We start from the raw sequence: 144,179 nt of genomic DNA on the forward strand, positions 1-144,179 counted from the left end.
GGTGCTCTTGCAGAGAGCCGGCACGGGCTCGATGGGCCGAATGGCCTCCTACTGTGCTACAACCATTCTATGATTCTATGAATCCATGGTAAATGATGACTTACTGACACAGGGCATTGTATTGGGACTTCCCCATGGATGTTATAAAATGCTCCAACTATTATTCATTTTATGTCAAACAATTGGCAACAAACGCCAACCTTGTTGGCGATGCCCGTATCCCGAGAATAAATTAAAAATAAAATGGAGAATTTGCAAGACTTTGGTAAACATCGCTGGCATACTGATAATAGAAATCTGTGTGGATAGTACTGTGATGCTTTTTATTCATGAGTAAGATAGAAAACGTAAATATCACTTGTCAGAATTAATGGCAGACAGCCCACAAGATCTGTTTGTTCGTCCTGAATAACAACCAGTTGTGCAAATATTTCTACAAGTGCTGTCAGGATTTTTGGGTTGCCCGGGGCAATAATTGTGACTCATTCCTTACCATTGATCTCTGTTTCCTGCTACAGTTCTGTGCTCTTTCTTCACGTCGTTGGCCCTTTTTTATTTGCTCCTGGGTTGTGGGCAATGTTGGCAAGGCCGCATTTATTGCCCATCTCCTAGTCACGTTGTTGAGGGCAGGGGCTCTCTCTTCTCTTCTGGCCTTTGGCTAATGTGAGCATGTCTGAAACAAGGCTGAGATAAAGTCCGCAACTAAGGTTTTGGGTGGAACACAAACTGTGGCACCGAGTGATTTATCATTGATTAGTTGCTGCTCATACCAGTGTTGAAGACTCTTACTATCACGTTATTTGTGATTGGTGTCAGTCGTGCCTCAGTGGGTAACACTCTCTCACCTCTGAGTCAGAAGGTTATGAGTCCACAGGAACTTGAGCACAAAAACCAAGTGCAGTACTGAGGGAGTGTTGCACTGTCGGAGGTGCCGTCATTCAGATGAGACATTAGACCGATGCCCCGTGTGCTCTCTCAAGTGAATGCTAAAGGTCCCATGGCATTATTTCAATGAAGAGCAGGGGAGTTTGCCCCAGGGCCCTCACCAATATTTATCCCTCAAATTTGTTCTTACTGGGAGGAGGCTGATACGGCAGTAATGAGCCAGGTTAGATTGATGCTGTTTCTTGTGGATAAGACATGCCTGGGTAACCTTCCATATTGTCAGGTCAATGCCATTTTGTAGCTGTATTAGTACAGCTTGACTAGAGGAGCGACTGACAATGGTACAAAGGTCTAGAGCTCCATCTTTCAAAATCCTTTATTCGTAAAAGTTTTAGGGGGGGAAATTGGCCTGCTTTGTGTCTCCTGTTAGCGGCTGCGCATGGGAGGGGGAAGTAACAGGGCGCTAAAGGGTTACCAACTGGGTGCAGCAAAATCTTCAATGCCCAGGAACTTCCCTGGCGGTTTTGCGCTAGCGCTAACACTTACTGCCTTGTTAACATAGAACATAAGAACATAAGATCATTAGAACTAGGAGCAGGAGTAGGCCATTTGACCCCTCGAGCCTGCACCACCATTCAATAAGTTCGTGGCTGATCTGATCTTGTCCTCAACTCCACTTCCCTGTCCACTCCCCATAGCCCTTGACTCTCTTATCTTTCAAAACTCTGTCCATCTCTACCTTAAATGTAGTCAATGACCCAGCCTCCACAGCTCTCTGGGGTAGAGAATGCCAAAGATTTACGACCCTCTCAGAGAAGAAATTCCTCCTCATCTCCATCTTAAATGGGTGACCACTTATTCTGAAACCATGCCCCCCTAGTTCTAGATTCCTCCCTGAAGGGAAACATCCTCTCTACATCTACCCTGTCCAAACCCCTCAGAATCTTATATATTTGAATAACATCACCTCTCATTCTTCTAAACTTCAATAAGTATAGGCCCAATCTGCTCAACCTTTCTTCATAAGACAACCCCTTGGAATGGAAGATAAATCTTCCAGGGACTGCTGTTAGCAACCCAGGAGTAAAGTGGAGCTTTACACATATAGTTGGAGCCTGCGTACCTCCCTTGCTTGCTCACGAACGGCCTCCTGATTCTTGGTAATTCGCACATGACCTTTGTCATCAGTGGCTCATTGGGTAGTCCCCTCGCTTCTGAGTCAGAAGGTAGTGGGTTCAAGTCCCACTCCAGAGACTTGTGCAAGAAAATCTTTCGGATTAGACATTAAACTGAGACCACGTTTGCTCTCTCTCAGGTCATAAAAGGTCCCGTAGCACTATTTTGAAGAAGAGCAGGAGAGTTATCCTCAGTGTCTGGGCCAATATTTATCCCTCAATCAACATCACTAAAACAGATTATCTGGTCGTTGTCACATTGTTGTTTGCTGTGCGTATGTTGGCCGCCGCATGTCCTACATTACAACAGTGACTACACTTCAAAAGTTACTTCATTGACTGTAATTGCCTTTGTTACTTCTAGACTAGACTACTCCAACGCACTCCCGGCTGGCCTCCCACATTCTACCCTAAGTAAACTTGAGGTAATCCAAAACTCGGCAGCCTGTGGTCCTAACTTGCATCAAGTCCCAATCACCCATTACCCCTGTGCAACATTGGCTCTCGGTTAAGCAATGCCTCGATTTCAAAATTCTCATCCTTGTTTTCAAAATCCCACCATGGCCTCGCCCCTCCCTATCTCTGTAATCTCCTTCAACCCCACAACCCCCCGAGATGTCTGCACTCCTCTAATTCTTCCCTCTTGAGATTCCCTGATTATAATCGCTCAACCGTCAGTGATCGTGCCTTCAGCTGGCTCGGCCAAAACTCTGGAATTCCCTCCCTAAACCTCTCCGCCTCTCTACCTCTCTTTCATCATTTAAGACGCTCCTTAAAACCTACCTCTTTGGGCAAGCTTTTGGTCACCTGCCCTAATTTCTTCTTATGTGATTCGGTGCCTATTTTTTGTCTTACAATAGTCCTGTGAAATACCTTGGGACATTTTATTACATTAAAAGCGCTCTATATAGATAAAAATTGTTTTTGTTGTAAAGCGCTTTGAGACGTCCGATGATCATGAAAGGCGCTATATAAATGCAAGTCTTTCTTTCCCTGCTGGCCACACCCACAAGCAAAAACGCTCAATTAAAAGCAACCCAACCACTATAAGCTAAAGGCAGTAACATTTGCAAACTGCTGGAAAGTGATACACGATCAGATATCACATGATCAGGTGTCATGTGATTAAACCTCCTGGAATATGCCCTACCAGAGGTGGCAACCCTATCCAGGCAACTGGGCTCTCTTGCCTATTTTGAATGACGAGTAGTTACATGAAATGTCGGAGCTGCAGCATTAGGTCATTTGTGGAGGTAGTTTATCAGCAGTGCAAGCAAGATGCTGCAGCAGAAAAGGAGTTATCGGTAGCCAAGATGGGGCTGCAGTATTAGATGACATTACAGAAATAATCTGGCTATTTTGTGGCAGGACACGTGATGGCTTTTCAATCTTTCCGTCCTCGGCCTTTTACACTGTTCCAACGAAAAATTCACAATGTGGTCTCCTCTACATTGGGGAGACCAAACTCAGATTGGGTGACCATTTAGCAGAACACCTCCGTTCAGTCCGTCAGTGTGACCTCAAGCTTCCAGTCGCCTATCACTTTAATTCTTCGCGCCTTTCCCACTCTGACCTCTCTGTCCTCGGCCTCCTACAATGTTCCAATGAAGCTCAACGTAAGCTCAAGGAGCAGGACGTCATCTTTCGAATAGGCACTTTATAGCATTCTGGACTCAACATCGAGTTCAACAATTGCATACCATAACCTCTGCCCGTATTTGTTTTCTCACACGACAGCTGTTGATAATTCTGCCATTCCCATTTACACCCTCTTCTTTTGTTTCTTAACTTGTCCCATTACCATCTCCTTTTGCCTTGCATCATCATCCCTTTTGTCTTTTAATCTCTCCTGCCGTCGACCCTGTCACAGACCTCCCCTTTTATTCTTTCCTCCCCTAGACCCTTTCCCAGCAGCTATTACATCTCCAACTTTTTCCAGTTCTGGCAAAAGGTTGTCGACACTAAACGTCAACGTTATTTCTCTCTCCAGAGATGCTGCCTGACTGTTGAGTGTTTGCAACATTTTCTGTTTTTAGATCAAATTTCCAGCATCTGCAGGATTTTGCTTTTACATAAGAAATAGGAGCAGGTGTAGGCCATAGGGCTCCTCGAGCCTGCTCCGCCATTTAATATGAGCATTCTTATCCTTAGACTGTGATCCCTGGTTCTGGACTTCCCCAACATCGGGAACATTCTCTGAGCATTTAACCTGTCCAATCCTGTCAGGATTTTATATGTTTCTATGAGATCCTCTCTTATTCTTCTAAATTCCATTGAATATAAGCCAAGTCGATCCAGTCTTTCTTCATATGTCAAATCTGTCATCCCGGGAATCAGTCTGGTGAACCTTCGCTGCACTCCCTCAATAGCAAAAATGTCATTCCTCAGATTAGGAGACCAAAACTGAACACAATATTCAAGGTGTGCCCTCACCAAGGCCCTGTACAACTGTAGTAAGACCTTCCTGCTCCTATAGTCAAATCCTCTCGCTATGAAGGCCAACATGCCATTTGCCTTCTTCACTGCCTGCTTTCAATGATTGATGCACTATGACACCCAGGTCTCGTTGCATCTCCCCTTTTCCTAATTTGTCACCATTCAGATAATATTCTGCCTTTGAGTCTGCCAAAGTGGATAACCTCACATTTATCTACATTATGCTGCATCTGCCATGTATTTGCCCACTCACCTAACCTGTCCAAGTCACTCTGTAGCCTCTTAGCATCCTCCTCACAGTTCACACTGCCACCCAGCTTAGTGTCATCTGCAAACTTGGAGATATTACATTTGAAGGTAAAATAAGCGCACGACAACGGAATGGAAATTCAAAAATCGCAACTTAAGGACACCCACCTGCTCAGCCGTCTCCTTATCACCCCGGGAGGTTGAGGAATGCATGCTTTCCCTGCTGGGATTAGCTGCAGGCGCTAAGGCAGGCGATCCCAATGAAGTCTGTGACCACATCGCTAACGGGGCGTTGCGTCCCTATCTATGTTGCCAAGTGGGTGGCGCTAGAGTGCAAGGCGCTAATGGTTAGCACCACCGGTGAACTTCCACTTCAGGTCCCGATAGGCTCTGCCAGCACAGTGCTCGGTCAGTACAAGCTTAGTCGCCTGTTAGCGCTCCTCTCGGGTGCTAACGGGTGGCACTGAGCAACCAAATTTCGGCTCTTAAAAACATAATGAAAAATTCTGCTGACAGGAAATATATGCGCTTACATGATTTTCAACATAATGCAGATTTTCATCCTCAGCCCCCGCTCTGATTCCTTTTATCTCTCCTGAAAACATATTGAGGGTTAGAAATTTATTTTTTAGCAAAATCGGTATTTATTCGTCAAAATTATCATTTTCACTTCGCTATCGTTTTCAGGGCCGATATTTGGCCTTCAATTTGCGCAGCGGTAAAAATCGGCATTGCGCGAGGATTTGCGGTGCAAACCACAAACTTCGGCGACTTTAGCGGGGAGGGAAACCACTAACAAAAAAATTGGAAAAAACAATAAAACAAAATTCACAAAACATTCACAAAACCCTTACCTATTAAATTGCTGAAAAGGAATTAAAATATAAAAACTTTAGCTTACGTATTTTGCACATCTTCATACTTACCGCTGCTGGCAGGGCTGCAACGACAGGTTTGACCCTGTCTTTATTCTGGGCACAGAATACAGGCGTGCACAGAGCCAAATTTCGGGCGAAAACACGATTTCAGGTCTTGCACGGCGGCGCTCCTCTCCCCAGCGGTACTTGAAAACCACTACCGCAAATCATCACCGAATTTCCCGCCAACTGGTTTTTCACCAAATATGGTGAAATATCACCAAAAATCCGGTCGCAAAATCGACAAATTTCAAGCCCTTGACTCTCTTCTGGGCTGCCACTCGACGGATGTCTTGCCCTATTTGCCATTATTCATTAGAGAGAAACTATCTCCACTGGTTTGGGTTTGGGACTCGGTGTCATAGTCTAAAAATTATAGCCAGGCCTTTCAGGAGTGAAATTAGGAAACACTCCTACACATAAAGGATGGTAGAAGTTTGGAACTCTCTTCCTCAAACGGCAATTGATGTTCGATCAATTGTTAATTTTAAATTGGAGAAGGATAGCTTACTGTTAACCAAAGGCATTCAGGGATATGGGCCAAAGTGGGGTATATGGAGTTAGGTCACAGATCAGCCATGATCTCATTGAATGGTGGAGCAGGCTCGAGGGGTTGACTGGCCTCCTCCTGTTCCTTTGTTCCTTTGTTCATACATGACTCTTTAAGGTGAAAATCAGGAGGCTATATGACTGAGGAGAGGCTTCACACAGTTGACCTCGATCCGGTCTTCATCCGCTGTCCACACCACACTCGATGGTCGCAATCCTGGGTAGTCTTCCTCTGCCGTTGAACACAAGGACTCCTGAGGCTAATTGTATCAGTCTCTAGGATCACTCATTGCAGACTGTGATTGGACCGACATCTTTGTGGTCTCTATGGCTCAGCTACTCTTCGGATGAAGATCCACTGTGTTTAATTAGAAGTTGTCACCATCTTCATTGAGTACTCACCTATGTAATCTGCTCGTTGCAACAAATCATTCATAAATGATATCTCATTTGTTATTAAACTAATTTTATCTGATTGGTTGGTGATCGGGGATGTTCTTGATCCCCAACAGAATCCTGTATTCAAAATGCTTAATTTAAACTTCAGACGTGCCATGTGCTTTTAATGGTTTGTGCATTGAGCAAGCAACTGATGGTTTTTAATATAGGAATAAGAGACTTCAGTTTAATTGAGTTGCTCAACTATCGCGGTGTGCTTGAAGTCACAGATGCAGGAACATTTCACCTTTCGGATGAAACGTTATACCGAGGCGCCATCTACCCTCTCAGTTGGACGTAGAAGGCTCCGCAGCACTATTTTGAAGAAGGGTTGGGGAGTTCTCCACGGTGCCCTGGGTCAATAATTACCCCTTGTTTAGCGCGAATGTTTTCCTGGAAGAATCACTCGACACTCGGGGTCGGTTCCAACGCCAAAACGGCCTTTATTACGCCGGCGGGGAGAGAGCCTCTGGTCCAACTCCAGGCACTCCACTCCACCGAACAAAAAAATTCATTGATAGTTATATGTTTTACAATAGTTCATTACAATTACTCAGCCCATGTTGGCTGGACACAATCCAATCATAACGACTATAAATTACAAATCGATTCCACTGGGCCAATGGAATTGGTCCCCAGGCACCAGGGGAATGCGTGATCATCTCATGTTTTAGCTGGGGCTTATTCATGGCCTCGTGATATTCTCCAGACCCCCTTATCTCTACTGTCCTTGGGTTCTGCTTGCGCCTAACCTCCTTATCCTTACACAGTCACAGGAATTTCTTTGTTCAGTATTGTGCTAGGACATCTTGTCTGTGGTTTGTTGATTAAGGACATTCTGCTGAGCTCGCCCGTTCCAGTGTTCCTGCACACGGAACTGCAGTGTCATCAGCTATGTAGTAAAGCTAACTGTTAGCTGAATTCCCCTAGTGCTTTGCGGAATCTCCGGCAGCCATTTTATATCTGGCTACCATTTTACACATACATACTTGCATACATATATTCAGCAGGTGCCTTTGCCTTTGAAATTGCCCTACAACACCCCTCAATCAACATCACAAAAAAAAAACTGACGATCTGGTCATTGTCACATAGCTGTTTGTGGGAGCTTGCTCTTTGCAAATTGGCTGCTGCATTTCCCACATTGCAACAGTGACTATACTTCAAAAGTCCTTCATTGGCTGTAAAGTGTAAAGTGCTTTGGGAGGTCCTGAGGTTTTCCATAGGGTTACATAGAATGTACAGCAGGGAAACAGGCCATTCGGCTCAAAAGGTCCATCCCGGTGTTTATGCTATAAACGAGCCTCCTCTCACCTACTTCGATCTAATCAACATACCCTTCTATTCCTTTCTGCCTCATATGTTTTCTCCACTGCTTCCGCTGCTCTCTCACCAATCTTGCCGCCCAGCATGCCCGCGGGGAACTAACCGTGCCAATGTCCTCCTCGTCCAGCTCATCTCTCCAAGTGTTGACTCTGTGTGCGCTGGCAGTGAATCAGCCATCACCGATCCTCTCTGCATCTCCTTGCAGAATGTCCTTTCAGTTGCATCCAAGGCCCTTTCTGCTAATTCTAGCCTCTTGCACGTCCCCAATTTTAATCGCTCCACCATTGGCGTCCATGCCTTCAGCTGCTATGGTTCTATCCTCTGGAAGTCCCTCACTAAACCTCCCCGCTTCTCTAACTCTCTTTCCTCTTCTAAGATGCTCCTTAAAACCTACCTCTTTGATCAAGTTTTTGGGGACCTGTCCTGATATCTCCTTATGTGGCTCAGTGTCACGTTTTCTTTGATAATCATTCCTGAGAAGCGTCTTGGGACGGTGTATTACGTTGCAGGCGCTGTAGAAAAATGCAAGTTGTTGTTGTTGCAAATTAATTAATTATCAATAGCGTGCACTGGTTCATGAAAGTCGGGACTGCAGTCTGGAAGAAGAAATTAAACCCAATCTACAATGTCCCGAAGACATCAACACTGACCTTCAGAATGGTCTGAATTAGTAGTACACTTGGAGCTTTCAAGGCTGACCCACTGCTGCCAATTCACCGATGGCTCCTGGATTGAAGTCCTGCCCAATCTGATAAAAAGCAGTCAGCTTTCAATTATGTGAAATGAGTTTGTACAGTCCTCACTCAATTCCTAATAGTTGGATTTGCAGCCCAAAAACCCATCCTCAATTCAACTCCAATTGACACTGAATTTGCAATCTCACCAGAGTAACTGCAAAGTGTCGGGTGTGAGAAATATATTTTTAAAAACTACACACATCAGAAGTGTAGTAGGGGGTGAAGCAACATTGATGGAGTGAAGCAGAGAGCTTTCATTTGTTCACATGGCCTTTTCAATGCTGACAATGGATGCCAGAATTGGAAAACATCCCATTCCCTATCTCTGACATCCCTCAGCCCCAAACACATGTTATCAAACTCTCATGTATTTATAACAATCAAAATTAGAAAGGCAGTACTGATAAGATTAACAATGAACACAATTTGCATTTATAGAGCATCTTTAACATAGTAAAACGTTCCACGGCATTTCACAGGAGCGTCATCAGACAAAGTTGACAACATCGAGCAACATAAAGAGATATTACGACAGAAAGAGGTAGGTTTAAGGAGCCTCTTAAAGGAAGGGAGAGGGGTAGAGAGGCGGAGAGGTTTGGAAAGGGAATTCCAGAGCTTAGGGTCTTGGCAGCTGGAGGCACGGCCCCCAATGGCAGGGAGCTTAAAGTCGGAGTTGTGCAAGAGGCCAGAATTGGAGGAACGCAGAGATCTCAGAGGGTTTTAGGGCTGTATGAAAGAAAGACTGACATTTGTATAGCACCTTTCATGACCACCAGATGTCTCAAAGAGCTTTACAACCAATGAAGTACTTTTGAAGTGTCGTCATTGTTGTAATGTAGGAAACGCGGCAGCCAATTTGCACACAGCAAGATCCCACAAACAGCAATATGATAACGACCAGATAATCTGTTTTTTTTAGTGATTCAATTGAGGGATAAACATTGGCCAGGACACCAGGGATAACTCCCCTGCTCTTCTTCGAAATAGTGCCCTGGGATCTTTGATATCCACCTGAGAGAGCAGACGGGGCCTCGGCTTAACGTCTCACCCGAAAGACGGCATCTCCGACAGTGCAGCACTCCCTCAACACTGTACTGGACTGTCAGCCTAGATTTTATGTGCTCAATTCTCTGGAGAGGAACTTGAAACCACAACCTTCTGATTCAGATGCTAATGTGCTACCCGCTGAGCCGCAGCTGACGCACGTTACAGAGATAAGGAGAGGCAAGGTTTTGGAGGGATTTGAAAACAAGGATGAGAATTTTAAAACTAAGGCGTTGCCGGACCGGGAGCCAATGTAGTTCAGCAAGCACAGGAGTTGATGGACTAACGGGACTTAGTGCGAGTTAGGACACGGGCAGCCGAGTTTTGGATGATCTCAAGTGTATGGAGGGTGGAAGATGGGAGGCCAACCAGGAGACATGGGGACTGGCATTATGGGTTTCAGGGAGCTGTGGGCAAACTACACTCAATGGCAGGCAGTTGCTGGATTTCTGCTTTCAAGGGCATGATGCCAACAGAGATGCACCTGCAGTGGCATTTAAGGAGAAGCTAGATAAACACATGAGGGAGAAAGGAATGGTAAGATATGTTGATCAGATCTGATGAAGGAAGACGGGAGGAGGCTTGTGTGGAGCATAAACACCGGCACGGACCAGTTGGGCCAAATGGTCCGTTTCTATGTTATACGTTCAATGTAATCTGGCATCTGTTCACTATCGAATAACCTTCCTGAAAAGTTCATGTGTGAGGTGTCAGGTGAAAGCAAGGCCCTGGTTGTTCAACAACAACAACAGCAACAACAACTTGTATTTATATAGCACCTTTAACATAGTGAACCATCCCAGGGCGCTTCACAGGAGTATTATGAAATGTTAAAATTTTGACACCAAGCCGCATAAGTAGAAATTAGCACAGGTGACCAAAAGCTTGTTCAAAGAAGTAGGTTTTAAGGAGCGTCTTGAAGCAGGAAAGATAGGTAGAGAGGATAAGAGGGTTAGGCAGGGAGTTCCAGAGCTTGGGGCTCAGGCAAGAGAAGGCATGGCCACTGTTGTGTTAATACTCTTTTTGTTTGTTACAGGACTTTAGACAGTCATTAGGACCCTACGGGAGCTATTCACAGTTAGAAACATAGAAACATAGAAAATAGGTGCAGGAGTAGGCCATTCGGCCCTTTTAGCCTGCACCACCATTCGATAAGATCATGGCTGATCATTCCCTCAGTACCCCTTTCCTGCTTTCTCTCCATACCCCTTGATCCCTTTAGACATAAGGGCCATATCTAACTCCCTCTTGCATATATGCAATGAACTGGCATCAACAACTCTCTGTGGCAGAGAACTCCACAGGTTAACAACTCTCTGAGTGAAGAAGTTTCTCCTCATCTCAGTCCTAAATGGCCTACCCCTTATCCTAAGACTGTGTCCCCTGGTTCTGGACTTCCCCAACATCGGGAACAATCTACCCACATCTAACCTGTCCAGTCCTGTCAGAATCCTGTATGTTTCTATGAGATCCCCTCTCATCCTTCTAAACTCCGATGTATATAGCCCAGTTGATCCAGTCTCTCCTCATATGTCAGTCCTGCCATCCCGGGAATCAGTCTGGTGAACCTTCACTGCACTCCCTCAACAGCAAGAATGTCCTTCCTCAGATTAGGAGACCAAAACTGAACACAATATTCCAGGTGAGGCCTCACCAAGGCCCTGTACACCTGCAGTAAGACCTCCCTGCTCCTATAATCAAATCCCCTAGCTATACCATTTGCCTTCTTTACCGCCTGCTGTACCTGCATGCCAACTTTCAATGACTGATGAACCATGACACCCAGGTCTCGTTGCACCTCCCCTTTTCCTAATCTGCCGCTATTCAGATAAACATTCTGGTTCAAGCTGGTTTTGGGACACCATTTTGGGGAGTTGCTATAAAGGACACAGTTATGTTACCTTAATCCTGTTTCAGTTAGACTGTTATTTATGTACACAACATAATTTGGCGACGAGGATGGCTCAAATTAACCTTCTTACATCCCTGCCTTTTCTCACCACATCGGGGACCCTCCAATCCTGTGGCCGAGATAGATATGTATATCACTGTGAGTGGGTTAGACGATGACAACGTAACACCAGCTCACCGCCTGCAATACTTATCCACTGCCTCGGCACCAAAGGCCAATGCATCGTTGGCCAAATCGAAGACACGGAGTCCTATGACAAAGCGGTATGGTCCCTAGAGAAATATTTTGGGCCAAAGAAAAGTATCATGATGGAGAGATACAAATTTCGTCAAAGGGGGTCAAGGGAACGGTGAACCAATCAAACGGTATATCATTTCATTAACTGAACTGGCTGCTACGTGTAACTTTGGAACACTCACAGAGGAAATGATCAGGGATCAAATTATTGACGAAACAACAATCCCCCGCATTCGGGAACGCTTGCTAATGGATGATGACAAATTGACTTTGGACAAAGCAAATAACTTGGCCATCCAAATTGAATCAGCGCTTTCTGATTCAAAAGCGATCAGATCCCCTGCTCTTCCTGTGCAGCAGACTTCAGCTACAGCCCATGTGCCAGGCATTGATCCAAAGTGCAAATCACAGCAGAGTCCCAGGGCTAGTAATAAGCCACCCACTATGGATCGTGGGCCGAACTTTCACTGCTTTAACGATAGCTACAAATCACATTCAGCAAAGAGTCCTGACTGCCCTGCACGTGGGAAGAAATGCTCTGCATGTGGTAAAATGAAACATTTTGCCAGTGTCTGTCGCTCATCGCAGCATATTCGACATGTGGAGTACTCCGATACTGATGAACCCAGTATGGTTTACATCGTTAGTGACATTTCGCACATCGGTTCGGGTAAATTCAAGGACTGTGATGTAAACATTGATGGCACGCCCATCTGCCTCCTCATTGACCTTGGAGCCAAAGTCTCCATATTGAGCGAGGCTGTGTACAAAACCCATTTCTCGCACTGTCAACTGCAGCCCGCAACTTCCACTCTACCTATGTACTCCGAACTCCAAAATTGAGGTACTTGGGGTCATATCTGTCCCGATACACTACAAGGACATAACATTGGAAAACTTTTCCTTTCATGTCAGAAGGGATGAAGCCTCATGGGTGTTGACCTTTTTGGCAAGTTTGGGTTCAAAATTTACAACCCAAATGGCACACCTGTGTACCCGGTGGACTTTGACAAGCAGTATCCCTCAATCTTCACAGGGTTTCGAATGACAACAAAATTCTGCCACCGTCCCCACGTTGACCCTTCCGTCAAACCAGTTACGCAGCGTCTTCAGCAGTTCGCTGAATTAACGCGACTCGAATCTCAGGGAATTATCGAGAGCAACGACTCCTCAACCTGGATCTCGAACTTAGTCATTGCTTGGCGTAAAAATGGGGAGATCCGCCTCTGCATCGACCTGAAAGAGGTCAATAAGGCCACCATCCCCGACAAATACCTTCGTCCTACCATCGACGAACTTTCTTCAGAATTCCACGGCTCAATAGTTTTTACGAAACTCGACATGCGCTGCAGTTACCTGCAAATACCCCTAGCGGAGGACAGCAAACTGCTCTCGGCATTCACAACGCATGATGGTCTGTATCAGTTTCAACGCATGCCCTATGGACTATCTTCTGCACCGTGCATTTCAGAAGAATGTCACTACCAAGCTAACAGACACAGAGGGAGCCCTCAATCTGCTTGAAGATATTGTTGCCCATGGAAAGACAAATGAAGAACATGACTAGTGACTTCACGCAGTTATGGGCTAGACTTGCTACACATAACATTACACTTAATGCCGATAAGTGTACATTCGCTGCTGGAGAAATAAACTTTCTGGTCTACAGAGTCGCAGCACAAGGTCACGATCCAGCGAGTGTAGGAGGCTACCAATATCAAAGAACTTTCATCATTCCTCAGCACTTGCAACTTCTATCTGAAGTTCGTCCCACATGACACGCTCATTCCCGAACCATTTCGCAAGTTGATACCCAAGGACTAGAGGCTAGATGGCCTATTCCTGTTCCTAATTCTTATGTTCTTATGACATCCCTTGGGAATGGACAGATTCTCAGGCTCAGGCATTCACCACATTTAAGGAGAAAATCACATCCTCTCCTATCCTCGCGCACTTTGATCCGAATGCCACTATGTACGTCACCATGGATGCATCAGGCACTGCCATGGGTGCTGTGCTCTTGCAATGGATTGATGGCCTGGAACGCCCAGTCGCCTTCGCTTCTCGCACGCTCTCATCTGCAGAATGTAATTATTCTACAGGGGAACGCGAAGCATCTATGCATGTGAACATTGGCACATCTACCTCTATAGCAGGAAATTTACCCTCCGTACGGATCATCAAGCATTAACTAGGCTACTCGCTACAACTGGATCTGGACACAGAACATTACGAATCAGCCGATGGTCAGATCACCTTCATCAGTATAACTTTGATGTACACTACATCGCTAGCAGTCACAACCATGTAGCTGACATGCTCAGCTGCTCGACACCTCCTTCGGACTCCGGTGCTGACTTGTTCACAGATGACGAGACGTATGTCACTTCGATCATCACTCAGTCCATCAGAAACCTTGTTTCCTGCTACGCTCCTGCATATATGCCACTTCCTCCAGACTGAGTGACCGAAGAAATTCCGGAAGAGCCAAAAACCTTCCACAGACTTCGCGATGAATTTTCCATTTGGAACGATGGTTGCCTAGCTTGTGATGATAGAGCAATAATTCCCAAGTTGCTTCAACAGCGCGTTCTCTCATTGGCACACGATGGACACCCTGGCATTATCCGCATGAAGCAGAGATGTCACGATTCAGTATGGCGGCCTCAGATTTACACTCGCATTGAGGAGTTTGTCTCACACTACGAAGCATGCAGTTTGAGCGAAAAGGCCACAAACATCTGACCAGCGCCAATGAAGCCCATTCCATGGCCACAAAGGCCATGGCAACAACTTCAGTTGGATATCTTCGGTCCAGTTGAAGCAGCTCCACAGCACCAGCGTTTCCTTGTTGTATTATATGACCTGCATTCCAAATGGCCAGAAATCGCTACAACAATTTCAGCGACCTCATCAACGATCATCAGCGATGTTCACGAAGTGGGCCTCTCAGAGGTCATAATAACTGACAGTGGACCACAGTTTGTGTCTGACCATTTCACAGATTTCCTCACTCATGATGTTATTGAGCATCGCCTTACTGCTCGGTACAATCCTCAAAGCAATGGAGGTGTTGAGCAATTTAACCATGTTATCAAAGAGGGTTTGAAACTCAACCTCGCAGCAGGACAAACATTTGACAAAGCAGTTCAGACCATTCTCCGCACATACCGTTCGACAAAGCACTTGCTAATGGGGAAGACACTCACTGAGCTTATGATTGGATGGAATCTTTGCTGGCGACTGGACATTCTCAAACCCCCAGCCAGACCGAGCATGAAGATAACCACACTCGCATCCTAGAATACGGAATGCCAACGAAAAGTGAAGTCGTACACTGACACAAAACGATGCGCTCAAAAGCCCCAAACTGAAGAACGGAGATTGGATCAGAGTTAAGCGCCCAAACCGGAGTCATACCCTCGCATCTTCACTTTCACCTCCAAAACAGACCGGGTGAAAGTTCAGCCCTCACACCTACGAGCTCAATGATGAAACTCGATGGAACGCTCATAGACTGATCCCAACTCACAGGCCAACAGACCTGCAGGATGGAACAAAGGCATCGTTCTGTTTCTCAACCAAAAACCTCGCTCAAACACCGCAAGCTCCACACCGGTCTCAGCGTATCAGAACACGGCCTGGCTATCTCAAAGACTTTGTCTGTTCATATACTGTGATTTCAGATGGGGGGAAATATATTGTGTTCATACTCTATTTGTTTGTGACAGGACACTAGACAGGTATTAGGACCCTGTGGGAGCTATTCACACACTGCTGAAAACATGCTGGTTCATACTGGTTTTGGACACCATTTTGGGGAGTTGCTATAAAGGACACACTTAGTTACATTACTCCTGTTTCAGTTAGTCTGGTTATTTACGTACACAACAGCCACCAATGGTTGAGCGATTATACGATTATAATCAGGATACTCAAGAGGGCAGAATTAGTGGAACGCAGACATCTTGGGGTGTTGTGGGGCTGGAGGATATTATAGAGATTGTGAGGGGCGAGGCCATAGAGGGATTTAAAAATAAGGATGAGACTTTTGAAATCGAAGTGCTGCTTAACTGGGAGCCAATGTAGTTCAGCGAGCACAGGGGTGATGGGTGTGTGGGATTTGTGAGTTAGGACGCGGGCTGCCGAGTTTTGAGTCACCTCCAGTTTACATAGGATAGAATGTGGGAGGCCAGCCTGGAGTGCGTTGGAATAGTCAAGTCTAAAGTTACCAAAGGCATGGATAAGGCCTTCAGCAGCGGATGAGCTGAGACAGGGGTGGAGACGGACGATGATACGATGTTCGATTGAGATGCTTGCCACAGTGGACTAGCCTCATTGTCTGCACTTATGAGAAATAATGACGAGGGTAAGATGGCTGATGCCCATGGAACTATATCCCTTCCAGATCAGTGCCTTCAGGAGAGTGAAATGATTAACACGGCAGTATGTAATTGCAGAAGAATCCAGCAGAGGGAGCTAATCTCCGAAACAATGGCCCCGATATTTACAGGGAGACAGGAGAAGGAGCAGGATAGGCCGAAAGGGACTGAAGAACACAAAAAGGCCGGAATCGGAGAGCAGTCTGGCCAGAGCCGGAACAGAGAATCAACGTCAGGAGGCAACAGGCGGGGACCCTCGGGAACGGTGACCAGCAATCAGGAGGGTGGGGAAAGAAAGGGCGCAATCATGAAGGGGGGGGAGAGAGGGTGCGATCGGGAGGATGGGGAAGGAAGGGGCGCGATCATGAGGGGGGAAGAGAGGGCGTGATCGGAAGGGGGGGAGAGTGTGCAGTCAGGAGGCGTTGGTGAGACCACACCTGGAGTACTGCGTACAGTTTTGGTCTCCTTATATAAGGAAGGATATACTTGCATTGGAGGAAGTTCAGAGCAGGTTCACGAGGTTGATTCCTGAGGGTTGTCTAATGAAGAAAGGTTGAGCATGTTGGGCCTATACTAAATTGGAGTTTAGAAGAATGAGAGGTGATCTTATTGAAATGTATAAGATTCTGAGGGGGTTTGACAGGGTAGATGCAGAGAGGATGATTCCTCTCATGGAGGAATCTAGAACTAGGGGGCATAGTTTCAGAATATGAGCTCGCCCATTAAAAACTGAAATGAGGAGGAATTTCTTCTCTCAGAGGGGTCTGTGGATGCTCAGTATTTGAATATACTCTAGACAGAGGTCAAGAGATATTTGAACTCTATGGAAATGAAGAGATATGGGGATAATGCGGGAAGGTGGAGTTGAGGTAGAAGATCAGCCATGATCAGATTTAACAATAGCAAGAGCTTATATTTATATAACACCTTTAACATAGTCAAATGTCCCGAGGCACTTCACAAAAGTGTTATTAGACAAAAATTTGACACCGAGCCACATAAGTAGAAATTAGGGCAGCTGACCAATAGCTTTGTCAAAGAGGTAGGTTTTAAGGAGTGTCTTGAAGGAGGAAAGAGAGGCGGAGAGTTTCAGGCAGGGAATTCCAGAGCTTTGGGCCGAGGCAGTAGAAGGCACGGCCACCAATGGTTGAGCGATTATAATCAGGGATGCTCAGGAGGGCAGAATTAGAGGAGCGCCGACATCTCAGTGGATTATGGGCTGGAAGAGATTACAGAGATAGGGAGGGGCGAGGCCATGGAGGGATTTGAAAACAAGGATGAGAATTTTGAAATCAAGGCATTGCTTAACCGGGAGCCAAGGTAGGTCAGGAAGCACAGCGCGATGGGTGAGCGTGACTTAATATGAGTTAGGACACGGGCAGCCGGGTTTTAGATGACCTCTAGTTTAGGTAGGGTGGCCAAGAGTGTGTTGGAATAGTCAAGTCTAGAGGTAACAAAGGCATGGATCAGCGTTTCAGCAGAAGATGAGCTGAGGCAGGGGTGGAGACGGACGATGATCCTGAGGTGGAAATAGGCGGTCTTAGTTATGACACGGATATGTGGTCGGAAGCTCATTTCAATGTCAAATATGACACCAAGTTTGTGAATAGCCTGGTTCAGCCACTGAGTGATGCTCGGGAGAGGGAGTCGGTGGCTAGGAAATGGAGTTTTTGTGGGGCCCGAAGACAATGGCTTCGGTCTTCCCATTATTTAATTGGACAAAATTTATGCTCATCCAGTACTGGATGTCGGACAAGCAGTGTGTCAATTTAGAGTCCATTGAGGCGTAGAGAGAAGTGGTAGTGAGATAGAGCTGGGTGTCGTTAGCGTGCATGTAGAAGCTGACACTGTGTTTTCGGATAATGTCGCCAATGGGCAACATGTAGATGAGAAATAGAAATGGTGGAGCAGTGCCGAATGGCCTATTCCTGCTCCTATTTCTTATGTTCTTATGAGAGAGAGGATTCGGTCGGGAGGGTTGAAGAGAGGGCAGGGTCGAGATGGGAATTATGGAGGGGCATGATCGGGAGAGTGTAGTCAAATCTGTCGCTGGCAAATTAGAGCTATACAAAGTCTGGGGCACATCTTTTCGCAACCTCCAAGTGCTCCATCTGCTTCCACGTCGCTATGCCAGGCCCGGTTTGTGTGTCTCTCGCATGGAGTAGGCCTCGGACCTGGGCACCCGAAGATCTGCAGCATTTTGGTGCATCCCATTGCATTGTCTGCCCCGACAAATCTCAAAGGAAGCCAAATGAATTGCATCAGGAAATTGTAGCGAGGGATTACAAGGTAATAGCGGAATGGAGAGCAAGCTGGCTATATAACAGAAAGCAGGGAGTAGTGGTTAAGGATGGCAACTCTAACTAGCACAATGTGGGAAATGACTGGGCCTGTAGTCACTAGAGTTTAGAAGAATGAGAGGGGATCTCATTGAAACGTATAAAATTCTGACTGGGTTGGATAGATTGGATGCGGAGAGGATGTTTCCCCTGGCTGGGAAGTCTAGAGCAAGTCTCAGGATACAGGGTAGGAAATTTAGGACCGAGATGAGGAGAAGTCTTTTCACTCAGAAGGTGGTGAACCTGTGGAATTCTCTACTACAGAAGGTTGTGGAGGCCAAGTCACTGAATATATTTAGAGGGAGATAGATAGATTTCGAGACACAAAAGACATCAAGGGGTATGCGGAAAAAGCGGGAATATGGTGTTGAGATCGAGGTTCAGCCATGATCATATTGAATGGCGGTGCAGACTCGAGGGGCCGAATGGCCTACTACTGCTCCTATTTTCTATGTTTCCATGTTTCTATGTTTCCCAGGGATTGGTGCTGGGACCACTGTTGTTCGCAATTTACGTGAAAGATTTGGACTCGGGAATCGGAAGTACAATTTCAAAATTTGCGGAAGGCACCCAATAGTTAACACAAAGGAAGATAGCGACCGAATAAAAGAATGTATTGTTATGCTGACAGGGTTAGATGAGGAAAGACGGGAGGAGGCTCAAGTGTAGCTGTAAGCACCGGCATGGACTGATTGGGCCGAATGGCCTGTTTCTGTGCCGTATATCCTTAGTAATCCTGTGTAAAAAGACATTAATAAACTTGCAGAATGGGTGCGTAATTGGCTCATGAACTTCAATATAGATAAGTGTGAAGTGGTAGATTCGTGGAGGCCACGACCTGCGTGAGAACAACAACGGCAGGTCGGGGCCATAAAAGGAGTGGAGGAGCGGCGGCCCGGGAGCAGCTTGGCGGCGTACCACGGCAAGGTACGGCGCGAGCTGGTGCAGGAGGGCAACGGCAGCGAAGAGTGGCGTCATCAAGGTCCAGGTCGGTGATTGGAGTGTGGGCAGGTACAGCGAGAGGCTGTGGAGGGATGTGATAAGGACCCAGGAGAGGCGTGAGATCGGGGCCAGGGGCCCAGGGGCAGCACGGGCCAGCCCACACTGCGATATGTGCGCGCACTAGGTCTGTGCAGCAGAGCTGGTCTCCAGTCGTCTTGGTTAATCCTTGCCCTGGACTAAGACTAGCTGTATCAAGCCCATGTGGTGGCTGGTGTGCAACGGTCACCCCACGTTAAAAACATCCATGCACAGGCAGCTTCCACCCTTCAACATGTAGTTCGGGACCTGAAATATTAGGCCCTTCATTGAGACACCTGTGAACTCATCCATTTTTGCATGGAAGCAAGTCATCCTCGCTTCGAGGGACTGCCTATGACGATGATGTAGATCTTGGTAGGAAGATTAAGGCCACATATTCCTTGGAAAACAAGTGACTAAAATGATTGGAGGAACAGAGGGATCTGGAGCTATAGATACACAAATCACTAAAAATAACAATGCAGGTCAATAAGGGCATAAAAAAGCAAACAAACCTTCTCTCAGAGCGTCGAGAATCTGTGGAAATCTCCGCCCCAGAGTGATGTGGAGGCTGGGTCATTGAATATCATCATCATCATAGGCAGTCCCTCGTAATCGAGGAAGACTTGCTTCCACTCCTAAAGTGAGTTCTTTGGTGGCTGAACAGTCCAATACGAGAGCCACAGACCCTGCCACAGGTGGGACAGTCATTCGTCGGGGGAAGGAGGGGTGAGTAGGACTTATTTGCTGCAAGCTCCTTCCGTTCCTGCGCCTGACCTCTTCACACTCACGGCGTTGAGATTCGAAGAGCTCAACGCCATCCTGGTCTTCGGCCAGGGACTCCCAGGTGTCAGTAGTGCTATCGCACTTCATCAGGGAGGCTTTGAGGGTGTCCTTGTAACGTTTACGCTGCCCACCTTTGGCTCATTTGCCATGAAGGAGCTCCGCATGGAGCAATTGCTTAGGGAGTCTCGTGTCTGGCATGCAAACTATGTGGCCTGCCCTTGAATATATTTACGGCGGAGACAGGCAGATTTTTGAGTGATAAGGGAGTGAAGGGTTATGGGGAGCGAGCAGGGAAATGGAGCTGAGGCCAAGATCAGATCAGCCATGATCTTATTGAATGGCGGAGCAGGCTCCAGGAGCCAGGTGGCCTACTCCTGCTCGTATTTCTTATGTTCTTATGATCTTCTTATGAGGTTAATTTCTAAAGGGATAGAAATGAAAAGCAGAGAAGTTATGTTAAAATTGCACAGAACATTGATTAGACCACATTTGGAGTACTGTCAACAGTTCTGGTCTCCATATTATTAATAGGATATAGAGTTTCTGAAGGTGCAAAATTGATTTACCAGGATGATAGCAGAACTGAGAGGGGATATGTTATATATGCAAACTATAGATATACGCTCTGTGTTGCATAAGATGGAGACTTGTTAACTGATGTACTCTCAATAAGGTTTACACTGTGTATATACTATGCTGGCACCACTAGAGGGTGCAACTGGTGGAGACCGGGGTTTCTTGCCCCTGTGGCAGAGGCTGTCCACCAGAGGGCACTGTGGTGGGAGACCTGAGGGTCACCTGCATAAGTGTGCAGGGCCCAGTATAAAAGGTTGCCCACCACGTTTGTGCCTCACTCTGGAGTTACGAATAAAGGACCAAGGTCACTACAGTTTGAGTACAACACATTGCCTCGTGGAGCCATTCGTAGGTACATTATAGACATAAAAGTATGCCCCACAGGAAATTTTGAACAGGCTGTGGCTCTTTGCTCCAGAAAAGAGAAGACCGAAGGATGACCTGATCGAGGTCTTTAAGATAGTGAAAATGTTTGATAGGGTTTGAAGTGGGGAAAGTGTTCCCACATTTGGGGAGATCACAACTCGTGATCAGAAATGTAAGATAGTTACAAATAAATTCAATGGGGAATCCTGGAGAACTAGCTGTCACAAGACGTGGTTGAGGTGAATAGCATTGATGCATTTAAGGGGAAAGCTAGATAAGGGAGTCAAGGGTTATGGAAATCGGGCAGAGAAATGGAGTTGAGGCCAAGATCAGATCAGCCATGATCGTATTAAATGGCGGAGCAGGCTCGAGGGGCCAAATGGCCTACTCCTGCTCCTATTTCTTATGTTCTTACGTATAATCACATGAAGCAGAAAGGAATGGAAGATTATGCTGATGGGGTGAGGTGAGTAAGGGTGGATGGAGGCTGGTGAGGAGCATAAACACCGGCATAGGCCAGTTGGGCCGAATAACCTGTCTCTGTGGTGCAAAATCGACACAAATCAATGGAAACTATGAATTCAGTGTACGGGAATCCATTGTGTTACCACACTTATGAATTGTAATATTTTGCAGGATTTTACTGGGAGTCTACTGTGAGCTTTCATATCCCTGATGCTAACTCTAGAGAAATAGCAGGAGACTGATATTTTATTAAAAATGAATCTAGTGAGCCTTATGGAAATGTAGGATTCAATGGCATTTGCTATGATTCAATCAAGCCAGAATTTTAGAATTTGAAAGCCATCTATCATATTTTAAATGATGTACATTGGATTATATTATGCTATAGAAATGTTTTAAAATGACAGTAATAAATACAGAATTATATAAAACTTACAGCACAGAAACAGGCCATTCATCCCAACTGGCCCGTGCCGGTGTTTATGCTCCACACGAGCCTCCTTCCACCCCACTTCATCTCACCCCATCAGCATGTCCTTCTATTCCTTTCTCCCTTATCCATGCCTTTGTTACCTCAGGACTTGACTATTCCAATGCACTCCTGGGCATAAACTTGATTTCATCCAAACCTCGGCAGCCAGTGTCCTAACACACACCAAGTCCCGCTCACCCATCATCCCTGTACTCGCTGACCTACATTAGCTCACGGTTAAGCAACGCCTCGATTTTAAAATCCTCATCCTTGTTTTCAAATCCCTCCATGGCCTTGCGCCTCCCTATCTCTGTCCTCGAGCTTCGCAACCCTTCTAGATATTTGTGCTCCTCCAATTCTGGCCTCTTGAGCATCCGCAATTTTAATCGCTCCACCATTGTTGGCCGTGCCTTCAGCTGTTAAGGCCCTAAATTCTGGAATTCCCTCCCTAAACCTCTCCTCCTTTGAGACGCTCCTTAAAACCTACCTCTTTGACCAAGCTTTTGGCCATCTGCCCGAATATCTCCTTATGTGGCTCGATGTCAAATTTTGTTCTATAATGTTCCTGTGTTGTGCCATGGGATGTTTTATTACGTAAAAGGTGATATATAAATATGAGTTGCTGCTGTAGTGTATCAGCCAATGGCTCAGTTGGTATCGCCCTTGTCTCTGAGTCAGAAGGTTTGAGGTTCAAGTCACACTCAAGAAACTTGAGAACAAAAATCCAGGCTGACACTCCAGTGCAGTGTTGAGGGAGTGCTGCACTGTCAGAGGTGGCCTCTTCCGGATGAGATGTTAAATCGAGGCCCCGCCTGCACACTCTCACTTGGACGTAAAAGATCCCATGGCGCTAGAGCAGGGGAGTTATCCCCGATGTTTTGGCCATTATTTATCCCTCAATCAACTTAACAAAAATAGATTATCTGGTCATTATCACATTGCTGATTGTGGGAGCTTGCTGTGCGCAATTTGGCTGCAGTATTTTCCACATTTCAAAAATGACTGCACTTCAAAGAAAAGTACTTCTTTGGCAGTAAAGCGCTTTGAGACGTCCAGTGGTTGTGAAAGGCGCTATATAAATGCAAGATCTTCTATCTTTCTTTCTTTCTGTGAAATTGTGCCGTGGGATCTTTTACGTCCGCGTGAAAGGGCAGACGGGGCCTTGGTTTAACGTCTCATCCAAAAGACGGCAGCTCCGACAGTGTAGCACTCCCTCAGCACCGCACTGGAGTGTCAGCCTAGATTTTGTGCGGTGTAGAACTTTGAACTCACAACTTTCTAAGTTAGAGGTGTGACTACCCACTGAGCCACAACTGACACTGCAGGAATTGTTTTTTGGTCTCTAGAACCCTCGCTGTCAAATTATTTCCAAACATTTATCTCTCTTCGAGTAAAGAAGTTCTTCTTAATACCTCTTTTAATTAAGTTTAATTTAAATTTATATCCCCTGGTCCTTTTTTCCTGGGTTAATTATATAGTAATACACTGGGCTTACCTTATCTATACCTTTAAATATTTAATGGATCTCGATGAGGACCTCATGTAACTACCTTTTTGCTACTCTGTCGGGTTAAAGGTTATTCAAAGCAGTGAAGAGTCAACCTGTTTGACTTGCTTGCATTTTTCTGTGCTACAGCACGGTTTATTCCTCTCTTTATTTATATAAAATTACACAGGCGTTCAGTCGAACTGGTTTATGCCAGTTTTTATTGTTTCTGTAGGACTTTTCCGATGGGTTTCAAGACTTTTAAGAACACTGAGGCGCAACAAAGATTTGAATTTTTCCAATACAATTGACTTTATTAAAAAGATTTAGAAGACTTAAAGGGCCCGAGTTCGCTTGACTTACCACCGGCTGCCGCCGAGTTTTCTCGGAGGCCTCCATGTTTTCTGGGCGCTCTCACCTCTGAGCGAGTTTGGTCAGGCCCTCACGCCGGCGGGGAGAGAAGGCCGCTGGGGAGTATCCGCTGGCGTGCAACACCGACAGAAGTCCTCCTGCCCGCCGCGTCCCCAGTTTGGTCTGGACGGCCCCTCGCTCCAGCAGCCGCAGAGACTACCGCATGGAGGCAGGTCTTACCTGAACGGTAAGTATGAAGACCTGCAAGAAAAGGTTAGTACACATGTTTTCTTCATTTCTTTTGCAGCGATTTTGGTGGAAGGGTTCCTCTGAAGGATTTGTAGTAGTTTTTTTTCATGTGTTGAAAATGTTTTATTTTTTCCGTTCACCCATCCCTGGGCCCGACGTTACTTTGCTGACAATCGCATTTGCCGCCCAGAATGCGACCTACCACCCAGAATCAGCGTGCAAGGCCCATTTTTTCCGCTGGGCGCTTTTTTCCACATTATTCCACCAAACTTCCGCCCAAAGTACCGTCAGGATCATAGTGGTTCTTTCGACGGTACATGGGCAGAACTTAGGTTTGACCAAACTCGGGCCCTAAGTTCCTAATTCTACACTACTGAGTACAGGTTCAAAAGTATGGAAAGAAACTACAAACTCCCTAGCTTAACACTGTTGAATACATGGTTAAAAGCATCAAAAGAAACTACAAATTCTCTAGCTTACAGATTTTAAATTCATTCCTCACAATATCTATGCACTTGAGTTAATCGGTTACGTATAATCCCTCTCGCAATTTCTATGTGCTTGCGTTAACTGTCTTATGTATAATCCCTTGAGTGATCATTCCGACTGGATAATAGCTTCCAGACTGCTTACAACACCTCCCTTTGGTTTCCGTCTTCAGCTCCACCGATCTCCACCTTGCAGAGGCTGATCGGCAACTCTTTGACACCTCCTCCTACCTCCCTCTGGACCATGACCTCACGACTGAACATCAAGCCATAATTTCCCAAACCATCACTGACCTCATCTCCTCTGGAGATCCTCCCTCCACAGCCACCAACCTCATAGTTTCCCAACCCCGCACAGCTCGTTTCTACCTCCTTCCCAAGATCCACAAACAGGACTGCCCCGGTAGACCCATGCTTTCAGCCTGTTCTTGTCCCACAGAACTTATTTCTTCCTATCTCGACTCTATTTTTTCTCCTGTTGTCCACTCTCTTCCCACCTACATCCGCAACTCCTCCGATGCCCTCCGTCACTTTAACAATTTCCAGTTTCCCGGCCCCAACCGTCTCCTTTTCACCATGGACATCCAATCTCTCTACACTTCCATCCCCCACCAGGATGGCCTGAGGGCGCTCCACTTCTTCTTCCTCGAGCAGAGGCCCAACCAGTCCCCATCCATCACCACTCTCCTCCGCCTGGCCTGAACTTGTTCTCACATTGAGTAACTTCTCCTTTAACACCACTCACTTCCTCCAAATTAAAGATGTTGCTCTGGGAACCTGCATGGGTCCTAACTACACCTGCCTTTTTGTGGGATATGTGGAACATTCTTTGTTCCAGTCCTACTCGGGGCCCCCTCCCTCACCTCTTTTTCTGTTACATTGATGACTGTATCGGTGCCGTTTCCTTCTCTCACCCTGAACTTGAAAATTTCATTAACTTTGCATCCAATTTCCACCCTTCCCTCACCTTCACATGGTTCATCTCTGACTCTTCCCTTCCCTTCCTCGACTTCTCTGTCTACATCTCTACGGATAGGCTATCGACCAGTATCCACTATAAGCCCACTGACTCCCACAGCTACCTGGACTACACTTCCTCACACCCCACATCATATAAGGACTCCATTCCATTTTCTCAGTTTCTCCATCTCCGTCGCATCTGCTCTGATGATGCTACCTTTCACACTCGTGCATCTGACATGTCTTCCTTTTTCCTCAATAGAGGATTCCCCTCCACCGTGGTTAACATGGCCCTCGACTGTGTCCATTCTATTTCCTGCACCTCTGCTCTCACCCCTTTCCCTCCCTCTCAGAACCATGACAGGTTCCCCTTTCACCCTACCAGCCTCCACGTTCAACGGATCATTCCGCCATTTCCGCCACCTCCAGCGTGATCCCACCACCAATCACATCTTCGCCTCCCCTCCCCTCTCAGTATTCCGAAGGGACCACTCCCTCCACGACACCTTGGTCCATTCCGCAGTCACCCCCAGCACCCAGTCCCCTTCCCATGGCACCTTTCCGTGCAAGTGCAGGAGATGCAACACCTGCCCTTTTACCTCCTCTCTTCCCACTATCCAGAGCACCTAATACTCCTTCCAGGTAAAATAGCGATTTACTTGTACTTCTTTCAATTTAGTATACTGTATTCGCTGCTCACGATGTGGTCTCCTCTACATTGGGGAGACCAAGCGTAGATTGGGTGACCGCTTTGCGGAGCAGCTCTGTTCAGTCCGCAAGTCTGACCCTGAGCTTCCGGTCGCCTGTCACTTTAATTCCCCACTCCACTCCCACTCTGACCTCTCCGTCCTCGGTCTCCTACACTCTTCCAACGAAGCTCAACGCAAGCTCAATTTTCGTTTAGACACTTTATAAGTGGAAACATTTTCTCTATATCAACCCTATCAAACACTTTCATTATTTTAAAGACATCTATTAGGCCACCCATCAGCCTTTGCTTTTCTCAGAAAAAGAGGCCCAGCCTGTTCATCCTTTCCTGAAAGATTTAACATCTCAGTTCTGGAATCATCCTATTTGATAAGGTGGATAAAAATAAACTATTTCCTCTAGTGGGGGAGTCGAGAACAAACTTTAAATTAGAGCTAGGCTTTCAGGGCTGATGTCAGGAAGGAATTCTTCACACAAAGGGCAGAAGAAATCTGGAACTCTCTCCCCCGAAAAGGTGCACAGGCTGGAGGGATCAATTGAAAATTTCAAAATTGAGATTGATGGGTTTTTGTTAGGCAAGGGGATTAAGAGTTACAGGACCAAGGCGGGTAGATATAGCCAAGGTATAGATCAGCAATGATCTGATTGAATGGTGGAAAAGGCTTGAGCGGCTAAATTGCCTCCTCCTGTTCCTTTATAATGGCTCATGCTCTCCTTTTAAGATCACTGAGGTTTCTATCCTCCTCAGCATAATTTGAGTAATGTGGATGATGATCTTCCATGGGCGCCCCATGGGATGGCCAGAATCTCGGGCAGGACTCAGATATGTCAGGTCCCAGCCTTACAGCAATGACAACAACAGCTTGCATTTAGCATCGTGCTTTCAAGGATGGCTTTCTGGTGGAGGTGAGAGAAAGAAAGAAAGAAATTCAATTAATATAGCACCTTCCATGACCTCAGGACACCTCAAAGTGCTTTACAGCCAATGGAGTGTTTTTTGACGTGTAGTCACTGTAAGAAACGCGGCAGCCAATAAGCCCACAGCAAGCTCCCACAGACATGTGGTGAAGGACCAGAGCATCCAGGTTTTTTTTTAGCTGTTGATTGAGGGATAAACATTGGCCAGGGCACCAAGGAAAATGCCCTTGCTCTTTTTCGAAATAGTGCCATGGGATCTTTTACGTCCACCTGAGGGCGCAGGCATGGGCTTCAGTTTAATGTCCCATCCGAAAAAAAACACGTTGGGTAGTGCACCGCTCACTGCACAACAGCCAGGATCATGTGCTCGAGTCTCTGGAGTGAGGCTTGAACCCTCAATCATCTGACTCAGAGGCGAGCATGCTACCAACTGAGCTATTGGCTGGCGCACCATTTGTACAGGACAATGGGCTCAATGACGCTTAGTACCAGCTTCTACAAAGCCAGAAACATTAGAGAGCAATGGGAATAGGAGTGAGGACTTCTGCAGTCAGGAGTTCCCATGCTCCAGCATCGCATTGTTGCTCTCACCAGGCATGCCTGCCTGACACCCAGCAGAAGGGAGACCCGCCTGAGTAACTAGGCCGGAATTGGAGCCTGAATCCCCTGGAAATCTGAGATTTGTTTCCAATTTATAAAGCCACCATCTGCCACAGAGCAATTTATTTGCCTTTCTGTGGGGTGGAGTGGGGGGGTGGGAGTTGGGGTGGGGAGCAATTCAAGTTCTTCTCCCCCTACCTAGCTGTCACCTCTGGCTCAGTGGGTAGCACTCTCACGCCTGAGTCAGAAGGTTGTTGGTTCAAATCCCACTCCAGGGACTTGAGCACAAAAATCTCAGCTGACACTCCCAGTGCAACACCGAGGGAGTGCTGCACTGTCGGTGGTGCTGTCTTTCAGATGAGATGTTAAACCGAGGCCCCGTCTGCTCTCTCAAGTGGATACAAAAGATCTCGTGGCACGATATCGAAGAAGAGCAAGGGAGTTATCCCTGGTTTCCTTGCCAATATTTATCCTTCAATCAACATAACAAAATACAGATTATCTGGTCGTTATCACATTGTTGTTTGTGGGAGTTTGCTGTGCGCAAATTGGCTGCTGCGTTTCCCACATTACAACAGTGACTACACTCCAAAAGTACTTCATTGGCTGTAAGGCTCGTTGAGATGTCTGGTGGTCATGAAAGGCGCTATATAAATGCAATTCTTTCGTTTCCCTCGATCTGGCGATCTTCAGCTGACACTTCCAGCTCTTCAGCAATGGGGGGCTGCTGTAGACGCAATCTGCCAAAGGCCTGCCCCTCCTGGCCCCTCCCTCTGACCACACAAACTTCCTTGGGGTCAATGACCTATGCTAGGATGCAAACACCTCTACTTCCCTTTCCCACCTCTCCATGGATTTTCGTAGATGTAGAATTCACCTTGTGGTGGGGACGGTGCAGGGGATACATTTCAGTCCAGACATTTTATTGGCTGGTGGGGGTCTCTAAGTTAAGAACATAAGAAATAGGAGCAGGTGTACGCCATTTGGCCCCTCGAGCCTGCTCCGACATTCAATAAGATCATGGTTGATCTTTACCTCAACTCCACTTTCCTGCACTATCCACATATCCCTTCATTCCTTTAATATCCAAAAATCTATCGATCTCTCTCTTGAATATACTCAAAGATTGAGCATTCACAGCCCTCTGGGGTAGAGAATTCCATTGATTCACCACCCTCTGAGTGAAGAAATGTCTCCCTAAATGGCCGACCCCTTATTCTGAGACTGTGACCGCTGGTTCTAGACTCCCCAGCCAGAGGAAACATCCTCCTTGCATCTACCCTGTCAAGCCCTGTAAGCATGCGATATGTTTCAATGAGATCACCTCTCATTCTCTTCAAAACTCGAGAGAATATAGGCCTAGTCTACACAATCTCTCCTCATAGGACAATCCCCCTATCCCAGGAATCAGTCCGGTGAACCTCTAGAGTTGCACTCCTCTATGGCAAGTATATCACTTCCTCAGGTAAGTAGACCAAAACTGTACACAATACTCCAGGTGCGGTCTCACCAGGGCCCTATGTAATTGCAGGAAGATACCTTTACTCTTATATTCAAATCATCTTGTAATAAAGGCCCTGCTTTCTCTGAAAAAAAATTGAGTAAGTAAGTCACAAGTGGGCAGAAATCGCATTTGTGAGGAATTATTTTGACTGTAATCTGTGAACAAAAATATAATGGGTTAACGAATTCAGGTCTTTGTTAATATAGTAGACACAGGTGTTTTGGGTAAATGAACTATAATTACGCAGTGTGATTCCATTCAATAGTGCCTGCTGTCTCAGCCTTTGTTTCCTTATTAGACACCAGTTTTATTACCAGCTATATTACCCTTAGAGCAGAGAAGGTCAACATGGAGATTTAATAGAGGTGTTCAAAATTATGAAGTGTTTTTTCAGAGTAAATAAGGAGAAACTGTTCCCACTGACACGAGTGTCGGGTACCAGAGGACACAGAAAGCAGAGGACGCACATTGAAGGTAATTGGCTCTCGTAGGATTGCTCCTGGGCCTGGCCAAGGTGGCCATTAACCAGTCCAGGCAGCGGGCTGTCGTTCAGCCCGACTGCCTGCCTCTCTTCCGCGGTTACGTTCGCACCAGGGTGTCCCTGGAGATGGAAGAGGAGGTGTCCATCGGTACGCTCACGGCCTTCCGCGAGAGGTGGGCACTGGAGTGCACCATCACCCCCGGCAACCAAATTTTAATTTGATCGAAGTTTCCGTTAAAATCTTGTTTGGAAATTTGTGGGCTCTAGTGCCAAAAGGGGGCACTTGATTCAAAGTTTCTACTTAAAATAGTTGATGGTTATTTGCAAAAGAAGCAGGGGTGGAGAAGACAACATTGTTTTTTTTTACACAGCCAATTGTTATCATCTGGGATGTACTGCCTGAAAAGGTGCAGAGACAACAACATCAACAACATTTATTTATATAGCGCCTTTACTGTAGTAAATCGTCCCAAGGCACTTCACAGCAGTGCAACAAGATAAAACAGATACATTTGACATTGAGCCACATAAGAAGAAATTACGGCATATGGCCAAAAGCTTGGTCAAAGAGGTAAACATAGATATAGAAGACATGGAAAATAGGTGCAGGAGTAGGCCATTCGGCCCTTCAATCCTGCACCTCCATTCAATGAGTTCATGGCTGAACATGCAACTTCAGTACCCGCTTCCTGCTTTCTCGCCATAACCCTTGATCCCCCTTGTAGTAAGGACGACATCTAACTCCTTTTTGAATATATTTTGTGAATTGGCATCAACAACTTTCTGTGGTAGAGAATTTCATAGGCTCACCACTCTCTGGGTGAAGACGTTTCTCCTCATCTCGGTCCTAAATGGTTTACCCCTTATCCTTAGACAGTGACCCCTGGTTCTGGACTTCTCCAACATTGGGAACATTCTTCCTGCATCTAACCTGTCCAAACCCATCAGAATTTTAAACGTTTCTATGAGGTCCCCTATCATTCTTCTGAACTCCAGTGAATACAAGCCCAGTTGATCCAATCTTTCTTGATATGTCAGTCCCGCCATCCCGGGAATCAGTCTGGTGAACCTTTGCTGCACTCCATCAATAGCAAGAATGTCCTGCCGCAAGTTAGGAGACCAAAACTGTAAACAATACTCCAGGTGTGGCCTCACCAAGGCCCTGTACAACTGCAGTAACACCTCCCTGCCCCTGTACTCAAATCCCCTCGCTATGAAGGCCAACATTCCATTTGCTTTCTTAACCGCCTGCTGTACCTGCATGCCAACCTTCAATGACTAATGTACCATGACACCCAGGTCTCGTTGCACCTCCCTTTTTCCTAATCTGTCACCATTCAGATAATAGTCTGTCTCTCTGTTTTTACAACCAAAGTGGATAACCTCACATTTATCCACATTATACTTCATCTGCCATGCATTTGCCCACTCACCTAACCTATCCAAGTCACTCTGCAGCCTCATAGCATCCTCCTTGCAGCTCACACTGCCACCCAACTTAGTGTCATCCGCAAATTTGGAGATACTACATTTAATCCCCTCGTCTAAATCATTAATGAACAACGTAAACAGCTGGGGCCCTAGCACAGAACCTTGCGGTACCCCACTAGTCACTGCCTGCCATTCTGAAAAGTACCCATTTACTCCTACTCTTTGCTTCCTGTCTGTCAACCAGTTCTCAATCCATGTCAGCACACTACCCCCAATCCCATGTGTTTTAACTTTGCACATTAATCTCTTGTGTGGGACCTTGTCGAAAGCCTTCTGAAAGTACAAATACACCCCATCAACTGGTTCTCCTTTATCCACTCTACTGGAAACATCCTCAAAAAATTCCAGAAGATTTGTCAAGCATGATTTCCCTTTCACAAATCCATGCTGACTTGGACCTATCATGTCACCATTTTCCAAATGCACTGCTATGACATCCTTAATAATTAATTCCATCATTTTACCCACTACCGATGTCAGGCTGACCAGTCTATAATTCGCTGTTTTCTCTCTCCCTTCTTTTTTAAAAAGTGGGGTTACATTGGCTATCCTCCACTCCATAGGAACTGATCCAGAGTCTATGGAATGTTGGAAAATGACTGTCAATGCATCCGCTATTTCCAAGGCCACCTCCTTAAGTACTCTGGGATGCAGTCCATCAGGCCCTGGGGGTTTAAAGGCCTTCAATCCCATCAATTTCCCCAACACAATTTCCTGACTAACAAAGGATTTCCCTCAGTTCCTCCTCCTTACTAGACCCTCTGACCCCTTTTATATCCGGAAGGTTGTTTGTGTCCTCCTTAGTGAATACCGAACCAAAGTACTTGTTCAATTGGTCTGCCATTTCTTTGTTCCCCGTTATGACTTCCCCTGATTCTGACTGCAGGGGACCAACATTTGTCTTTCCAACCTTTTGCTCTTTACATATCTATAGAAGCTTTTGCAGTCCGTCTTAATGTTCCCTGCAAGCTTCCTCTCATATTCTATTTTCCCTGCCCTAATCAAACCCTTTGTCCTCCTCTGCTGAGTTCTAAATTTCTCCCAGTCCCCGGGTTCACCGCTATTTCTGGCCAATTTATATGCCACTTCCTTGGCTTTAATACTATCCCTGATTTCCCTAGCCACGGTTGAGCCACCTTCCCTTTGTTGTTTTTACGCCAGACAGGAATGTACAATTGTTGTAGTTTATCCATGCAGTCTCTAAATGTCTGCCATTGCCCATCCACTGTCAACCCCTTAAGTATCATTCGCCAATCTATCCTAGACAATTCATGCCTCATACCTTCAAAGTTACCCTTCTTTAAGTTCTGGACCATGGTCTCTGAATTAACTGTTTCATTCTCCATCCTAATGCAGAATTCCACCATATTATGGTCACTCTTCCCCAACGGGCCTCGTGCAATGAGATTGCTAATTAATCCTCTCTCATTACACAACACCCAGTCTAATATGGCCTCCCCCTTAGTTGGTCTAGAAAACAATCCCTTATGCACTCCAGGAAATCCTCCTCCACCGTATTGCTTTCAGTTTGGTTTGCCCAATCTATATGCATATTAAATTCTCCCATGATAACTGCTGCACCTTTATTGCATGCACCCCTAATTTCCTGTTTGATGCCCTCCCCAACATCACGACTACTGTTTGGAGGTCTGTACACAATTCCCACTAACGTTTTTTGCCCTTTGGTGTTCTGCAGCTCTACCCATATAGATTCCACATCATCTAAACTAATGTCCTTCCTAACTATTGCATTAATCTCCTCTTTAACCAGCAATGATACCCCACATCCTTTTCCTTTTATTCTATCCTTCCTGAATGTTCGTAGATGTAGAATGTTGAGTTCCCAGCCCTGATCATCCTGGAGCCACATTTCTGTAATTCCAATCACATCATATCTGTTAACATCTATTTGCACAGTTAATTCATCCACTTTATTACGGATACTCCTTGCATTCAGACACAAAGCCCTTTATAATTATAATGTAGTGTGGCCCTTTTTGTTTCTTGCCTTTGTTTACTCGGCCTTCCATTATTGCTTTTTACCTTTCTACCATCTGTTTCTGACTCCATATTACTTCGCCCTGTCTCACTGCATAGGTCCCCATCCCTCTGCCATATTAGTTTCAACACTCCCGAACTGCATTAGCAAATGTTACCCCCAGGACATCAGTTCCAGTCCTGCCCAAGTGCAGACCGTCCCTTTTGTACAGGTCCCAGTTCCCCCAGAACTGGTTCCAATAGCCCAGGAATTTGAATCCCTCCCTGCTGCACCACTGCTCAAGCCACGTATTTTATTCTAACTATCCTGCTCCCTCTACTCTGATTAGCACGTGGCACTGTTAGCAATCCAGAGATTACTACCTTTGAGGTCCTACTTTTTAATTTTACTCTTCGCTCCCTAAATTCAGCTTGTAGGACCTCTTCCCATGGCAGAGAGTCAAGAGGCCTATAAAGGCAAGTGAGACCGGGGAGTCGGCGAGGTGGGAGTTTCAGCAGCAGAGAGTCGAGAGGCATATAAAGGCATGCTTGAGCAGCAGCAGCAGGGACAGAAGGCAAAAAAGAAGTAGAAAGAAATCGAAAGGTGCCGTCACAGCCAACGGGGTAAGTGATTGGCTGGTGATTGGTAAGTAGCTTTTCTCTTTCCTTTCTATTTCAGTCAGTAACCTTTAGCATTGTGGTTGCCAAATTAAGTTAATCTAGGGGATAAGTCATGGCAGGAGAGCTCGGACACATGTTATGCTACTCCTGTACCATTTGGGAAAACAGGGACGCCTCCGGTGTCCCTGACGACTACGTGTGCGGGAAGTGTATCCACCTCCGGCTCTTGTCGAACCGCGTTGCGTAATTGGAGCTAAAGGTGGGTTCACTCTGGAGCATCCACGATGCTGAGAATGACATGAATAGCACGTTTAGCGAGTTGGTCTTACCGCAGGTAAAGGGTACACAGCCAGATAGGGAATGGAAGACCAACAGGAAGAGCAGTGCAAGGAAGGTAGTGCAGGGGTCATCCCCCTGCAAAACAGACACACCGCTTTGGGTACTGTTGAGGGGGATGACTCATCAGGGGCGAGCAGCAGCAGCCAGGTTCATGGCACCGTGGCGGGCTCTGCTGCACAGGATGGCAGGAAAAAGAGTGGGAGAGCAATAGTGATAGGGGATTCGATTGTAAGGGGAATAGATAGGCGTTTCTGCAGCCGCAACCGAGACTCCAGGATGGTATGTTCCCTCCCTGGTGCAAGGGTCAAGGATGTCTCGGAGCAGGTGCAGGACATTCTGAAAATCGAGGGTGAACAGCCAGTTGTCGTGGTACATATAGGTACCAACGACATAGGTAAAAAACGGGATGAGGTCCGACGAGATGAATTTAGGGAGCTAGGAGTTAAATTAAAAAGTAGGACCTCAAAAGTAGTAATCTCAGGATTGCTATCAGTGCCACGTGCTAGTCAGAGTAGGAATCGCAGGATAGCTCAGATGAATACGTGGCTTGAGCAGTGGTGCAGCAGGGAGGGATTAAAATTCCTGGGACATTGGAACCAGTTCTGGGGGAGGTGGAACCAGTACAAACCGGACGGTCTGCACCTGGGCAGGACCGGAACCAATGCCCTGGGGGGAGTGTTTGCTTGTGCTGTTGAGGAGGAGTTAAACTAATATGGCAGGGGGATGGGAACCAATGCAGGGAGACAGAGGGAAACAAAATGGAGACAGAAGCAAAAGACAGAAAGAAAAGAGTAAAAGTGGAGGGCAGAGAAAACCAAGGCAAAAACCAAAAAGGACCATTTTACAGCAAAATTCTAAAGGGTCAAAGTGTGTTAAAAAGGCAAGCCTGGAGGCTCTGTGCCTCAATGCGAGGAGTATTCAGAATAAGGTGGACGAATTAACTGTGCAAATAGCAGTTAACAGATACGTTGTGGTTGGCATCACGGAGACATGGCTCCAGGGTGACCAAGGCTGGGAACTCAATATCCAAGGGTACTCAACATTTAGGAAGGAGAGACAGAAAAGAAAAGGAGGTGGGGTGGCATTGCTGATTAAAGATGAAATTAATGCAATTGTAAGGAAAGACATTAGCTTGGATGATGTGGAATTGGTATTGGTGGAGCTACGGAATACCAAAGGGCAGAAAACGCTAGTGGGAGTTGTGTACAGACCTCCAAACAGTGGTAGTGATGTTGGGGAGGGCATCAAACAGGAAATTAGGGTTGCATGCAATAAAGGTGCAGCAGTTATCATGGGTGACTTTAATATGCATATAGATTGGGCTAACCAAACTGGAAACAATACGGTGAAGGAGGATTTCCTGGAGTGCATAAGGGATGGTTTCGAGACCAATATGTCGAGGAACCAACTAGGGGGGAGGCCATCTTAGACTGGGTGTTGTGTAATGAGAGAGGATTAATGAGCAATTTTGTTGTGCGAGGCCCCTTGGGGAAAAGTGACCATAATATGGTGGAATTCTACATTAGGATGGAGAATGAAACAAGTTAATTCAGAGACCATGGTCCAGAACTTAAAGAAGAGTAACTTTGAAGGTATGAGGCGTGAATTGGCTAAGATAGATTGGCGAATAAAACTTAAAGGGTTGACAGTGGATGAGCAATGGCAGACATTTAGAGACCGCATGGATGAACGACAACAATTGTATATCCCTGTCTGGCGTAAAAATAACAAAGGGAATGTGGCTCAACCGTGGCTTTCAAGGGAAATCAGGGATAGTATTAAAGCCAAGGAAGTGGCATACAAATTGGCCAGAAATAGCAGCGAACCCGGGGACTGGGAGAAATTTAGAACTCAGCAGAGGAGGACAAAGAATTTGATTAGAGCAGGGAAAATAGAGTCTACGAGGAAGCTTGCAGGGAACATTAAGACGGACTGCAAAAGCGTCTATAGATATGTAAAGAGCAAAAGGTTAGTGAAGACAGACGTAGGTCCCCTACAGTCAGAATCAGAGGAAGTCATAATGGGGAACAAAGAAATGGCAGACCAATTGAAGAAGTACTTTGGTTCGGTATTCACTAAAGAGGACACAAACAACCTTCCGGATATAAAAGGGAACAGAGGGTCTAATAAAAAGGAGGAACTGAGGGAAATCCTTATTAGTCGGGAAATTGTGTTGGGGAAATTGATGGGATTGAAGGCCGATAAATCCCCAGGGCCTGATGATCTGCATCCCAGAGTACTTAAGGAGGTGGCCTTGGAAATAGTGGATGCATTGACAGTCATTTTCCAACATTCCATAGACTCTGGATCACTTCCTATGGAGAGGAGGGTAGCCAATGTAACCCCACTTTTTAAAAAAGGAGGGAGAGAGAAAACAGGGAATTATAGACCGGTCAGCCTGACATCGGTGATGGGTAAAATGCTGGAATCAATGATTAAGAATGTCATAGAAGTGCATTTGGAAAGAGGTGACATGATAGGTGCAAGTCAGCATGGATTTGTGAAAGGGAAATCATGCTTGACAAATCTTCTGGAATTTTTTGAGGATGTTTCCAGTAGAGTGGACAAGGGAGAACCAGTTGATGTGGTGTATTTGGACTTTCAGAAGGCTTTCGACAAGGTCGACAATGTGCAATGTTAAAGCACATGGGATTGAGGGTAGTGTGCTGACATGGATTGAGAACTGGTTGTCAGACAGGAAGCAAAGAGTAGGAGAAAATGGGTACTTTTTAGAATGGCAGGCAGTGACTAGTGGAGTACTACAAGCTTCTGTGCTGGGACCCTAGCTATTTACATTGTACATTAATGATTTAGATGAGGGGATTAAATGTAGTATCTCCAAATTTGCGGATGACACTAAGTTGGGTGGCAGTGTGAGCTGCGAGGAGGATGCTATGAGGCTGCAGAGTGACTTGGATAGGTTAGGTGAGTGGGCAAATGCATGGCAGATGAAGTATAATGTGGACAAATGTGAGGTTATCCACTTTGGTGGTAAAAACAGAGAGACAGACTATTATCTGAATGGTGACAGATTAGGAAAAATGGAGGTGCAATGAGACCTGGGTGCCATGGTACATCAGTCATTGAAGGTTGGCATGCAGGTACAGCAGGCGGTTAAGAAAGCAAATGGCATGTTGGCCTTCATAGCGAGGGGATTTGAGTACAGGGGCAGGGATGTGTTACTACAGTTGCACAGGGCCTTGCTGAGGCCACACCTGGAGTATTGTGTACAGTTTTGGTCTCCTAACCTGAGGAAGGACATTCTTGCTATTGAGGGAGTGCAGCGAAGATTCACCAGACTGATTCCCGGGATGGCGGGACTGACATATCAAGAAAGACTGGATCAACTGGGCTTGTATTCACTGGAGTTCAGATGAATGAAAGGGATTCTCGTAGAAACGTTTAAAATTCTGATGGGTTTAGACAGGTTAGATGCAGGAAGAATATTCCCAATGTTGGGGAAGTCCAGAACCAGGGGTCACAGTCTAAGGATAAGGGTTAAGCCTTTTAGGACTGAGATGAGGAGAAACTTCTTCACCCAGAGAGTGGTGAACCTGTGGAATTCTCTACCACAGAAAGTTGTTGGGGCCAATTCACCAAATATATTCAAAAAGGAGTTAGATGTCGTCCTTACTACTAGGGGGATCAAGGGGTATGGCGAGAAAGCAGGAATGGGGTACTGAAGTTGCATGTTCAGCCATGAACTCATTGAATGGCGGTGCAGGCTTGAAGGACCGAATGGCCTACTCCGGCACCTATTTTCTATGTTTCTATGTTACCTATATCATTAGTATCTACATGTACCATGACAACTGGCTGTTCACCTTCCCTCTCCAGAATGCTCTGCAGCCGCTCCGAGACATCCTTGACCCTTGCACCTGGGAGGCAACATACCATCCTGGAATTTCGGTTGCGGCTGCAGAAACTCCTATCTATTCCCCTTACAATAGAGTCCCCTATCACTATAGCTCTCCCACACTTTTTCCAGCCCTTCTGTGCAGCAGAGCCACCCATGGTGCCATGAACCTGGCTGCTGGTGCCTTCCCCTGGTAAGTCATCTCCCTCAACAGTATCCAAAACGGTATATCTGTTTTGGAGGGAGATGTCCGCAGGGAACTCCTGCACTACCTTCCTGCTCTTGGTCACCCATTCACTATCTGTCCTAACCCTTGCCTGTGGTGTGACCAACTCACTAAATGTGCTATCCACAACATTCTCAGCACCGCGCATGCTCCAGAGTGATTCCATCCACAGCTCCAGTGTCGTCGTGCGGTCTGTCAGGAGCTGCAGCTGGACACAATTCCCGCACTCAGAGTAGTCAAGGACACTGGAAGTGTCCCTGATTTCCCACATAGCACAGGAGGAGCATGACATGGGTCCGAGCTCTCCTGCCATGACTTAACCCTTAAATTAATTTACTTACTAAAATTTACTTAAACACCAAACAGCTACTTAGTAGTTCGCTACCAATTCAATCAATCTAAAAGTCAGTCTAAAAACAGTTATACTTACCAGTCGAACAGCCAACCACTTACCAGCTTGGCTGTGACATCACCTCTCGATTTCACACCCCTCTATCTTTGTTTGCAGCTGGTTGGGCTGGTCTCTGGGCCTCCGTCTCCAACTCTCGCACTCCTTATCAGCTGCTCTAGTGTCAGCACCTGTAGGAAAAACAAGACAAAACAGCACCTGCCACCCCCACTTGCCCGAATTCACCCATTTACCAAACTCACAAATGCCACTCTATGCTGCTGCACTCCGTGCTCTGCATGAGCTGCCTCTTCTTAAACTGTATCTAGGTCAGATGACTTACTACTGGTCAGTCGTTTACTGAAGTGGTTTTAACTAGCTGCTAATTGCCTCCTACTGGAGAGTTACCTTGTTTTTCTCTGCCTAAACCTGAAAGATCCCCAACTATTTAACTTTTCCCCTTTAAATTAAACTGCTACTTACTTAAAAACTACTGGCAATTGCCACTAACAATTTACTCCAGCCTCCAAATGGTTTAAAGAGAATAACCATCAAAACTCACCCACTTACCAAACTCACGAATGCCACTCTATGCTGCTGCTTTTAAGGAGCATTTAAGGAGTTTCTTAAAGGAGGAAAGAGATGCAGAGAGGTTTAGGGATGGAGTTCTAGAGCTTGCGGCCGAGGCAGCTGAAATGTAAACCCAGGCAGATTATTTGCAAATTTCAAAAGGAACTTGGACATTGAGTATTGTGTGCAGTTTTGGTCTCCTAATCTGAGGAAGGACATTCTTGCTATTGAGTGAGTGCAGCGAAGGTTCACCAGACTGATTCCCGGGATGGCAGGACTGACATATGAAGAAAGACTGGATCGACTAGCCTTATATTCACTGGAATTTAGAAGAATGAGAGGGGATCTCATAGAAAAATATAAAATTCTGACGGGACTGGACAGGTTAGATGCAGGAAGAATGTTCCCGATGTTGGGGAAGTCCAGAACCAGGGGTCACAATCTAAGGATAAAGGGTAACCCATCTAGGATGAGATGAGGAGAAACATTTTCATCCAGAGAATTGTGAACCTATGGAATTCTCTACCGCAGGAAGTTGTTGAGGTCAGTTTGTTGGATATATTCAAAAGGGAATTAGATGTGGTCCTTATGGCTAAAGGGATCAGGGGTATGGAAAGAAGGCCAGGAATGGGTACTGAAGTTCCATGATCAGCCATGATCATATTGAATGTAGGTGCAGGCTCGAAGGGCCGAATGGCCTGCTCCTGCACCTATTTTCTATGTTTTGATGTTTCTATAAAGGGAAAAGATTGTAGGGCTAGGGGAAAAGAGCAGGGTACTAGCACTAATTGGACAGCTCTCTCAAAGAGCAGAAGAACGATTGTTGGAATAGCCTTCCTTCTGTGTTGTATGACTCTATGACACGAAGGCCTAGAAATTCGGGAGCATCCATTTATGTGGTGGGGTGGAGTAGTTCATGTACCCTGCGCCAGCATGGTGAGGTCCGAGACTCTCCAGATATGCTTTAGACATGGGTAAAGGATGCCTCTTGTCTGTTCTGACGCAATATGGTGGCTGCCGCACTTCCAGTTGGGAGTGTGTGTGGGCTTCCTGCCGGGAGCGTATCCGTGTTACCTGCTTCTATTTTGGCAACTTAGTAGGTCGCATAAGAACAAACGAACATATGAAATAAGAGCAGGAGTTGGTCATTTGGCCCCTTGAGCCTGCTCCGCCATTCAATAAGATCATGGCTGATCTGATCCTGGACTCAACTCCACTTTCCTGCCCGTTCCCAATAAACCTCGACTCCCCTGTAGTTCAAAAATGTGTCTATTTCCGCCTTAAATATATTCAATGACCCTGTCTCCACTGCTCTCTATGGGAGAGAATTCCAAAGATTCAGATTCAGGGCCCTCTGAGAGAAGAAATTCCTCCTCATCTTCATTTTAAATGGGCGACCGCTTATTCTGAAACTATGCCCCCTCGTTCCAGATTCCCTCACGAGGGGAAACATCCTCTCAGCGTCTATCCTGTCAAGCCCCCTCATTATCTTTCACATTTCAATAAGATCACCTCTCATTCTTCTAAACTCCATTGAGTACAGGGCCGACCTGCTCAACCTTTCTTCATAAGACAATCCTTTCATCTCAGGAATCAACCTAGTGCTGCCAGGAAAAAAATGTGCTCTAGGCCAAATGCTTAAATTTTTACCCTCCCTATCACTGTAACCTCTTCCAGCCTTACAATCCTCTCAGATATCTGCGCTGGTCTAATTCTGGTCTCTTGTTCATCCCCGATTTTAATTGCTCCACCATTGGTGGCCCTGCCTTCAGCTGCCCAGGCCCGAAGCTCTGAAATTCCTTCCCACGTCCTCTCTGCCTCTCTACCTCTCTCTCCTTCTCTAAGACACTCCTTAAAACCTACCTCTTTGACCAAGCTTTTGGTCATCTGCCCCAATATCTTCTTACGTGGGCCAGTGTCAAATTTTGTTTGATAATGTTCATGTGAAGCATCTTGGACATTTTATAACATTAAATTTATCTGGCCCCTCACATTCTACTCGACACATATCAGAGATGATCCAAAGCTGCCCATGTCCTAACCCATCAGCCCTGTGCTCGCTGACCTATATTGGCTCCTGGTTAAGCAACGTGCCAATGTCAAACTTTTCACCCTTATTTTCAAATCCTTCCATGGCCTCACACCTCCATATCTCTGTAATCTCCTCCAGCCCCACAACTCCCGGAGATGTCTGCGCTCCTCTAATTCTGCCCTCTTGAGCATCGCTGATTATAATCGATCAGCCATCGGTGGCCGTGCCTTTACTGCCCAGGCCCCAAGCTCTGGAACTCCCTGCCTAAACCTCTCTGCCTCTCCACCTCTCTTTCCATTTCAAGCTGTTTCTTAAAACCTACCTCTTTGACCAAGCTTTTGATCACCTGCCCTAATATCTCCTTTATGGCTCGGTGTCAAATGTTTTGTCTCATAATACTCCTGGAAATGGTCTTGAGATAAGATCATAAGAAATAGGAGCAGGAGTAGGCCATTTAGCCCCTCCAGCCTGCTCCACCATTTAATAAGGTCGTGGCTGATGTTCGGTCTTGGGCTCAGCTCCCATTTCCCTGCCAGTTCCCCATAACCCCCTCACCAGCTCCCCATAAACCTTCACTCCCTTATCGCTCAAAAACCTGTCTATATCTGCCTTAAAAATATTCAATGAACCAACCTCCACAACTGTCTGGTGTAAAGAATGCCACAGATTTACGACCCTCTGAGAGAAGAAATTCCTCCTCATCTGAGTTCTGAATAGGCGACCCCTTATTCTGAAACTATGCTCCCCAGTTCTAGATTCGCCACAAGTAGAAACATCTACCTTGTCGAGCCCCCTCAGTATCTTTTATGTTTCAATAAGATCACTTCTCATTCTTCTAAACTCCAATGACAATAGGCCCAACCCCTGCTCAACCTTTCTTCATACGTCAGTCCCTTCATCTCAGGAATCAACTGAGTGAACCTTCGTTGAACAGCCTCCAATGCAAGTTTTTCACTCCTTAAATAAGCAAACCACACCAGTGTGCAGTACTCTAGGTTTGGCCTCACCAATACCCTGTATAGTTGTAGCAGGACTTCTCTGCTTTTATACTCAATCCCCCTTGCAATAAAGGCCAACATTCCATTTGCCTTCCTGATTATTTGCTGTGCTTGCATACTAACTGTAGAGTTCTCAACTCTAGAACATATTCACACGAGGCATATACTGCAGACAAGGTCACTCATGACCTGCACTTTTATTTCCCGGACCAAGGAGTGCTGAGCCTCCGTGGAACTTCCCTTTAAGTACCTGGCTGACCAGGTAAGGAGTGTCTCCCACAAGTTCACCCCCAATTGGTCAAGGTGTGTATTTCACAGTTGTATACAGTGTACAGTGTTGTTACATACTGGTTACAGTTATGTGAAGGTTACAAACATGACATCACCTCCCCCCTCATGTCTTTGGGTCAAAGATTGAGTCTTTCAGGTGGTCGACGCTCTCTCGTGGAGCGCCGCAGTTGTGGCTGTGGTAGTTGAGCCGTGACATGCGTCTCTGTTGCCTGAGTTGGTTCCGGCCTGTCCGGGCTGGCCGCAGGGACTGTGCATGCTGTTGACTGTCCTTGTTGCTCGTTCACTGGCAGTGGTGTGGTTGACATCCCATGGTCTATTTCAGGTTCCTCAGTGTCTATGCTGAACCTTTTCTTTATCTGGTCCAGATGTTCGCGGCATATCTGCCCATTGTTTAGTCTGACCACTATGGCCCTGTTCCCCTCTTGACCAATTACGGTGCCCCAAGCCACTTGGGTCCTCGTGCATGGTTAAGCAAAATACCGGGTCATCCATTTCTATACACCTCCCCCTTGAGTTTCGATCATGGCACTCTGTTTGGGACTGCTGCTTGCCCTCAACAATGTCTGCCAGGCTTGGGTGAATGAGGGACAGCCACGTTTTGAGCGTGCGTTTCTCGTGAGCAAGTGCAGGCGGGTCCTATAGGCCAGCAGGAGGCGCGATAGGCGGTAATGAAGAGAGGGTCCCTGGATACGGAGCATATATTGTTTTATGACTTGGACCGCACGTTCTGCCTTGCCATTGGAATCCGACTTGAACGGCGCCGTCCGGATGTGTTTAATGCCATTACCCGACATAAACTCCTGGAATTAATGGCTGGTGAAACACAGGCCATTGTCGCTGACCAGAATGTCCGGCAAGCCGTGGATCGCGAAAATCGTGCGCAGACTCTCCACGGCGACGAATGTATTTCGAGTATGCATCGACTAGAATCAAGAACATTTTTCTCATGAACGGCCCCGCATAGTCCATGTGAATGCATGACCATGGCCTGATGGGCCAGGGCCACGAGCTGAGCGGGGCCTCCCTGGGGGCATTGCCCAGCTGGGCACACGTCTTGCAACTGCAAACCCAGAGTTCTAGGTCTGAGTCAATCCCCGGCCACCATACACCTGACCGGGCAATGGCCTTCATTAGCTGTGGAGTTCCCTGATGAATGCTTCCCTTCCTTTCTGGGGCATGACTACCCGGCTGCCCCATAGTAGGCAGTCGGCTTGGATGGAGAGCTCATCCATCCATCTCTAAAACGGTCTGACCTCCTCGGGGCACGCCCCGTGTGCGGGCGCCCAATCCCCAGTCAGGACACATTTTTTTTATTATGGATAGGAGGGGGTCCCTGTTGGTCCAGAGTTTGATCTGGCGGGCTGTGATGGGGGAGCCTGCGGTGTCAAAAGCCTCAACAGCCATGACCATCTCAGTGCTTTGCTCCGCTGCCCCCTCGGTGGTGGCCAGTGGAAGCCTGCTGAGCACGTCAGCGCAATTTTCAGTGCCTCGCCGGTGCGGTATGGTGTAGTCATACGCAGCCAGCATGAGAGCCCATCGCTGTATGTGAGCTGACGCATTGGCATTGACAGGCTTGCTGTCAGACAACAGGGATGTTAACGGCTTTTGGTCCGTTTCTAACTTGAACGGTCTGCCGAAAAGTTACCAGTGCATCTTTTTCACACCATAAACGCAAGCGAGTGCTTCCTTTTCAACAATGCCGTACCCACGCTCTGCCTGGGAGAGTGACCTGGAGGCATAAGCCACAGGTTGTAGTTGGCCGACGTCATTTCCCTGCTGCAACACACACCCAACCCCGTATGATGATGCATCGCATTTTAAAACTAGTTTTTTACAGGGGTCATACAAAGTCAACAGTTTGTTAGAACAAAGCAGGTTCCGCGCATTCCTGACAGTCCCCCCAGAACAATTCACAACCCTTATGCAGGAGCACATGTAATGGCTCCAACAATGTGCTTAAGTTAGGCAGGAAGTTCCCGAAATAGTTCAAAAGTCCCAGGAACAATCGCAACTCCGATGTGTTGCCAGGCCGGGGCGCACAGCGGATCGCCTCTGTTTTGGATTCGGTAGGCCGGATCCTGTCTGCGGCAACCCTCCTGCCCAAAAACTCGACCTCTGGGGCCAAAAACACACACTTTGCCTTTTGCAGCCGTAGGCCTACCCAGTCCAGTTGGCGTAACACCTCCTCCAGGTTGTGGAGGTGTTCCTCAGTGTCTCGACCCGTTATTAGGATGTCGTCTTGGAATACGATTGTGCCGGAAATGGATTTGAGCAAGCTTTCCATGTTCCTCTGGAAGATCATGGCCACTGAACGAATGCCAAATGGTTACCTGTTGTAGATGAGTAATCTCTCGTGCGTCGTGATGGTGGTCAGAAACTTGGATTCTTCAGCCAGTTCCTGAGTGATGTAGGCCGAGGTGAGATCCAACTTAGTGATCAGCTTGCCACCTGCCATCGTGGCAAAAAGGTCCTCCGCACTCGGGAGCGGATATTGGTCCTGCAGCGACACTCGGTTGATGGTGGCTTTGTAGTCGCCGCAGATCCTGACCGAGCCATCTGCTTTAAGGACAGGAACGATGGGACTTGCCCAGTCACTGAATTCAACGGACAAAATTATGCCCTCTCTGAGCAACCTGTATAATTCACTCTCAATTGTCTCACGCATCACATATGGCACTGCTCTGGCTTTGTGGTGCACTGGTCTGGCGTCCGGGGTGATGTGTATCACTACTTTGGTGCCCTTGAACTTTCCGACACCGGGTTGAAACAGTGACCCGAATTTTTGTAGGACCTGCGAGCATGAACTTCGCTCCACAGACGAAATGGCGTGCACACGTCCCCATTTCCAGTTCATCTCGGCTAACCAGCTCCTTCCCAAAAGCACGGGACCATTTCCCGGAACAATCCAGAGTGGCAGGCACTTCTGTGATCCATTGTGTGTTACCACCAGGTTTGCACTGCCCAGCACTGGGATGATTTCTTTGGTGTACGTGCGTAGCTGCGTGTCAATGCGTTCCAGTTTGGGCCTGCTACTCTGTGTGGCCATAGTATCTCAAATTGTTGGACGCGCATGAGGGACTGGCTGGCTCCCGTATCCAGCTCCATGTGCACCGGGATGCCATTCAATAAAACTTTCATCATCATGGGTGGCGTTTTAGTGTATGAGCTGTGGACGTCAGCCACATGAACCCTCTGAACCTCAGCATCCATGGCTTGGCCCCAGGCGTCATCCTGCATTGCAGACCCCTCATCTGAGTCCTCTCTTTCATAGATTAGCCTCGCTGCAGTCTTTTGGCACATTCTAGCCAAATGTCCTCTGGCATTACAATTCCTGCAGGTGAACTGCTGGAACTTGCAGCTTTTAGCAGTATGTCTACCCCCGCACCTCCAGCATTGGTTGAGATTGTTGTTCACAAAGGGGTTGTTACGAGGCATTCCTCTCTGATTGTCCCCTTGGTTATTTCTAAGCACTTTGTTGCTGAGTGTCAGTGGTCCCTTTCACGGGACGCATTGTTCCTCTTGATGGCGTGAACTGCCGATCCTCTTTCCATTGTCTCTGTTGCTGTCCCACCCGAGAGCCTGTTGCTACCTGGGCGGTGACGAATTGCACTTGCCTGCCTGGGCGGTGTCGAATTGCCCTTGCCTGCCTGCGGGGTTCTGCATCACTTTTACAACATTAACTCCCTGGTTCATCGCAGCGTTAAAACCAGGGCTGCTTGCGTAAATTATCTTGGTCTCCTCTTCCCCCGCCAAGAAGGTCTGAGCTATCAAAGCTGCCCTTTCAAAGTCACGTCCTTGTCCTCAATAAGCTTCCTGAAAATACCGGCATGACTAATGTCCTCAATGAAAAAATCCCTCAACATCTCCCCACTGCAGGCGTCTGTGAACTTACAGAAGCTGGCCAACCACCTCAGGTCTGCAAAGAAGTCCGAGATGTTTGCCCTTCCCGATGCCGGTGTGTAGAACCGGTGCCGGGCCATGTGTACGCTGCTCGCTGGTTTCAGATGTTCACTGATCAGCTGGCTGAGGTCTTCGAAGGACTTGTCAGCCGGCTTGAGAGGTGCAAGCAGGTCTTTCATCAGCGCGTACGTTTTTGACCCGCAGCTTGTCAGTAGATGCGCCCTCCGCTTGTCAGCCGCTTCCACTCCCAGCCAGTCCTTTGTGACAAAGGTCTGCTGGAGTCGCTCCACAAAATCATCCCAGTCCTCACCCACACAGTAACGTTCCTCTGTGCTACCACTGGCCATCCTTGTGGTTCAGTGATTCCCGTTTCTCGTCGGCAAATGTAGAGTTCTCAACTCTAGAACATATTTACACGAGGCATATACTGCAGACAAGGTCACTCATGACCTGCACCTTTATTCACCGGACCAAGGAGTGCTGAGCCTGCATGGATCCTCCCTTTAACTACTTGGCTGACCAGTAAGGAGTGTCTCCCACAAGTTCACCCCCTGTGGTCAAGGTGTGTATTTCACAGTTGTATACAGTGTAGTGTTGTTACATATTGGTTACAGTTATGTGAAGGTTACAAACATGACACTAACATTTTGTGTTTCATGCACAAGGACCCTCTGTACTGCAGCATTTTTTAATCTCTCTCCATTTAAATAATAATTAGCTTTTTTATTTTTCCTGCCAAAGTGGATAACCTCGCACTTTCCCACATTATACTTCATCAGCCAAATGTTTGCCCACTCACTTAGCCTGACTATATCCCTTTGCAGATTCTTTGTGTCCTCCTAACAACTTGATTTCCCACCCATCTTTGTATCATCAGCAAACTTGGCTACATTACACTTGGTCCCTTCATCCAAGTAATTAATATAGATTGTTAATAGTTGGGGTCCCAGCACCGATCCCTGCGGCACCCCATTAGTTACTGATAACCAGAAAATGACCCATTTATCCCGACTCTCTGTTTTCTGTTAGTGAGCCAATCCTCTATGCATGCTAATATATTACCCCCAACCCTGTGAGCTCTTATCTTAGAAACATAGAAAAACACAGAAAATAGGTGCAGGAGTAGGCCATTCGGCCCTTCGAGCCTGCACCACACCTTGTGCAGTGACCTTTTATCTTGTGCAGTAACCTTTTATGTGGCACCTTATCGATTGCCTTGTGGAAATTTAAATACACCACATCCACTGGTTCCCCCTTGTCCACCCTGCTCGTTACATCCTCAAAGAACTCCAGCACTATGTTAAAGGCGCTATATAAATATAAATTGTTGTTGTTATTGTTGTTGTTCAAACGCTTGGGCTGTGATCTGGTGGAGCAGATCACCCGGCCATTGCAGGTCCCTTCGAAATCAATGGTGAAGTCAAAAACTTTCGGCCAGTTAGTGATAACATGAAGTAGTTTCTCCTTCATCAAAACAAGTGTGTTGTGCAATTGAGGCATGTGTCCACCCAAATCACATGTAAACAAGTGACGTGACGCTTCTCCCGAAAGGGAGGCTCGAACCATTTTGAACTTTTATGCTCCGCATCATAACTGAGGCCGTGTGAAACGAAGTATAAAATAAATCCTTGCTTAACCGTGAGTTTATTCGAAACCTTTTAAAGCTAAATTTAAAAAAAAATCTTTTTAATATTAACAAAGTGCTCACGTTGCAGGCAGCTGTCTGACGACGCTGAATCTCACTGGTAGTCACAGAATAATGCATGCACTCTGAGCGGGCACAACCTTTCATTTACACTGGCTAGAAAGCAACGTGGGAGCTGGTAGTAAAAGAAAAGACTTGGATTTATATAGCGCCTTTCACAACCATCAGACGTCCCAAAGCGTTTACAGCCACTGAAGTACTTTTGGAGTGTCGTCACTGTTGTAATGTAGGAAACGCGGCAGCCAATTTGCGCACAGAAACAGTAATGAGATAATGACCAGATAATCAGTTTTTGTGATGTTGATTGAGGGATAAATATTGGCCAGGACACCGGGGATAACTCTCCTGCTCTTCTTCAAAATAGTGCCCTAGGATTGTTTACATCCACCTGAGAGAGCAAACGGAGCCCTTGGTTTTAATGTCTCATCCTAAAGACAGCACCTCCGACAGTGCAGCTCAGAAAGATTGAGCAGGTTGGGCTTATACTCATTGGAGTTTAGAAATATGAAAGGTGATCTTATTGAAATGTAGCAGCTTCTGAGGGGACTTGACAGGATAGAGGCAGAAAGGATATTTCCCCTCGTGAGGGAATCTAGAACTAGGGGGTATAGTTTCAGAATAAGGGGTCGCCCATTTAAAATGGAAATGAGGAGGTATTTGTTCTCTCAGAGGGTCGTGAATCTTTGGAATTCTCTACCCCAGAGAGCTGTGGAGGCTGGGTTATTGAATATATTTAAGGTAGAAATAGACAGATTTTTGAGTGATAAGGGGGTGAAGGGTTATGGGGAGAGGGCAGGGAAGGAGAGCTGAGCCCAATATCAGACATGATCTTATTGAATGGTGGAGCAGGCCCGAAGGGCCAAATGGCCGACTCCTGCTCCTATTTCATATGTTCACTGGAGTGTCAGCCTAGATTTCTGTGCTCAAGTCCCTGGAGTGGGACTGCAACCACAAGCTGATACTCTAAACCAGATACTGATCCCCAACAGGTACTTCTAATCTAACTCCTCCCTTAGTGTGTGCCTGGCTTGTCATTTACCTACTTTTACCACATATTAACAAAGGTCATTTTATTGTCTGTTTAGCTTTTGAATTTGCTTTTTTGGACGAGATTTTTTCGCTTAATGCCAGCTGTCAATTGCCATGTGAAGATGGGGCAAACATTGCATTTTTATTGCATGTTAGATGCATAACGAGCATGATAAATGCCTTCACCCAAACAAAGAGCACAATTCAGCCCGATATATGAGCCACTCTGTAAAACCTATTGCACCTTCCAACCTTTGACATTTGACCTATTTAACTGATAACAGATGGCTTCGAGGGACTTGCAAGGAATCACCAATTGCGTAAAAAAAGGCTTGCATTATCATTTTTTATTCATTCACAGGATGTGGGCATCGCCAGCAAAGACAGGATTTATTGCCCATCCCAAATTGCCCTCAAGCAGGTGGTGATGAGCCGCCATCTTGAATACAACAGAGTGGCTTGCTAGACTATTTCAGAGGACAGTTAAGAAAATCACATTGCTGTGGGTCTGGAGTCACATATAGGCCAGACCATGTAAGAACAGCAGATTTCCTTCCATAAAGGACGTTAATGAACCAGATGGGTTTTTACTACAATCTAGGAATTTCATGGTCACCGTTTCTGACACTAGCTTTGTATTTCAGATTTATTAGTTAACTGACTTTAAATTCCCCAGCTGCCATGGATATTTCATCCCACGGGGAAGAAATTGGTCTCCTTTGCATCTCCCGTTAGTGCCTGTGGGGGGGGCGATAACAGGGCGCTCAAGGCTTTCCAACCAGACGCGGCAAAATCACCGAGGCCCACGAACTTCCATGGCGGGTTAGCACTGGCGCTAAAACTTACTGCCTTGATCTCTTGTGCCTTGGAGATCATGACGTCATCCGGTGCGCAGTGCCGCGTTACTGCCCCGGATGTAAAATTCGCTTCTGCCCCCTACAGCGTAACCGGGGGGGGGGGGTCAACAACGGCAGACGCAGGAGGCGTTGTCACCTCGGCTGGCCGCTTGGGGACTGCTAATTAAAGGCAGTGCTGGTCAGGTAGAGCAACATTTAATTCTGCCCCCAGTGTGCTGTATTTTCATTTATTTTCCAGGCCGCGATTGCTCAGCCCTGCAATCTCTTCAAGTGAGTCCCAGGAGGGCGGAGAAAACACTTCAAGGACACCCTCAAAGCCTCCTTGAAAAAATGTAACATCCCCATCGACTCTTGGGAATCCCTGGCCCAAGACTGGTCAAAGTGGAGGAGAAGCATCCGAGAAGGCACCGGGAACTTCGAGTTCTCTTCGTCGGGAGCAGGCGGAAGCCAATTACAAACAGCGGAAAGAGTGTATGATAAAGCAAGCACGCCACCCAACCATCCCTCCATCCACCATCTGCCCCACCCATGACAGAGACTGGAGATCCCGGATTGGATTCATCAGTCAGATTAGAACGCATTTTAGTCTGGAAACAGGTCATCCTCGATTCCAAGGGACTGCCTAAGAAGGGGACTCTCTTCGCGTGCCTGGGGCTGCTGTGCATGTATCGCAGTTGCCGTGGACAACCATACACAGCCTTAGGGTAGCCTTCAATCACTGCAGCATTGGTCCTTCCCTTTCAAGAAGGGAAGGAGCCTGTAAAACCAGCAGTGCTGCACGGAACATTGCTGAGCGTTGTGACTCGGCTGCTCCTCTCGCTTCCTTTAGCGCGCAAATGGAAGCGATAGCATTTTATTTCGCGCTGCGCTTCCCTCTTGGAGCACGAAACCGCAAGTTCCCCTTAGCATCACTTGCATAGCGCCCGCCGATACTTTTGTTCTCCCGCCAAAGTTATCGCCCCAAATGGGGCGCCACACAAATTCTCGCCCCCATGTCTCCAGATCATTAAGTTGAGGCCTCTGGGTTACTAGTTCAGTAACATAACCACTGTGCTTCCTTACTTACCCAGTGATGGGTCTGTTGTCAGCTTCTGGATGGACGTGATCCTCAAATGGTTTCATTCCTGTCAATTGAAATGCAGGCAGCACATCTCCAGCAATGGCTTCCTCTCTCTCTCCACATGTACCGTCATTTTAAGAGCCCCCCCCAAGAATCTATACTTAGATCACTTCTCTTACTCTTCCAGTGTGGGGAGGGTGTGGGACACGGAGTGGTTGGGGCCTGTGGCATTGGAGCATCTGAGGGGGAGCGGGATGGAAAAATCAACAACAACAACAATAACTTGCATTTCTATAGCACCTTTAACATTGTAAAATTTCCCAAGGTGCTCCACAGGAGTGTTATTAAACAACATTTAACAACTGAGCCACGCAAAGAGATATTAGGACCGAAAGCTTGGTCAAAGAGGTAGGTTTTAAAGAGCATCTTAAAGGAGGAAAGAGAGAGAGAGAGGGAGAGCAGTTTAGGCAGGGAGTTTCAGAGCTTTGGGCTTCGGTAGCTGATGACACGGCCTTCAGTAGTGGACCGATTAAAATCGAGGGATGCTCAAGAGGGCAGAATTAGAGGAGCGCAGACATCTCAGGGGATTGTAGGGCTGGAGGAGATTACAGAGATAGGGAGGGGTGAGGCCATGGAGGGATTTGTAAACAAGGATGAGAATTTTGAAATCACGGTGTCGCTTAACCGGGAGCCAATGTAGGTCAGCGAGCACAGTGGGTGATGGGTGAGCGGGACTAGGTGTGAATTAGGACACAGGCAGCAGAGTTTTGGATGAGCTTATGTTTGTCATGTTATGTAACACCACTGCAATACTGTATATACCGAAGAAATGCACACCTTGACCACAGGGGGTGAACTTGTGGCAGACACTCCTTACCTGGTCATCCCAGGTATTTAAAGGGAGGTCCCACGTAGGGTCATCACTTCTTGGTCCTGTGAATAAAGGTTCAGGTCATAGAGTGATCTTGTCCATAGAATGTGCCTCGTGTGAATTTGTGTTCAGTAAGGACTTTATATCGACGACGAAAAACGGGAATCAACGACCCACGAGAATGGCCACCAGTAGCACAGAGGAACAGTACTGTGTTGGTGAGGACTGGGACGATTTCATTGAGAGACTTCAGCAGAGCTTTGTCACGAAAGACTGGCTGGGAGCTGCAACGGCCGACAAGCGAAGGGCTCATCTGCTCACCAGTTGCGGACCTAAGACTCACGCGCTCATGAAGGACTTGCTAGCACCTGAGAAGCCGGCGGACAAAACCTTTGAAGAGCTCAGCAAACTAAGCGGTGAGCACCTCAAACCGGCGAGCAGCATACACCCTTCTGACTCAGGGGCGAGGGAGCCACAGCTGACACTGTGGACAAAGTTCATGTGGAGGATAAACACTGGCAGCGATCTGTTGGACTGAGTGCCGATTGTGCTGTAAAATTATATGCAATCTATGCAATCATTCATTACCTCCACACATGAAAGCTTTGCCGAATCTGCAATTGGATCAGCGGTACAGGGCCCATCACGGCCTCTATCTCGCCAATCTTAGCACATTCCTAAATTAAAAGAGCTTACTTAGTGAACCAGTGCGAAAATGGCAAATATGCATTCTGAAATCCCATTAAGAAGTTTTAATGTGGCGGCTTCCAGTCTTAATAAAAAATTAAATTAAAATGAAATGGCCTACTGAGGAATTCATTAAAATTTCAGCGCTACATCTGTTGTACTTGGCTTCTGTTTGCTAAAAGTGTTATTCAGCTGTTAACCTGATGTTGGTGTGTGGAGGCCGTTTGTGTAACTAGGCGATGACGGCTAAGCCAACACACAAAAAAGTATAAATTATGTACATTTACATGAACATCACTTCATCACAAACAAACAGGCGATGATATATGAACACTGGAAGCGGGTAATGCAATTTTTCCTCTTTAAGATAAAAATGATGAGTGTTTGGATCAAAGAGACAATCTTGTCCAGCAGCCAACTCGTAATATTGTCGAAGTAAATTAAATGTTGGTTTCCTGAAGGGAGCAGTCTCCACTCTGCACTCTGCACACACCCCACATATACACTCTGCACACACACACACACACATACACTCTGCACACATCCACACACACACACACACATGCATACACTTCGCACACACCCACATATACACTCTGCACACACACATATACACTCTGCACCCCCCCACAGATAAACTCTGCACACACACACACACACACACACACACACGCATACACTTCGCACACACCCACATATACACTCTGCACACACACATATACACTCTGCACCCCCCCACAGATAAACTCTGCACACACACACACACACCCACACACACACACATACATTCTGCACACACCCACACATACACTCTGCACACATACCCTCATAAACACTCTGCACACACACACATATACACTCTACACATACAGACACATACACTCTGCACACACTCACACACACATACACTCTGCACACACACTCATACACTCTGCACACACACGCACATATAGACTCTGCATACACCCACACACACATACACTCTGCACACACACATACATAGACTCTGCACACACACTCATACATTCTGCACACACCCACCCAAATATACACTCTTCACACACACATACATACAGTTTGCACACACACATGCATACACTCTGCACACACCCACACATACACTCTGCACACATACATACACACTCTGCACACACCCACCCAGACATACACTCTGCACACACTCACACACACATACACTCTGCACACACACTCATACACTCTGCACACACACGCACACATACACTCTGCACACACCCACACACACATACACTCTGCACACACACATACATAGACTCTGCACACACACTCATACATTCTGCACAACCCACCCAAATATACACTCTTCACACACACATACATACACATTGCACACACACATACACACACTCTGCACACACCCACACGTACACTCTGCACACACCCACACGTACACTCTGCACACACCCACACACACATACACTCTGCACACATACATACACTCTGCACACACACTCATACACTCTCCACACACACACACACACACACACACATATGCACTCTGCACACACCCACACACACATACACTCTGCACACATACATACACTCTGTACACACATACATACACTCTGCACAGACCCACACATACACTCTGCACACACCCATATATACACTCTGCACACACACACACACACCACACTCTGCACGCACACACATAATCTCACGCACTAACACTCAAACACTCACATACACACACAAACACACACACACCCACATGCGCAAGGACACACACACTCACACACTAACACTCAAACACTCACACACACACACTCACACGCACTCACATATACTCAAATGCACACTCACACACACACAAACCACACCCACACATACACACCATACACACACACACACTCATTCACACACTCTTACACACACACACACACCCACACACACACCACGCCCACAAACTCACACACACGTATACCTACGCACTCACACACACTCACATACACACCCACAGACACATACACACATCCACACACACACTTACACACACACAAATACACACACACACATACAAGCACACACATACACTCACACACACACACATCCACACAACCATACACTCACACACACATATACTCACACACATACTCAAACACATAAACTCACACACATATACAGACATACCCACGCACATACACACTCACATCTTCTTCTTCTTAGGGCAGTCCCCCGGAGTGGAGGATGACTTGCTTCCACACTAAAATGAGTCTCAGGTGACTGATGAGACCAATACGGGATCTACAGTCTCTGTCACAGGAGGGGCAGACAGTGTTTGGAGGGGACGGGTGGATGGGGTGCTTGGTTTGTTGTATACTCCTTCCGCTGTTTGTACTTGGCTTCCACGTGCTCCCGGCGAAGAGACTTGAAGTGTTCAGCGCCTTCCCAAATGCTTCTTCTCTACTTTGAGCGGTCTTGGGCCAGGGATTCCCAAGAGTCAGTGGGGAGGTTACAGTTTTTCAAGGAGGCTTCGAGGGTATCCTTCAAACATTTTCTCTACCCACCTGGGACTCGCTTGCCATGATGGAGCTCAGAGTAGAGCACTTCTTTTGGGAGTCTTGTATCAGGCATGCGGACGATGTGGCCCGTCCATCAGAGCTGATTGAGCGTGGTCAGTGCTTCGATGCTATATCTCTGAAACATAGAGGAGGGTGAGTATCACTGCTGCTCTGCAGGGTTTAAGATCTTGCTCATTAAACACTCTTTTCCTCAGGCGACTGAAGGCTGCGCTGGCACACTGAGGGCAGTGTTGGATATCATCATCAATGTCTGCCTTCACTGACAGAAGGCTCCCAAGGTATGAAAAGTGGTCCACGCTGTCCGAGATCTCATCGTGGATTTTGGTAATTGGGGGGCAGTATTGTGTGGCCGGGGCAGGTTGGCAGAGAACCTTTGCCTTACGGATGTTTAATGTAAGGCCCAGGCTCTCCTACGCTTCAGTGAAGATGTCGACAATGGGTTGGAGTTCAGCCTCCGAGTGTGCACAAACACAAGCGTCGTCTGCATATTGTAATTCAATGACAGGGGTTGGAACAACCTTGGATCTGGACTGGAGACGAAGGATTTTGAACAATTTCCTGTTCGTCCTGTAGATTAACTTTACTCCAGCGGGGAGCTTGTTAAAGGTGATATGAAGCAGTGCAGTGAGAAAGATTGAGAAGTGTGTTGGTGCGATGACAGAGCCCTGCTTGACCCCAGTCTGCACTTGTATTGGGTCTTGTATCTCACACATACCACACTCACACCCATTCATTTAGACACACACTCACACCTACCCACACACACCTACACACCCACACACACTCATGCAATCACCCACACACACATATACACCTACACTAACACACACACACACACACTGCACAAAAACCACACACACCATACACACACACACATACACTCTCACACCACAAACACACATGTCATCATCGGCAGTCCCTCGAATCGAGGATGACTTGCTTCCATTTCAAAAAGTTCACAGGTGTTTCAGTGAAGGACCTAATATTCCAGGTCCCAAACTAAATCTTGAAGGGTGGGAAGATGCCTGTGCGTGGATCTTTTTAACGTGTGGTGGCCGTTGCACACCAGCCACCACACCGGCTTGACAGAGCTAGGTCTTGGTCCAGTGGCAAGGATTAACCAAGATGACTGGAGACCAGCTCTGCTGCACGGGCCTAGTGCGCACACATATCTCAGTGTATATTGCCACAAACACACACACTCACACACAGACATACACACACACTTAAACACACACTTGTAATAGAGTTCCACCTATTGAACTACTGCTCCATCTAGTGGACTACTGTGGTAATCCAATTACTGATGTAAATACAATAAAAGTCATGTGATGTATTGGAGCCATCTTGTGTAGTGTGTTTGTTAGTGCTGTTGAAAAGAATATATCACATTGGCGACATAGGATAGGATCATCAGATTTCCTAGCTGAAATTTTTTTGGGTGGATGATTCCAGCCAAACAACAGAGAGATTTTGAGAGGTTCCTTGTTTGGCATACACAGCTAAAAATCCAAGGTAAATTTCAAGCACACTGTTGATATTGCCAGAGTCCAGATGGCCATGCTTATAGGAATAATAGGGTGTTTGGATGAGTTCCACCATGATCAAGAGACTTTTGGAGAGTATGTGGAACAGCTAGAAATGGTTTTCACCACAAATTGTATTGTCGAAGTCCCCAACAATGAAAACCATAACCGGGTGGTGCTGGAAAGAAAACGGGCTATTTTCCTGATGGAAGTAGGCCCCGAGGCATATAAAACCTTGAAAAATGTGCTTGTTCCCGTCAAGCCGAAGGCCGCGCCACTGACGGAGATTCATCGGGCCCTTTGACATCCCTCCGTTTAATGCAGCTGCTCCTTAAACCCGTAGAGCACTGTACACATACCCGGTTCATATTAGGATTCACTTGTAACCATGCATTAAAATAAGTCCTGTCCTTGCTCCAGTCCTTGGCTGCTGGGATGCACATTCCATCCGTTAAATTAAACAAGACTCCATAGTTCATGTTTATTTCCTGAGTGCGCTGCAATCCGTTGGTATCATCCAGTATTTGTGTGGGTCTTGAGGTTCCCAGTATCATGAGTCCCCAGAGTCGAAGTCACCACTGCGGTCCCATCTTGGTGAGTGTTTTATCTGAAAATTTTAAACAGATAGCCTGGTCGTCACCAGGTGTTAGGTTCTGGTCTACTTGTGTCGCTGTCACTCTGTGGAATCGGAGGTAAGGATTAGGTTAACCATATTCTTTATAGTCGTACCATCTCTATCACTTCATGTCCCTGTCTGGGCTGCCGTCGGTTTTGCGTTTGAGCCTGCTGTGCTCGAGCCTGCACGATGGCCCATCTAAATATTATCCAAACTCCAATCAACACCAATGCCACCATTATTCCTCCAAACATCGCTGTCTGCTTTACCGTTAGGTTGGGTTTGTGGACTACACCTACCCACCGTGGGGTACATTGGCTCTATTGCCATAGGTGATGGTGCTATGGCTGCGCACTGCACTATCCGTCTAGTCCCGTTTTTTTAAAACATCTCTTCCAGCCTGTTTATCTTAGCTTTTAACTCTTGACCAGCTAGTTCCGTTTTATTTTTATTCTGAATATCCCACCATTTCCTCTGTCTGTCAGATGAGTCTTCTTTATTTTATTAAGAAATCCAAATTAATAATGTCCAGTATAAAACAGCTGTCAATGGAAAGGGTTAACTCCTTTGCAGGTTTGTAAGAAAGCCTGATGTCATTACGTGACTTCACGTAATCATCCGAAAAATTCTCTTTTTAAGTCTTTGTGCCTTCAAAACTTGCTTAGAAATTAGGAATCCGTTAAACAGCATAAATCATTAGTAAAGTGGTCATAATAAAAATCTTCTCATCGGGAAAGACAGCATTTTAGATTAAACTCCAATTTTTTCTTAACTTCTAATTCAAGTACTTGCCAAAGATTTTTTAAAAATTGATTTAAAATGAGACCACACATTTTTAATAGCTATTTTGTTTACTGAAATTCAATTTCGTCATCAGCCTCGGTCAATGCAAAGCCAACCATTTGACTATGTAGTCTGTCGATATCTTTTTCAGAGGTCCGAGTGGAATTCTTAGTACATTTCTCGTGCACACACTCTTTCTTTAAGACGTCTACGGTTTTAACATGTCCTCATTCCATCTCAGAAATTTTTTTTTTCTTTCAACACCTATTTAGTACGTTACGTCCTTTTTTTTTAAGATCTCCTTTCTTCAAATTAGGTTTTGTATTTTACACAGAGGGCTTGGGTCTCAGTCAATTTGTTAATTTAAAATCTCAGGCATCGAAGGCACTTTTTCTTTCAAATTCGTTCAATTTGTTTTCTTTTAAGGTTGCGTCTTTTTTTTTCGTCTTTTCCGTAACTAGAAGGAAGTCTGGCACATAGGCTGAGGGCTGCTTTTCGTTATCTCAATTGTTCCAGCCTCAAGGTCGTGTTATACTGTCTCTTCTAAACTGCAGATTTAATATAATAATTTTTTTTTTTGAATCCACCTCAGTATTTTGCTGTGCCTTCTCTGAATATCTCAAAATCCCAATTCAAACTTTGTAATTTCAATCTTTAGTTAAAACTTTTTTTTTTGCTAGAAGCTTTTTTTTTTAAGCATTCTTTATCTCATTCCGAGACTAAATTTATGTCTTTCAACCCAATGTAATCAATCATTGCATGTTTTTTTTCGACAAGTAAGTGAGCGTGTCAAATAAATTCTTTTTTTTAACCACCGGGACCATGTTTTTTTTTTATCTTTTACTCAACAAACCTATCCTTTGTGCATTTCCTAGCTCCGTAACTTATCATCCGAATATATGTAATTCAATAAGATTCACACTCTTAAAAAACTTCCCACATACAGGACAACACTACGAAGGGTTAAAAAAACTTCCACTCTGTTTGAAAAAGTGGGTGGAGCTAAAACAAACCACAACTCCCCGGTTTCCCAAACAGGCTTTCTTATCCACAGTCAAAATCACACAAGCACTTCTCATTTAAAACAGACGTTCACAAAAGTCTCTCTTCTTTCCTATTAATTGTTTTGGCCGGCTCTATTTTTGGATCCATGACCTTTCAGGGAATCCGTAGTTTTATCAAAATAATTCCTCACATAACTTTTGTAGTGGAATACCTGTATTGGTTTTTCTGTTCCTTCTCCCACCATTCCCGTTGGGCTGCTGGCAGGTCCTGAGGAACCCACCCTGCTCTAAACATTTTCTCGATTCGTTTCTTTTGCTTTTCCACCAGATGGCAGGTAAGGGACCCTTCTGATCCCCACTCGAGTTTATCTGCTTTATTGGCCATTCCTGGGTAGGACTAGAACCGTTAGGAATTTACTCTCAGAGGTTTGCCTTTTACCTCGCTCAACTTGTAGTAGACCGTCTCTGGGCTGCTGTCAGGTCACAAGTTCTGCTGTTACACAAACTTATATAATTCTTAAAACACATTTAAGCAATTCCTGCAGTGCTCTACGTATCCTTAACGACTACCTACCACCGCTCTGCCCGTTGGTCGGACCCTGTTCACAGGTTTGGATTCCGTTAGCCGCTGTACACCGCTTGGTTCTCCCCCGGGGTATATTTCAAATCACACTACTGGGTCCCGAAGATGTCTCTCGGTATCACGATCCCACGGTCTAAATGTGTTCCCTACGCCTACTTGGTTCCTGGCCGTCACGTGGGACAAAAGTCCTCTTAATTCAGGCTTAGGCTAGGCGTTTGAGATATTAGACTGTCTCCTCGTGTCGATCAACCAGCTTCCATCTTCCGCACCCTTTATACTTAAAAATCGTTTTTTATACTCACCCGGGTTTTTCCAAGGGTGTCCAGCGACTCCGGGAATCCTGCCGACTATGCCACTGTTAGTGTTAGTGTTTTATCAGAAGAATCACTCAACACTCAGAGTCGGTTCCAACGCCAATGCGGCCTTTATTACACCGGTGGGGAGAGAGCCTCTGGTTAACTCCAGGCATTCCACTCTCCACCGAACAAAGGGTTACATGGATTTTTATATGTTTTACAACAGTTTACTACAGTTACATCAGCCCATTTCGGCTGGACACTATCCAATCATACTGATTATAGATTCAATTAGACCAATAGATAGAGTTAGTCTCTAAACATAACGTGGCTCATGCATTGCCAAGAGATGTGTTGCTAAGGGGTGTGTTGCTAGGAATGACTCATGTACCTTGTAACATGGTCCAGGCTCCCCTTATCTTACTGTCCTTGGGTGCTGTCTTTGGGTAGCCTCCTTATCTTAATCCTGTTACAGAGTCATATTGTCCTAACATTCACCAGAACATTTTGTCTGAGGCCTGGCTGATTAGAGATATCTGCAAAGTTTGCTTGTTAGTCTTGTGTGTGGGAAACAACAATTATCAGTTTCCAGGAATGCGGTCTATTTCAGCTAACAGAAATCCCTTGAGGCTTCATGGGTAGCCATTTTAATGGTATTAGAGTTACATATAGATAGTTCTAACCTTATGCTACAGGTGCCGCTGCCCTAGGGGAGAATTTTCGCTATAACAGGATGTATCACTCTACTGGTGAAATACGAGGATCAGTTTCAGAGCTTGCTTCTCCTCGTAGTGGCAGGAGAAAAGCCTGCCTTGATAGGTAGAAATTGATTGGGATTACTGAAGCTGGATTGGAATGAGATTTTTCACCTTGATTTGCATCGAAGGATGATGTCATCAAACAGTATCCGAAGGTATTCTGTAAAACAGGCATTCCGATCCAAGGCTTCAAGGCGAGTGTCAGGGTGCATAAGAACACTAGACCAGTTTACTGCAAGCCACATCCCATACCATACGCACTCAAGGAGAGAGTAGAGCAAGAATTCCATAGACTAGAAACTGAGATCCTTATCTCTATGTAATTGGGCTACACCCATTGTTGTTGTACCTAAGTCCGATGATATGGTAAGGTTGTGTGGTGATTATAAAGTAACCATAAACTAGATTCTAAAGTGTAATCTACCCAACACATTGTCAAATGTAAAAGATTTGTTCACAACGTTGACAGAAGGTCAGATCTTCTCAAAGTTAGGTCTCACAAATGCCTACCTGCAACTTGAACTAGATGAAGAGTCCAAATCATGCTTGACTGTAAATACTTATCTCGGCCTATATCAATTTAATAGGCTACCCTTAGGAGTGTCCTACGGCCCCGCCATATTCCAAAGGGTGATGAACCAGATTTTGCAAGGTACTGAAGGGGTAGTATGTTATTTAGATGACATACTCATTTCAGCACCAAACAGGAAAATCCGTAATAGCTTGTTGAATGAAGTGCTCAAATGGCTAAAGAAGCACATAGTACGAGTGACTGCTCACAAGTATGAAATATTTCAAAACTCAGTGGAGTACTTAGGGCACAGAGTAGACAAATATGGTCTACTTCCAACCAAGAGAAGCTGGATACAATTACGAATGCACCCACTCACAAGAATGTTACAGAACTTCAGTCCTTTTTGAGTCATTTGAACTATTATGGGAAGTTCCTACCAAATTTGGCTGCAGTGTTACATCCACCGAATGAGCTGTAGAAAAAACAGGTCCATTGATTGTGATCAGAAGAATGCAGTGCAGCATTCAAAGAGTGCAAAAGCCAATTGGTAGAGAGCACCTTGTTAGTTCACTATGATGTATCTAAGGAGATCAAGCTACCATGTGACTCCTCTCAGTATGGAGTTGGGGCAGTGATCTCTCATGTATTTCATAGTGGGGAGGAGAGACCAATTGCTTTTGCTTCACGTACTCTCAGTGCGAGTGAACATAATTATGTGCAGATCGAAAGGGAAGCTTTGGCATTAATTTTTGGGGTCAAAATGTTCCACAAATTCATGTATGGTCGTAAGTTTACCATCATTATAGACCCATAAGCCCCTGACAGCAATCCTCCATCCAAAATTCCCAGTTCCAACATTAGCTGCAGCCCGAATGCAGAGAAGGGCTTTGATTTTGTCAGCAGATATGTATGACTTTGAGTACAGACGATCAGCCGATCACAGTAATGCTGATGCTATGTCCAGGTTGCCATCCTCATCATAAGTTACACCTAATAGGGAAAAGTATTCTATTTTTCATTCATTGATGAACTGCCAGTCACAGCTGAAGAGATTGGTAGAGCAAACAAACTATCATGAACCAAGTTCTCGTTGTTAAAGTCAAACTTGGCACAGTTAGTAGAAGAGAAACAATTAAAACAGAAAGACAGTCATGATAGAGGTAGAGTAAGAGAGAAAAGTGTGAAATTAAATCAGAAAGTTAAAGTGAAGAACCATCACCATAAATGGTTCGAGTGGTTAACAGGAAGGATAATGAAGATATGTGGTCCTAGCACATATTTGGTCAAGGTGTTTGATCATGGACAGGTTAGGTTTGTTCACATTGATTATATTTTACTTACAGATGTGGAAGAAATTGAAAATTGGAATTACTTGATTATTTCTGATGAGTCAGATAGTCTTGTTACATGTCGAGTACTTACATCCGACATTGGATGTACTAGAAACAAGTCCAAGAGAAAGTTAACATTTAAATTTGAGTCTGAGTCGGGCAGACAAACAGTCTCAAGTTGTAGAGACTCCAAATGTAGATACAGAGAGAAAGATTCTCCTCGGGCTCAGCCTAGAATGAATCTAAGTTCTACACCAAGTTTGGAAAGTTCTGTTCAAGAGCAAAGGTATCCTCTTTTAATCAGAAATCAAGTGGATAAGTTTGAATTGTAAATATGGCAAAATAAGTCCATATCTTTTGTTGTGTATAACCATGCAAGTCATGCATGATGATTATTTTGTTATGATTACTTCTTCATTAAGGAAGGAGAAGTATAATAAAGCTCCACCTAGTGGACTACTGTTGTAATGCAACTACTGCTGTAAATACATTAAAAGTCTCATGACTTATTGGAGCCAATTTGATTAGGGTGTTTGTTAGTGATGTTGTAAACAATACACTCACATGCACTCACATACACTCATACACACACACACACACACACACACACACACACACACATACAATCACACACACACACCACACTCACACACATACAGTCATGCACACATACACCCACATACACACACACAGCCACACACACACCCACACACACACACCCACACACACACCCACACACATACGCACTCATACGCACTCACACACACACACACACACCCACACACGCAAGCATGCATAAGATCCTGCAAATCAGTGGGAGGCTAGACGCACCAATGTCAGTGTTCTCGTGTAGGCCAACATCCCCAGCACTGAAGTACTGACCACGCTCGACCAGCTCTGTTGGGCGGGCCACATCATCCACATGCCCAATAAAAGACTCCCTAAGCAAGTGGTCTATTTGGAACTCCGACATAAGAACATAAGAACAAAGAAAAAGAGCAACAGTAGGCCACCTGGCCCCTCGAGCCTGCTCCGCCATTCAATAAGATCATGGCTTATCTGATCATGGACTCAGCTCCACTTCCCTACCTGCTCCCCATTACCCTTTATTCCCTTCTTGCTCAAAAATCTGTCTATCTCTGCCTTAAATATATTCAATGACCCAGCCTCCACAGCTCTCTGGGACAGAGAATTCCACAGATTTACAACCCTCTGAGAGAAGAAATTCCTCATCATCTCAGTTTTAAATGGGAGGGCACTTATTCTAAGACTATGTCCCCGAGTTTTAGTTTCCCCTATGAGTGGAAATATGCTCTCTGCATCCATCTTGTCTAGCCCCCTCGTAATCTTACATGTTTAGATAAGATCACCTCTCATTCTTCTGAACTCCAATGTGTGTAGGCCCAATCTACTCAACCTATCTTCATAAGTCAATCCCCCCATCTCCGGAATCAACCTAGTGAATCGTCTCTGAATAGCCTCCAATGCAAGTATATCCTTCCTTAAATACGAAGACCAAAACTGTACACAGTACTCCAGGTGTGGTCTCAACAATACCCTGTACAGTTGTAGCAGGACTTCTCTGCTTTTATACTCCACTTCCCGATTACTTGCTGCACCTGCATACTCACTTTTTTGTTTCATGCACAAGGAGACCCAGGTCCCCCTGTACTGCAGCACTGTGCAATCTTTCTCCAGTTAAATTATAATTTGCTTTTCTATTTTTTCTGCCAAAGTGGATAACATCACAGTTTCCCATATTATACTCAATCTGCTAATTTTTTGCCCACTCACTTAGCCTGTCTATATCCCTTTGCGGATTTTTTTGTGACATTCTCACAATTTGCTTTCCCACCCATCTTTGTATCATCAGCAAATTTGGTAACATTACACTCGGTCCCTTCATCCAAGTCATTAATAGAGATTGTAAATAGTTGAGGCCCCAGCACCGATCCACGCATCGCCCCACTAGTTACTGTTTGCCAACCGGAAAATGACCCATTTATCCCGACTCTGTTTTCTGTTAGTTCGCCAATACTCTATCCATGCTAATATATTACCCACAACCCCGTGAACTTTTATCTTGTGCAGCAACCTTTTATGTGACACCTTATCGAATGCCCTCTGGAAATCCAAATACACCACATCCACTGGTTTCCCCTTATCCACCCTTCTCGTTACATCTTCAAAGAACTCCAGCAAATTTGTCAAACATGATTTCCCTTTCATAAAACCATGCTGACTCTGCTTAATTGAATTATACTTTTCCCCATGCCCTGCTACTGCTTCCTTAATAATGGACTCCAGCATTTTCCCAGTGACAGGTGTTAGGCTAACTGGTCTGTAGTTTTCTGCTTTTTGTCTGCTTCCTTTTGAAAATAGGGGCATTACATTTGTGGTTTTCCAATCTGCTGGGACCACCACAGAATCCAGGGAACTTTGGTAGATCACAACGAATGCATCCATTATCTCTACAGCCACTTCTTTAAAGACCCTAGGATGCAAGCCATCAGATCTTTAGTCCCATTATTTTACTGAGTACTACTTCTTTAGTAATAATGATTGTATTAAGTTCCTCCCTCCCTATAGCACCTTGATTATCCACTATTGGGATGTTTTTAGTGTCTTCTACCATGAAGATTGATGCAAAATATTTGTTCAAAGTCTCTGCCATTTCCCTGTTCTCCATAATTAATTGCCCAGTCTCATCCTCTACATGGCAAGCGAGCTCCAGGTGGGCAGAGGAAACCTTTCAAGGGCGCCCTCAAAGCCTCCGTGATAAAGTACAACATCCCCACCAACACCTGGGAATCCCTGGCCCAAGACTGCCCAAAGTGGATGAAGTGCATCCGTGAGGGCGCTGAGCACCGCGAGTCTCGTCACCGAGAGCATGCAGAAAACAAGCGCAGGCAGTGGAAGGAGTGTACGGCAAACCAGTCCCACCCACCCTTTCCTCCAACCACTGTTTGCCCCACCTGTGACAGAGACTGTAATTCCCACATTGGACTGTACAGTCACCTAAGAACTCTCTTTTAGAGTGGAAGCAAGTCTTCCTCGATTCCACGGGACAGCCGATGGTGATGAACTACACTCCAAGAGCACTTCATTGGTTGTAAAATGTTTCGAGATGTCCAATGATCATTAAAGGCATTACAAAATGCAAATCTTTCTTTCCTTCTTCTTTCTCATACACAAACACCCAAACACTCACATAAAAACTCACACATGCACTCATACACACGCACACCACGACTATCTCCAACAAGCGAGAGTCGAACCACCACTCCTTGACGTTCAACGGCATTACCATCGCCGATTCCCCCACCATCAACATCCTGGAGGTCACCATTGACCAGAAACTTAACTGGACCAGCCACATAAATACTGTGGCAACAAGAGCAGATCAGAAGCTGGGTATTCTGCGTTGGGTGTCTCACCTCCTGACTCCCCAAAGCCTTTCCACCATCTACAAGGCACAAGTCAGGAGTGTGATGGGATACTCTCCACCTGCCTGGATGAGTGCAGCTCCAACAACACTCAAGAAGCTCGACACCATCCAAGACAAAGCAGTCCGCTTGATTAGAAGCCATCCACCACGTTAAACACTCACTCCCTCCACCACCGGCGCACCGTGGCTGCAGTGTGTACCAGCTACAAGATGCACTGCAGCAACTCACCAATAATTCTTCGGCAGCACCTCCCAAACCTGCGACCTATATCATCTGGAATGACAAGGGCAGCAGGTGCATGGGAAAACCACCACCTCCAAGTTCCTCTCCAAGTCTCACACCATCCTGACATGGAAATATATTGGCGGTTCCTTCATCGTCACTGGGTCAAAATCCTGGAACTCCCTCCTGAACAGCTTCTGTGGGAGCGCCTTCACCACACGGACTGCAGCAGTTCAAGAAGGACGCTCACCACCACCATCTCAAGGGCAATTAGTGATGGGCAATAAATGCTGGCCTAACTAGCGATGTTCACGTCTCGGAAGGGGCTTTATAAATGCAAGTTTTGTTGTTGTTTTTGAAGATGAGACGTCTGGAAATGGTGGGGTGGGGGGAGGAGAAGGGCTATAGTGGACAGCCTGCACTATATGAACTACCGTTACCGAACACCTCAGCTTTCCGCAGAGCCTTGCTACCGCCAGTTCTTAGCCGCAATAATCAGCCGATCTGCCCAGTCCGCCTAATTCACCACAGCTGTCCTCGTGCACTGAAGAGATGAGTGTCCCTCCATTATTGTTGGTTCAATGGTGTAATGGTGAGCACTCTGGACTTTGAATCTAGCGATCCGAGTTCAAATCTTGGTAAAAGCTGAATTTTGTTGGTGTAATGGTGAGGACTCTGGACTTTGAATCCAGCGATCCGAGTTCAAATCTTGGTAAAAGCTGAGTGTCCCTCCATTACCCTGGGACACAAATCTCCGGATTACCCTCACCATTTTGAGCCTGATATGCAGATGATCATTGGTATGGAGTGCCATTCCAACAGCTCTTAGGTGTAGGCACAACATAGCATTGAATTGTGCCTTACAGAAAGTTTGTAGGTTTGATAGTTAGTCTGTGTCAACTGTGGCTCAGTAGGTAGCACACTTGCCTCTGAGTCGGAAGGTTGTGGGTTTAAGTCCCACTCCAAGAACTTGAGCACCAAAAAATCTCAGCTGACACTCTACTGCAGTGCTGAGGGAGTGCTACACTGTCGGAGATGCTGTCTGTTGGATGAGATGTTCAAATGAGGCTCTGTCTGCTTTCTCAAGTGGACGTAAAAGATCCCATGGCACTATTTCAAAGTTATCCCTGGTGTCCCGGCCAATATTTATCCCTCAATCAACATCACTAAAACAGATTATCTGGTCATTATCACATTGGTGTTTGTGGGCGCTTGCTGTGTCCAAATTGGCTGCCGCGTTTCCTATATGACACAGTGACTACACTCCAAAAGGTATTTCATTGGCTGTAAAGCATTTTGAGACAGTCAGTGGATGGGAAAGGTGCTGTATAAATGCAAGTCTTTCTTGCTTTGTGTTGAGTTATCTGCTATCAGCCAGGGCAGTGATAGAGGGACTACAATTGACATCAGCATTCAGGAACAGAGAGGAGAACAATCAGGCAAGCGACTCCTCCTGGAAATGTGCGCACGTGTGGATGTCATGGGGTAAGACCATCACCAAGTGCAAGCGACCACTTGGAGCCATCATTGAGAGCTGTGTAAGCTGAGAGGACCAAAGGTTAATCTAAGCACGCTCCAGACAATGACTGCGCTATTAAAAGACCAAAGATCCCATCTTCTGCCAAGCACCTAACTTTACTTAACATTCAAAAGTGCATCGGTCGAGGGACTCGTATAAAACTAATATCAAAACCTGAGCTCTACAGACTGTAGTGTCAGCAGCGGATCACCAGAGACCTTATTATGCAAAAAACACGGTCAACTCTACATTTATTCTTTTGCAGTGTGACCTGCCATAAAGAACACATGCCTGGGGAGATCTTGACTCTATAATAACTGTTTCATATCAGTGCCAACCATAAATGAATGACCCGCCTTGGAATAACGTCTGTTTACAAAGACTGCATGAAATCAATCCCAAAGGTGATCATTATAGAAGGATTTTCGTCTGCTGTCTGACTATATCGTAATGCAAGCTTGCACCAGTAAGAACCTTGATACAAATGGGAATGTCTGAAGCTACAGATAAACTACTAAGGACAATGGAGTATCAAGCGTGGCCCTGGAGACGGCAATATGTACGAACAGCAGGCACCCTCCATTTTAGTGCGTGAAGTTAGCTGCTTTGCGCTAGAAACCCATGCCAGCACTAGGCATCAGGAGCCAAGGATTACATCTGGAGAAAACGATTTATGATTTAGATAGCCTCATATTGGAGAAAGGAATGGATCAGCATGTTAAAATTTCAATGCATGGTGGAGTGGCCAAAGCGTTTAAACAAGGACATCAACAACAACAACAGCTTGTATTTATATGGTGCCTTGAATGTAGTAAAATGTCCCAAGGCGCTTCACAGGAGCGTTCTAAAGGAAAACTGACATGGAGCCACATAAGGAGATAGTAGGGCAGAGCAAGCATCAACTGCCTCAGAACCGGTCATGGTCGATGCTGCCACCTTCTCCATAGAGGGAGCAGCATGCGGCGGTGCGACCCCAGCCTGCAAGACCATCAGCAGGCCGGGGCCATCAGAGGGAGCAGCGTGCAGCGGCATACCACTGCAGGAGGGCGATGGCTGCGAAGTCAGGTCGCTGATTGCAGTGCGGGCAGGCACAGCAGGAGGGGCGAAGGAGCGGCAAGAGTTTGTAGAAGGAAGTGACCGGGTCCCAGGAGAGGCGTGCGTCTGGGGCCCAGAAGGGGCAAGGGCCCAGGGGCAGCACGGACCAGCCCACACTGTGATATGTGTGCACTCGGTCCATGCAGCAGAGCTGGTCTATAGTCGTCTTGGGTAATCCTTGCCACTGGTCCAAGACCTAGCTCTGTCAAGCCCGTGTGGTGGCTGGTGTGCAACGGCCACCACACGTTAAAAAATCCACGCACAGGCATCTTCCATCCTCCAAGATGTAGTTCGGGATCTGGAATATTAGGTCCTTCATTGAAACGCCTGTGAACTCATCCCTTTTTGGCGTGGAAGCAAGTCATCCTCGCTTCGAGGGACTGCCTATGATGAGATGATGATGATGATGAGGTGGAAGATTAAAGTATCCCCATCATGCGACTATAAAGCTCCTAATCAGACCCTGGAGCACATCATTGAGCACGGCCCTCAGAGGGAATTAGCAGGCAGCTACAAGATATCCACGCTGTTTCACCAGAAGCTTTGGCCTGCATATTCAACTTGGATAATGACGTTTGATTTGTTTTGCGACTACCATGTGAAAGAAGAAGGGTCCGAGCTTGGTCAAAGAGGTAGGTTTGAAGGAGCGTCTCAAAGGAGGAGAGAGAGGTAGAGATGCGGAGAGTTTTAGGCAGGGAATTTGAGAGCTTAGGGTCTTGGCAGCTGAACGCACGGCCACAAAGGGTGGAGTGATTAAAATTGGGAATGCACAAGAGACCAGAACTGGAGGAGTGCAGAGATCCCAGATGGTTGTCGGGCTGGAGGAGATTACAGAGATAGTGAAGGGCAAGGCCATGGGAACCAACGGAGGTCAACGGGCAAAGGGTGAGGGGTGTACGGGACTCAGTGCGAGTTAGGACATGGGCAGCAGAGCTTCGGTTCAGCTCCAGTTTATGGAGGGTGGAAGATGGGAGGGCAACCAGGGGAGTATTGGAACAGTTGAGTCTGGCAGTAACAAACCATGGATGAGGGTTCCAGCAGCAGATGAGCTGAGGCTGGGGCAGAGACGAACAACAACAACTTGTATTTATATAGAGCCTTTAATGTCGTGAAATGCCCCAAGGCACTTCACAGGAGTGTTATGCGATAAAAGTCTGACAGCGAGCTGCATAAGTAGAAATTAGTGCAGGTGGTCAAAGCTGCAGGTTTTAATGGGCGTCTTGAAGGTGCAAAGAGAGGTTGAGAGGCGGAGGGGCTTAGGCAGGGCGTTCCAGAGCTTGGGGCCCCGGCAACAGAAGGTACGGCCACCAATGGTTGACATCTCGGGGGGCTGCGGGGCTGAAGGAGATTACAGAACTAGGGAGGGGCGAGGCCATGGAGGGATTTGAAAATAACAGAGGTGGAAATAGATGTTCCTGGTGATGGAGAGGATTTGTGGTCGGAAGCTCATCTCCAGTCAAGTAAGTCTTGCCTTCTCATTTAGATTTGGGTGGGTGTGGGGGGGAAAGGAAGTGAGGCGGGCTCATTCATCTCACGTCACACCATTTTAGTTGTATAGTGCGATGAAGTGAATTTTCCACCAAGTTCCCCATCTTCTTTAAAAATTCGTTCCTGGGATGTGGGCATCGCTGGCAAGGCCCAGCATTTATTGCCCATCTCTAATTGTCCTTGAGAAGGTGGTGGTGAGCCGCCTTCTTTGAACCGCTGCAGTCCATGTGGTGAAGGTACTCCCACAGTGCTGTTAGCGAGAGAGTTCCAGGTTTTTGACCCAGCGGCAAAGAAGGAATGGCCAATATATTTGCAAGTCAGGATGGTGTGTGATTTGGAAGGGATTGTGGATGTGGTGGTGTTCCCAAGTACCTGCTGCCCTTGTCTTTCTAGGTGGAAGAGGTCGCGGCTTTGGGAGGTGCTGCCGAAGAAGTCTTGGCGAGTTGCTGCAGTGCATCTTGTAGATGGCACACACTGCAGCCATGATGCACCGGAGGTAGAGAGAGTGAGTGTTGAAGGTGGTGGATGGGGTGCCAATCAAGTGAACTGCTTTGTCCTGGACTGTGTCGAGCTTCTTGAGTGTTGTTGGAACTGTACTCATCCAGGCAAGTGGAGAGTATTCCATCACACACCTGACTTGTGCCTTGTAGATAGTGGAAAGGCTTTGGGGAATCAGGAGGTGAGACATGCCATAGAATACCCAGCCTCTAACCTGCTCTTGTATTTATGTGGCTGGCCCAGTTAAGTTTCTGGTCAATGGTGACCCCCATGATGTTGATGATGGGGGAAATGGTGTTGGTAATGCTATTGAATGTCAAGGGGCAGTGGTTAGACACTTGCTTGATGGAGATAGTCATTGTCTGGCACTTGTGCGACGCGAATGTTACCTGGTATATATCAGCCCAAGCCTGAATGTCGTCCAGGTATTGCTGTATGCGGGCATGGACTGCTTTATTATCTGAGGAGTTGCTAATAGAACTGAACACTGTGCAGTCAGCAGTGAATTTCCCCATTTTTGACCTTATAATGGAGGGAATGTCATTGATGAAGCAGGTGAAGATGGTTGGGCCTAGGACACTGCCCTGAGGAACTGCTGCATGATGCCCTGGACCTGAGATGATTGACCTCCAACAACCATCTTCCTTTGTGCTAGGTATGACTCCAGCCAGTGGAGAGTTTCCCCCCTGATTCATTCCCATTGACTTTAGTTTTACTAGGGCTCCTTGATGCCACACTCAGTCAAATGCTGCCTTGATGTCGAGGGCAGCCACTCTCACCTCACCTCTGAAATTCAGCTCTTTTGGCCATGTTTGGACCAAGGCTGTAATGAGGTCTGGAGCCGAGTGGTCCCGGTGGAACCCAAACTCTCCCCTGTACCTCCAGTTATAAATCTTTCAGTCACTTCTGAGGATCATATTGTGGCAATAGTATTTTTTAGTGCAAAAAAATAGAAAAGGTACAAAAAGTAACCATTGCATTTTATGTAAGCAACTCATTATATTGTTGACTTGATTACTGGAGATCAGCAATTGCTGCCAGTTATAGGAAAATGTTGAAGTATTATCATTGGGCATCATCATTATATGTAACGAGCATTTATAGATGTTCAATCCCTCAATCAACATCACCAAAACAGATGATCTTGTAATTATCGTATTGCTGTTTGTGGGAACTTGCTGTGCACAAATTGGCTGCCTTGTTTCCTTCGTTACAACAGTGTCTACACTTCAAAAAGTAATTCATTGGTTGTGAAGCACTTTGGGATGTCCTGAGGTCATGAAAGGCACTATATAAATGCAAGTCTTTCATTTTTTTCTATCCAGCCTTCTACTTTCTACAGACATTTGATGGGTTGGAGCTGGCTCAGTCTAACCCTAATCCAACTGCTACAAGAATCCCTTCAAAGACAGATAGATCTGTTCATAAAATGAAGTGCGGTCACACTAGTAACGTAGAAAAAACAGAAACCAATCTGCCCACAGCAAGTTCCACAAACAGCAATGTGATAATGACCAGATAATCTGTTTTTTAGTGATATTGGGGTTGAGGGATAAATATTGCATACGACACCAGGGATAACTCCCCTGCTCTTCTTTGAAATAGTGCCATGGGATCTTTTACATCCACCTGAGAGAGCAGATGGGGCCTCGGTTTAATATTTCATCCAAAAGACAGCAACTCCAACAGTGCAGCTGAGATCTTTGTGCTCAAGTGGGACTTGAACCCACAACCTTCTAATATAAAGGTGAGAGTTCTAATCACTGAGCCACAGCTTACACCAATTGCAGATTTCATTGCTCGTGTGTGTTGGGTTAGCTGATCTCAGGCAGAGCAGTGAAGGAGAGCCCACAATTGAGATCAGCACCCGAGACTTGGGAGGAGACGAAACAGCTAAGCAACGCCTTCGAGGAAAGTGCGGATGTTACATTGGGAAGGAATCAGGCTCAATCATAATAACCCACCTGGAAAATAGCCTGCTGTCACTCCAGGGGGAGGAATTAGCCTCCCTTGTGCTTCCCGTTAACACCTCTGGGGGGGCGATTGCGGGGAGCTAACTGCTTACCAACCGGGCGCGGCGAGATTACCAACGCCCAGCGTCTTCCATGGCAGCTTAGTGCTGGCACTAAAACTTTCTCATGATTTGTTTTTAGTACATCTGATGTAGAATTTGCTACTGAATTGATATAGTGCCATTAATGTAGTGAGATGTCCCAAGGCGCTTTACATGAGTACTGTGAGATAACAAATTTGACACCGAGCCGCATAAGGAGAAATTAGGACAGGTTGGTCAAAGAGGTAGGTTTTAAGGAGTGTCTTGAATGAGAAAAGAGAGGTGGAGAGGTGGAGAAGTTTAGGGAGGGAGTTCCAGAGCTTGGGGCCCAGGTAACAGAAGGCACGGCCACCAATGGTTGAGCGATTATAATCAGGGATGCTCAAGAGGGAAGAATTAGAGGAGCGCAGACATCTCGGAGGGTTGTGGGGCTGGCGGTGATTACAGAGATAGGGAGGGGGGAGGGCACTGGAAGGATTTCAAAACAAGGACGAGAACTTTTAAATTGAGATGTTGTTTAACTGGGAACCAATGTCGGTCAGCGAGCACAGGGGTGATGGGTGAACGGGACTTAGTGCGAGTTAGGACACGGGCTGCCGAGTTTTGGATGACCTCTAGTTTATGTAGGGTAGAATGTGGGAGGTCAGCCAGGAGTGCGTTGGAATAGCCGAGTCTCGAGGTAACAAAGGCATGGCTGAGGGCTTCAGCAGAGGATGAGCTGAGGCAGGGGCGGAGATGGGTGATATTATGGGGATGAAAATAGGCGATCTTAGTTATGCTGTGGATATGTGGTCGAAAGCTGATTTAAGGGTCAAATATGACATCCCAGATATGATGCCATCTGGTGCGCAGTGCTCCGTTGTTGCCCGGGATGTAAAATTCACTCCCGCCATCTGCAGCATCGCCGGGCATCAACAACAGCAGCTGCAGGAGACGTTGTCACCTCGGCCGGTCCCTTGGGGAGTAGTAATTAAAGATGTTGGTAGTCAGCTATGGCAAAATTTTATAATGTCCTCGTAGTGTTGTGTTTTCATTGCTTTCCAGGCCGAGATTGATCAGCCCTGCACTCTCTCAGAGTGCTTGGAGCTGCGCTCCACGGATCGCAGGTTCCGTCACCAACCATTCCCAGCCTTAGCCTCCAATGACCTCAGCATTGGCCCTTCCCTTAAAGGGAAGGGAGGAGCATATGAGTTCGGCAGTGCTGCACGGAAAATTCTGCACTGCTCTGCCGCTACCCCCCACTCTCAGGCCCTTTCATCATCATCATCGGCAGTCCCTCGGAATTGAGGAAGTCTGGCTTCCACTCTTAAAATGAGTCCTTTGGTGGCTGTACAGTCCAATACGAGAACCGCAGTCCCTGTCACAGGTGGGACAGACAGCCGTTGCGGGAAGGGGAGGGTGGGACTGGTTTGCCGCACGCTCTTTCCGCTGCCTGCGCTTGTTTTCTGCATGCTCTCGGCGATGAGACTCGAAGTGCTCAGCGCCCTCCCGGATGCTCTTCCTCCACTTCGGGCGGTCTTTGGCCAGGGACTCCCAGGTGCCAGTGGGGATGTTGCACTTTATCAGGGAGGCTTTGAGAGTGTCCTTGTAACGTTTCCTCTGCCCACCTTTGGCTCTAAGTGCTCCAAGGGAAGTGGTCGTGCTTGATTTAAAGCTCCACTTCACCCTTGGAGCGTTAAACCGGAAGTTCGCGTCGGATTCAATTGCGTAGCGCCCGCCGACACTTTCGCATTTCCGCAAAAGTTATCTCCCCAAATGGAGCGGCACACAATTTCTTGCCCTCGCTGTCTCACCTCACTTGAGTGGAGTACAAGACAACTGGCACCAGGTGTGAGCTCCAGCCTTCGGTCGAGTGCACGTGTAAACTGGAAAAGCAAAATTTGGGGCTGCAGTGCGTATGAATTTTTCTGTCTCCTTCTTCAGAGGCCGAGATTACCATAATGTCTGAAAGCTCTGTCACAATCTAACAAGGACGTACTTCCGCAAGGTCAGGGAGCATGATGGACTCCTCATCTGCCGTTTGCAGAAGCTTCTGGTCACAAGGTCAAGGGAAAACGACGAGACTTCAAAGCAAATTAGGTGTCGAAGCCACAAATAATTACTCAATGGCCCAGATAATTATCACAAGGAACTGTGTCAAAAAACCCAAGGATCTGGGTGAAGTAATGCCTTTAAGTGGCATTTTACAAAATCATGAAAACAAAAGACTTTAATCTATCCCTTCCATAAATCAGGGCTTGTTTGATGTCAACATGAAAGTAGAGCTGGGTAAGTACTGCAGGGAATCAAATACGGCCAGGGTGAACTCCTGGACTAGTTTCAATCGCCTGAGAGGAATTTTCCCAGAATCTTTTCCTCAATTGGCCTGGATTTTTATCTAGCTTTAGGCTCTCCCAGGAGATCACATGGCTCCGGTTGGGGAGGAGTGTAGAATATTGCGGTGCAAGTCATGTCGCAGTTGTGTGGGGCGGACTGGTTGGGCCGGATGCTCTTTACCTTTCCGCAATTGTTCATTGTTCATAAGTTTATATGTAACCTTCAGGGCTGCTGACCGAGGGCCGTGTGGCTCTTTGTCGGCCGGCGCGGACATGATGGGCCGAAATGGCCTCCTTCTGCGTTGTAGATTTCTATGTTTCTATGTTTCTATAAAGAAGGCATGACTCCCAAACTAAGGTATGCACCCAGAATCAGGAGCTTCTGAAGAAGAGGAGACATAAGGAGACTGCTAGCAAACGTCGGTACAGAAGGAAAGGGAGGCGATGCGTCAGCCCAGCTCCCAAGGCTGAGGTGTGGTCACCTGAGGTCTTGAGTGCCAGTCTGCAAGTTAAGGTGGTATTATTGTCAATTATTAATGCCTTTATTGCCTGTAGACTTGACTATTCCAATGCAATCCTGGCTGGCCTCCCACATGCTACGCCATGTAAACTTGAGGTCATCAAAAATTCGGCAACCCATGTCCTAAATTGCACCAAGTCCCGCTCACCCATCGCCCCCTGTGCTCGCCGACCTACGTTGGCTCCCGGTTAAGCAACGCCTCAATTTCAAAATTTCATCCTTTGTTTACAATCCTTCCATGGCCTCGACCCTCCCTTTCTCTGTAATCTCCTTCAGTCTCACAACCCTCCGAGATACCTGCGTTCCTCAAATTCTGCCAACTTGAGTGTGATATAGTCTTACGACATCACTAACAAACACATTCTACAAGATGGCTCGAAACAGAAATCTGTCATCATGTGATTTTGCCACATGATCCTTTATCATTTACATCAGTAGTTGCATTACCACAAAAATCCACTAGGTGGAGCAGCAGTCCACTAGGGGGAGCTCCAGTACACTTTTCTCTCCTTATTGAAAAAGTCATCATAACAAAATATTGGGCCTGAAGTCCCGGTGCTGGGCTTCCTGCGGGTGCTCGCCATAAAATAGTGAAAAAGATCCGGACCTACCTGTTCCAGTGTGCCCTCCAGTGATCCCGATCGGAGGCCTCCTCTCCCTGCGCATCGGAGCACGTTCACATCTTGCGGATGCAGAGGGAGAAGCTGGAGTCATATGGTACTGGACAGCCAATCAAGGTACAGTATTCTCATTCATAATAATGGGAACTCTGTAAGTGGGCGTTTTCATTATTATGAAACACCCCCTCCCCACCAAACACCGAAACACAAATAAAAATTAGAAAAAAAATCATATATTTAACATTCATTTAAATTAAAGTTAATAAATGTGTTAGAAAAATATATATTTTTTGGATTTCTTTTAAAGTTCTTTAATTAGGGTTTAAAATTAACTTAATGGGCAGGGTTTTTAACAGAAAAATGTGGTTTTAAATTTTATTTTTTATGTTTTTTATATGTTTTAAAACTCTTAAGCTGGTAAAAGTAGGCTATGTGCCTGCTTTTACCAGGTGCAAGAGTTTTAAGGACATTCACTGGGCAAGCGATGGGTAAATACCGCAATCTTGCTCATGCGAATTTCTTGGCTGCCGAGATGCGTTGGATCTGTCAAGCCAGAACTTGACAGATCGGAAAAAACGTTTTTCGACGCAGGCACATCGTGCGCCAAAACTCGGCTCTTGCGGGACCTCGCTGGGTCCGTACACACACTATATGGACCCGGTGAGGCCGGAATTTCAGCCCCAACACTTATACATAACTTGCATAATTATACACAACAAAAGATATGGACTTATTTTTCCATATGTACAAATCAAACTTAACCACTGGATTTCTGTTTTGAAGGGGATATCTTCGCTCTTGAACAGAACTTGCCAAACTTGGTGTCAAACTTAGACTCATTCCAGGCTGACCCTGAGGAGAGTTTTTCTCCAAGGGCAACCCTTGATCTACATTTGGACTCTCTACAACTTCAGACTGTCTGCCTGCCTGACTCGGACTCAGACTTAAATTCTGACAATCTCTTGGACGTATTTCTAGTACATCTCGGGAGCCTCTTATCAACAAAGGCAGACATTGATGCGGAGATTCAACATCGTCTCCAGTGTGCCAGTGCAGCCTTCTGCAGTCTGAGGAAAAGAGTGTTTGAAGACCAGGCCCTCAAATCTACCACCAAGCACATGGTCTGCAGGGCTGTAGTAATACCCGCCCTCCTGTATGGATCTGAGGCATGGACAATGTACAGAAGACACCTCAAATTGTTGGAGATATATCACCAACGATGTCTCCGCAAGATCCTACAAATCCCCTGGGAGGACAGGTGCACCAACATCAGTGCCCTCGTCCAGGCTAACATCCCCAGTATTGAAGCACTGACCACACTCGATCAGCTTCGCTGGGCAGGCCACATAGTTTGCATGCCAGATACGAGACTCCCTAAACAAATGCTTTATGCAGAGCTCCTTCATGGTAAATGAGTCAAAGGTGGGCAGCAGAAACATTACAAGGACACCCTCAAAGTCTCCCTGGTAAAGTGCGACATCACCACTGACACCTGGGAAAACCTGGCCGAAGACGGCCTGAGGTGGAGAAAGTGCATCCGAGAGGGCGTTGAACTCTTCAAGTCTCAATGCAAAGAGCATGAAGAGGTCAAGCACAGACAACTGAAGGAGCGCGCAGCAAGCCAGCCCCACCCACTCTTTCCAATCTACGGATGTCTGTCCCAACTGTAACAGGGTCTGGGGCTCTCATATTGGACTGTTCAGCCACCAAAGAACTCACTTTGGGAGTGGAAGCAAGTCTTCCTTGATTCCGAGGGACTGCCTATGATGATGGCGATATCTGATATAGGATTTGCTACTGGCACTCTACTGGTAACAAGAGGATCTAATGAGTCAGAAGTAATCGAATGTTTCCAACTTTCAACTCCTTTCACATCTGTAGTTAAAATATGATCAACGTGAACAAACCTTTCCATGGTCAAACATCTTGACCAAATATGTGCGAGGGCCACGTATCTTCGCCACTCTTCCTGGTAACCAATTTAACCATTTATGGTGATGGTTCTTCACTCTCGCATTCTGATTCAATTTTACACTTCTCTCTTTTACTCTACCTCTACCATGATTCTCTTTCTGTCTTGATTGTTTCTCTTCTGCTAACTGTGCCAAGTTTGGCTGGTTTGTGGTTGTCGTTTGATAAACAACTCTGCTGGTGTTCTATCAGTGGTTTTATAAGGAGTTTTATGATAAGTAATCAGAAAATTTGCCAATTTGTGGTCCATAGACAACTGCCGTTTCTTTGGATTTGGATCCAACTTTTGCTTGATGAGGGCACCTTTTACAATTTGTACTGTGTGCTTTACTACACCATTTGAAGCAGGGTGGTACGGTGGAACCTTGCTATGTTTCAGACCATTTCTGCTTGGGAACTGTGCAAATTCTTCTGAAAAAAATTGCAGCCCATTATCAGAAACAATTTCTTCTGGGAAGCCATATGAAGAAAACATCTTCGCAAATTGTTTTACTTGTTATTTTCCGCATCGGAAACACCTCTACCCACTTCAAATGGCTATCAATCACAATGAACAATTGCTGTCCTTCTAGCTCAGCAAAATCTATATGTAATCTTTGCCACATATTGGGAGAGCATTTCCATGGCGGTAATGGTACTGATGGTGGTTTCTTGCTTACCGATTGACATGTCGTACACTGACTAACGATGTACTCTATATCTTTATCTAAACCTGGCCACCATAAGTAACTGCAAAATTCTTGGTCAAGCACATTCCCAGGTGCTGGTCATGAAGATCTCCTAACAATTTGGACCTGAATGTATTTGGAATAACTACTCTTGCACCCCACATGATACAATCTTTATCCACTGATAATTAATTCCTACAAACGCAGTATGGATGAATATCTTTCTCTGATACCTGAGTTGGCCATCCATTTGCAATATACTCATATACCTTTGACATAACTGGGTCACGTTTGGTTGCTCTACCAATCTCTTCAGCTGTGACTGGCAGTTCATCTTAGAACACTTCTTCTACCTTAGAGGTCAGCCTCTAGTCTTTTGAGTTCTTGCTCAACTTTCTCCTTGAGTGCATATGGTATGGGACATGGCTTGCACTAAACTGGTCTTGCCTCCGTCTGCACTCTGACACACATCACGAAGTCTTGGATCGGACTGCCAGTTTCGTGGAACACCTTCGGATACTGGTTAATGACATCATCTTTCGATGCAAATTTTATTTCCACATGAAAATCTCATTCCTATGCAGCATCAGTATTCTCAACTAATTTTCACCTATCAAGGCTGGCTTGGCTCCTTCCCCCTACTATGAGATTTTGTTTTATAACGCTCCTGTGTAGTGTTTTGGGACATTTTATTACATTAAAGGCGCATATATAAATGGCCTAGAAATCCCGGTCAGATGCTTCCTGCGGGCAATCGACTGAAATAGGGAAAAAAGAAGCGCACCTACCTTTTCCTGCTGCACCCACGCGAGTTCCAGGTCCTGAGGCCTCCACTGACTGCGCGTTACAGCGCGTGCACATGCGCAGGGCTGGAGCTGGAGTCACATGGCTCTGGGCAGCCAATCCAGGTAAAGTATGTTCTCATTCATAATAATGGGAACTCTGCAAGTTGGAATTCCCATTATTGTGATTGAGAAAACCCTCCAAACAACCAAAACACTAATAAAAAATAGAAAAAAAATACACCACATATTTAGAATTAATTTAAATTAAAGTTATTTATATCTTATAAAAAAATACATATTTTTCCAATTTTTTAAAACGGTTTTTTAATTATAGTTTAAAATAAACTTATCACAGTGGGGTGGGTTTTTAACAATACAATGTGTTTTTTAAATGTTATTTTATTATGTTTTTATGTATTTTAAAACTTACGCCTGTAAAAGTAGGCTATGTGCCTGCTTTTATCAGACGCAAGAGTTTTCAGGACATTTGCTGGGCAAGATATGGGTAAATTCCGCAATCTTGCCCATGCAAATGTCCTCGCTCCCGAGATACAGAGGATCTTTCAAGCATGACAGATCGGAAAAGTCGGTTTTCAACGCATGTGCATTGTGCGCTGAAAAGCGGCTTTTGCGATGCCTTCCCGGATCCGTACACACTCCGTACGGACCCAAGGTGGCCGGGATTTCTGTGCCAATACACATTTTTGTTGTTGTTGCATTCTTCAAGATCATGAACCAGTGATAGAATGTACCACAACAATAATGCCGGTCAACGAAAAGGTAACAAGGACACAAAGTTAAGACAAATTATAGAAAGGTTACAGCACAGAAGGAGGCCATTCGGCCCATCAAGCCCATGCCAACTCCCTGCAAGAGCACTTCAGCCAGTCCCAAATCCCACCTTTTCCCATAGCCCTGCAAATGTTTTTCCATCAGGCTTTATCGAATTCCTTTTTGAAAATTACAATTGTGTCTGCCTCCACCACCCTTTCAGGCAGTGCATTGCAGATCAAAACCACTCGCTGCGTAAAAAAGCTTTTCCTCATGTCGTCTTTGGTTCTTCTGCCAATCATTTTAAATCTGTGTCCTCTGGTTTTCGACTCTTCCGTCAATGGGAACAGTTTCTCTCTATCTACTCTGTCGAGACCTCTCATGATTAAATGTCCTCTCAACCTTCTCTGCTCTAAGGAGATCAACCCAAGCTTTTCCATAATCAAAAAAAGAATGAAATGATCGGTCAGAATATAAATGGTTCCATAGATTGTGGAATTTTCTTCCATAAATGTTTTCCCATATGTTTGTTTAGAAAGGAATAGGTTGCTTAGAAAAAGGGTACAGCAAGCTAGCAGGAGAGGAGATTAGACTAGCTGACTCCTGTGAGAAAACAAATATAATAAACTTGGTTGCTAAATGGTGCTGTCTGCTGTAACATTCAGTAGTTCTATAGTTCTGATTCTAATGCACCAACTGTGCACAAAGCTGATGAATCACCAAGGCATGTGTTGCCCCGCTGCTGAATCTCCTGTGCTTTCTCCACCTACCATCTATTCTTTAGGTCGCGGGTTTTTTGTTGGACCTCGGCCTTCAGCCATCTGTATCCGCATCGACACCTGGGAATCCCTGGCCAAAGACCGCCATAAGTGGAGGAAGAGCATCCGGGAGGGTGCTGAGTACTTCGAGTCTCGCCGCCGAGAGAATGCAGAAATGAAACGCAGGCAGCGGAAGGAGCGTGCGGCAAACCAGACTCCCGACCCACCCCTTTCCTTCAATCCCTGTCTGTCCCACCTGTGACAGAGACTGTAATTCCCATATTGGACTGTGCAGCGACCTGAGAACTCACTTTTAGAGTGGAAGCAAGTCTTCCTCAATTTCGAGGGACTGCCTATGATGATGATGATGTTATCACATTCTGCTACTCCATCAATGCCCACTCACACATCCAGGGACCCCCATGCTCTCCAAGTCTATTTTAATGTCCTCTGATTTACCATTTCTTCTTGACTGGAGCAGCCAGCCAGGAATAATCTCAGTCCTCTACAATAAAAGGCACAACCCAATGTAGAGAACAGTTCAAGTTCATCAATGTACCCCTGCAAGTGCCAAGGTCCAAGAAAGCTTTGCAGAACACTGTGTAAATTTGAAAATAAAATGAGTATTTCAGAAGAGGATTTGATTTCCCTTTACGTTCACTCGTTAAACATTTTGAAAGAGCCTTCAGCCCAAGAATAATTTAAAATGGTAACTCCCTCTGATATCTCAGCCAGCTTATCTGATGAGCAGATAGAACAGGAAGGTCCCACCTTGGATGGCCAGTCTGTGCTGAGGTAACCTATCCTAGCCAAGCACTACAGATAGCCCTAATGCTCCTCAATCTGGGAGGAGGAAATCATCCAGGGTTGCTGCAAATTCAACCCCGTTGGAAGTGCCCATGTGTAAGTTTGGTGCAAGGACAGGACAGACTCGGTAGAACAGATGTTTTTTTTCCTACCCTCAATAAGAACATAAGAACATACGAAATAGGAGCAGAATTAGACCATTCGGCCCATCGAGCCTGCTCCGCCATTCAATATGATCATGGCCAATCTGATCATGGATTCAGTTCCACTTCCCTGCCCACTCCCCAAAACCCTTTTTCCCTTATCGCCCAAAAATCTGTCTATCTCCGCCTTAAATATATTCAAAGACCCAGCCTCCACAGCTCTCTGGGGCAGAGAATTCCGTAGATTTAGAACCCTCAGAGAGAAGAAATTCCTCCTCATCTCAGTTTTATATGTGCGGCCCCTTATTCTGAGACCATGTCCCCTAGTTTTAGTTTTACCGATGAGTGGAAATATCCTCTCTGCATCTAACTTGTTGAGCCCATTCATTATCTTATATGTTTCGATAAGATCACCGATCATTCTTCTGAACTCCAATGTGTATAGGCCCAACCTACTCAACCTATCTTCATAAGTCAATGCCTTCATCTCTGGAATCAACCTAGTGAACCTTCTCTGAACATATGTTTGTATGTAACTAACCATAGCACCCACTTCCCAGACTCATACATGAACAATAATCACTTAGGTATGGTGCAGAACCCATATAGTGCCCAAGGAATTGTACAGCAACAACTTGTATTTATATAACAATAACAACATGTATTTATATCGCGTCTTTAACATAGTGAAACGTGTCAAGGTGCTTCACAGGAGTATTACAAGATAAAAATAATTGACACCATGCCGCATAAGAAGCAATTAGGTTTGGTGACCAAAAGCTTGGTCAAAGAGGTAGGTTTTAAGGAAACATAGAAACATAGAAAATAGGTGCAGAAGTAGGCCATTTGGCCCTTCGAGCCTGCACCACCATTCAATAAGATCATGGCTGATCATTCACCTCAGTACCCCTTTCCTGTTTTCGCTCCATAATCCTTGATCCTTTTAGCCGTAAGGGCCACATCCAACTCCCTCTTGAATATATCTAACAAATTGGCATCAACAACTCTCTGCGGAAGAGAATTCCACAGGTTAACAACTCTCTGAGTGAAGAAGTTTCTCCTCATCTCGGTTCTAAATGGCTTATCCCTTATCCTTAGACTGTGTCCCCTGATTCTGACCCCTGGAGTGTCTTGAAGGAGGGGAGAGAGGTAGAGAGGCGGAGAGGTTTAGACAGGGAATTCCAGAGCTTGGGGCCTAGGCAACTAAAGGCACGGCCACCAATGGTTGAGCGATTATAATCAGGGATGCTCAAAAGGGCAGAATTAGAGGAGCGCAGATATCTCGGGGGGTGGAGCTGGTGGAGATTACAGAGATAGGGAGGAGTGAGGCCATGAAGGGATTTGAAAACAAGGATGAGAATTTTGAAATCGAGGCGTTGCTTAACGAGGAGCCCCTTTCATGTTGTAAAACATCTGAAGGTGCTTCACAGGAGCATAACCAGGCAACAAACATGTTTTTAATGCCGAGCCACATAAGGAGATATCAAGGCAGGTGACCAAAAGCTTGGTAGGTTTTAAGGTGCTTCTTAAAGGGGGAGAAAAACAGGCAGGGAGGGTTAGGGAGGGAATTTCAGGGCTTAGGGCTGAAGCAACTGAAGGCATGGCCGCTAATGGTATGAAATTTGGGGATGAGCAAGAGGCCAGAATTGGAGGAGTGCAAAGATCTTGGAGGATTGTAGGGCTGGAGGAGGTTCATCATCATCATCATCATAGGTAGTCCCACGGAAACGAGGAAGACTTGCTTCCACTCCAAAAGTGAGTTCTTTGATGACTGAACAGTCTGATGCGAGAGCCACAGACCCTGTTACAGGTGGGACAGACATTCGTCGAGGGAAGGGATGGGTGGGGCTGGTTTGCCGCGCGCTCCTTCCGCTGCCTGCGCCGAGCCTCTTCACGCTCTTTGCCTTAAGATTCGAAGAGCTCAATGCCCTCCTGGACGCACTTTCTCCATCTCCGGCGGTCTGCGGCCAGGGTCTCCCAGATGTCAGTGGTGATGTCGCACTTTACCAGGGAGGTTTTGAGGGTGTCCTGATAACGTTTCTGCTGCCCACCTTTGGCTCGTTTACCATGAAGGAGCTCTGCATAAAGCAGATCATTCACCTCAGTAGCCCTTTTCTGCTTTATCTCCATAACCCTTGATCCCTTTAGCCGTAAGGACCATATTCAACTCCCTCTTGAATATATCAAACAAATTGGCATCAACAACTCTCTGCGGAAGAGAATTCCACAGGTTAAGAACTCTCTGAGTGAAGAGGTTTCTCCTCATCTCGGTCCTAAATGGTTTACCCCTTATCTCTAGACTTGTGACCCCTGGTTCTGACCCCTGGAGTGTCTTGAAAGAGGGGAGAGAGGTAGAGAGGCGGGGAGGTTTAGACAGGGAATTCGAGAGCTTGGGACCTAGGCAATTGAAAGCACGGCCACCAATGGTTGAGCGATTATAATCAGGGATGCTCAATATCTGGCATGTGAACTTTGTGGCCTGTCCAGCGAAGCTGATCGAGTGTGGTCAGTGCTTCAATACTGGGGATGTTAGCTTGGACGAGGACACTGATGTTGGTGTGCCTGTCCTCCCAGGGGATTTGAAGGATCTTGCGGATATATCTCCAGCGCCTTGAGGTGCCTTCTATACATCGTCCATGCCTCAGATCTATACAGGAGGCGGGGGAGGGTATTAGTACAGCCCTATAGACCCAAAGGTAAGCCAATATTTTCTGTGGACATTCATCCCGATGGAATCAAGTTTGCAACAGGTGGACAAGGGGAGGATTCAGGGAAGGTTGTCATATGAATCTTGTAGCGTATGTAGGCACCTTTAGTAATGACTCCACGAGGCAGCGTATGATACTTAAACAGTGTAGACCTGCAGTCCTTTATTTGCAACTCCTGAGTGAGGACAACAAACTGTGTGTTCCTTTTTATACTGGGTTACCTGCAGTGTGAGGACCCTTAGGTCTCCAGCAGCAGCACTCTCTGGTGTACAGGCAAGGTGTGTACAGTGTAAGGGTACATTCTGTGTTGCATAACAGTGTTACAGACATCACACAGTAAACAGGCATGCATACACAACAACACTTCCCCCCGCTAAGCATTTTTCATATCCTTATTGTCATACCCGGGGAGGTGATCAGTGGTGGGCTATGGGAGGTTGTGGTGAGGGTTGTATGGTTGCCAGGTGTGACCCCTGTGCTTGAGGCTGGCCTCGTATGTTTCCCCTCCCTCACACACAGACCATGTGGGTGTCACTGTTGTGGGATCCCTCGGGAGGGTAGCCACGGCAGCAGTGGGTGGTGTGTATACACTGTGAGGTGGGTAGTTGTGGGAAGGGCCACAAGACTGCGTGGGCTCCTTGTCCACCAATTGGGATGAGGGTCAGGTCATCCCAGGGTTTGCCAGGGAAGCTGGAGGGTATTGGCCTCATGCTCCTGGTGTTGGCCCTGGTGGCCAGGGATTGTAGAGCTGTTCTGGTGCAGGTTGCCATTGGTGGTGGCTGGGCTGCCCATTGACCACTGTCCCTGCAGTGGGTCTGCTCCCACTGGCTGTGTGTGTCCTGCAAGGGGCATCACATTCGTTCCAAAGGTCCAGGCTACATGGTCAGGTAGCCTGCTGGACCTGGGGATCTCCCACAGGGTGATTCCATTGGCATCAGCATGGTCTCTATAGGACCCAATGTCCTTTGGCAGTGTCCCACTGGTATACATGACACCTTGGCTCTGATCACACATAGTCGAGCTTACATTATACACTAGCATTTGCATCACTTTTGGGTGTCCTGGTTTCAACAGACATGGTTACATTAGGCATTTCACATTCTTTATCATTATTGTTAAGCATAATAAACTTGTGCTTAACCTTACTGACACCTGCATTCATCTCATTAGTCACATTAGTTAAACCAGCATCACAATTCATGGTTACATTGCATACATTTTCATGTTTGCACCCTTTAATTGCATCTTTAGCTTTAAAGTCCGTGTACTCAAATAGTTGAAACTTCCCCTTTAAATTTCTTTGGTTATCGGTCTCCTTTAAGGGAGACTTCAAATCCGATTGGCCGCTCGATGTCACATGATGCTCCTCCATGTTCACTCGTGGCATGGCGGAGGCCATTTTGATTACAGATTTTTCTCTTTGTGCTGCGGCAGCCATTTTCTGGTCTTGCTCTTTCCTTCCACAGGTTTGACCCTGGACATCAGGAAACCATTTCTTTCGACGCTGTTCACCTCTTGGAGTGCTACCCCGGCCCGGAAAGTGGAGTTTGGATCCTCGGTCTCGGAGGTTTTGCCGGGGTGCTGTGGGCAGTCAAGCTGGACAGTGGAACCTCCGGACGCTGTGATGAATCCATGTTCGAGGTCGATTGCCGGAGCCCGGAGGCCTGGGAGCAGCTTCGCTTGGACAGGCTGCCGTTGTGGTCGATTGGTGGGATTCATCCAAAGTTCTTCAACGGTCGCTTGGCTCATCACAGACTGGCTCGCCCCTGTGTCGCTCTCCATAGAAACTGGGACCCCGTCGGCTTCTACTTTCATTGTCCACGGAGAACTTTCGGTGGAGCAGGTATGAGTTCCATACTCTTCTTCCAGGGGTTGAGCAACTTCATCTTCCTCTGTGTCGGAACCCCCGTGATCAGCCAACTCATCAGAGACGCGGTGAGTAAAGCTTTCTCTGCACATCCTTTGAAGGTGCCTTTTCTCTTTGCATGCATAGTCTTTGTAGCGGCACTGGTGGGCCCTGTGGTTTCCTCCACAGCGCCAGCACGGGGCTAGCCAGTTTGCCCCATGTGGCGGACTCAGGGTTGCAGGACTCGGGGCAGCATTTCTGCCCTTAGAAGTATCAATGCAGTGCACTGTTCTCGTCGGTTTAGAATCCCTTAGTGCTTCATTTAGGTGGTCGCCAAACTCGCACGGTGCAGCCAGTCTCCTTAAGTGTTCCAATCTTTCTACAAAAACGTCCCAATCTTCCTCATTGGTAAATTGCTGAAACATGCTGAGATTCGACATGCTGAGCGTGTGGTTCGTGACCTCGTATTCCCGTCGCCAGTTGTAGCGTATGTCGTCACCTTTAGTAATGAATCCACGAGGCAGGGTATGATACTTAAACAGTGTATACCTGTACTCCTTTATTTGCAGCTCCTGAGTGAGGACAACAAGCGGTGTGTTCCTTTTTATACAGGGTTACCTTCAGTGTGCAGGTAACCCTTAGGTCTCCAGCAGCAGCACTCTCTGGTGTACAGGCAAGGTGTGTAAAGTGTAAGGGTACATTCTGTGTTGCATAAAAGTGTTACAGACATCACACAGTAAACAGGCATGCATACACAACAGATCATGCAACCAGTTTTTTGAGAGGAGGGCGAGAAGAACGAGGCTGTCCCCAAAATACTTCGCCAAATGGAAAGCTTGGTGGTAGATTTGAGGGCCTGGTCTTCAAACACTCTTTTCCTCAGATGGCCGAAGGCTGCATTGGCACACTGGAGGCGATGTTGAATCTCCGCATCAATGTCTGCCTTTGTTGATAAGAGGCTCCCAAGATATGGGAAAAGAGATACAACGCAGCCCTCGACAACGTGGAGGAGGTTACAGAGATAGGGAGTGGCAAGGCCATTGTGGTGTCCCTGCACCTTACTACAAACTCACACAAGGCATGGATATATCAGACGCAGTCACTCTGTGACCTTCACCTTTATTGTCAGGACCAAGGAGTGTGGACCCTGGGTGGGACCACCCCTTTTCTATCTGGAAACCCAGGTGAGGAGTGTCTCCCGCAAGTTCACCCCCTGTGGTCAGGGTGTGCATTTCTAGGGTACAGATACAGTGTACATGAGTTACAGTTACATGACTATGTCATTGCAAGATGGTTAAATACATAACATCACCTCCCCCCTTAAGTCTTTTTGTTTCAGAGGTTAAGTCTGTCAGGTGGTCGACGCTCTCTCGTGGAGCGCCGCAGTTGTGGCTCTGGTGGCTGAGCCTCGGCATGTGTCTCTGTCACCTGAGGTGATTCCGGCCTGTCCGGGCTGGCCGCAGGGACTGTGCGTGTTGAGGACTGTCCTTGTTGCTCATCCGCTGGCAGTAGTGTGGGTGCCATCTCATCCTCTTCTTCATGTTCCTCTGTGTCTATGCTGAACCTTTTCTTTACCTGGTCCAAGTGTTTGCGGCATATCTGCCCATGGTTTAGTCGGACCACCATGATCCTGTTTCCTTCTTTGCCAATTATGGTGCCCTCAAGCCACTTGGGTCCCAAAGCATGGTTAAGAACAAATACCAGGTCATCGATTTCTATACACCTCCCCCTTGAGTTTCAGTCATGGAGCTCGGTTTGGGACTGGCGCTTGCCCTCAACAATATCTGCCAGGTCTGGGTGAATGAGGGACAGCCGCGTCTTGAGCGTCATGAGGAGTTCCGCTGGTGGGACTCCCATGAGCGAGTGCGGGCGGGACCTGTAGGCCAGTAGGCAGTACTGAAGGGAGGTTCCTTGGATGCGTAGCATGCCTTGTTTTATGACTTGGACCACCCGCTCCGCCTGGCCATTGGAAGCCGGCTTGAACGGCGCTGTCCGAATGTGCTTGATATCATTGCCCGACATAAACTCCTGGAATTCATGGCTGGTGAAACACGGGTCATTGTCGCTGACCAGGATATCCAGCAAGCCATTGGTCGCGAAAACCAAATGCAGACTCTCCACGGTGATGGATGTCGTGCACGAGTTAAATATGATGCACTCGATCCACTGTATGCATCGACAACGATCAGGAACATTTTCCCCATGAACGGGCCCGCATAGTCTACGTGAACACGTGACCATGGTCTGGTGGGCCAGGGCCACGGGCTGAGTGTGGCCTCCCTGGGGGCATTGCCCAGCTGGGCACACGTCATGCACCTGCGAACCCAGTGTTCCAGGTCTGAGTCAATCCCTGGCCACCATACATGTGACTGGGCAATGGCCTTCATTAACACGATGCCAGGGTGCTCGCTGTGGAGTTCCCTGATGAATGCTTCCCTTCCTTTCTGGGGCATGACTACCCGGCTGCCCCATAGCAGGCAGTCGGCTTGGATGGAGAGCTCATCCATCCATCTCTGAAACGGTCTGACTTCCTTGGGCTACGCCCTTTGTGTGGACACCTAATCCCCAGTCAGGACGCATTTCTTTATCACGGATAGGAGGGGGTCCCTGTTGGTCCAGAGTTTGATCTGACAGGCTGTGATGGGGGAGCCCGCAGTGTCAAAAGCCTCAACGGCCATGACCATCTCGGCGCTCTGCTCCGACGTCCCCTCGGCGGTGGCCAGTGGGAGCCTGCTGAGCGCGTCAGCGCAATTTACGGTGCCTGACCAGTGCCGTGTGGTGTAGTCATACGCAGCCAGCGTGAGGGCTCAGCGCTGTATGCGAGCTGACGCATTGGCGTTGACAGCCTTGATGGTCTGTCTCTCGCTCGAACTGTCTACCAAAAAGGTACTGGTGCATCTTTTTTACACCATAAACACACACGAGTGATTCCTTCTCAACCATATCATATTCACGCTCTGCCTGGGAGAGCGACCTGGAGGTGTAAGCCACCGGTTGGAGTCGGCCGTCATCGTTACCCTGCTGCAACACACACCCAACCCCGTAAGATGAGGCATCGCATGTTAAGACCAGTTTTTTACAGGGATCATACAAAGTCAACAGTTTGTTGGAACACAGTAGGTTCCTCGCCTTATTGAAAGCCCGTTCTTTACAGTCCCCCCAAAGCCATTCACAACCTTTACGGAGGAGCATGTGTAATGGTTTCAACAATGTGCTTAAGTTTGGCAGAAAGTTCCCAAAATAGTTTAAAAGTCCCAGGGATGATGGCAACTCCGACATGTTGCCAGGCCTGGGCGCCCGGCGGATCGCCTCAGTTTTTGATTCAGTGGGTCAGATCCCGTCTGCGGCAACCCTCCTGCCCAAAAACTCGACCTCTGGGGCCAAAAACACACACTTGGCCTTTTTCAGCCGCAAGCCTACCTGATCCAATCGGCGTAGCACCTCCTCCAGGTTGTGGAGGTGTTCCTCGGTGTCGAGACCCGTTTTGAGAATGTCGTCTTGGAATACGATCGTTCCAGGAATGGATTTGAGCAAGCTTTCCATGTTTCTCTGAAATATGGCTGCTGTCGAACAGATGCCAAACGGACACCTGTTGTAGACAAATAATCCCTTGTGCGTCGTGATGGTGGTCAGAAGCTTGGATTCTGCAGCCAGTTCCTGAGTCATGTAGGCCAAAGTGAGGTCCAACTTCGTGAACAGCTTGACACCTGCCAGCGTGGCAAAAAGGTCCTCCGCTTTCAGGAGCGGGTATTGGTCTTGCAGCAACACTCGGTTGGTGGTGGCTTTGTAGTTGCCACAAATCCTAACCGAGCCATCTGTCTTGAGGACGGGAATGATGGGACTTGCCCAGTCGCTGAATTCAACGGCCGAAATTATGCCCTCTCTGAGCAGCCTGTCCAGTTCACATTCAGTTCTTTCACGCATCACATACGGCACCGCTCTGGCTTTGTGGTGCACTGGTCTGGTATCACTACTTTCATGCCCTTGAACGTTCCGACACCAGGTTGAAACAGTGACCCGAATTTTTGCAGGACCTGTGAGCATGAACTTCGCTCCACGGATGAAATAGCGTGCACATCCCCCCATTTCCAATTCATCTCAGATAGCCAACTCCTCCCCAAACGCGCGGGGCCATTTCCCGGAATGATCCAGAGTGGCAGCCGGTTCTGTGATCCATTATGTGTTACCAACAAGTTTGCACTGCCCAGCACTGGGATGATCTCTTTGGTATACGTCCGTAGCTGCGTCTCAATGGGTTCCAGTTTGGGCCTGCTAGCTCTGTGTGGCCATAGTCTCTCAAATTGTTGGGCGCTCATGAGTGACTGGCTAGCTCCCGTATCCAGCTCCATGTACACCGGGATACCATTCAGTAAGACTTTCATCATCATAGGTGGCGTTTTAGTGTATGAGCTGTGGGCGTCAGCCACATGAACCCGCTGAACTTTAGCATCTATGGCTTTACCCCAGGCCTCATCCTGCATTGCAGACCCCTCGTCTGGTTCCTCTGTCTCGCAGATTAGCCTTGCTACTGCCTTTTTGCACATCCACTGACATTACAAATCCAACAGGTATATTGCTGGAACCTGCAGCTTCCTGCAGTGTGTCTACACCCGCACCTCCAGCATGAGCTGAGATTGAGATTTCTGTTAACAAGAGGACTATTACCAGGCATTCCTCTTGAATTGCCCATTTGGCTGTTTCTAAGCACTCTGATGGTGGGTGTTACTGGTCCAATCGCATGACGCATTGTTCCTCAAGATGGCGTGAATTGCCGATCCCCTTTCCATTGTCCCTGTTGCGGGCCCACCCTAGAACCTGTTGCTGCCTGGGCGGTTTCGAAATGCCCTTGCCTGCCTGCGGGGTCCCAAGCCGCGTTCACCATGTTAACTCCCTGGTCCATCACCACGTTTGGGCTGTGCGTGTAAATTAGCTTGGTCTCCTCTTCCCCTGCCATAAAGGTCTGAGCTATCAACGCTGCCCCTTCTAAAGTCAAGTCCTTAATCTTTATGAGCTTCCTGGAAATGCCGGCATGATTAATGCCCTCGTTGAAAAAGTCCCTTAACATCTCCCCCACTGTAGGCATCGGAGAACTTACAGAGACTGGCCAAGCGCCACAGTTCCGCCACGAAGTCCGAGACGTTTTGTCCCTCCCGACGCCGGTGAGAGTAGAACCGGTGCCGGGCATTGTGTACACTACTCGCCGGCTTGAGATGCTCACTGATCAGCTGGCTGAGCTCTTCAAAAGACTTGTCCACCGGCTTTTGGGGTGCGAGCAGGTCTTTCATCAGCTCATACGTCTGTGGTCCGCAGCTGGTCAGTAGATGCTCCCTCTGCTCGTCAGCCACTGTCTCTTCCAGCCAGTCCTTTGTGACAAAGCTCTGCTGGAGTCTTTCCACGAAGTCGTCCCAGTCCTCACCCACACACTAACGTTCCTCTGTGCCACCGGTGGCCATCCACGTGGTTCGGTGATTCCCGTTTCTCGTCGCCAAATGTGGTGTCCCTGCACCTTAATACAAACTTATACGAGGCATGTATATATCAGACACGGTCACTCTGTGACCTTCACCTGTATTGCCAGGACCAAGGAGTCTGGACCCTGGGTGAGACCTCCCCTTTTTTACCTGGAAACGCAGGTGAGGAGTGTCTCCCGCAAGTTCACCCACTGTGGTCAGGGTGTGCATTTCTAGGGTACAGGTACAGTGTACATGAGTTACAATTACATGACTATGTCATTGCAAGATGGTTAAATACATGACAGCCGTGGATTGATTTGAACAAAGGATGAGAAATTTAAATATTGAGGCGTCGGCCAGCCGGGGACCAATGTAGGTCAGCGAGCATTATTGTACCCCAATAATGATAGAACACTTTGATGATAGGAAAGGAGGGGAAACATCGGCCCGAAAATTGCGGTCGGAGGTTTTCCGCGGGCGGACGCCTCCGCTCAAAATTCTTTTTACGGAAACACCTGGTGGTCCCGGAGGAACGTAGACTTGCACTCTGAGGCCTCGTTGCACAGTCCAACGTATGGGCCCACATCTTCCAGGAACGTATGTGTATCCTAGGATCACGTGGGCCTGGACCACCAATCAGAATGTAGAATTCTCATTGATACTACTGGGAGCTCCGAGCTCTGAGCTCCCCTTACTATAAGTGAGAATAACCCCTCAAATCAAATGAAATACCACAAATAAAATAAAACTTCACTTTTAAAAATTAATAGAAATTGCACTAAATTAAAGGTTTTAGAGAAAAATTTTGAATTAAAAAAAAATATTTTAATAGTGTGAAAAATAAATTTACCTTCATAGACAAGATTTTTAATATAAAAAATAAGTATGTAATAACATTTAATTTTTCTATGTTTTAAAACTCTTACGCTGGTAAAAGTAGACTGTATGATTGCTTTTATCAGGCGTAAGAGTTTGAAGGACATTCGCTGGGCAGGAGTTGGACAAATAGCCCAAATATCCGCCCACCAATGTCCTTTCTCCCGGAGATGCGTGCGACAGATCACAAAATCCGATTCTCGGCGCGAGGGCATCGTGTGCCAAGAAACAGCATTTGCGAGGCCTCTTCGGGTTCGCGCGTGTATCGTACGCATCCAGCAAGTCCGCAATTTTCAGGCCTTAAAATGTCCAAGAAAGTTGCTGAGGGGGAAAAATATAAAATCATACAGAATTGAACTTTGCTTTTTTATTATCCTGCTGGGCAGTTGCACAGAGCTATGATTCACTTCCATTCTGTTCGCGGCAGATAGACATAATAGTCTGCAGTATCTCGTCCTCATGTTCACTTTATAAGCGCAATATCCTTTGTAAATTGGAACGGACTAACCGTGAACCCGTCTGATGATTACAGATGCTGGAGCAAGTCTATACTCAATGATAGGCAGCAAGGTTGTGAGTAAACGTGGAATAAGCACTCTGCTCCCCAAGGTATCCTATTTAGCAACCTGATTGAAAGCTATCAAATACCAATCCCCGTAGATACTGGAAAGCATGACCCCAACAAGATCTTTAATGCAGCGCTGCCGAGCAGTCGCAAGACTCTAAATTCCAAAGCTGAGGAAGGTAGCAATGCTGCAAATAGAGGTCGTACAATGGAGGTCATTATCTAATGAACTGCCAGGCTGATCTATAAAGGATGGGCATAGTGCACAGGCACAACCTCTCTGCTGGAAACGCATTTGAGAAGTTCGCAGACTATTTATCCAAATGCCAATTGCAGTCAGATATCATTGTTACAAAGTTGTCGGGACAAGTAGAGCCATCGTTCGTGAAAGACATTCTCAATATATTTAAACGGAGTATCTGCTGCTGAGGAAACTTTCACAGTAATAAGAAGATAGGAACAAGACTAGGCCATTCAGCCCCTCGAGCTTGTTCTGCCTTTCAATCGGATCATGGCTGATCTGTATCTTAACTCCATCCATCTGCCTTGGATCCATAACCCTTAATACCCATGACTTTTCACTTAAAACAAATATTTGTTTACCTCCCATTGATATACAGGAACCATGCCATAATATGCAAATAATTGCGTGAGAATACTGCTGAAAATCTGAAATAAAAACAGAAAATGCTGGACTTTAAAAAACATTTTTCAAAGGATATATATGGGTGTCGCCGGCAAGGCCGGAATTTATTGCCCATTCCTAATTGCCCTTGAGATGTTGGTGGTGATCCACCTTCTTGAACTGCGGCAGTCCATATGGTGAATTACTCCCACAGCGCTGTTAGGGAGAGTATACTTCTTTGTAGCGGTTTAATACAACTGAGTGGCTTGCTAGGCCATCTCAGAGGGCAGTTAAGAGTCAATCACATTCGTGGCTCAGTGGGTAGCACACTCACCTCTGAGTCAGAAGGTCGTGGATTCAAGCCCCACTCCAGGGACTTCAGCACATAAATCTAGGCTGGCACTCTGAGGTAGAGATGTTGTCTTTTGAATGAGATGTTGAACCGAGGCCCCCGTCTGCTCTCTCAGGTGAACAGAAAAGAAGAGCAGGGGAGTTATTCCCACTGGCGATCAGAGTTTCATGGTCATTTTTTTTCCTCAATCAACATATTAAAAAACAGTTTCTCCGGTCATTATGGCATTGCTGTATGTGGAAGCTTGCTGTGCACAAATTAGCAGCCGTGTTTCCCACATTTACAACAGTGACTACACTTCAAAAAGTACTTCATTGGCTGTAAAGTGCCTGGAGATGTTTGGTGGTCCTGAAAGGTGCTATAGGAATGCAAGACTTTCTTTTTGTGGGTCTGGAGTCACATATAGCCCAGACAAGGACAGCAGATTTCCTTCCCTAAAGGACATTCATGAACCAGATTCGTTTTTACGACAATCTAATAGTTTCATAGGCTGGAGTTTCCTCGTTTTTTGCATGCTTAATGCCCACTTGACGTCCATTTTACCGCTGAAATAACATTTAACGTTCAGATATCGCCCATTTAGCCACAAAATGGAAACTGACGAGCATTATTCGGAAACCTATCGCCGAGTGTTACTTTCCCCATGTGCGTAACGACGGGAAAAAATAATACGGCCCGCCCACTTTTTTGGGGCGGAATCTTCAGAATGGGCGAAATCAACGCCCATAATATCGCCCAGCGTTACTTTACGCACGGAATTAACGCCGCGATTCAATAATACCGCCCGCCCATTTTTTTTTGTCGTAAAGAGCACATTTGGCGAAACTGACGGCCAGGAGATCGCCCGGCATCACTTTCACCAACTTGCACACATATCGGCCACAATATCGCGCGCCCAAAAAACCGCCGAGAAAAAGTGGAACTGTTCTGAACTAAAGCCAGCGGTGTGGCTGCCATTTTTAAAATCGCAAGTCGCTTCATTCAAAAGGCTGCTTCAACTTTGGGGGAGTTTGCATTGACTCTGGAGTTCTTCTCAGGTGAAGTGACCATCTCAACAGACATATTTTCAGACTTTGGACTATTGGGGGTTTACTCTTGGTGTATTTTAGTGAAGAAATTATTGCTTCTGATCAATCGTTATTATACTTTCATTGCAATGGGGCCAGCCATTTCTCAGCCTGCACCGATTAATGCGCAGATGCTGCAGAGTGCAGATGGCTCAATGTGTGATGCACATCATTATGTCCCCAATTTATGACATGCAAGATGGAGGAGGAGAACCAGACCGTACACACCCCGCACGTACGTTTCATGGTCGCCATTATTGATATTGGCCTGGAAATCCCAGTCGGCTGCTTCCCGTGGGCCATCGACTGTAAAAGGGAAAATGATGCACACTTGCTCGAACCTGCTGCACCTACCAGCGACCCCGGTCCTGAGGCCTCCTCTCACTGCGCGTCGCAGCGCGTGCACGTCGGGACAGACATAGAGCTGGAGCTGCAGTCACATGACTCTGGGCAGCCAATCCAGGTAAAGTTTTTTCCTCATTCATAACAATGGAACTCCGTAAGTTGGAGCTTGACAGATCGGAACAGCCAGCTTTCAACACATGCGTATTGTGAGCTGAAAACTGGCTTTTGCGATGCCTTCACGGGTCCATACACACTCCGTACTGACGGAGGGAAGTCGGGATTTTCTGGGCCAATATCATTTTATTCCAGATTTATTTAACTGAATTTAAATTCCCCAGCTATCACAGTGGGATTTGAACACTTGTCTTTCTGATCAATACTCCAAGCTTTACTAGTCCAGTAACATAACCCCTCTGCTACCGATCCCTCGACTCAGGGAATGCTCTGTAAGTCAGGCAGTATCTGTGCTACACATCCGTTCAGTGCACAAGCGTGACTTCGAGCTTCCAGTAGCCAGTAACTTTAATTCTCCGTCCCACCAACACTTTGGGGGGAGAAATTCGGGTCATTTGTGCCTCCCATTTGCACCTCCTGTGGGCGCTAACAGGGCGCAAAAGACTTCTCGCCCGCGGTGCAGCGCTGTGACCGACTCCCACGAATTTCCGTGGGTGCTAGCGGTGGTGCTAGCCGGTAGCCATCACCGTGCGCAGCCACCCGTTTTAAGCAAAAATTAGGCAGTGCCCGCACGACAAATTCGGCGGGCGCGTACCCGGCTTCAGTCCGCTCACGGGGCGAAAATTAAAGCGGAAGTGCGGCGCAGACATTTTTTTTTTAAATAGCCGACTTAGCGGTCGAGGCCTCGCCCTCTTCAAAGCGTGGGATCCGTGCCGTGATGGTGCAACCCGGCACTCCGCCTCCATGCCGGGCCGTGCCAGGGCACCCCTTCTCCCCAGTGGTGTCGCGCTGGCCCCTTCTCCCCGATGCAGAGTCCCCAGCGTACCCGCCCCCTTTAATGGAAGGGGAGGGGCCCTGTACACCCGCTAGCGCTATGCGCCTCTCCGAGGTTAGTGTCCCAGTCCGGCCCCCGAGAGGAATTGGGGCACGGGAATTTGCACTCCACTTCCTCTTAGGGGCGTTAGGCCTAATTTAGCAGCCGGGACGTGACTTCTGCGCCTTGGACAGGTAGTCCTGCCTCACAGCTGTTACTGCCACTATCGGGGCGGCACGCAATTTCGCCCCCTTTGACCTCTCTGTCCTCGGCCTCCGACACTGTTCCAATGAGGCTCAATGTGAACTCGAGGAACGGCACCTCATCTTTCGATTCGGCACTTTACAGCCTTCCGGACCCAATGCTGAGTGTAGCAATTTCGAACCATAACCACTGCCCCCTTTTTTTTCGACAGCGGCTATTGGTAATGATTATGTGATTCCCATTTGTAGCTCCTCGAGACTGATCTTTTGTTTCTTTACTTGTTCCATTACCTTCTTCTTTCGCCTTGCACGATCCTTCAACAGCATTACCTTTGCCGAATCCCCCAACTGAAACATCCTGGCGGGACACTTGAACAGAAATTCAATTGGACCAGCCACGTAAATACTGTGGCTACAAGAGCAGGTCAGAAGCTGGGTATTCTGTGGTGAGCGTCTCACCTTCTGACTCTCCAAAGCCTTTCCACCATCTACGAGGAACAAGTCAGGTGTGTGATGGAATACTCTCCACTTGCCTGGATGAGTGCAGCTCCGACAACACTCATGAAACTCGACACCATCCAGGACAAAGCAGCCCGCTTGATTGGCACCCCATCCACCAGTTTAAACATTCACTCCTTATACCACCGGCACACCATGGCTGCAGTGTGTACCATCTACAACTTGTACTGCAGCAACTCGCCAAGGCTTCTTCGGCAGCACATCCCAAACCTGTAACCTCTACCACCTAGAAGGACAACGGCAGCAGACGCATGGCAACACCATCACCTGCAAGTTCCCCTCCAAGGCATACACAGTTCTGACTTAGAATTATATAGTCCCTCTTTCATCATCACTGGGTCAAAATCCTGGAACTCCGTCCCTAACAGCACTGTGGGAGTACCTTCACCACTTTTACTATTCTCCTTTCTATCTTTCTATCTTTTGCTTCTGCTTCCATTCTACTTCCCCCTGTCTCCCTGCATAGGTTCCCAACCCCCTGCCATATTAGTTTAACTCCTCCCCAACAGCACTAGCAAACACTCCCCCTCGGACATTGGTTCTGGTCCTGCCCAGGTGCAGACCGTCCGGCTTGTACTGGTCCCACCTCCCCCAGAACCAGTTCTAATGTCCCAGGAAGTTCAATCCCTCCCTTCTGCACCACTCCTCAAGCTATGAGCTATCCTGCAATTCCTACTCTGACTAGCACGTGGCGCTGGTAGCAATCCTGAGATTACTATTTTTGAGGTCCTACTTTGTAAATTAGCTCCTAGCTCCCTAAATTCATCTTGTAGGACCTCATCCCATTTTTTAACTATATCGTTGGTACCTATATGCCCCACAACAACTGACTGTTCACCCTCCCTTTGCAGAATATCATGCACCCGCTCCGAGACATCCTGACCCTTGCACCAGGGAGGCAATATACCATCCTGGAGTCTCGGTTGCGGCTGCAGAAAAGCCTATCTATTCCCCTTACAATCGAATCCCCTATCACTGCAGCTCTCCCACACTTTTTCCTGCCCTCCTGTGCAGCAGAGCCACCCATGGTGCCATGAACTTGGCTGCTGCTGCTCTCCCCTGAGGAGTCATCCCCCAACAGTACCCAAAGCGGTGTATCTGTTTTGCAGGGGGATGACCGCAGGGGACCACTGCACTACCTTCCTTGCACTGCTCTTCCTGCTGGTCACCCATTCCCTATCAGGCTGTGTACCCTTTACCTGTGGAAAGACCAACTCACTAAACGTGCTATTCACGTCATTCTCAGCCTCGTGGATACTCCAGAGTAAATCCACCCACAGCTCCAGTGCCACAATGCCGTCCATCAGGAGCTGCAGGCGGATACACTTCCCGCACACTTGGTCGTCAGGGACACTGGAATCGTCCCTGACTTCCCACATGGTACAGGAGAAGCAGAATACCAGGTGGCCTTAGAAATAGTGGATGCATTGGTGATCATTTTCCAACAGTCTATCGACTCTGTATCAGTTCCCATGGACTCGAGGGTAGCTAATGTAACACCACTTTTTAAAAAGGAGGGAGAGAGAAAACAGATAATTATAGACCAGTTAGCCTGACATCAGTAGTGGGGAAAATGTTGGAATCAATTATTAAGGATGAAATAGCAGCGCATTTGGAAAGCAGTGACAGGATCGGTCCAAGTCAGCATGGATTTATGAAAGGGAAATCAAGCTTGACGAATCTTCTGGAATTTTTTGAGGATGTAACTAGTAGAGTGGACAAGAGAGAACCAGTGGATGTGCTGTATTTGGACTTTCAAAAGGCTTTTGACAAGGTCCCACACAAGAGATTGGTGTGTAAAATCAAAGCACATGGTATTGGGGGTAATGTACTCACGTGGATAGAGAACTGGTTGGCAGACAGGAAGCAGAGAGTCGGGATAAACGGATTCTTTTAAGAATGGCAGGCAGTGACTAGTGGAGTGCCGCAGGGCTCAGTGCTGGGACCCCAGCTCTTTACAATATACATTAATGATTTAGATGAAGGAATTGAGTGTAATATTTCCAAGTTTGCAGATGACACTAAATTGGGTGGCGGTATGAGCCATGAGGAGGACGCTAAGAGGCTGCAGGGTGACTTGGACAAGTTAGGTGAGTGGGCAAAAGCATGGCAGATGCAGTATAATGTGGATAAATGTGAGTTTATCCACTTTGGGGGCAAAAACACGAATGCAGAATATTATCTGAATGGCGGCAGATTAGGAAAAAGGGAGATGCAATGAGACCTGGATGTCATGGTTCATCAGTCATTGAAAGTTGGCATGCAGGTACAGCAGGCGGTGAAGAATGCAAATGGTATGTTGGCCTTCATAGCGAGGGGATTTGAGTAAAGGAGCAGGGAGGTCTTACTGCAGTTGTATAGGGCCTTGGTGAGACCTCACCTGGAATATTGTCTTCAATTTTGGTCTCCTAATCTGAGGAAGGATGTTCTTGCTATTGAGGGAGTGCAGCGAAGGTTCACCAGACTGATTCCAGGGATGGCTGGACTGACATATGAGGAGAGACTGGATCAACTGGGCCTTTATACAGTTTAGAAGGATGAGAGGGGATCTCATAGAAACTTATAAGATTCTGACGAGACTGGACAGGTTAGATGCGGGAAGAATGTTCCCGATGTTGGGAAAGTCCAGAACCAGGAGACGCAGTCTGAGGATAAGGGGTAGGCCATTTAGGATTGAGATGAGGAGAAACTTCTTCATTCAGAGAGTTGTTAACCTGTGGAATTCCCTGCCGCAGAGAGTTGTTGATGTCAGTTCATTGGATATATTCAAGAGAGAGTTAGATATGGCCCTTACGGCTAAAGGGATCAAAGGGTATGGAGAGAAAGCAGGAAAGGGATGCTGAAGGAATGATCAGCCATGATCTTATTGAATGCTGGTGCAGGCTCGAAGGGCTGAATGGCCTACTCCTGCACCTATTTTCTATGTTTCTATGTTTCTATGTTTCTATGTTTACCCTCTCTAATGCCATCACATATTTCCTGGTGACTAGAACTGCACACAGTACTCTAGCTGTGGCCTAACTACTGTTTTATACAGTTCAAACATAACCTCACTGCTCTTGTATTCTATGCCTTGGCCAATAAAGGCAAGTATTATGTATTCCTTTTTATCTCTCCTGATAGCACAGCCAGTAATTGGATGCCCAGTCTCAACTGAAGGACCAGTCAGAGCCTTTTAACTGGTCTCAGACTCTACAATTCAGAGGTGGGAAGTGGGTTGGGGGATTAATTAACTTGGGTTCCCTTTCCTGATCACTGTTCAGTGACTTCTGCTAAAAATTATACATGGAGACAGTCGGGAAGAAGAGATTTGCGCTCAGCTGATGTTTTCCCTTTCTGTCGGAGATGCTGACTTTCGGATGAGACGTTAAACCAAGGCCCCGTCAGCTCTCTCTCAGTTGGACATAAAAGATCCTATGGCGCTATTTCGAAGAACAACAGGGGAGTTATCCCCGGTGTCCTGGGCCAATAGCTATCCCTCAATCAACATAGCAACAAAACAGATTATCTAGTCATTATCACATTGCTGTTTGTGGGAGCTTGCTGTGTGCAAACTGGTTGCCACATTACAACAGTGACTACACTCCAAAAGTTCTTCATTGGCTGTAAAATACTTTGGGATGTCCGGTGATCGTGAAAGACGCTATATAAATGTCTTTCTTCCTTTCTTTCTTTCTTTCTTTCTTTCTTTCTTTCTTTCTTTCTTTCTTTCTTTCTTTCTTTCTTTCTTTCTTTCTTTCTTTCTTTCTTTCTTTCGTTTCTTTCTTTCTTTTCTTTCTTTCCTTTTCTATAGCATAAGAACATAAGAAATAGGAGCAGGAGTAAGCAACAACGCCCCTTATACCTGCTCCACCATTCAATATGATTACCCTCAAAGCCTCCCTGATAAAGTGCAACATCCCCACTGACACCTGGGAGTCCTTGGCCAAAGACCGCCCTAAGTGGAGGAAGTGCATCCGGGAGGCCGCTGAGCACCTCGAGTCTCATTGTTGAGAGCATGCAGAAATCAAGCGCAGGCAGCGGAAAGAGCGTGCGGCAAACGAGTCCCACACACCCCTTCCCTCAATGACAATCTGTCCCATCTGTGACAGGAACTGTGGTTCTTGTATTGGACTGTACAGCCACCTAAGGACTCATTTTTAGAGTGGAAGCAAGTCTATTTGCCTGCCCTATCCCCAGTCATTCCCTCAGTGCCCAAAAATCTAATATTCTCAGCCTTGAATATACTCAATGACTGAGCATCCACAGCCCTCGGAGGAAAAGAATGCGAATTATTCGCTGACAGAACTTACAGAATATCTCAGACATCACAAAACTGATCCCCTGGGAGTTACAGACGAGGCATAGTGAAGTTTGAACGTGCAGAACCGGTATTGCAACTCGAGTGTCAGATAAGAAGTTTGACTGAAGACCGTGCTAAAGGTGAGAGATGTCAAACTTATCCCGTTTGGGTTTCACAAGGACGTCAATATGACTGCCACCTTGGGGTTGCCAGTCCCCAGGCTTGCCCTGGAATCTCCAGGAAATATCGATTGATTTGCAGGACACTGCTGTGAGCAACACCCGGGAGAAAAATCACAGGGACATTGAGTCGCTGCTCGGTTGCGCTGGTTTTCTTGGCACAATTCGGCCAGGAAACCGGGGATAACACCCCTGCTCTTCTTCAAAATAGTGCCATGGGATCTTTTATGTCCACCTGAGAGGGCAGACGGGGCCTCGGTTTAACGTCACATCCGAAACAGTGCAGCGCTCCCGAAATCCTTGGAACGCATGGCATTGAAACGTGCGGTTTCTGATCTTAGCAGGTCATTAATTGCAGAAATAAAGGAGCGTTTTCCTTTTTTCTTCAACAATAGGACACAGATTTAAGGTGATTCACAAAAGAACCAAAGGCGAGATGAGAAAAAACCTTTTAACGCAGCGAGTGGTTAGGATCCAGAATTCACTGCCTGAAAGGGTGGGTGGAGGAAGACTCAATCATTGCTTTCAAAAGGGGGTTGGATAAGTACCTGAAAGAAAAGAAATTGCAGGGCTATGGGGAAAAGGCAGGGCAGTGGGACTAGTTGAGCTGCTCTTGCAGAGAGCCGGCATGGGCTCGATGGGCCGAATGGCCTTCTTCCGTGCTGTAACCACTCTATGATTCTGATGTATGAGAAGGGGAATTTCTCTCAGGTCCTCCGCATGCTGAAGAAACTTAAACATCATTTTCTTTTTTCTATATTTTGAATACTGTTTCTCTGAAACCTTGCATTGCAGCATTTCAAACATACAATGTCTTCAGAACCCTGGGCTTTAGAGCCCGCTGAGCATAGCCAAGCAAACAGAAACCTCTATGAAGTCCCAAAGCCAAACATGATTGATGCAAAGATAAAAAGTACAAATAAAAAAATTAAAGGCTGGAGATTCGGAATTAAAATACAGAAAAATGGCTTGAAATGCTTAATGGATCCATCAGGAGATGGATTAATGAATCCTTCATGGGAAAGTAGGAATTGCAGCACTTCATTAAAAATATCACGGTAACCATCTCTATTATACAGTGTGCAGATAAATAATGCAGACTGTGAGCCTAACAGAAAGACTGCCAATATGTTTTGTTCATGTGGACAATGCTCTTGGCAAGCGTCCATCTAAATGGTCTTTTCTTATCTCCGGACACAATGTAAACACTCAACCAAGCGCCTGAGCATCAAGTTAGAATCATAGAATGGTACAGCACAAAAGGAAGCCTTTCAGCCCATCGTGTCTTTCTTTGCAATTTCTTTGAAAGAGCTATCTAATTAGTCCCTCTAATTAGTCCCTCTTTTTCCCGCTTTTTCCCCATAACCCTGACATTTTTTTTTCCTTTTCAAGTATTTATCCCATTCCCTTTCGGCAAGGCCAGCATTTATTGGCCAACCTTAATTGCCCTTGAGAAGATGGTGGTGAGCCGCCTTCTTGAACCGCTGTAGTCCGTGTAGTGAAGGTGCTCCCACAGTGCTGTTAGGGAGGGAGTTCCAGGATTTTGACCCAGTAATGATGAAGGAACGGCCGATATATTTCTAAGTCAGGATGGTGTGTGACTTTTAGGGCAACTTGCAGGTGGTGGTGTTCTCATGTGCCTGCTTTCCTTGCCCTTCTAGATGATAGAGGTCATGGGTTTGGGAGGTGTTGTCAAAGAAGCCTTGGCGAGGTGCTGCAGTGCTTCTTGTAAATAGTACACATGGCGGCCACGGTGCGCCGGTGGTGGAGGGAGTGAATATTTAAGCTGTTGGATGGGGTGCCGATCAAGTGGGCTGCTTTGTCCTGGATGGTGTTGAGCTTCTTGAGTTGGAGCTGCACTCATCCAGGCAATTGGAGAGTATTCCATCACAATCCTGGCTTGTGCCTTGTAAATGTTGGAAAGGCTTTGTGGAGTAGGGAGATGAGTTACTTGTCAGAGAATACTCAGCTTCTGACCCGCTCTTGTAGCCACAGTATTTATGTGGCTGGTCCAGTTAATTTTCTGGTCAATGGTGACCCCTAGGTTGTTGATGGTGAGTGATTTGGCGATGGTAATCGGATTGAATGTCAAGGGGAAGTATCTAGACTCTCTCTTGTTGGAGATGGTCATTGCCTGGCAACTATGTTGGTGTGAGTGTTACCTGTCAATTATCAGCCCAAGCCTGAATGTCGTCCAGGTCTTGCTGCATGTGAGCATTATCTGAGGAGTTGCAAATGGAACTGAACACTGTGCAATCATTGACAAACATCTCCATTTCTGACCTTATGACGGAGAGAAGGTCATTGATGAAGCAGCTGAAGATGGTTAGGCTTAGGACATTACCCTGAGGAACTCCTGCAGAGATGTCCTGGGGCTGTGATGATTGATCTCCAATAATCACAACCATCTTCCTTTGTGCTAGGTATGACTCCAGCCAGTGGAGAGTTTTACCCTCGATTCCCATTGACTAGGGCTCCTTGATGTCACACTCAGTCAAATGCTGGCTTGATATCATTGAACCTGTTGAGAACAGCTTTAAATGTATTGCATGATCCACAATTAAGATTGACCACATGTTTAACATCAATAAAACAGTATTGGATTAATTTGATAATGGTATGATCACTGCAAATCAGTTCAAAGGGGAGCATTTTGATTTTGGTTGACAGTGTAAAATGGATGATATCGATTGAGGTCAATGCCAATGCAAATGGGGAAAAGAAAAAAGGAAGACTTGCATTTATATTGTGCCCTAAGAGGGTAAAACGTCTCATCCAAAAGACAGCAGGGCTGACAGTGCAGCACTCTCTGAGCACTGCACTAGAGTGTCAGCCTGGATTATGTGGTCAAGTCTCTTCGAGTGGGACTTGAACCCCCAACCGACTGACTCAGAGCTGAGAGTGCTAGTCATGGCTGACCCATGGCTGACACTGCGAGAGATGCATAGCGGGCGGTTGAATCAATATTGCCCGTTTTAACCCCATCACAATCAAAGTGAAAATGACCCCCAAAGTCCAGCATGGACAATGCAAAGTGGATAGGTCAAATAAAGCCTTGCAACATCGGCACATCTTTAGATAGTCAGAGAATGGCATCTTGTTTTAATTCTCTACCCTGAGTGATGAATAAACTGCTTCATAAAGTTTGGAGTTGACCCCAGGAAAGTACAGCTCAGATGAAGCTTCTGTGCTGTTTACTCTCTGATCAATAGTTTTAGCCTGGGTACATTTTTCTAATCCTCAGGAAATTATTTTCCCAATCAATTTGAAAGGTACTTGGCACCTAATGAAAGAACCTCACTTTAATAGACTGGTGTCCTTTCATGCCGGCCCGATTATAAATGGATTTAACAAGTTATAATCAAACTGTGTCAGCCGTGACTCAGCGGGTAGCACACTTGCCTGAGTCATGAAGGTTGTGGGGTTTCAAGTCCCACTCCAGAGACTTGCGCACATGAAACTAGGCTGGCACTCCTCTTAACTACTCCCTGTTGTAGCGAGTTCCATATTCTCACGGGCAGCATTGTCGCCTCTGACTCAGAAGGTTTTGGTTTCATTTCCACTCCCGGGACTTGAGTGCAAAAGAATCCAGGCTGACACTCCAGTGCAGTGCTGAGGGAGTGCTGCACTGCCGGAGGTGCCGTCTTTCGGATAAGACGTTAAACCGAGGCCCGGTCTGTTCTCTCAGGTGGACAAAAAAGATCCCATGGCAGTAGTTCGTTGAAGAGCAGAAGTTCTCAGCGGTGTCCTGGCCAATGTTTGTCCCTCAATCAACAAAATAAAAAAAGATTATCTGGTCATTATCACATTGCTGTTTGTGGGAGCTTGCTGTGTACAAATTGGCTGCTGCGTTTCCTACATTACAACAGTGACTACACTCCAAAAGGTACTTCATTGGCTGTAAAGCACATTGAAACGTTGGTTGTGAAAGGCATTAAATAAATGCAAGTCTTTCTTTCTTTCAATTAAAAAATGGTTCATTAACTCGGGTAAAGGTATAGAGATTTTTTTCATCAATAACAAAGTGCCCCATTCTATTTCAGTCTAAAATACATACAATCAACCTGCTTTTAACACCATGCTTTCCCTGGGTGCCTATATGAACTTTGCATCTCTCCCTTCTAAATCTATTCTCAGATTCCCACCCCCCTGCCAAGCTAGTTTAAACCCTCCCCAACAGCACGAGCAAACCCCGTCCAGCGAGGATATTGGTTCCGGCTCTCTTGAGGTGCAACCCGTCCAGCTTGTACAGGTCCCACCTCCCCCAAAAACAGTTCCAATGCCTCAGGAATCTAAAGCCCTCCATCCTGCACCATCTCTCCAGCCACGCATTCATCTGCTCTATCCTCCTATTTCTGTACCCACTAGCACGTTGCACCGTGAGTATTCCGGAGACTACTACCTTTGCGGTCCTGCTTTTTAATCTCTTTCCTAGCTTCTTAGAATCTGCCTGGATGGACCTCATCCCTTTTTCTACCTATGTCATTGGTGCCAATATAGACCACAATCTCTGGCTGTTCACCCTCCTCCCTCAGAATGTCCTGCAGCCGCTCGGTGACATCACAGAAACATAGAAATTGACAGTGCAGAAGGAGGCCATTTTGGCCCATCATGTCCGCTCTGGCTGATAAAGAGCCACACAGCCCTCGGTCAGCTGCCCTGACTGTTACATATAAACCTATGAACAATGAACAATGGCGGACAGGTAAAGAGCATCCGGCCCAAACCAGTGGCCTCACACAACTGCGATACCCCATGTATCTCCTCTAAACCTTCCAACAATCACCTTAAATATATGTCCAGTTGATCCAGTCTCTCCTCATATGTCAGTCCCGCCATCCCGGGAACTATCGCTGCACTCCCTCAATAGCAAGAACGTCCTTCCTCAGATTAGGAGACTAAAACTGTACACAATATTCCAGGTGAGCCTCACCAAGGCCCTGTACAACTGCAGTAAGGCCTCCCTGCTCCGAAACTCAAATCCCCTAGCTATGAAGGCCAACATACCATTTGCCTTCTTCACCGCCTGCTGTACATGCATGCCAACTTTCAATGACTGATGAACCATGACACCCAGGTCTCATTGCACCTCCCCCTTTCCTAATCTGCCGCCATTCAGATAATATTCTGCCTTCGTGTTTTTGCCCCCAAAGTGGATAACCTCACATTTATCCACATTATACTCCATCTGCCATGCATTTGCCCACTCACCTAACCTGTCCAAGTCACCCTGCAGCCTTTTAGCATTCTCCTCACAGCTCACACCGCCACCCAGTTTAGTGTAATCTGCAAACTTGGAGATATTACACTCAATTCCTTCATCTAAATCATTAATGTATATTGTAAAGAGCTGGGGTCCCAGCACTGAGCCCTGCGGCACCTCACTAGTCACTGTCTGCCATTCTGAAAAGGACCCGTTTATCCCGACTCTCTGCTTCCTGTCTGCCAACCAGTTCTCTATCCACATCAGTACATTACCCCAATACCATGTGCTTTAAATTTGCACACCAACTCTCTTGTGTGGGACCTTGTCAAAAGCGTTTTAAAAGTCCAAATACAACACATCCACTGGTTCTCCCTTGGCCACTCTACTAGTTACACCCTCAAAAAATTCCAGATTTGTCAAGCATGATTTCCCTTTCATAAATCCATGCTGACTTGGACCGATCCTGTCACTGCTTTCCAAATGCGCTGCTATTTCATCTTTAATAATTGATTCCAGCATTTTCCCCACTACTGATGTCAGACTAACTAGTCTATAATTACCTGTTATTTCTCTCCCTCCTTTTAAAAAAGTGGGGTTACATTATCTACCCTCCAGTCCTTAGGAACTGATCCAGAGTCGATAGACTGTTGGAAAATGATCACAATGCATCCACTATTTCTATGGCCACTTCCATAAGTACTCTGGGATGCAGACTATCAGGCCCCGGGATTTATCGGGCTTCAATCCCATCAATTTCCCTAACCCAATTTCCCGCTTTATAAGGATAGCCTTCAGTTCCTCCTCTCACTAGACCATCAGTCCCCTAGTATTTCCGGAAGGTTATTTGTGTCTTCCTTCGTGAAAACAGAACCAAAGTATTTGTTTCAATGGTCTGCCATTTCTTTGTTCCCCATTATAAATTCACCTGAATCTGACTGCAAGGGACCTACGTTTGCTTTCACTAATCTTTTTCTCTTCACATATCTATAGAAGCTTTTGCAGTCAGTTTTTATGTTCCCAGCAAGCTTCCTCTCATACTTTATTTTCTTCCTCCTAATTAAACCCTTTGTCCTCCTCTGCTGTATTACAAAATTCTCCCAGTCCTCAGGTTTGCTGCTTTTTCTGGCCAATTTATATGCCTCTTCCTTGGATTTTACACTATCCTTAATTTCCCTTGTTAGCCACGGTTGAGCCACCTTCCCCATTTTATTTTTACTCCAGACAGGGATGTACAATTGTTGAAGTTCATCCATGTGATCTTTAAATGTTTGCCATTGCCTATTAAGTGTCAACCTTTTAAGTGTCACTCGCCAGTCTATTCTAACCAATTCACATCTCATACCATCGAAGTTAGCTTTCCCCAAGTTCAGGACCCGAGTCTTTGAATTACCTGTGTCACTCTCCATCGTAATAAAGAATTCTACCATATTATGGTCACTCTTCCCCAAGGGGCCTTGCACAACAAGATTTTAAATTAGTCCTTTCTCATTACACATCACCCAGTCTAGGATGGGCAGCCCTCTAGTTGGTTCCTCGACATATTGGTCTAGAAAACCATCCCTAATACACTCCAGGAAATCCTCCTCCATTATATTGCTACTAGTTTGGTTAGCCCAGTCAATATGGAGATTAAAGTCGACCATGTACCTTTATTTCTTGTTTGATGCTGTCCCCATCCTCATTACTACTGTTTGGTCATCTGTACACAACTCCCAGTAGCGTTTTATGCCCTTTGGTATTCTGTAGCTCCACCTATACAGATTCCACATCACTCAAGCTAATGTCCTTCCTTACTATTGCATTAATTTTCTCTTTAACCAGCAATGCCATCCCACCTCGTTTTCCTTTCTGTCTATCCTTCCTAAATGTTGAATACCCATGGATGTTGAGTTCCCAGCCTTGGTCACCCTGGAGCCATGTCTCCATGATGCCAATTACATATCCGTTAACTGCTATCTGCGCAGTTAATTCGTCCACCTTATTCCGACTACTCCTCGCATTGAGGCACAGAGCCTTCAGGCTTGTCTTTTTAACACACTTTGACCCTTTAGGATTTTGCTGTAATATGGCCCTTTTTACTTTTTGCCTTGGGCTTCTCTGCTTCATTGCCCTCCACTTTTACTTTTCTTCTTTCTATCTTTTGCTTCTGCTTCCATTCTACTTCCCTCTGTCTCCCTGCATAGGTTCCCATCCCCCTGCCATATTAGTTTAACCCCTCCCCAACAGCACTAGCAAACACTCCCCCTAGGACATTGATTCCAGTCCTGCCCAGGTGCAGACCGTCTGATTTGTACTGGTCCCACATCCCCCAGAACCGGTTCCAATGTCCCAGGAATTTGAATCCCTCCCTTCTGCACCATTCCTCAAGCCACGTATTCATCTGAGCTATTCTGCGATTCCTACTCTGACTAGCATGTGGCACTGGTAGCAATCCTGAGATTACTACTTTTGAGGTCCTACTTTTTAATTTAGCTTCTAGCTCCCTCAATTCGTCTTATAGGACATCATCCCATTTTTTATCGATATTGTTGGTACTTATATGCACCACGACAACTGGCTGTTTACTCTCCCCCTTCAAAATGTCCTGCACCCGCTCCGAGACATCCTTGACCCTTGCACCAGGGAGGCAACATACCATCCTGGCATCTCAGTTGCGGCCGCAGAAACATCTATCTATTCCCCTTACAATCGAATCCCCTATCACTATAGCTCTCCCACTCTTTTTCCTGCCCTCCTGTGCAGCAGAGCCACCCACGGTGCCATGGACTTGGCTGCTGCTGATGAGTCATCCCCCTCAACAGTACCCATGGCAGTCACCCATTTCCTCCATGCCTAAACATGCTTAAGCTTCGGGGTGACCATGTCCTGAAACATGCTATTAACAAAGTTCTCAAGCTCGCGGATGTACTGCAGTGACGCCAGCCGCCGTTCAAGCTTCGAAACTCAGAGCTTGAGCTGCTTTAGCTGGCAACACTTCCCACATATGTGGTCATCCAGGCCACGGGAAGCATCCAGGACTTCCCCCATGTCACAGGATGTGCATTCCACGGGACTGTGCTGCCCTGTCTTGCCTCTATTTATTTGATTATTAACTAAAGTTTTTAGTATATCTCTTTGCCCTAACTTAGAGAGAAGAAAAGACAACAGTAATTGTTGTGTATGTATAACATAAGTATACTCCCTGTACACTCAATATACAGTTACATAAGACTACTGGCTGTACCTTCACACTGTATATACTATGCTTGTACCACCAGAGGGTGCAACTGGTGGAGACCTAGGGTTCACCAGGTATTAAAGGGAGCTCACCATGTGGTACCCTCACTCAGGAGCTGCAATAAATGGATTAAGGTCACCACAGTTCAAGTACAATACCTTGCCTCGTGGAGTTGCTTACAGACACAATAGTCATATTCACCAACCAATTACCTAACTACTGTCCTGTGACGTCCTTCCTTGATTTTTTTTCTATTCTCTCTGATCCCGGCCAAGTTCACTGCTCTGCGAGTTTTAGAGAATGAAGCTGGGCTGGTGGAAGGGGTGTCAGTGTGAGTGCATTTTAGTGTTAGTGATCATAATTCAGTTAGACTTAGGGTAGTTATGAAAAAGGATGGCGATAGTTCTCAATTGGGGCAATGCTATTTTTACTGAGCTGAGATGTGATTTAGCCAAAGTGGACTGGAAATAGCTACTGGAAGGTAAATCAGTGTTAGAGAAATGGGAGGCATTCAAGGAGGATATAGTGATGGTTCAGAGAAAGTATGTTCCTTTAAAATAAGGTGGTTCAGAGAAAGTGGTTCAGAGAAGGTATGTTTGGAGAAAGTATGTTCCCTTAAAATAAGATGATTCAGAAAAAATATTTTCCCTTAAAATAAAGAACGCTTGAGAACCATTTGCAGGACCTAAATAAAAAGTGTAGGATGAACAAATCTAGAACCACCTGGATGTCAAGGGGCATACAGGGTAGAATAAAGAAAAAAAATGGAGGCTTATGACAGGTACCGAGGGCTCAATACTGCAGAAACCCGAGAGGAGTATAGAGTCCAGGGGTGAAATTAAAAAGGAGACTAGGAAAGCAAAGAGAATGCATGAAAAAATATTGGCAAATAATATCAAAGAAAATCCAAAGATGTTTTATAAATACATTAATACTAAGAAGATAACTAAAGCAAGAGTAGGGCCCATGAAGGTAATCTGTGTGTGGAGGCGTTAGATGTGGATATGGTTCTCAATGAATACTTTGCGTCTGTTTTCACAAAACAGAGGGGTGATACAGACATTGCAATCATGGAGAAGGTGTGTGAAATACTAGATGAAATAAAAATAGTGAGAGAGGAAGTATTAAGGGGCTTAGCATCTTTGAAAGTGGATAAATCCCCAGGCCCGGATGGAATGTATCCCAGGCTGATAAGAGAAGCAAAAGAGGAAATAAGAGAAACTCTGACCAGCATTTTCCAATCCTTTCTGACTAAAGGTGTGGTGCTGAAGGATTGGAGGACTGCTAATGTTGTACCACTTTTTAAAAAAGGAGAAAGGGATAGACCGAGTAATTACAGCCCTAGTCAGTTTGACCTCGGTGCTGGGAAATTTATTGGAAAAAATTCTGAAGAACAGGATAAATCATCATTTAGAAAGACATGGATTAATCAAGAACAGTCAGTATATATTTGTTAAGGGAAGGTTATGTCTGACTAACTTGATTGAATTTTTAGTGGAGGTAACAACGAAGGTCGATGAGGGTAATGCATTTGATGTAGTCTTTATGGATTTTAACTTGACTTTTGAAAAGGTCCCACATGGCAGACGGGTCATGAAAATAAAAGCCCATGAGATTAAAGGCAAAGTGGCAAGTTGGATCTAAAATTGGCTCAGAGGCAGGAAGCAAAGGGTAATGGTCGATGGGTGTTTTTGTGACTGGGAGGCTGTTTCCAGTGCGGTTCTGCAGGGCTCAGTATTAGATCCCTTGCTTTTATTGTATATATCAATGATTTAGACTTGAATGTAGAGGTTATGATTAAGAAGTTCACAGATGATACAAAAATTGGCTATGTGGTTAATAATGAAGAAGAAAGCTGTGGACTGCAGGAAGATATCAATGGACAGGCCAGAAGGGCAGAACAGTGACAAATGGAATTCAATCTGGAGAAGTGTGAGGTAATGCATTTGGGGAGGGCTAACAAGGCAAGGGAATACACAATAAATGGTAGGATACTGAGAAGTGTAGAGGAAAAGAGAGACCTTGGAGTACATGTCCACAGATCCCCGTCTGTGGGACAAATAGATAAAGTGGTTAAGAAGGCACACGGGATACTTGCATATATTAGCTGAGGCGTAGAATATAAGAGCAGGGAGGTTATGCTTCAACTGTATAAAACACTAGTTCGGCCACAGCTTGAGTACTGCATGCAGTTCTGGTCACCACATTACAGGAAAGATGTAATTGCACTGGAAAGGGTACAGAGGAGATTTACGAAGATGTTGCTTGGAGAATTTCAGCTATGAGGAAAGATTGGATAGGCTGCGGTTTTCTTTGGAGGCTGAGGGGAGACCGAATTGGGGTGTATAAAATTATGAGGGGCCTGGATAGAGTCGATGGGAAGGAACTATTCCCCTTAGCAGAGGGGTCAATAACCGGGGGGCATAGATTTAAAAGTGATCGGAAGTTTAGAGGCTATTTGAGGAGAACCTTTTTCACCCAGAGGGTGGAGGGTGTCTGGAACTCACTGCCTGAAAAGGTTTTAGAGGCAGAAAGCCTCATAGCATTTAAAAATCCCAGTGGGATTATGCTGGATAGCTCTTTGTTGGACAGCACGGACACGATGGGCTGAATGGCCTCCTTCTGTGCTGTAAATTTCTATGATTCTCTGATCATATAGCACAGATGGAGGCTATTTGGCCCATCGTGCCTGTGATAGCTCTTTGAAAGAGCTACTAATTAGCCCCACAGCCCTGCCCTTTCTCCATAGCCCCGTAATGTTTTTACCTTCTTAAGTAGAGATCCAATTCCCTTTTGAAAGTTTCTATTGAGTCTGCTTCCACCGCCCTTGCAGGCAGAGTACTCCAGATTATAACAAATCGGCAAGTAAAAAAAATTCTCCTCATCTCCCCCTTGGCTTTGTTGACAATCATTTTAAATCTGGGTCCTTTGTTTACTGACTCTCCTGCCTGTGGAAACAAATTCTCCCTCTCTACTCAGTCAAAACTCTTCATCATTTTGAACACCTCTATTTAGACACCCTTTAACTTCCTCTGCTCTAAGGAGAACAACTCTAGCTTCTCCAGTCTCTCCACATAACTGTAGTCCCTCATTCCTGGTACCATTCCAGTAAATCTCTTCTGCACTTTCCCGAAGGCCTTGACATCCTTCTTAAAGTGTGGTGCGTACAATTGAACACAGCACTCCAGCTGAGGCATAACCAGAGTTTTATAAAGGTTCAGCATGACATCTTTGCTTTTATACTCTATCCTCCTATTAACAAAGGCTACAAGCTTTTTAAACAGCCTTTTCAACTTGTCCTACCAGCTTCAGATTTGTGTCCATACATCCTCAAGTCTTTCTGTTCCTGCATCCCTTTTTAAATTGTATCATTTAGTTCATATTGCCATTCCCTTTCTTCCAAGAAAAATGTATCATTTCACACTTCTTTGCATCAAATGTAATCTGCCTTGTCTGCCCATTTCACCAGTCTGTCTATTTTCTCCTGAAGTCTGTTACTATCCTGCTCTTATGTTCCACTCAATTGTGCTCAACAAGAAGCAGTTGCAGGCCGGATATGAACTAATGTTTTGAGATGGTTATATCGGGCAGGTAGGACTCCTGCCCTTCATCACCATTTTCCTCTTCATCACCCAACAGGAAGAAATCTTCTGGCTGCTCCTCATTTTACTCCTCCTCTTCTTCAGCATCTTCAATCATCTTCCTCCTCCTCTGCACCCATGGGGAAGTCCAGAACCAGGGGGCATAACTTTCAAATTAGAGCGAAGCCATTCAAGGGTAATTTCGGGAAGCACTTCTTCACACAAAGGGTGTTGGACATGTGGAACTCTCATCCCCCAAAACGCGGTTATGGCTGGGGGTTTAATTGAAAATGTCAAAACTGTTTTGGCTAGATTTTTGGTAAGCAATACGGAAGCAAAGCGGGTAGACAGAGTTAAGATACAGATCAGCTATGATGTAATTGAATGGTGGAACAGGCTGGAGGGACTGAATGGCCTCCTCCTCTTCCTATGTTGCTACGGTGAATTTTCAGGAAATGAGGCTAGAATCTGCGAGCATTACTCCATTGGGATGAAAGAGACAGGAAATGTTTCGGCTGTGTGGTGCTTCACGGGGATTCCACGCAAGCAGTGTAGGTGTTCAGTCAGCAACTCAGCTCTGGAAATATGCTGCTGACTTCACCATTTATCCACTGCAAGAGCTCAGTGTCCCCAACAGCCTTCTCCTCAACAGTATGAGGTGTTTCAGAGTGGAGATGCCTTCTCCAGTCTCCTTCACCTGCTGGGCAGCTAATAAGGGTAAGTTTAGCAGTTTACTCTATGCCAAGTAATGTGGGAAGCCTAAAGGAACAGATGTGGGGATATACAACCCTCTAAGATATCTCCACCTCTTATTCTGGTCTCTTGCACATCCCTGATTTCAATTACTCCACCACTGGTGGCCGTGCCTTCAGCTGCCTTTGTGCTACGCTCTGGAATTCCCTCCCTAAGCCACTCCGCCTCTCTACCTCCCTTTCATCCTTTAAGAAGCTCCTTTAAACCTACCTCTTTGACCAAGCTTTTGGTTCTCTGCCCTAATATCTCCTTATGGGGCTTGGTGTCAAATTCTGTTTGATAACTCCCCTATGAAGCGCCTTGTAACATTTTACTACTTTAAAGGCACCATTTAAATGCAAGTTGCTTTGGTTGTTGAAATGAGACAGATAAGGTGGAGGAACTGGAGCTTAGGATTGTGCACATAAGTAATTGCTGTTCGGGACGCTGAGGAGCCATAGAGCTGAATGCTGATTTGGAGGTGCCCTTAACCAAACTTATTTGTGAGGAGTTAATTGTGTAAGTGTTGCTTTAAGAAGGTGAAGAGCATGCTGGTGCCCAAGTAGGGCAAGGAATAAAAGGAACAGTGTCCACTATGTTACCTTGCCTTCCTGGTGCGTTTGTTGACCTTGTTTCCCACACTGGTGCGCAGTCTCAGGGCTGACAGTGAGTGTCAGTGATACCCTTTTGCAGGTGACATGAGTGATATTACTGGGTATTACTGGCTGTTTCAATGGCACCCACACCCATTTTCTTTTCCTCCTGCCTTCAACCTCCTCCAGCACCACATGCTGCACTTGCCTACTAAGCCACTGGGGGAGCCATTCGCTGATATTTGAACTATTTAGTTTTTTACTCTGAGTTGTAACAAGTGCTTGTGCTGTTTGAAATACTTGGAATTCAATTGGTAGCACTCACGAGTTATTAGCTGCTGATTCGCTATTGGTCAACTGTCAGCTACCGGTGGAGTGTCCTTCATTTACACATTACATAAAATAACTGAACACTTATATTCATTTAGTACCCCATCAACCACATCTAAAAGCAGTTCACGCACAACAAATTGTAAAATTACAGTAATTATGTGGCAGCCACTTGCTGCATCGCAAATTTTGACAAAGCGAGCATGAGAGAAATGAGAACTTGGTCTGTTTTTTAGTGGAATTCTTTACAACAACAATAACTTGCATCTTTAAAGTAGTAAAAAGTCCCAAGGTGCTTCACAGGAGTATTATAGATCAAAACATTTGACACCGAGACAAATAAGGAGAAATTAGGGTCGGTGACCAAAAGCTTGGTCAAAGAGGTAGGTTTTAAGGAGTGCCCTAAAGGAGGAAAGAGAGGTAGAGAGGCGGAGAGGTTTAGGCAGGGAGTTCCAGAGCTTAGGGCCTAGGCAACAGGAGGCACAGCCACCAATAGTTGATCGATTATAATCAGGGATGCTCAAGAGGGCAGAATTAGAGGAGTGCATACATTTTGGGAGGTTGTGGAGCTGGAGGAGATTACAGAGATAGGGAGGGGCGAGACTATGGAGCAATTTGAAAACAGGGATGAGAATTTTGAAATCAAGGCATGGCTTGACCGGGAGCAAATGTAAGTTATTGAGCACAGTGTGATAGGTGAGCAGGAATTGGTGCGAGTTAGGACACAGGAGGCCGAGTTTTGGATCACTTCAAGTTCACGTTGGATTGAATGTGGGAGGCCAGCCAGGAGTGCAATGGAATAGTCAAATCGAGAGGTAACAAAGGCATGGATGAGGGCTTCAGCAGCAGAAGAGCTGAGGCCAGGGTGGAGACAGGCGATGTTATAGAGGTGGAAATAGGTGGTCTTAGTTATGCTGCGGATATGTGGTCGAAAGCTAACTTCAGGGTCAGATATGACACCAAGTTTGCGAACAGTGTGGTTCAGGCTCAGACAGATGTTGGGGAGAGAGATGGAGTCAGTGGCTAGGGAACGGAGTTTGTGGGGGGGGAACCAAAAACAATGAGTTTAGTCTTCCCATTATTTAATTGGAGAAAATTTCTGCTCATCCAGAACTGGATGTCGGACAATTTTTCTGGCAATTTAGAGACCGTGGAGGGGTCGATAGAAGTGTTAGTGGGATAGAGCTGGGTGTGATCTGCTGATGCTGTGTTTTCGGACGATGTTACCAAGGGGCAACACATAGATGAAAAATGGGAGGGGGCCAAGGATAAGTCCCTGGGGGACACCAGAGGTAACGTTGTGGGAGCGGGAAGAGAAGCCACTGCAGGTGAACAACAGCAACAGCTTGCATTTATATAGCATCTTTAACATAGTTAAAATGTCCCAGGGCACTGAAAAAATTAACCAAAAGCAAGAAAATGTGAGGTTATCCACTGTGGCAGGAAAAATAAAAAAACATGTTAATAGTTAAATGGGGAGAGATTACAAAATGCTGCGGGACAGAGGGACCTGGGGATCCTTATACATGAAACACAAAAAGTTAGCATGCAGATACATCAAGTAATTAGGAAGGCAAATGGAATGTTGGCCTTTTTTGCAAGGGGGATAGAGTATAAAAGTAACGAAGTCCTGCTACAACAGGGTATTGGTGAGGCCACACTTGGAGTACTGCAATTTTGGAGGACAGTTTTGGTCTCTTTATTTAAGGAAGGATATACTTGCATTGGAGGCAGTTCAGAGAAGGTTCATGAGGTTGATTCCTGAGATGAAGGGGTTGTCTTATGAAGAAAGGTTGAATGGGTTGGGCCTATACTCATTGGGGTTTAGAAGAATGAGAGGTGATCTTATTGAAACATATAAGATTCTGAGTGGGCTTGACAGGGTAGATGCAGAGAGGATCTTTCCCCTCGTGGGGAATCTAAAACTAGGGGGCTTCGTTTCAGAATAAGGGGTCGCCCATTTAAATCAGAAATGAGGAGGAATTTATTCTCTCAGAGGGTTGTGAATCTTTGGAATTCTCTGCCCCAGGGAGCTGTGAAGGCTGGGTCATTGAATGTATTTAAAGTGGAGATTGACAAATTTTTGAATGATAAGGGAGTTAAAGGTTATGGGGAGCGAGGAGGGAAGTGGAGTTGAGGCGAAGATCAGATCAGCCATGATCTTATTGAATGGCGGTGCAGGCTTGAGGGGCTGAATGGCATTCTCCTGCTCCTATTTCTTATGTTCTTATGTTCTTGTGTTCGAATCAAAGGGTTGGGAAAGTATAATTGCAAAGGAATAATATGCTCAACTCATTTACACCTAAACAAAGTGTACTTTTAAAACATCAGTACAGAAAAAAACACTTTACTGATAATCTTCAAACATTAAAATATCATTTGTGAAAGAATATTGCAATATCCTTGTGGGGAGACAAGGCGGGGAATAGATTAAAATGCAGAATTAATTTTCTTTAAAATCACAATCAATTTGACAAATGTCAATATGGATAACCTCGCTGTGAAAACTGATGAATGGAAAGATTTGAGTAAAATTAAGCTGAGTGATGAAGATTTTAAACTTTGTTGCTTTGTCTTAGTGATAGATTTGATCATAAAAAGAACAATTTCTGCAGCTTACCTTGTGTAATGAATTTTTTATTATGCCTTTGTCGGAATGGCCATGCATAGTTAATTGCAAGGCACATGAGTGGACAACATTCTTTATCAATCCTGATTACAATCAGGCTCGTTAGGATTTATTACCATGTCTACTCCAAAGTCAATTCAGGAGGATGTACGGAACTGGAAAACAAGGCAAAGCCAAATGAAAAATGCATTCTGGATGCCTAAAGGGATAAAGCATTGAGTTCCTGTAATTAGCCGGAGTCAGGGGAAAAAAGTGGATAATATTTGTTGCTTAATAGTGATTTTGACAAGTTTTATGTTGGCTGCAAGGACTTAGGTTATCTGGTTTCTGAAAGATTTTTTTTAACCTCCTGGAGGCAACTTTGATGTGCTTTCCAAAGGCTCAACCAATAGCGGCCATGCTTTCAGCATTCTAGGCCCTAAGCTCTGGAATTCCCTCTCTGCCTCTCTACCTCTCTTTCCTCCTTTATGAGGCTCCTTAAAGCCTAGCTCTTTGACCAAGATTTTGGTCCCCTGTCCTAAAACCTCATTATATGGCTTGATGTCCAATTTTGTTTTAGGAAGCTCCTGTGATGCACCTTGGGACATGTTACTACGTTAAAGGTGCAATATAAATACAAGTTGTTGTTGTTGTTGGTTTGTTAGGGTTTAGCCACCGGTATACTCACACCTATCAGTTACTGTCGAAAGCCGTTTGGAACTGGATCTTTATTGATTTTTTGCTTTTGTTCAAGCAAATCAAGTTGATGCTACATTGGATACCGTGACAAAATATTCGGGCATCGGGCTATATATACGTCGCAGTCGTTGGCGTAAGCCGTGTGAGGTCATCAGTTATCAGCCGTGGTCGCACTCTCGCCTCTGAGTCAGCAAAAGTTGCGGGATCGAATCCCACTCGAGACTTGAGTATAAAATCGGATACTATGCTCCAGTGTAGTCTGGATGTGACAAAGGCACAGATGAGAGCTTCGGCGACAGATAGGCTGAGGTAGGGGCTGAGCTGGGGTGGAGGTTGTTATGTATTGAAGAAAGAGTCTGGCCAGATAATGTGAGCTCAAAGTAAGGTGTGAACGCAGTCCTTTATTACATGTCTCCAGAGTGCCTCTCCAGCCTGTGAGGCCTCCTTATATACCAGGTGCTCCCAAGTGATTGTGGGATCCCTTGGGACTCCAAGGAATGAGCCCTTTGGTGGTTAAACAAGGTATTTACAGGTTTACATATATAACACAGGTAAGCGGTCTTTGTGATAGTTTGGGATTAGCAGCACTCTGAAATTGTGAAGGCTGGTTCAACTTGAGATACTGGTCAGGGAATGGGGTGACATTTGTGGTGAGTATCAAAGAATACAGTAGTAACAGTATTAAAGAGAAGCTTAGACCACTTATAAATTATGTAATGACTCTTGGATAAAACCACCTTACTAGGTTTGTCCTATTTGCTCCATTACAGATCTCACAGCCTTGGAGAGGGTGCAGAGGAGACTTACTGAAATGGTACCAGGGATGAGGGACTCCAGTTACATGGAGAGACTGGAGAAGCTGGGGTTATTCTCCTTGGAGCAGTGATGGTTATGGTGAGATTTAATAGAGGTGTTCAAAATCATGAATGGTTTTGATAGAGTTAAACAAGGAGAACTGTTTCCAGTGTCAGAAGGGTCGGGAGCCAGAGGACACAGATTTATGGTGATTGGCAGAAAAAAACCAGAGGTGACATGAGGAAATACTTTTTTACACAGCGCGATCCAGAATGCACTACTGAAAGGGCGGTGCAAGCAGAGTCAGCAGTAACTTTTAAAAGAGAATTGGATAAATACTTGAATGGAAATCATTTATCGGGCAATGGAGGAAGAGCACGGAAGTGGGATTAATTGAATAGTTCTGCCAAAGAGCCGGCACAGACACGATGAGCTGAATGGCCCCCTTCTGTGATGATTCTATGATAACATTGGAATGATCTCTGGTTACCAGATATAAGGCTATTTAAAGCTAGCACTGGTAGATTAGGCAGTACATACTGTTCTCGATAGCATCAGAATTGTCCGTGTCTAGTTTTGTACCTTGGGGACCATTGGACTTCAGGTATGCCGCTGTCAGTATAATAAGGAGGCTGACAAACTCTGAGGCTTGAGAGATATTGGTAGGTATCACCTGTGATTATATTTCATGTGGCAGATAAACTCTTGGGCACTTATTCGTAACAGTCTTTAGTACATCAGAGATTTTCTGATGTAGAATGAATGAAATGCTTCCTTATTGCCTTCTATGTAAACTTGAACATTAAAGGTGACACATTTGTTTGAATACTCTAATGGTACTGCGTTCTGCGCCATTTAAATACCTGTTCAGTTCTGGATAATTTCAGCCCAAATAACCATGCAAACAAACAGTTCTAAATGCAATTTTCACCTTCATTTTGAGCAAGAAAAAAAGGAAGATTTTTACAAGTTCAGCTAATTTCAGAAGTCCAGCAGCAGTGCATTATATGGAATGTGAATCAGGGTACGGGAATATCCTTGCAACAAAGAACCTTCAAATTCACTGCTAACGACCATGTGTATCAGCTTTGGATCAGCTAATAGCAAGCTAGCCCCTTAAATTTCAGGTTAAATGTTCACCTAATCGAGGCTGGAACTTGAATGCAGTACTAAAGGAGTGCGGGGTTGTCGAAAGCTTTTGTCCTTTGAAATTCGACATAAGAACATAAGACCATAAGAAATAGGAACAGGAGAAGGCCATTTGCCCCCTCGAACCTGCTCCGCCATTCAATAAGATCATGGCTGATCTGATCCTGGCATCACTCCACTTGGCTACCTGCTCCCCATAACCCTTGAATCTCTTGCACTCAAAAATCCGTCTATTTCAGTCACAGTAGATTGGGCCTATACTCTGAAGTGGCGTTAAAACCAAGGCCACATTTGCCTGTCCCAGTATTTTAAGTAAATATTGATGGTCCCATGTGTCATGTATCTCACACTACTGTATATAACTGTATCTTACCATGCTATACATGACTGTAACTAGATATGACCTGTAACCACAAGCATACTTTACCACCAGGGGTGCACTTGCAGGAGACACTGCTTACCTGTTCCACACAGGTACATAAAGGCAGGTCTTAGGCAAGTGTGGCACTCGAGAGCTGTGAAATAAAGGTGCAGGTCCAGAGTGACCTTGACTTCAGCATGTGCCTCGTGTCAGGACTTTGCAGTGGCGATGAGTTACGGGATCACAGAATTCACAGAATGGCGACCAACGGCTCAGATGAGAAATACAATGCCAGAGACAATTGGAAGGACTTTATAGAAAGGCTCCAGCAAAGCTTTGTAACCAAAGACTGGTTGGGCGATGATAAGGCAGACAAGAGAAGAGCCCATCTCTTGACTAGCTGTGGCTTGAAAACATATGCTTTAATGAAGGATCTGATGGCACCCAAGAAACCAGCAAGCAAGTCGTTTGAGGAGTTGAGCACACTGGTGAGAGACCACCTGAAGTCAGCGAGCAGCCTACACGTGGCCAGACACAGGGCCCAAGTTTCGAGCCGCGCCTAGAACGGCGCAGTCCCGACCTGGACGCCCGTTTTTCGCGTCACAAAGTGCGCCTAAAAAAAAACTCCGTATTCTCCACCTTCCTGCAGGTCCTCTGGCCCTCGGCGCAGCGCAGCAGGAGCTGTAGGGGACGGAGCCAGGTCCCTGCACTGAAAACAGTGCCGGGACCTCTGCATATGCGTGCTACAGTTGGCACGCAAGTGCAGTAGCTCCAGGCGGCCAAAACTATGTGGGAGGGGCCCGAAGCACGCAGCCCCTAGCCCTGGCCCAATGGCCTCACTGGGGCTGCATGGATAAGGCTCCTCCCACGGCCAGCTCCTGCTTCCTCCGGATCCGACTCCCGATTCCCCCCGCCCCGGACCAGACCCAACACTCGCTCCCCCCCCCTCGGACCGGACCGGACCCGACTCCCGCTCCCCCCCTCCCCCCGGACCCGACTCGACTCCCGCTCCCCCCCCCGACTGGACCCGACCCGGCTCCCCCCCCCACCGCAACTGGACCCGACCCGACTGCCCACCCGCCCCCCCGACTGTAACCGACCCGACTCCCGCTCCCGCAACCCCTACCCCCGTCGACTGGACCCGACCCGACTCCAGGTTCCCCCCCCACCGCCCCCCAGACCCGACCCGACTCCCGCTCCTCCACCCACCCCCCCCCCCCCGCCGGACCCGCCCCGACTCCCGCTCCCCCCCCCCCCGACTGGACCCGACCCGACTCCCGCTCCTGCTCCCCCCGCCCCGACTGGACCCGACCCGGCTCCCCCCCCCTCCCCCCGGACCCGACCCGACTCCCGCTCCTCCCCCCACCCCCCCCCCCCGGACCCGACCCGACTCCCGCTCCCCCCCCCCGACTGGACCCGACCCGACTCCCGCTCCTGCTCCCCCCGCCCCGACTGGACCCGACCCGGCTCCCCCCCCCACCGCAACTGGACCCGACCCGACTGCCCACCCGCCCCCCCGACTGTAACCGACCCGATTCCCGCTCCCGCAACCCCTACCCCCGTCGACTGGACCCGACCCGACTCCAGGTTCCCCCCCCACCGCCCCCCAGACCCGACCCGACTCCCGTTCCCCCCCGCCCCCGGCCCCGGACTGGATCCGACCTGACCTCCCTCTCCCCGACCTGACCTCCTTCTCCCCTCCCTCCAAACCGAACCGACCTCCCTCCCACCACCCCCCCGACCCGACCCAACACCACCTACCTGTAAATCTGGTGCTGGGGACGGGCCCAGCCCAAAGTCTCGGGCCCTCAGCCTTCCTCCCCCTTCTCCTTTCCCCCCGCCAATCTCCTTCCCCCCCCATCTCCTCCCTTCCCTCCCTTCCCCCCCCCCATCTCCGCCCCCCCCACCCTCCCATCTCGGTCCCCCACCCCCATCTCCATCCCCCCCCATCTCCTCTCTCCCCCCCATCTTTCCCCCCCATCTCCTCCTCCCCATCTCCTTTCTCCCCCCACCCTTCTCCCCCCCTCTCCCCTTCTCCTCCCCCTCCCCCCTCCCCCCTTCTCTCCCCCCTCCCTTCTCCCCCCCTTCTCCCCCATCCCTCCCCCTTCTCCCCCATCCCTCCCCCTTCCCTCCCTCTCTCCCTCTACCCCCCTCATCCCCCTCCCCTCGCTGTCAGAAACACAGACACTGACAGATAGAGAATGAGAGACACACACAGACAGACAGACAGAGAGATAGAGACACTGACAGAGACACACTGGGGGGGGGGGGGATCCCAGCATGCTGTTGGAGGGCTGCCGGTGCTGCAGTCGGTAAGTAGAAAATGTTTTATTTATTGATTTTTTAAAAAAATTATTTCTTATCAATTTTTTTGGATTGATTTATTGGTTGATTTATTGATGTATTTATCATTTATTATTGATGATGGCTCTTTATTTGTAAAACTGAAGTGTTTAATGTTTGTAAACTTCCCTTTAAACCGCCCCTCCCACCATTCCCTATGCCTGATTTGTAACCTACGCCTGATTTTCTAAAGTGTAGACAAGGTTTTTTCGAGCGTACAAAAATCTTCACTTACTCCATTCTAAGTTAGTTTGAAGTAAGTTTTCACTCACGAAACTTTAAAATCAGGCGTAAGTGGCCGGACACGCCCCCTTTTGAAAAAAAATTCTGTTCCAAAGTGAAAATGTTCTAACTGACTAGAACTGGAGCAAACTAAATGACGAGAATTCCGATTTCTAAGATATTCCGTTCAACACCAGTTGCTCCTAAAAATCAGGAGCAAATCATGTGGAAACTTGGGGCCACAGGTTCTACAACTACAAATGCTGTGTGGGCCATAGCATACCCGACTTTGTGGCGGAACTTCGGAGGCTGGCTAGTTTATGTGAGTTCTCCGATGAAATAAGGAGAGAAAACATAGAAAAACATAGAAAATAGGTGCAGGAGTAGTCCATTTGGCCCTTCGAGCCTGCACCGCCATTCAATGAGTTCATGGCTGAACATGCAACTTCAGTACCCCATTCCTGCTTTCTCACCATACCCCTTGATCCCTTTAGGAGTAAGGACTACATCTAACTCCTTTTTGAATATATTTAGTGAATTGGCCTCAACAACTTTCTGTGGTAGAGAATTCCACAGGTTCACCACTCTCTGAGTGAAGAAGTTTCTCCTCATCTCGGTCCTAAATGGCTTACCCCTTATCCTTAGACTGTGATCCCTGGTTCTGGGTCACAGTCTAAGAAGTACTGAGAGACTTTTTTATTGAAGGAATAGGTCACGCAGGCATATTCCAAAAGCGTATAGAGACCAAGAACTTGACCCTAGAGGCAGCAGCACTGGTCGCACAGACATTCTTGGCAGGAGAAGAAGAAACGAGGTTGATCTACACTGCAGGTACGACAACTAACGAAACATCGGAACAAGGGGTTCACAGCGTGAAACAAGCCGCTATCCCCACACACAGACAAAGGCAGAAGAGCAGGCCTTCAACAGCGGGTAGTGTTGCCAGAAGCCATCAAGGGCCACATGAACGGCCGTTCACACCTCATCAATCCATAATGCGAGCAATCAACTATAGACTGAGAGAAGCTCAAGAGAGATCAGCCAGACACAGCTCATCCTTCAGAAATAATGGAAGCGGTCTGTGCTGGAGATGTGGGGGAAGGCACTCAACAAGGGGGTGTCAATTTCAGCATACTGTTTGCAGAAACTGCAACTATACAGGGCATCTGGCCCACATGTGCAGAAAAAGAGCAGCTTGGCTGGTATACGAATCGGAAGGGTCGGAAAGCGGACCAGAAGACGGTGAGGACAGTGCCCGGGACACCAAAGTACAGCGGGTCAACATGATCAATGTCCATTGTCTTACAACAAGATGCCTCCAATAATGATGAGGGTCCTACTCAACGGGATACCCATCAACATGGAACTGGACACGGGAGCTAATCAATCTCTCATGAGCATTCAACAATTTGAACAGCTGTGGCCGTACAAAAGTAACAGACCAAAACTCACAAGGATCAGCACCAAAGCAAGGACCTATACCAAAGAAATCGTCCCAGTCCTTGGCAGCGCCATGCTCTCAGTCACACACAAAGGGATGGTGAACCGACTTCCCCTGTGGATTGTCCCCGGAGATCTCCCAGCACTGTTGGGGAGAAGCTGGCTGGCAAAACTAAATTTGAAATGGGATAATGTTCACGCCATGTCGTCAGAGGAACGGACCTCCTGCTCAACAGTTCGAAGTCGTTTTGAACATCTCTATTTCAGCCAGATGTGAGCACCTTAAAAGGGGCCAAAGTTAAAATCTACATCAGACAGGATGCCAGACCGGTCCATCACAAGGCTAGAGCTGTGCCTTATGTGATGAGAGAAAAGATTGAACACAAACTGGACCGGCTTCTAAGAGCATAAGAAATAGGAGCAGGAGTAAGTCATTTGGCCCCTCGAGCCTGCTCCGCCATTTAATAAGATCATGGCTGATCTGATCATGGATTCACTCCACTTCCCTGCTCGCTCCCAACAACCCTTTTTATTCCCTTATCGCTCAAAAATCTGACTAACTCCGCCTTAAATATATTCAATGACTCAGCCTCCACAGCTCTCTGGGGCAGAGAATTCTACAGATTTACAACCCTCAGAGAAGAAATTCTGCAGGAAGGCATTATCTCACCCGTGGAATTTAGCGACTGGGCAAGTCCCATTGTCCCCGCCATGAAAACTGATGGATCCTTATGAATCTGTGGGGATTACAAGTCTACCATAAACAGAGTCTCCTTACAGGACCAATATCCGCTGCCCAGAGCGGAGGACCTATTTGCCACATTGGCTGGAGGAAAACCTTTCTCGAAACTAGATCTCACATCTGTGTATATGAAGCAAGAACTGACCGAAGAGTCTAAGCTACTCACCACCATCAACACACATCGAGGCCTTTTTATGTACAATTGATTCCCATTCGGCATCAGGTTGGCAGCTGCTATATTCCAGTGCAACATGAAGAGTCTGCTCAAGTCCATCCTGGGGACGGTTGTGTTTCAAGATGACCTACTCATCACGGGTAGGGACACCGATTCCCATCTCCGCAACTTGGAGGAAGTACTAAGTCGATTGGATCGGGTAGGCCTAAGAGTTAAGAAATCCAAGTGTCTGTTTCTCGCGCCCGAAGTTGAATTTTTGGGTCGAAGGATTGCCGCTGATGGAATCCGCCCAACAGAATCCAAAACCGAAGCAATTCGTCTGGCAACCAGGCCCCGGACTGTCTCGGAACTGCACGCCTTTCTCGTGCTACTCAATTACTTTGGCAACTTTATGCAGAACTTGAGCACACTGCTGGAGCCTCTCCACGTGCTACTCAGAAAGGGGTGCGATTGGTTTTGGGGGGACGCCCAAGAACGCGCCTTCAATAAGGCACGCAAACTTCTACGTTCCAACAGTGTTTTAGCCTTTTTTGACCCAGGTAAAAAGCTAGTTCTTACATGTGATGCGTCAGTGTACGGGGTCGGGTGCGTTTTACAGCATGTCAATGGTGCGGGTAAATTACAACCCATTGCTTATGCCTCCAGGTCACTTTCGCAGGCGGAGCGCGGGTAAGGTATGGTGGAGAAGTAGGCGCTCGCGTGCGTGTACCATGTCAAAAAGTTGCACCAATACCTTTTCGGGGCCAAGTTTGCGTTAGAAACCGACCACAAGCCCCTCACGTCCCTTTTATCCGAGTGCAAGGCAATAAACGCCAACGCCTCGGCGCGCATTCAACGGTGGGCACTCATGCTGGCGTCTTACGATTACACCATAAGACACAGACCAGGCACAGACAACTGTGCCGACGCGCTTAGCAGGCTACCCATGGCGACCATGGAAGGGTCTGATGAACAGGACTGTGAGGTGGTCATGGCAATCAATGCCTTTGAATCCACAGGTTCACCCATGACGGCTCGCCAAATCAGAGCCTGGACGACCAGCGACCCCACGTTATCCTTAGTCAAAAGATGTGTTTTAACTGCCGACTGGGCAGAGGCTCGTGATGCCTGCCCCGAGGAGATCAAACCTTTCCATAGGCGCATGCATGAACTATCACTACAGGCAGACTGCCTGATGTGGGGCAGCCGAGTAGTATTGCCCTTGCGTGGCAGAGAGGCGTTTGTCCGGGAGCTCCACCGCGAGCATCCGGGTATCGTCCTTATGAAGGCCATAGCCAGATCCCACGTCTGGTGGCCTGGCATTGACGCGGACTTGGAGCTCTGCGTCCGGCGGTGCACCATTTGTGCCCAACTCAGTAATGCCCCCAGGGAGGCCCCCCTAAGCCCCTGGTCCTGGCCCACCAAACCATGGTCGCGGGTGCTTGCAGACTATGCGGGCCCATTCATGGGCAAAATGTTCCTCGTAGTTGTCGATGCATTTTCAAAGTGGATCGAGTGCACCATTTTAAACTCGAGCATCACCTCCACCAATGTGGAGAGCCTTAGAACCATGTTTGTAACGCATGGAATTCCTGACATATTGGTCAGTGATAATGGTCCGTGCTTCACCAGCGCAGAATTTCAAGATTTTATAGTTGACCACGTCATAAATCACGTTAAGACGGCACCGTTCAAGCCGGTCTCCAATGGCCAGGCGGAGCGAGCAGTGCAAATCGTTAAACAAGGCAAGCTAAAAATTCAAGGTCCCACGCTGCAGAGCCGCCTGCCGCGACTGCTGCTGGCATACAGATCTCGTCTGCATTCATTGACTGGGATTCCCCCCGCGCAATTATTGATGAAACGGACCTGAAAGACTAGGCTCTCGTTAATCCTCCCAGACATGCATGAAATTGTTGAGGCAAAGCGCCGGAAGCTAACTGAGTACCATGACCGAAATTCAAGGGGAAGGTGGAATGAGATAGGGGACAAAGTGTTTGTGCTAAACTTTGGCAGGAGTCCCAAATGGCTTGCAGGGACAGCAACAGGCAAGGAAGGAAACAGGCTACTGGTTGTACAAATGGACAATGGCCAAATCTGCCGGAGGCATGTAGACCAAGTCAAAAGTCGTTTCACCAACAACACTGCAGAACCAGAGGCAGACTACAATGTGGAACTCACACCATACCTGGTGGACAGACAGAGGGAACAACCTGAGGAAAAGGCAGTCTCAACAGACAGCCCAGACGAGACACCAGCAATCATACTGAACAAAACAGACAGCCCAGGCGAGATACCAGCAATCACACCGAAAGAAAAGCAGGCACCAAGGCAAACAACTGAACCACAACTAAGACACTCCACGCGAGAGTGTATACCACCTGAGAGACTGAATCTATAAAGACAATAAGACCTTGGGAGAGGGTAATGTCATGTATCTCACACTACTGTATATAACTGCATCTTACCATACTATACATGACTGTAACTAGATATGACCTGTAACCACAAGCATACTTTACCACCAGGGGTGCACAGGAGACACTGCATACCTGTTCCACACAGGTATATAAAGGCAGGTCTCAGGTAAGTGAGGCACTCGAAAGCTGTGAAATAAAGGTGCAGGTCCAGAATGACCTTGAGTTCAGCATGTGCCTCGTGTAAGTCTGTACTGCAGGGTCAGGACTTTACACCATGGTACTGGAACAGCCAAGAATTTTCCCAATTGCTTGAAAAACTCCTGCCCGACCTCTCCCCCACCACTTACATCTTATAAATCACTCCATGGCCTCGCCCCTAGCTATCTCTGTAACCTCCTCCAGTCCTACAACCCTCCAAGATCTTTGCGCTCCTTCAATTCTGGCCTCTTGTGCATCCCCAATTTCCATTGCTCCACCATTGGCGGCCGTGTCTTCAGACGCCTAGGCCCTAAGCTCTGGAATTCCCTCCCTGAACCTGTCCACCTATCTTATTCAAGGACCCAGACATGTGCGCCAACTAGTAACAAATTCAGTAGCAAAATAAGAGCATAAGTACTTCCGAAATAGGGGCAGGAGTAGTCATATGGACCCTCGATGAGAGATTTGTCCTATGAGAGAGATTGAGTAGATTAGGCATATACTTTGGAGTTTAGAAGCAAGGGAGATGATGTCATTGAAACATATAAAATTGTGAAGGGGATTGACAGGATAGATGTTGTTTCCCCTGACTGGAGAGTCTTGACCTAGCGGATATAAACTCAGGATATGGCGTCGGCCATTTAAGACTGAGATGTCGTGTATTTGGATTTCCAGAAGGCATTCGATAATGTGCCACATAAAAGGATACTGCACAAGATAAGAGCTCACGTGGTTGGGGGTAATATATTTGCATGGATAGAGGATTGGTTAACTAACAGAAAACAGAGAGTCGGCATAAATGGATCATTTTCAGGTTGGCAAACTGTAACTAGTGGTGTACCACAGAGATCAGTGCTGGGGCCTCAACTATTTGCAATTTTTATAAATGGCTTGGATGAAGGGACCGTGTGTAATGTAGCCAAATTTGCTGATGATATAAAGAGAGGTGGGAAAGCACATTGTGAGGAGCATGCAATTAATCTACAAAGGGATATAGGCAGGTTAAGTGAGTGGGCAAAAATTTGGCAGATGGAGTATAATGTGGGAAAATGTGAGGTTATCCACTTTGGTACTAAAAATAAAAAAAGCAAATTATTATTTAAATGGGGAGAGATTACAAAAGGTTGCGGTACAAAGGGATCTGGGGTCCTTGTATATGAAACACAAAAAGTTAGCATGCAGGTACAGCAATAAAATTAGAAAGGCAAATGGAATGTTGGCCTTTATTGCAAGGGGGATGGACTATAAAAGCAGAGAAGTCCTGCTACAACTGTACAGGGTATTGGTGAGACCACACCTGGAGTACTGCGTACAGTTTTGGTCTCCTTATTTAAGGAGGAATATACTTGCATTGGAGGCAGTTCAAATAAGGTACATGAGGTTGATTCCTGAGGTGAAGGGGTTATCATATGAGGAAAAGTTCAGCAGGTTGGGCCGATACTTATTGGAGTTTGGAAGACTGAGAAATGATCTTATGGAAACGTATAAGGTTCTGAGGGGCTTGATAGAGCAGATGCAGAGAGGATGTTTTTCCTTGTGGGGGATTCTACAACTAGGGGGCATAATTTCAGAGTAAGGGTTGCACATTTAAAACGGAGATGAGGAGGAATTTCTTCTTTCAGATGGTCGTGAATCTTTGGAATTCCTTACCCCAGAGAGCTGTGGCGGCTGGGTCATTGAATATATTTTAGGTGGAAATAGACAGTTTTTTGAGCGATAAGGGAGTCAAGGATTATGGGGAGCGGGCAAGGAAGTGGAGTTGAAGCCAGGATCAGATCAGCCATGATCTTATTGAGTTGAGGAGCAGTCTCGAGGGGCCAAATGGACTACTCCAGCTCCTATTTCTTATTTTCTTATTTTCTTATGAGGAGTATTTTCTTCACTCAGAGGGCTGTGAATCTTTGGACTTCTCTACCACAAAGGTCTGTGGATGCTGAATCATTGAGTATGTTCAAGGCTGAGATTTTTGGAGTCGTGGGAAATCAAGGGAACTGGGGATAGTGCAGAATAGTGGAGTTAAGATCAACGATCAGACATGATCTTATAGAATGACGGAGCTGGCTTGAGGGGCCGAATAGCCTACATCTGCTCCTAATTCTTATGTTATTATGTTTTTAAGGGCTTGCGAACCTGCTCTACCATTCAATAAGATCATGATTAATCTTCCACCTCAAATCCATTTTCCCGTTCTATCACCATATTTTTATTTTATTCGTTCCTGGGATGTGGGCATCGCTAGCAAGCCCAGCATTTATTGCCCATCCCTCATTGCCCTTGAGAAGGTGGTGGTGAGCAGCCTTCTTGAACCGCTGCAGTCCTTGTGGTGAAGGCACTCCCACAGTGCTGTTCGGGAAGGAGTTCAAGGAGTTTGACCCAGCGACGATGAAGGAACGGCGATATATGCCCTTGTCCTTCTAGGTGGTAGAGGTCGCGGGTTTGGGAGGTGCTGCCGAAGAAGCCTTGGCGAGTTGCTGCAGTGCATCTTGTAGATGGTACACACTGCAGCCACGGTGCGCCGGTGGTGGAGAGAGTGAATGTTGAAGGTGGTGGATGGGGTGCTGATCAAGCGGGCTGCTTTGTCCTGGATGGTGTCGAGCTCCTTGAGCGTTGTTCAGCATACAACGGTGATGTGAAAACATATACATCAAAGTATTCCCCCTCGAAGTGAGGCAGAATAGATATCATAAACTTAATTGTGCCCAGCATCAGCAATTACTCTGCTCCTGGCCATCATATATCCTTCAATCAACATCAGGTCATTATTTGTGAGAGTTCTTCATTGGCTTTAAAGTGCTTTGAGACGCCCGCTGGTCATGTTAGGCGCTATGTAAATGTAAATCTTTCTTTTTACCTCTCCCTTCGAATAAACATTGTGAAAAACAAAGCTGGTTCTACCAGACGTGCAGCCAGTGAATTTGTACTAATCAACAAACTCAGGCTGACAGCCAAGTAAATTTACTTCCAGCGATGCCTTCTGTAACTCACAATACACCTGCAGCTCAATATAATCAATGTTCACACCTCAGGCTTATGTACTGTACACTGACCGTTAATAAGCTGCTCTCACCACAATATCAACAAACAAAAGAAAGGAGATGCAATTAGAATCTGCTCAGACTGCTGATTTAAAATGCACTGGAGCGCAGGTTCCCCAAGCGTGGGATGTGTTCACCGTGGGTATGAGGCATATGGACCAGGCAGCCCATCCATCAGCTCAAATATTCACTCCCTCCACCACTGGCGTACCGTGGCTGCAGTGTGTACCATCTACAAGATGCACTGCAGCAACTCGCCAAGGCTTCTTCGGCTGCACCTCCCAAACCCACGACCTCTACCGCCGAGAAGGACAAGGGCTGCAGGCATATGGGAACCCCACTGTGATATATTCTTTACTATATCGCAAACACACTGCACACAAGATGGCCCGACAGGAACTTGTCATCAGGTGACTTGTCACATGATCCTTTTATTGTATTTACAGCAGCAGTTGCATTACCGCAGTAGTCCACTAGGTGGAGCTCTATATTACAACCACCACCTCCTGGTTCACTCCGAGTCGCACACCATCTCGACTTGGGAATGTATCGCCATTCCTTCATCGTCGCTGGGTCAAAATCCTAGGACTCCCTCCCCAACGGTACTGTGGGAGCACCTGCACCACACGGACTGCAGCGGTTCAAGAAGGCGGCTCACCACCACCTTCTCAAGGGCAATTAGGGATGGGGCAATAAATGCCGGCCTTGCCAGTGACGCCCACACCCCGTGGATGAATGAAAAACACCTGTCTGAAAGTATCTGCCTACAGAATTTGGGTGAGAATAAGATTGGGTTTGCCTGTGATGCCCCTCGGTATTGAACAGCCAGGTAGCATGTGTTGGAAGTTGGCATCGGAGAAATGCTACCAGCCACAGAACCGTACTCAGCATCAACCAAAGTTTTCAGAAGAAGAAGGGAGTAAACTGATGTCGGAAGGGTGGGGGAGAGGGCAGGGATAGCTCAACTCATACTGAGCATCTAAATTTATCCATGGACCCACAAATAACTGTTCACACTGGTGTCTACATGCTCTGTTTCACACATCAGGTTTTACTTCTATTTATACTCTGCAATTTAATATGCCTGTCAGCAATCAGTCGCCTGCATCTTTCCTGAAGGTACTAATTAAAAGTAGCACAGGCAGTGCACACTGAGTTAGTGATTATGGGATTGAATTTCTACGGGGTGGGGGGGCATGGTTCTCCCGATTGTCCACTTTAACTGCAGGCAGACGATTGGCGGAATCCCCAGGCAAATAACATAGGCGTGGCTTTACTTTGAAAGGAAGAAAGTAACAGGAGGAGGCTATTCAGCCCTTCCAGCTCGTTCCATCATTCAAGGAGAACACGGCTGAAGTGGAGCTTAACTGCATCTACTCGCCTTGGTTCCATAACCCTTAATATCCCGCCTAACAAAACTCTATCAATCTCAGTTTTGATATTTACAATTTACCCTTACCCCTCAGCTTTTAGGGGGAGAGAGTTCCAGATTGTCATTACCCTTTGTGCGAAGAAATGTTTTTTGACATCACCCCTGAACGGCCTGGCTCTAATTTTAAGATTCATGGCCCCTTGTTCTAGACTTCCCCATCAGAAGAAATAGTTTCTATCTACCCCTTTAATCACCACAAACACATCAATTCGATCGCCTCTTCGTTTTGTACGTTCAAGGGAATACAAGCCTAGCCCTTGCAACCTGTCCTCTTAATTTTACTTTTCCTAAAAGTGAACGACAAGAATATTTGTTTAGAAAGAGGATTGATTGTTATGAGAATAAATAATGAAAGGAATACAAGTGTAGGTAAGAAATGCTTCTTCCACCTTGCAGGGGAACCCAGAACATGAGGACATCATTTTCGCATTCAAGCTGCACCAGTTAAATGCAAATCCTGGAAAATCTTCTTCACACAAAATGTTGTGAGAATGCATCTGAAGGCTATAGATGCAAACTCAATTAAGTTGTTTAAAAGGAAGACAGATACTTCTTTGCAAAGTAATGATGATTGATAACACGCTCTGAAGCGGTGAGGAGAGATTGGCACTTGCAAAGGACTGCATCTCGCGTAATTGCAACTTTCCCTTTCATTATTTTTTATGTGGGCACAAACCCGTGGCTTTCCATCATTAATTTTACCGTCTCTGCAACATCGCCTCCGCCTCTGCCCCGACCTCAACCAATCTTCCACTGAAATCCACATTCGTGTCTTTTGTCACCCCCAGACTCGACTATTCTGGCCGGCCTCCCATCCACCACCTGCTGTAACCCTCAGGTCAATATAAAGGTCTGCTGGCTGTATGCTATTGCACATCATGTCTTGTTCACCCAGCGTCCCTGACTTATATTGGTCTCCTGATTCGCCCAATGCGTGAAAATTAAAATTCTTGCCTTTACGTTTAAGTCTTTCAAAGACCTCACCCCTCCCTATCTCTGTAACCTCTCCAGCCCTACAACCCCATCCCGAAACTCTGTTTCTCACACTCCGGCCTCTTGTGTCACCTCCACCACCCCTCTTCCCTCCCCCCTGCCCTACCCACTTAACCACCATTGGTGTCCGTGCGTTCAGCCACCTGGTGCTCTGGAATACCTTCCCTAAATCCTTCTGCCTCGTCACCTCCCTCTCTTTTAATTATTGCCGTTCCTTCATCGTGGCTGGGTTAAAGTCCTGGAAATCCCTACCGAACCTCACTGCAGCAGCAGCTTCACCATAGGTTCTCAGACGGGTCACTGGAGGTCCTGTTGGAGGAGGTTCTGAGGTGGAGGGATGACCTGTACCTGTAGAGGGGGGAGGGAGGGTGGGGTGAAGGACATCACCTCATGCACCTCACCTTCCTGTCCCACATCTACTCCTCCCAGGCCTCCTGTAGACCAAGGTGGACCCTGAGCAAGATGCCGGTGATCAATCATTCCCTTTCTCCTGGTGACTCCGATAAGGTGTCCGGTAAGGTGGGGTAGCACGGCACTTACTCTTGTTAGGTGAAGTCCTCAGAGAATTTCCAGAATAAATGTTGATTCGAGTGTCGGTGAAGTCTTGACAAAGTGTCCCAGAGAGTCTCCCAATGTGTTTCAGAGGTCCTTTACACAACTCCAACAGCAATGAACATGAAATAATGAGTATCTCTTTAAATAGCGCTTGAAATTGACATTAACGCCATGCTTAACGCCATCAGCAAACAGCTGTTAGGAGAGGGTGTCAGTTGATGCAGTAGCCACCAAAATGCTGTGCAGCCTCTTTAATGAGCGTTAGAACTGGCAATCAGCTGTTTTACAAGCCTCCGGGCGGCTGTTAATTGCACCGGCTTCAATTCCTTTATTAAGATGGCGGCTTGTGCTAAACAAGAGCTAAACCATAGTTGGAACTTAAGGCCCCCATCTTGGTCACCTTTATGAGGGTCTTTAGCACCTAAAGTATTCACCGAAAAACACCCTCATTAACTTGAGTTTCCCAATGCTTATTTGGTAATACCCTGCCAGCTAAACATAGCCAGATAGACAAAGAAACTTCCAACTTCAATTCCCAATCTGTGCTATATCTGCGCTTAATGCAAAAGGTGTTATAATCATCCTCAACATCCCTGGACCTGGGCAGAGGATTGACATTCAGTAAGGATGTCATCAGGATCAACAGTAATTCCTCCCCCTCATTAAAATAGCCTGCCCACGCTCAATGTCTGAACTGGTGTGGTGAAAAGCTAATTGGGTGAGTTTGTGGAGGACACGCTGGGTTCTGCAGGGTGCTCAGGGTCCTGGAGGGTGCCAGGGGTTCTGGAGGGTGCTCAGGGTTCTGGAGGGTTTTGTTTGGAGCTAAGACATTCTAAGTTTATTGGTTCGAAGGAAGTTGTGACAATGACCAGGGAACATAACGTGATGTGAAACAGTTTGTACAATTAGTTGCTAATATGGCATCAGCCCAAAATGAACCTATGGCATTCACCTGGATATACCAGATGGGACACCCCATCTCTGCATCTTACATAACTACTAGTATCTAGGTTCAGAAGCTCAGGCTGTACTCAGTGAATCGCCCAGCACACAATATGTGATATATTCACGGAGTACAGCACACACAGCTTCCTAACATGGTAGGCAGCTCTCTTGGAAGTCTCCGGAAATCTGTCGGTTCTGTTTATTATTAACCCTGCAGTTGCAGTACACAATACGTCCACATCCACAGTGTGGAGTTACAAACATCACAAGCTTACAGACATTACACTTCTCCCTCCTTAATGAAGAAGCCATAATAACAAACATCATACATTACCTTCTTGTTTATACATAACACAGGATATAAACTTATTTTTTTTCCATATTTACAAATTTAACTTTACCACTTGTTTTCTGTTTCGAAGAGGATACCTTCGCTCTCGAACAGAACCTTCCAAACATGGTATCGATTTCACACACATTCGAGGCTCATCCTGAGGAACGTTTTCCTCCACAGAATTTCCTTGATTTTTAATTGAACTCACTCTAACTTCAGGTTTTTTGTTTTCCTGACTCGGACTCAGACTTTCATTCTGATTCTCTCCTGGATTTGTTTCCAGTACATTGGATTTAGGATTTGCTGCTGGCATATCAAAACTATCTGATGAGTCAGAAATAATTGAATCATTCCCACCTTCAACTCTTTCCATGTCTGTAGGTAAAATATGATCAATATGAACAAACCTAACCTGTCCATTATCAAACATCTTTACCAAATATGTGCGAGGACCACATATCTTCATCACTCTTCCTGGTAAACACTTTAACCATTTATGGTGATGGTTCTTCACTCTCACCTTCTGGTTTAATTTCATACTTCTCTCTTTTACTCTACCTTTATCATGATTCTCTTTCTGTCTTAATTGTGTCTCTTCTACGGACTGTGCCAAATTTGGCTTTAACAACGAGAATCTGGTTCATGGCCGTCGTTTGAGAAACAACTCTGCTGGTGTTCTACCAGTAGTTTATGAGGAGTATTTCGATATGTAATCAAAAAATTAGCCAGTTTGTGATCCAATGACAATAACAATTTTGTTTCCTTAGATTTGAATCTAACATTTCTTTTATGAGGGCACATTTTACAATTTGTACAGTGCGCTCTGCTGCACCATTCGAAGAAGGATGGTATGGTGGAACCTTGGTATGTTTCACACCATTTTTGCTCGTGAATTGTGCAAATTCTTCTGAATGAAATTGTGGTCCATTATCCGAAACAATTTCTTCAGGGAGGCCCAATGAAGAAAATAATTTTCGTAAAATATCCAATGTTTTACTTGTTGTTATTTTCCACATTGGAAACACCTCAACCCACTTTGAATGGCTATCAATCACAATGAACAATTGTTGTCCTTCTCACTCAGTAACATCAATATGTAGCCTTTGCCACATCCTGGAAGGCCATTTCCATGGCTGTTATGGCACTGGTGGTGGTTGCTTGCTTACCGATTGACATGTCGTACACTGACTCACGATGTACTCTTTATCTTTATCAAGACCTGGCCACCATAGATAACTGCGTGCAAAACTCTTGGTCAAGAACATTCCCAGGTGCTGGTCATGGAGGTCTGCTAATAATTTGGGTCTGAATTTATTTGGTATAACCATTCTTGCACCCCACATGATACAGTCTTTATCGACTGATAATTCATTCCTACGAATGAAGAATGGATGTGTATCTTTGTCTGTTACCTGGTTTGGCCATCCATTTGCAAATTACTCATACACCTTTGACATCACTGGGTCACATTTGGTTGCTCTACCAATCTCTTCAGCTATGACTGGCAGTTCATCAATGTATGAAAAATTAAACACTTCTTCTCTATCGGGCTTGTGAAGGAGAAGGCAATCTAGACATTGCATCAGCATTACTGTGATCAGCTGATCGTCTGTATTCAATATCACATGTATATGCTGAAAAAAATCAAAGCCCATCTCTGCATTCGGGCTGCAGCTAATGTTGGAACTGGGGACTTTAGATGGAGGATTGCTGTTAAGGGGTTATGGTTCATAACGATGGTAAATTTATGACCATACAAGTATTTGTGAAACTTCTTGACCGCAAAAATGAATGCCAAAGCTTCCCTTTCAATTTGCGCATAATTACTCTCACTGGCACTGAGAGTGTGTGAAGCAAAAGCAATTGGTCTCTCCTCCCCACTACTTAATACATGAGAGATCACTGCCCCAACTCCATATGGAGAGGCATCACATGGTAGCTTATTCTCCTTCGATACATCATAGTGAACTAACAAGGTGCTCTCTACCAATTTGCTTTTACACTCCTGGAATGCTGTATCGCATTCTTTTGACCACTTCCAATGGACCTGTTTTTTCAATAGTTCATTCAGTGGATGTAATACTGTAGCCAAATTTGGTAGGAACTTCCCACAATAGTTCAAAAGACCCAAGAATGAACAAAGTTCAGTGACATTCCTGGGAGTGGGTGCTTTTCTAATTGCATCCAACTTTTCCATGGTTAGATGTAAACCATCTTTGTCTACTCTGTACCCTAAGTACTCGACTGAGTTTTTAAATAACTCACACTTACGAGCAGACACTCATAGTCTGTGCTTCTCTAGCCGTTTGAGGACTTCATTCAATATGTTATTATGAATTTTCCTATTTGGTGCTGAAATTAGTATGTCATCAAAATAACATACTACCCCTTCAATAACTTGCAAAATCTGGTTCATCACCCCTTGGAATATGACAGGGGCAGAAGACACTCCAAACGGTAGCCTATTAAATTGATATAGGCCTAGATGGGTATTTATAGTCAAACATGACTTTGACTCCTCATCTAGTTCAAGCTGTAAGTAGGCATTCGTAAGATCCAGTTTTGAGAAGATCTGACCCCCTGTCAGTGTTGTGAACAAATCTTCTATATTCGGCAATGTATTGGGGGCATTACCCTCTCGAACCTGGTTTATGGTTACTTTATAATCACCACACAATCTTTCCTTACTATCAGACTTAGGTACAACAACAAAGGGTGCAGCCCAATTACATCGATCTATCTTACAAATAATGTTCTCAGTCTCTAGTCTTTTGAGTTCTTGCTCAAATTTCTCCTTGAGTGCAAATGGTACGGAACGTGGCTTGCAGTAAACTGATCTCGCATCCTTCTGTACCCTGACATTCGCCTTAAGCCTTGGATCGGACTGCCCGTTTCACAGAACACCTTCGGATACTTCTTGATAACCTCATCCGTTGATGAAAATCTCGCTTCCACACAGAAAATCTTTCTCCAATCCAGCTTCAGTGAGCTCAACCAATTTCTTCCTAGTAAGGTAGACTTGTCTCCTTTCACTACTATTAGAGGCAAGTTCTGAAATTGATCTATATATTTCACCGGTACGGTGACTCGGCCTACGACAGGAATTTTCTCTCCCGAGTAGCATCGCAGCTCTATCTTAGATTTCTCCAGTTGAAAATCACGCTATTTGTCGCGGTATAGTAACTCCAGTACTACACCCACGGATGCACCCGTGTCAATTTCCATTGGTATCTTGAATCCCGCAACATCTATCTGGATTTTGATGCTTTCCGAATCACTGTCCATTAACCTCGTGCTCCTGATGACATGTAACTCTAACATCTCCTCATCCTGTTGTTGTTCTTCCATGCTATGTAGTCTCTTGGGATTTCTACTCATAGCTTTGAACGCTGGACTCATAGCATTAAAAACTGGTTTACCCTTCAGTCGGCATGCCTTCGCAAGATGCCCAGTCTTCCTGCAGAAGAAACACTCTGCCTTCATGTATGGACAACTTTGAGCAATGTGTTATCCCAGGCACCTATAGCACGACTTCGACACTCTGTTAGATTTTCTAGTTTCTGAGACTTTCGGCCATGCCCATCTTTTACCTTGAACCTGCAGGTGATTTACCTCGGTTGACTGATGACCGTAACTATTATTTAATTCTCGGGAATATTGTTCGGCCATGCCCATCGACCTCACTGTCTGACAAGCAATCTCAAAAGTCAAGTCATCCGTCATCAATAACTTCCTTCTGATCACATCATTTTTCACTCCACAAACAAAACGATCCCGTAATGGTCGGTTTTGAAAATTTCCAAAATTACAGTGCATCGTTAGCTTTTTTAATGCTACGATGTAATCACTGATAATTTGATCAGCCTTTTGATTCCGAATCCAGAAACGATAGCTTTCAGCAATTTCTAACGGTTTGGGGTTATAGTGCTGCTCCAGCTTCATTAAAATCTCTTTAAGCGCTGTGTCCTTTGGCTCGTCAGGGCACAAGCAGATTTACAAGAGTGTCATATAATGCCAGACCTGCCTCCGATAAGAAGATCGCTTTCTTACGTTCCAACAAAGCCCGGTTCTGGACTGCATTGTCTGGAACTTCAATTCTGTTATTTGCAATGAAATACATTTCTAGCCGATCCACATATGCTTTAAAACGTTCCCGGTCATGTCTATGTTCCCCCAGATATCCCAATACACCTGCCATTTTAATCTCTAACTGTTCACACCATGTGCTGTATTTTACCTCGGATCTTTAGCTTTTTCCAAAGACAGAAACTTCCAAAGTCTCTCTGTCGGCTGGCTGAATTCTTCTCCAACAAAATGTAATCTTTAAATCATCCGAAAAATCCCATCTCAGTCACCGAATGTGATATATTCACAGAGCACAGCACACACTGCTTCCTAACATGGCAGGCAGCTCTCTCGGAAGTCTCCGCAAATCTGTCGGTTCTGTTTATTATTAACCCTGCACTTGCAGTACACAATACGTCCACATCCATCGTGTGGAGCTACAAACATTACAAGCTTGCAGACATTGCACAATCTAAAACAGGAACTGATCCTAACAAAGGAGCAAATCTTCCAAACCAAACACAACTTGCTCCTAAATTTAATGTTCAATATTCTCACCCAACCTAATATTTCCTGGAAGGTCTCACCATTATCCTGGGAGCCTGTCTGGAGATGTAAACAGGCTCATCAATGAACACATACGTGGCAAGTTGGGCCTAGCTTTCATCAATAGTTCCTCCGATTTCCACTGGTGTGAATCAAGGAGGTCAGCAGCTCCCCTCGGTGTACCAAGTGAGCTCCAAACTCACATGGGATGAATACGGGATTCCAATCAAACAACCTTCTGTTCACAACAGTAATTTCAGGGCCTGGACTAATAAAAAAAAAATGTAGAAGAATATGTTACCGACATCGCATGGCGGAACAGCGGGTGATGGCGGGGCAGGGGGCGAAGGGGCAGGGTGGCAGGGCAGCAGGCGATGATGGGGTGGCACGTGATGACAGGGCAGGGGGTGATGGGTGACGACGGGGTGACAGTGGAGCAGAGGGTGACGATGGGGCGATAGGGCAGTGGGTGGCGATGGGGGCGACGAGGCAGGGGGTGTCGATGGGGCGACGGAGCAGGGGGCGAAGGGACAGGGTGGCAGGGCAGCAGGCGACGATGGGAAAGCGGGTGATGGCAGGGCAGGGGGTGGCGGGTGACGGGTGATGACAGGGTTCTGGAAGGTGCTCAGGGTTCTGGAGGGTGCCCGGGGTTCTGTAACATGCTCAGGGTTCTGGAGGATGCCCGGGGTTCTGGAGTATGACCATGGTTTTGGAGTGTGACCAGGATTCTGGAAGTAACTTGAATTCTGGAGGAAGCCCAGAGCTCTGGAAGACAGATAAAATTCTGGAAGACGCCCAGGATTCTGGAAGGAAACATGTACCTGTAAAACATTACCTGGACATAATTCTGCACCTACAAGAGAGGACAACAAGAATCAAAAGACAATAATCATTAGCCCTTTCCAAATGAAATGTAAGAATGGATCGATAAATTTATCATAACAGCAGTTATGGGTCAATCACACTAACATAAAGCTGTATAAAGATCAACATATACTTTTAAGTCTTGAAATTAATTAAACGTTGATCTAGCATTTCGCATTATTCTTTTAATTTCACCCTAAGGGCCTTCCCTGATCTGTACAAGCTGCCTGTCCCCAACGTTCAACCAAATCATTTGCCCAAGCATTTAATGCACAGTTGAGATTCCAATTAGACATCATAAATAAGATCCTAATCGGAAAACCTATCAACATATGAAAGATAAAGTGGGTAAAATATCGATCTTCTGTAACGAGATGCCATTAGCTCATTTAATAAATACTACCTCATATTCCATTTTTGAAACAGTTTTTTTAAAGAATTGTTCATGAGATGTGGGCATCGCTGTCAAGGCCAGCATTTATTGCCCATCCCTAATTGCCGCTTGAGAAGGTGGTGGTGAGCCGCCTTCTTGAACCGTTGCAGTCCGTGCGGTGAAGGTGCTCCCACAGTGCTGTTAGGGAGGGAGTTCCAGGATTTTGACCCAGCAATGATGCAGGAACGCTGCAGGATGGTGTGTGACTTGAAGGGGAACTTGCGGGTGGTGGTGTTCCCATGCGCCTGCTGCCCTTGTCCTTCTAGATGGTAGAGTTCACGGGTTTGGGAGGTGCTGTGGAAAAAGCCTTGGTGTGTTGCTGCATGCATCTTGTAGATGGTACACACTGCAGCCATGGTGCACCAGTGGTGGAGGGAGTGAATGTTTAAGGTGGTGGATCGGGTATTAATCAATCAAGCTGCATTGTACTGGTTGGTGTCGAGCTTCATGAGTGTTGTTGGAGCTGCAGTCATCCAGGCAAATGGAGAGTATTTCATCACACTCCTGACTTGTACCTTGTTGAGGGTGGAAAGGATTTGAGGAGTCAGGAGGTGAGATACTTGCCCAGCCTCTGACCTGCTCTTGTTGGCACAGTATTTAAATGCATGTCCCACTTAAGTTTCTGGTCAGTGGTGACCCCCAGGAGGTTGATGGTGAGGGATGCGGTGATGGTAATGTCATTGAATGTCAAGGGGAGGTGGTTAGACTCTCGCTGGTTGGAGATAGTTATTGCCTGGCTTTTGTATGGCGCAAAGGTAACTTGCCATTTATCAGCCCAAGCCTGAATGTTGTCCAGGTCTTGCTGAATGCGGGCACGGAATGCTTAATTATCTGAGGAGTTGTGAATGGCACTGAACACTGTGCAGTCGTCAGCGATCATCCCCACTTCTGACATTATGATGGAGGGAAGGTCATTGATGAAACAGCTGAAGATGGTTGGGCCTAGGACACTGCCCTGAGGAACTCCTGCATCGATGTTCTGGGGCTGAGATGATTGACCTCCAAACAGCACAGCCAGCTTCCTTTGTGCTAGGTTTGACCCCAGCCAGTGGAGAGTTTTATCCCTGTTTCCCATTGATTCATATTTTACCCATTTTATTTTCCAAATATTGACAGGTTTGAGAGAAAATGTCATTTCTGGAGCACTGTCTTCTATACTTGGCTATTCAGAGTTTGGTATTGGACTCGCAGAGACTGGACATGGGAATCTAAAGGAATTCCTCTGTGATCTGTATGTGGCAACATTTTCAGGAATGAATAGATTTATTGTTTTACCACACCTAACCGCACAAAAGAAAATAAGAACATAAGAAATAGGAGCAGGAGTCGGCCATTTGGTTCCCTCGAGCCTGCTCCGCCATTCAATAAGATCATGGCTGATCTGATCATGGAATCAGCTCCACTTCCCTGCCCGCTCCCCAAAAGCCTTGACTCCCTTATCATTCAAAAATCTGTCTCTCTCCGCCTTAAATATATTCAATGACCCAGCCTCCACAGCTCTCTGGGGCAGAGAATTCCACAGATTCACGACCCTCTGAGAGAAGAAATCCCTCCTCATTTCCATTTTAAATGGG

The sequence above is a fragment of the Pristiophorus japonicus genome, chromosome 4 (assembly GCF_044704955.1).
Source record: "Pristiophorus japonicus isolate sPriJap1 chromosome 4, sPriJap1.hap1, whole genome shotgun sequence".
NCBI classification, from domain to species: Eukaryota; Metazoa; Chordata; class Chondrichthyes; family Pristiophoridae; genus Pristiophorus; species Pristiophorus japonicus.